At 41.2% G+C, this 142,954-nt stretch overlaps 7 protein-coding genes and 1 pseudogene across 12 annotated transcripts; 4 read left to right on the forward strand and 4 right to left on the reverse strand.

Moving 5' to 3' along the window:
- The first annotated feature begins 2,765 nt into the window (after positions 1 to 2,765).
- On the forward strand, positions 2,766 to 6,593 carry LOC129378257 (protein C-ets-1-like; annotated as a pseudogene).
- A 4,821-nt stretch (positions 6,594 to 11,414) lies between these two features.
- LOC129378258 (ubiquitin thioesterase OTUB1-like) lies at positions 11,415 to 16,331 on the forward strand. 2 transcript variants are annotated; one of them, XM_055058573.1, is made up of 7 exons: positions 11,415 to 11,508; positions 13,105 to 13,166; positions 14,120 to 14,218; positions 14,304 to 14,422; positions 14,626 to 14,710; positions 15,224 to 15,418; positions 15,728 to 16,331. In XM_055058573.1, exons 1-7 carry the CDS (start codon positions 11,466 to 11,468, stop codon positions 15,923 to 15,925), a joined length of 801 nt encoding a protein of 266 aa, XP_054914548.1. In that variant the 5' UTR covers positions 11,415 to 11,465; the 3' UTR covers positions 15,926 to 16,331. The 2 variants fall into 2 exon arrangements, with proteins under 2 accessions (XP_054914548.1, XP_054914550.1); XM_055058575.1 differs by lacking the exon at positions 11,415 to 11,508 and adding an exon at positions 12,716 to 12,817.
- A 1,395-nt stretch (positions 16,332 to 17,726) lies between these two features.
- cskmt (citrate synthase lysine methyltransferase) lies at positions 17,727 to 19,185 on the forward strand. 2 transcript variants are annotated; one of them, XM_055058576.1, is made up of 2 exons: positions 17,727 to 17,830; positions 18,496 to 19,185. In XM_055058576.1, the coding sequence occupies exons 1-2, from the start codon at positions 17,749 to 17,751 to the stop codon at positions 19,167 to 19,169; spliced, it is 756 nt and encodes a 251-aa protein (XP_054914551.1). In that variant the 5' UTR covers positions 17,727 to 17,748; the 3' UTR covers positions 19,170 to 19,185. The 2 variants fall into 2 exon arrangements, with proteins under 2 accessions (XP_054914551.1, XP_054914552.1); XM_055058577.1 differs by having other exon boundaries at positions 17,736 to 17,862.
- Positions 19,186 to 19,704: 519 nt separating this feature from the next.
- Positions 19,705 to 22,400, reverse strand: LOC129378260 (ependymin-like). The gene is made up of 6 exons (XM_055058578.1): positions 22,293 to 22,400; positions 22,162 to 22,196; positions 21,923 to 22,057; positions 21,650 to 21,842; positions 21,466 to 21,553; positions 19,705 to 20,164 (listed from the first exon to the last, which is right to left on the reverse strand). Exons 1-6 carry the CDS (start codon positions 22,375 to 22,377, stop codon positions 20,041 to 20,043), a joined length of 660 nt encoding a protein of 219 aa, XP_054914553.1. The 5' UTR covers positions 22,378 to 22,400; the 3' UTR covers positions 19,705 to 20,040.
- A 609-nt stretch (positions 22,401 to 23,009) lies between these two features.
- On the reverse strand, positions 23,010 to 26,880 carry LOC129378262 (ependymin-like). The gene is made up of 6 exons (XM_055058580.1): positions 26,794 to 26,880; positions 26,661 to 26,695; positions 26,457 to 26,591; positions 26,074 to 26,266; positions 25,378 to 25,465; positions 23,010 to 24,288 (listed from the first exon to the last, which is right to left on the reverse strand). The coding sequence occupies exons 1-6, from the start codon at positions 26,858 to 26,860 to the stop codon at positions 24,165 to 24,167; spliced, it is 642 nt and encodes a 213-aa protein (XP_054914555.1). The 5' UTR covers positions 26,861 to 26,880; the 3' UTR covers positions 23,010 to 24,164.
- Positions 26,881 to 27,787: 907 nt separating this feature from the next.
- On the reverse strand, positions 27,788 to 30,508 carry LOC129378261 (ependymin-2-like). Its single transcript, XM_055058579.1, has 6 exons — positions 30,176 to 30,508; positions 29,982 to 30,016; positions 29,752 to 29,886; positions 28,389 to 28,575; positions 28,209 to 28,296; positions 27,788 to 28,121 (listed from the first exon to the last, which is right to left on the reverse strand). The coding sequence occupies exons 1-6, from the start codon at positions 30,240 to 30,242 to the stop codon at positions 27,989 to 27,991; spliced, it is 645 nt and encodes a 214-aa protein (XP_054914554.1). The 5' UTR covers positions 30,243 to 30,508; the 3' UTR covers positions 27,788 to 27,988.
- Positions 30,509 to 31,443: 935 nt separating this feature from the next.
- alpk1 (alpha-kinase 1) lies at positions 31,444 to 40,112 on the reverse strand. Its single transcript, XM_055058567.1, has 14 exons — positions 40,030 to 40,112; positions 39,417 to 39,542; positions 38,775 to 38,929; positions 37,939 to 38,137; positions 37,559 to 37,618; positions 37,394 to 37,480; positions 37,145 to 37,221; positions 36,945 to 37,040; positions 36,749 to 36,859; positions 34,358 to 36,173; positions 33,840 to 33,993; positions 32,894 to 33,056; positions 32,210 to 32,396; positions 31,444 to 31,928 (listed from the first exon to the last, which is right to left on the reverse strand). Exons 2-14 carry the CDS (start codon positions 39,520 to 39,522, stop codon positions 31,747 to 31,749), a joined length of 3,393 nt encoding a protein of 1,130 aa, XP_054914542.1. The 5' UTR covers positions 39,523 to 39,542; positions 40,030 to 40,112; the 3' UTR covers positions 31,444 to 31,746.
- Positions 40,113 to 45,631: 5,519 nt separating this feature from the next.
- LOC129378255 (RAS guanyl-releasing protein 2) lies at positions 45,632 to 103,693 on the forward strand. 4 transcript variants are annotated; one of them, XM_055058569.1, is made up of 17 exons: positions 45,632 to 45,970; positions 62,775 to 63,019; positions 63,133 to 63,235; positions 63,417 to 63,473; positions 64,156 to 64,287; positions 64,672 to 64,822; positions 65,607 to 65,780; positions 71,514 to 71,630; positions 71,998 to 72,279; positions 79,122 to 79,196; positions 80,346 to 80,468; positions 83,308 to 83,423; positions 83,513 to 83,654; positions 93,443 to 93,479; positions 97,723 to 97,881; positions 98,511 to 98,573; positions 102,213 to 103,693. In XM_055058569.1, exons 2-16 carry the CDS (start codon positions 62,950 to 62,952, stop codon positions 98,567 to 98,569), a joined length of 1,797 nt encoding a protein of 598 aa, XP_054914544.1. In that variant the 5' UTR covers positions 45,632 to 45,970; positions 62,775 to 62,949; the 3' UTR covers positions 98,570 to 98,573; positions 102,213 to 103,693. The 4 variants fall into 4 exon arrangements, with proteins under 4 accessions (XP_054914544.1, XP_054914546.1, XP_054914545.1 ...); XM_055058571.1 differs by having other exon boundaries at positions 80,349 to 80,468; XM_055058570.1 differs by having other exon boundaries at positions 62,892 to 63,019.
- Positions 103,694 to 142,954: the final 39,261 nt, after the last annotated feature.

Raw genomic sequence — 142,954 nt, forward strand, 5'->3', positions numbered from 1 at the left:
TGTTATTCACTGACTTTCCTCAATTGCTACACAATGTGTTTTATATTGACAACAAAAAGACAGTGGCCAGTTTTTACGTTGGGACTCAGTGAACAAAAATGTCTCTAGATATTAGTGATAAAAAAAACACACACAAAAAAAACTAATTAATTGCTTAGGAATTAAGGAATCACAATTCATCACACTCAATTAATAGCTGTTAAAATTGGGTTTAATTTTGTTCCACTGTTGAATCAATAAATTAATGAAGTGGAATCTGTGCTTTTGTTTGCATGCAGCGGTTTGTCCAGCCTTCAACAAACACATGCAGCTATGATGCAGTAAATTAGTAAAGTTGGAGTTTTACTCTTCATATATCTCTAAATCACCCAACTATCTGAAAATATTATTTTGGCGCAGTCATTTTAATAGAAAGGAGAACTTACAGGTTTCCTTTCATCCCGGTTTGAATGCTGAAAGGCAAAAATATCAAAACAAAAATGATTCTGCATTAAACGCATCGCAGCCTGATCACCTCAAACTCTTTTCTCATCTTGTCACCAAAGAAATCAGATTTGAAATGTTGCGGCTTTGTGATAACATTTCTCTATAAACTTCATCCTGACACATGACGTCATTCTTATGATCGCGTTGTCATCAGTTTTAGGGCTTACATGATTAATAAACGTGATAATGTTACGAATATCTTTAAAAGTTTCCTCTTCGGTCGGATTTCAGCCCGTTTTCTCATCAATATGCGAGAGTTTAGAGCGATGCGCGCTCCCGCGACAGGGGACGCAATTCTCGCCATAACACCTGTTGTGATAAAGGAGGTACGTCCGAACCTGGACCTTGCGTCAAGCCCAAGGATGAAACCCCGAGTTGGTGCGCGTGCTGCTTTCAGCAAGTCACGTGACCGATACAGGAACTGCTTCGAAATGACACCGAGGCGCCAAACTATATAGAGGGGAGAGCGGGTATGGTTGTTACACTTTTTGCTCCAGCACCTTTAACTCAGAATGTTTGAGCGAGAGTTTTCAAACTTTTATACAAAATACCCACATTTGTTTACGACAAATGGCACCAATTCAAACCTCTGCAAGAATGTCACAGACCTCATGAGTTCATGTCAAATACATGACATGTTACAACCGAACCCGCTACCGGGTTGGGTTCAAAGCACTTGCAGCTCAATGCCAAGGTGAGGAAAGATGTGCCTCCCTGTGCCTGTATCACCTCCTGGAGAACAGCTTCCAGTACAATCAAAGGCATCTGAAAATAATAATAATAATAATAATAATAATAAAAACTGGTGCATTGCAAGATTCATGCTGGAAGAATGGCTATGACATGATTATGAATGAGTCTTAAAAAAAGAAATGGATAAAATAAAAAAACATTTATATACATTGCAGATATGTTTAAACAAGATGTGATTCATTCTCCCTCAGAACAGAGCGAAGACTCAGGCTAATAGCTTCCAAAATTAAAAGAATTAGGTTGTTACACACCAGGAAATATACAAATGATTGGTAGAACAAAAGGCATGTTTGAATTAATCACTGTTGATTCTTTAACATTGTTCTTTCTGTTTTGTAGGATTTGACAATTATAGAAGTCACAATGGCTTCCAGACAACAAATATATATTTTGCAATTGAAATTGTAGAAGTGATATTGCTCAAACAGCCAAGGACAGGTATCAACTAATTAGATTTACTCAATTACTCTGTAACTTTGACAAAAAAATAAATAATTAGAACCATTTTTCCAAATCTTATACTCTTGAGTTAATTTTGTTGATACGCAACATAATGCGAGTAACTTATTTGAATGAAGAACACATTTTAATCCATAAAAAAATGAAAACACAATACACAGATAAATGTTGTTTATGTTAGGTTTCTTCTAATCTTAATTTATTGTGTTAAAATTTTTTCTTTTTGGTTTTAAAATACCTAACAGTGCACATAACTTCAATTTTATTAATGTCTGCTAAAATAAATAATATTACATTGCACATTATAATCAGTAAACAGTACTTAATAATAGCCATTTCACCAAATACTTTACTTTTAAATGTGTAGTTTGATGCACAGTTACTAAAAATACATTGAAGTATCAATGTATTTAATACGTCATTACAGTATCATCTCTGGGTACTTATGATAGCAGCTGTTAGCTTGTAAAAAAAGCTGTTAGTTTATGAAAAATACTAGACTTTCCAGAAATTTAACACTGGTGAACAAAAACATATTTAAAAAAATATTAACCTTTAAAAATAAAATAAAAACACTAGAAAACGGATAAGTATGTAAAAAAAACCATTCATAAGTGTAGTTTTGCAGACCGTTATGTTGAACCATAGCAGTTGTTGCTATGTGGTTCTACACAGAACACATAGTGAGACTTTATGAGACTTTATGAGCCCTGAATGAGGAAAGGGGACAGAAATACAGAACGGAAGAATCTTCTCTCCGTTCCGAATGTTGCAAATAGAAACGTGCATCTGTATAATGAAAATAAAAAAATACATTTTGAGCATAAAATACATTTTTCAATTACGCATTGCTCTACTTTTCGATTTTTATCTAATGGTGCCCTGCACTGAAATAATTAGCTATGCTACATGTTAAAATTAGCTTTCCCCTGTACGAACTACGAATTTCACTCGTTTACAGCCGTCAATTCTATTTTCAACCTAATCTGGTGGTGTTACAACTCTCCCCATGTTACAACCATACCCGGTCTCCCCTATATGTATTAGGAATCAACTAATGATAATTGATGGGTGAATGTATAATGGCTGATACACTCAACCACCTGGTATCCTGTCTGGTTGTTTTTTTCTACTTGGATCCTAGAGCTAGACTCCACAGATGTTCCTCCTCTCTCCCCAACCAGTAAGGAAGTCCTGAGCCAGGCTGTTCAGGCCAGTTTCTCTGGTTTTACCCAGGAGATTATCAACCACCACTTTCCACAAGGTGAACTTTCTACAACCTCAACCTGGTTTATTTCTTAGTTGTTCTATTTAAATTGATTTGTATCAAGACCTCTGAATTATGTACCTCTTGCATCTCCACGTCTAGATCCAAGCTTGTGGTCACAATGGGAGGTGAGCCACTGGTTGGACTGGTGCCAGGCTGAGTTCGGGCTCCACAGCTCAGAGCTGAGGGGTCTGCAGGGCAGCCAGCTCTGTGGGCTGGACAGAGAGGCCTTCCTGGGCCTGATGGCCGACGACACTGCAGGAGAGATCCTGTGGGAGCACCTGGAGACCCTCAAGAGGGGTAAACAGTTCTCAACTCAACACACCCAGCTGTTCACCAGCTGCAATCCACATCTATTCAAAGATCCCATACACACAGAGTGAAATGTTTTGAAAATGTTTCCAGTTGTTTTTATGATCATGGCTTATAGAAATCGAAAACCCCAAATTCAGCGTCTCAGGAAATTAACTATTTTCAGGAAACTCTCAGTAGCTGGGCTCTGACTGAGTTCAGCATCTTTTCCCCTCAGAGAACAACTCAGGCTACAACCTGGAGCAACAGAATGAGACATATCACTATCATTTAGACCTCCACACTCTGGATCCAGTTCCTGCCCCACATGAAGGTCACAGTCTGATGAATCCAGAAGAATCCAGACGGATCATCAGTTCTGCTCTTCTGATACCAGAAATACACAGAGGTAAAAAAAAAAAAAACATAGTTCATAAAAAACCTCACTTTTATTTCATTGTTGTCATGGCAGAAGGGCGACATAATTTTCTAGTCAGAGACTGCTCACTGTCAACTCGGAGAACTCTGTTACAAAGCAGATTACATGCATGCTCAATGTTTACTTCACCAACATGCAGAAAATCTTTATTATTTTTCACGCTGGCAGACATCTTTTATTTACATTCTCCTTCCAGCCTCCATCGCATGAATCTTAGTATTTGCCGTTTCTGTGCTACGTTGAAAATTATACGAGTTTTTTCAAAACTTTCAATAGATGAAAAAACAAAGTTAATAACCTTCAGCTGCTGAACTGGCTTTTGAAAACCACCAAGTTAACAACTACAAAAGTAATGAAAATAAAATGGAATTTAATTTAGCTCACATTTCCTTCCCTGCAGTCTGACTCACTTCTCACATAAAACCCACTCAACTCAGTTTGTCATGAGGTAATAACATTTGATGAAAACTGTTTTTTAAATAAAAATATTTCCATTTTGGTCATGAATGTTTTATATGGAAGCCCGTTTTCACCACTCTGTGAAAATAATAAAATAAATTATGTCATTATAATGAGATAGTATCTCATTATTTTTGAGATAGTATCTCAAAAATAATGAGATAATTTATTTTATTTTTTTAACAGTGGTGGAAACGGGCTTCCATAGTTTTGAATATTTGTCTGTGAAAATACCATTTTAAATGTAACAATTTACAAATGCAGCACACAAAGTTTAGTCTATCAATAACTCTGAACTACTATGTGAATCTTTTTATTTATATATCCAACGTTTTCTAAATGTTACCTTTAAAGGTAAAACTTCCCAACCCAGCCAGTTACAAATATAATGTTACCTGTTCACCAGTAGAAGTTTGTATGAAATCTTGTACTTGCCCTGTGAATTACCTCAAGAAGGCTTTGTGTTTGTTCACATGCCAAGTGAACAACTCCATGTGCAAAAAATGCAGTTGGGAACATCATGGACACTTCATGGACACATCGTCCATGACTTTAAATAAAGAACACTCCTGGTAGAAAACCTGTTAGATGATCAGGTTCAGCAGGAGAGAAACCCGAAACACACAGCCTGAGATGTTGGGTCAAAGCAAAGGATGTGTTAGAATGGCCCAGTCAAAGTTCAGACATTAATACTATTGAAAATCTGTGGAAAAATGTGCAAAGTAAGAAAAATGAACCAATCCCAAAGGTCGTCTCCCTTGGTTAACAGCTAAGTCCCTCAGATGGAGTTTCTCAGCTAGAGAAAAGAAACTTGACATAATTTTTTAAATAAAATTTGCATTTTTTCAGTTTTATCTTTTGAACCCAAGTACTTTATAAAACAGAGAACTCTGACCACATCTTGTGTTTCTGTCCCTGCTTTCTTGCAGAGACACACTTGGAGGAGAGGACTACTGCCAGCAGACGCCCCCCCACCGTCAGCCCATGGGCTTTGACTGCGCCACTCACTGGTTTACAGCGTCTGGACGACAGAGAGCCTGATGATGCCTTCGTGCTGCAGCAGAAAGACGGGAGCTTCAAAGACGACGTAGGCAGCAAAACACATGTGGGCAAAGCTGTGACACCAGCAGCCATTTCAGCTGGTCGCACTGGTAGGACAGCTGTGGGGACAGAGACAACTCAATTTGTCTTTCCAGGTTTATGCTTTGATCAGCTGAGCCTTCCTCCCACAGGTAGTGGACCAATCCAGCTGTGGCAGTTTCTGCTGGAGCTCCTAACAGACAGCAGCTGTCAGTCGTGCATCAGCTGGACTGGAAATGAGTGGGAATTCAAACTGACCGACCCTGATGAGGTAAGAACCTGCTGATCTTCCTGCCGGTTCATCTAAACTATCTCTGCTGATCAGTAACAGCAACAGAGACTCCTATCAGAGGGACTGAACAGCTTCACACAAATACAGAGAGCAATGAAGTCAACAGTGATAGTTGAGATATTTCTTTAGGTGGGGTTCTACTGAGTAGCTATGAGTGGACAATAGCCGCTTTGTGAACCTGCTGTCTGAGGTTCCTCTGGCCATCCACAGCAAACAGCTGGAGCTTCTGAACTGAGCAGGTCTGCTTCTCATGCTGGTCTTTTTACAGCAACAACGGAGGGTGGAGAACGTCTAATTCATTCTAGTTCTAACTAAACTAAAATAAGTCTTTCCTTTCAACTCTTCTCATTGGATTCTGAGTTTTTTTTTTGCTTTCCGTAAGTTAGCTGATGTTAGTCAGATGTTTCTAGAGACAAGCTAGCTTCTGCTGGGTTCAAGTCAGTTGATCTTTACACTCTTGACCTCACTTGGTGAGTCAGAGGTGTTACAGAAGAGGGTTGACCCGTCGGATCTGACCCAGAACACAAGCAGACGAGATCCTGAAAGGTTTCTTGAAGTGTTTTGGTGAAAGGAGCTAAAATCTCTCCTATTCTCTCTTCTGCTGAGCAGCAAGACTTTTTGATTAGATTCTCACCATCGACCTGCCACTGCAAAACTTCACACTTTGTTGAAGTGACCAAACCAGGATGTAAAACAGTCACAACAATTTAAAAATTGTCAAAACAAAAGAAAAAAAAAGTAGCCTAAATGCATCTCTCTTGTTCAGATACATAAAGAACACAGGTTGTGTTTGTCACATTGTGGATGTTCTCTGATGAGTATGTGTTTCCCAGGTCGCTCTGCTTTGGGGAAAGAGGAAAAACAAACCAAAAATGAATTATGAGAAACTCAGTCGGGGCCTGCGCTACTACTACGACAAGAACATCATCCGCAAGACGGCCGGCAAGCGCTACGTCTACCGCTTTGTGTGCGACCTGCAGGGGCTGCTGGGACATGAGCCTGAGGAGCTGCACGCCATGCTGGGCGTCAGCAGCAAGACGAGCTCAGGAAGGCAATAACCAGAGACTGGACCAGCAACGCTTTTTCTGATAATGTTTTGTTATTTTTATATGATTGTTAGCAGCAGAAGTGGTGGATCAACATGCTCAATGCATACTGCGTCTCTCACTGCAAAAATGTCCAAAGAAATAAACAGATTTATATTCATGTGGCATTATTTTTTTGGGGTGATGTTAATGTAAAAACAAACAAAAAGAAATATTGCAGGAGTTCCTCTGCTCCTTTGCAGAGGGATTCCTGCTCCAACACAATCAAAACAAGAGGCTGAAATGTCTCGTCAGCATGAGGTCAGGCTGTGCAGAGGTCTGGACATTTGACTGAAATGTTCTGGAGAAGAGATGCAGGCAGCAGCAGCTATTATGTCACTTCACAACAGTATTACTCAATTAAAACGTGTGCAGTGAAACTACTCCTGAAAGAATATTTATTTTTTCCAAAAAGTTACTAGAGTAAATGTAACTAGTTACTGTCCACCTCTGAACACAAAAGCCTTCTTCTCAACTGTGTGTTGCTGGACATTCCCATACTCTTATACTTATAAATAATTAGATTCAATTCAATACAGTTCATTATTCCAATTCACAACAAATGTCAAGGTCCCTTGCAAAAAATCTCTACAATTCAAACACACATTCATTCCAATTGATCCCTGTTATTATACAGTATGCTTATTTAAATATTCAAAGCAGATTCAGTAATTTCTGTAAGGAAACCCAGAAATATAGACAATCACTTGACTTTACAGGATCCCTCATACAGAGCATGCAGTGACAGTGGAGAGGAAAAACTCCTCTATAACAGGAAGAAACCTCCAGCAGAAGCAGAACCAGAACCTAGCTCAGTATAAGTGGCATTAAAATACATTAAGGTAAATATTATAGATTTCTCTCATTACTTAATCCGTTTAGGAAATAGAAATATAACTTTCGGGAGTCGTAGGTGATTTAAAACAGAAACAGTGTAGCATAAACTAAACTAAGAGGAATGAAGGTGATGTGTGACTATTTCTGGGTTGTGTGGCTTAGCAAAATGAAGCTGCTGCTAAATGTGAGTTCTAGTAATAGTTCTAACTTGATATTATGTTGTACCCTCTGAATAAATGCTCATCATTTTTTGTTTTTTTTTCATTATAAACATTCGTTCCTAAACTTAAAGACTTTTGTACATCCAGTGTGATGGATGAGGGTGGAGCACAACTCAAGGGAAAGTAAAATGTTTGAACGCAGTCATTTATGATAATGAATCCCTTATTGTGTTCAATCAGTGTTTACACAGTCGCGTGGAGAGGTCAGACTGTCTTATTTCAAAGTACCAGCTGACTTGTGATGTGATTTTCTCCATCACAGAGCAGGAGAACTGAAACAGGCTGAGGGGGGATTACTTCCACCACTCACCCCGCCAAGAGCTGCTAATGGAAGAGCCGAGTGACTGGTGGTCATCATGGCTGCCACTCAGAACAGAACAGAACAGAACAATCACATCATCCATGTGATTTACACCTGAGGAGGGGGGGAGCCTCTGAGTCACAGTAGCAAAAGGAGGGAACCACAGAGAGGAGCTAATGTTATCCAAACCATCACTGGTTTTATCTCATGATGATACATCACTATATGTAACTGTAGAGCACACAGCAAGGCCCAAAGTTACTCATACCGCTTATAGATTTAGGTTTAAAGTGATCTTTTAATTTGTCCACAAGGCGTCTTCTGACTGGAAATAATAGTCATGTTTTGGAATGAGTGAGTGGAAGCTAAAGGTAAAGAAGCCTCCGAGCCTCGAGGTAAATCCAGGCACATAATCAAAATACCAGTGGAAACATTCAAACAGACGTTTCTATTGATTATTGATCACTTAAACTATTGATTGATTTCATTTAACTACATAGCATGCAATCAAAAATAGTTGCATTAAGTTTTTCGTAACTGTTCTTTCTTTTACATTGTTTTGACATCTTTGAATGAATGAGTGAAAATAATTTTAGGGGAGGGGTGAAGGGTCACCTTCGACCCCAAACATACAGCAACAGTTTAGATCAAAGCAGATTAACGTGTTCAAATAATGTAGTCTGAATCCAGATTGAACCTGTAATCTGTGGTAAGACAGTAATGATCACAGATGCTCTACATCTGATATCCATGTTACCTAAAAGCATGAAGACATATGACGTCTCTGCAAACACAACAGAAAGCCTCTGGATGTTTAATTAAGCACTTTGTAGCTAATATAGTTGCTTAAATAGTCACTGGCTGTATCAGTCTGTCCAATACAGCTGGGTCAGAGTAAAACCCAAAACAACCCGACTCGTTTTGGGGTCCGATCGGGTCGGATGATGGATGCAGCAGTTGGAAGCTGTTAAAGTTATTGACTACTAACTCTGACCCTGTAGCTACAACTGCATCTCCAACTGACGCATTTCCTGGTTGGAACTATGCAACAAATTGATGGCATGAGTGACACGGTAAGAAAAAACAAAAACAAAAAAAAGCATTATATCCAACATTGGTAAAATGTTTATCAGCAGGCTACTCTACTCTCATCTCATCCAACATCACAGGTAATATCAAGATTATTTTATCAAGAGTTTTCAGGAGTAAAATGAGGCACCGAATCCACAGGCAGGCATGAACTCCTGCTGTATTATGTTTCAGAAGGCAATAAATCAATAAAGCAGCCTTGCCATTGTCTCAGATATTAAATGAAACTGCTTGGGCTCTTTGCAGGAGCTGCTGGTTGCATTCATCCAACAAAAACAGCCACATCAGCACTGAAGTGAAAATCAACTGAACCAGTTAAGTTCCATTAGCTCAGCCACCACCAGCTGATCTCACTGAGCGACCAGTCTGGCTTTCTGACCCCCCTGACTCTCAGCAGGGGGTTCACCTCATGTGGTTATTTAGTTTCTGGCAGGGATCACTAATGTTCATCACATTCACAGTGGAAGATCTGCCATCAGCTGGGACATGGGATGAACAAGTCCCACTTTGTTAAAGAGCTTTAAGCACTCGGCCTTCCTGACAGTGAGTCATCCATAGAGCTGCACTTACTGTTTCCAGTTCAGCTTATTATCTGCTGGCAGTATCACAGCAAACAGCAAGTATGTTTTAGTAGTATGAATAAATACATCTGCATCCGGAATCTCTCCAGTGATGATTGGTAAGATAACATAGTGACCCATGTTAACATATGAGCAATCCAGCCCTGAGCCAGGGGTTGGATTCAGGTCTTGGTCCAGAGTTTCTCTGCACTTAGAATCAGAATGTCCTCTTTCGTCACTTCCCAAAGGTTCTCTATTGAGCTGATCAGGAAGACAACCATACTGAGGACATCAAGTTGGCTGTTTAAGTGATGCTAAAATGGCCAACAGCACCTGAAGCCTCCAGATGGATACATGTCTTTGTTTTAATGCTGAACTGGGACACAGAGATCTGAATGATGTCTTATTGTCCAGTTTTAGTGAGTCTGTGCAAACTGCTGCTGTACTTCATCTGCTTTAAGGTAGATATCCAATCATTCCATCAATCCATTATGAAAGATTTACTGAGTGGGTTGGCTCTTCCTTCACTAGAAAATGAATCTAAAGATTTACCCAAATGCAGAAAAGGGAAGGAAAGTGTTTTATTTTCATTTGCAGTAGATTTGTATAAGAGGGACAGACAGAGCAATAGGACAGTTGGACCAGTTGAACCTTTTCACATAATCCAAAAACAGAATGACGTCAAGCTTTCGTGTTGCACTCCAGAGAATAGCAAACATCGAAACGAATCTGAACAGCGCAATGAACGTGAAAACAGCCATGAACGAACGAGTCCTTAAAGTTGTGTAACTGAGAAGTATTATAATTACTAATATTAAGATAAGTGTCACCAAGGGCGATTCTAGTATTTGACCTTTAGGGGTGCCGAGCCCCCAGCAGAGACACAGTCCTAGTGGGGTCTGCTCCCCTGGAAAATAAAATCAAATCTACTCCAAACTATCATTTCCAGTCATTTGAAAAACATTTGACTAAAACCAGGTATATTGACGTGATGGTTAAACTGCTGTAAAACACTGAAAGAATTAAATTTCCATTTGCTAATTCACTCAAGCGAGCAGACAGCTGGTTGGATGTGTAAAGAAGTAATTTTCAAAATAAAAGTTTTTTCAGCAATATGACCTACTTTCAAGCGTGTACTTGAAATTGGGGAGTTACTTTAGAGAGTGTAAATTATTAGGTTGTGTCTAGTTGTTTAGATACAGGATTTGACTTTTTCACCTTTTCTCTATGTACTCCTCAAGCTACCCAAACTGGCTGGCCCCATTAACTAACCGTGTTGCATAAAATGAATTGTTTATTTTTTTATTTCAGTGCGATACAATGAGACAGTAGTTTATAAAGGAGTATGCTGGTTCAGTGAAACACCCTTCATAACAGCATACCCCTTCTCAAAGATCAGATTGCTGATTTGATAAAACAGCCTTGTAGAATGGTTTGCTAAATTGACAGGGTGTACCAAACTGACTAACATCTGGCCCCCGTTGGCCCCTCTCTAGAACCGCCCCTGGCCTGTGGGATAATTTTATCTTATGGAAAGGTTTTAGCTAATTATGGTATTGACGATAATAAATAAAACAGAAAAATTTAAAAGCAATTCCACAACCTGTAATATTTACTTGCTCAAATTGATCACAAAATACAATAGATTTTACCCTTACTGTTTTCTTTGCCATGCTTGGCCAGAACTGGAGTCTATTAAAAATGTCCCTTTACTTTATGCACCATGAAAATATAACCATTATAATAAATGAACCGACAAACTGGGCACGTTTTCCTCTCCCCTCTTTTCGGAAGTATTCAATGCATGAGGTCATGAAGAAGGAGGAAACAGATCTCGATAGCTAAGATGGCGGAGGAACAGCAGGAATCCTCGCAGGCAGAGATGGAAGGTGAGAAAATCAGTAGCTCGCAAAAACCTCCCAAAAAGGTGCGCTGACATTTCTGTGGCAGCCGGAGCTCAGATCATTGCATCTCTCCGCAGAGGGCCTCACCTGTGTCTGTGACCGGGACTGACACGCCACCTGAAAGGCCACAGCTTCCCAGCTAACACTAGCGAGCTGAAGCTGCTGCAGTTACACAAACAAAGAAAGAGAAACCGCTGGTTTAGTCACGGGCAGGGGAACGCTGCGTGGCCATGAACCAGCATTAGACCTCACAAGGCGTTGAACGCACCGGGCTAACGTGTAAGGCGGCGGGTTTTGTTTTCGGCGCGGTGCGGAGACGTTTTTCGTCGTGCCCAGAAATTGTTTTGTTTTCCCACAAGCCGAGCTAGCTCTGGTTAGCTCTCAGGCGGCAGCCGGTGTTCTGTGGAAGATTGGGTTCGTAATAACCGAGGAATGCTGTTACAATATCGTTTGTTGGTTACAAAATTTTCTTTTTTTTTTGTAATGAAGATAGTGTTTCGTCATTTCTTTTTCATTTTTGCTCAGGTCATTTTTACGTAAATATATATCATTCGTAGAACCACATCCTTCTGGTTTAAAGGACCAACATCAGATGAAACGTACAGAAGATGTTACAATGTCAGTACAGTAGACTCTAAGATCTGAATGAAAGATGCTGGATTCTCTGGACATGGAGAATGTGTTGTCATTTATGCGTTTCTAAATCATGTCCAGAAGCACAAACCTCAGAGATAAAAACAAATGTTGCGTTTTCTGTGGTCGGTGCCAACATAGGCTTTCATATCCGTTTATGTTTTTACTCGGATTGTGTTTTAAGTTTGCATTTTATCCACTTTTTAAAAAGTCTGGGATTAAAAATCATTTCGTACTTTCAAACCATCTGCACCAACACCTGCTGTTTTAACGCAAGCTAGCTTCGTTTTAGCCTGAGGATTCAGAGGGCAGACTGATAACAGTAGTGGACCTCCGCTAGGATAAAGGCGAATAACTAACATATGCGAATACCCTCTCTAAAAATGCTTAAAACTTACTATTTTAATTGTTGCCATTACTAAAATACCTTGATATGCATCAAGTGCACAGTTTTAAACAGTTTTAGCATTGCTGCAGTTCACCAATCAGTGTCTTTCTTTCTCCGCTCTTGGGGTGACCAATCAAAACCAAGCAAAATAAACGCTGCCCTTGGATTGGCTGCTTGGAAACGCAGCTAATATTATAGCTGCGTAGCTAGTTTAGCGTCCTGAGTTGCACTTCAAACATTTTGGGGAAATGAATCCACAAAATTGCACCAGAGGTGAGGTCGGGGTTTACTGTAATTAATAATACTTCCTTCCACTAGAAATTATTTTCTGAAATTATTTTCTGGCCTGTATAACAGTGCAGGTGCTTTTTTTTCTTGTGTGAAAGTAAACGTCCATCGTTGCTTAAAAAAACTGAAGGGAATTGTCACAGTCTCTTCCTAACAGCAAGTTTACTTGCACTATTTTCTTTCCCTTCCTCAGTTGCTCTTGCCTTTCATATATATAAAATTCCATTTCCAGTCTTGACTTTGACTGACCTTGACTTGTCCTCGCTTTCCAGGAGTTAATTGTCTCGCCTACGATGAGGCCATAATCGCTCAACAGGACAGGATTCAGCAGGAGGTGAGGAATCAAATGTTTCTCCTAAGGGGAAAAACACCCAAACACCCAAACCACACTGCTTTGCATTCTGGGTAATTGGCAGCTATCTGGTCGGAATGGCGCCACACTTTTTGTACGCAGACAGTGGAGAGAAGGAAAAAGAGACAAAATGAAAGGAGAGAAAATAAGAAGCTGAAGTCGAGATTATTTTAGCTGCACTAAGAATGACCTTTGTGTTTTTGGTATCAGCTAAAAGCAGTTGTAGTTAACAAATAAATAATTTAATTAAAATAAATTTTCACTGAAGATTTCCAATATTTTCGTGTAGAATTTCTTATGTGCAAATTTGAGAAAATTTTGAGGTAATATTATCCCCTCATCAGAAACGCATCTGTACCGTTAACCCGATTCATTCATGCGGGCTTGAGAAGACCTTTCATCTCTATGGCAACCGTTCAGCTGTGCAAAACGCTCAGTTGGATCTAGCTTCGCCTTCAAGGACAAAGCTCCTCCTCAGAGAAGCAGATTCCAAGCTTCCGAGTTTCTGCCTGGTGGAAATGTGCTGCTGTCGAGCTCATAATAGGAGCTACTTCTCAGAGCAATGCTGGTAGAAACCTTGTTAAGGAATTTCAGAAAGCGCAGTAGTCTCTTAAATAACAGTCAAATTTCGTATTTGATAAATATTGCATTTTTGTTACAACATAGTGACTAGATTGTGCTGTAAAATGCCACTAAAAATACATAATGCTGCCCCTGCAAGAGATATACTGATAAGAATTTTGGAGTTTGTTTGAAGCTTTGACGTCTTTCTCCACCCAGAAACAGCATTTTAGGGTTGGAATATTAAAATAGGCAGTTATACCAATGTTTGAGATGAGGTTCCAACTGTTCGCAGATTGTAAATGCACAGTTGACAACATGTTTAAAAACGTCTGCCTTGGTGCAACTGCAGATTAACTGTATCGTCTGCGCAGATCGCCAACACCAACCCGCTAGTGTCGGACAGACAGGACCTGTCGGTGCTGCAGAGAGAATACGCTGAGGACGACACGGTTTATCAACTCAAGCTCAAGGTCGGTCATACTGTCAGTTCACAGCGTCGGGTTTTACAGCGTGGCTCCAAATTCGTAACCAGCTCCTCTTTATTTTCTGTTTCAGGACCTTTACAAAAAGTACGCGTATATCCGCAAAACACGACCAGATGGAAACTGCTTTTACAGAGCCTTCGGCTTTGCACATCTGGAGTCGCTGCTTGAAAACAGCAAAGAACTTCAGAAGTAAGAGGCATGATGGTTACCATCGGCTTATTAAAATGTTTTTTTTTTCTTAAACCAAAAGGATCCATTTTGGGTTTATACTTTATACCATTTCTCACCTGCAAATTAAACATACATTAATTTAGCTTTTGTCAGGTCACCCTGACGCATCATGTTCTGTGTTGGAATGTTTCCATCTTTAATAAATGTTTCTGTGTTTTTAGATTTAAAGCAGTTGCCGCTAAAAGCAAACTAGACCTGGTTAACGAAGGCTTCACTGAGTTTACCATTGAGGATTTCCACAACACGGTGAGCGTCCCGTTCGCCATTTCACTCCTCAGCTCTGGTCGCTGAAGCTGTCGGGTCGGATTAGACGGAGGGATCAGATCGGCTTCTCAGATCGACAAATCGGCTCCGATTTAGTTTTCCTGTACCGCAGCGCTGTATTGTATGAAGTTGTTTTCATTCGTTCCTTAATTACGCGTTGTGATTTGGATTCGAAGACACAGACATGCATCAAAAAATACTTTATGTTCAAGATTTTCTACTTTGTGTTGTATTCACCGCTTAACAACATTTCTGTTAAGCTCACCTTCAGTAGCTAATGTAGGATTTATTAAGTACATTTAGCTAAAAATAAAAACATATTGGATCTCTGTATTATTTTTATTCAGAATATACAAATTTATTTTTAGATGTTTTGTAGTTGGATTTTTTGTCTTTTTTTTTTTTTTTTTTTGCTAAAGTGCACAATATTTTTTGTCTTCATTTCTTTGTAGTTAATGATTATTTTCTGCCCCCGTCTCTCCTCCTGCCATCCAGTTCATGGACTTGATTGAACTGTGTGAGAAACATCCGAGCCTGAAGGAGCTGCTGAACTCTTTCAACGACCAGAACATGTCCGACTACGTTGTCGTTTACCTGCGCCTCCTCACCTCAGGCTACTTGCAGCGAGAGCATGGCTTCTTCGAGCATTTCATCGAGGGAGGACGTACCATCAAGGAGTTCTGTCAGCAGGTGGGCAGCGTTTGGGATAAAAAGTTATTTTCACAGAGAAACATGATAAAGACAGAAGCTGGAAGTGCACTGATCACGGTTTCCCCCCACCGATGCTGAAAATTGGCTGAAGTGCTAATGGAAAAATTAGCTCTGCTATTAGCGCATTAATAGAATTGAGCCCACAGAAAATAAACTATTTTAACATATATTGTTGCTCAATGAAGGAACTTGAATATTATTAAAGAGGGCTTTAGAATGAACTTATGCAAAATATTTGTGAATATGTTGTTTATTGTCTTTTTGTTGTTGTCCTTCCTCCTTTCCTAGGAAGTAGAGCCTATGTCTAAAGAAAGTGACCACATTCACATCATTGCCTTAGCCAAGGCCCTGAATGTATCCATTCTGGTGGAGTACATGGACAGAGGGGAAGGAGGGTCTGTCAATAACCACATCTTCCCTGAAGGGGGCGACCCCCGCATCTTCCTGCTGTACAGACCAGGCCATTACGACATCCTGTACAAATAACACTCCTGAGCCACGTCGGATCACATCCTCCTCAAACTGCACTCCGCAGGGGGAGCGTTTAAGAAAAAACAAACAAAAAATATCATCAGCTGCCACGTTGATTTACAAATCGCATCTGTGTCTGAGATGATTCTCATTTATTTGGAAATAAAACGATAAGATCACATGCATCTCATTTACCCCTCTTACTCCAACCCCCCCCTCCGTCCCCCAGGCGTCACACAAATGGGTAACGGAAAAACTCATAGTTGGAAAATAGAAGCGACTCCAGCCGATTAGTTGTACAGGTTTTTTTCTTTTTTTTTTTTTCTTTTGTGGTTGTAAATGTTATCTTCTTGCTTTGTTTGATTCTCTTCCTTTGGTACACTGCGTTTCATTGAGTTTTATTAAAGCAATTTACATCTTATTTGCTGCCTTTTCTCTGACTCAGATTCTGCTTCCTTTTTTTTTCAAATCAGAAAAAACGACAAGACCAAAGGTTGTACCAAATGTATCATTTTTCTTTTTCCTGAAAAGTTTTTTTTAAGAGACCTCATCCAGAAAGTTAATACTTTCCATAGAAACGTTTGGTCTTGAATGCATTATTTGTCTTCTGCTGTTTTTTTTTCTTTTTGCAATAAAAGTGGAACAGCTGTCAAAAAAAAAAAAGTTCTCAGGATTCCAACATGGCTGTGCACACTTATAACCAAATGCTCTAAAGACCCTTTAGGAAATGAAATGCAAAAAAAAAATTCTTTAAAGAATATTTTTACCATACAAGAAAAAGATGTTTGGTTTAAGAAATGGTGAAAATGGAACACGTCAAATGAGGTATTTGTGTTGTGGATCAGTGTAGCAGTTTTTACATTTAATTGGTATGCTATTATTTCGACTATATAACTGGAATGCATTCATTTAAACTTGACCTTTTGGTTTCTTTTTTAAATGTATTTAAAATATTTGCAGGGACTTTCTGTCTGTTCTTGTGGATGCATGAGTTCCGGCCTCCCCCTGCCTTTGGGTCTGCGTGTGAAGCTGTGCTTACCTTACAAAATTAACATTAAATGTTAAATGTATGTTTCGCTTTGTGGCCAAATAGGATGAGAAAAATGTTCCATGTTCAAAACATTGACAAGAAAAAACTAAACAAAGCACGTTTTCAGAATTTCACAAGTTAGCGCCTAATGTTTCCATTTTAATTTTTCTAAATCGCATGTGTTGATAGGCTACTCTATGTCTAACGCTGTGAGGACTTGAAAACCGAAGACAACTTGAGAGCACACAATCTTTGAATAAAATTCAAAGATTATGTCAATTTTGTGAACAAATGTCCTGCAATCACAGCTTTGAGACAATCGTGGACGCCCCCTCGGTGTCTTTTTCAACAGTGTTACACAGCAATGCTGTCTTCAGTCAGACGCTTCTCCAAAAGTGCTGCAACACGGACTGCTACCAGGGATTCCTCATCAGCATCAATCACTGTGAAGAAATTTGTAAGAGATGAGTTAAAGCAACAATAATCCAAACCCTTTAAGAATGAGTACTTTTGAATTTAATTTAATTTTTATCTATAAAAACAAAAGGCGACATTTTAAAAAATCGTCATAAAATTAAAAATGAGCGAATAAATCAAAGAATTACTTGTCTTTTGTTCAACTGTTATCATAAAAATCTGAATATCAGAACCACAAATCTATGTCACATACACGTAAATTAATCAAAGATCTAAATAATAGAGAGAAATGTTCTCGTTCACGTTTTCCTGGACTGCAGAGTTCATTCAAATTCGTGGTCAGAGTGAGAGCTCTGTCTCTGTCGTGGAGCTCTGTAGAAAACAAACCAACATGTCTGCTCTCACAAAGTGGTTCACGTTGGCTGGCAGAAGAGTATTCTCCACGTGTTCAAGGCAACGTTCATCAGTGACAAGTACGTCGTTCATGTCGTACATTCATGTCAAGGTAGTCTCGTTATTTTCTGTCGTGGTTTTAAGCTAACCAGCTAAATAGAGAGGGTTGTTCGTTCAAAAGGTTAGCTGTTGACATTCAGAGTAACACAGCAGGCGAGAACCAACGGCTTATTGAGTGATGAAGATTTATCGCGAATGTATTCAACAGTATAAGGCACAAATAAAAATGAGCTAAAAATGAGCAAAAATTAGCTAAAAATGAGAAAAAAAAGAGCTTTGGAGTTGAACGAGCTTCAACTGCAAAGTTTGTCCAGGATGGATTTTATATAACTGCCGTAAACTTCACTGTGTTTTCTGGGGATCAACACAAAGTAGTGCGTAAGTTTTGAAATGCTAAAACGAAATTTATGATCAAAAAGAATGTATGCTAAAACTGAGGTTATGCATGCAGAATTTAGGGTGAAATGTAAAAATCACAACACAAAAACCACAATGGATGTTGTACTAAAGTGGAAATTATGCTAAAGATACTAGCATAACTTCCTTTATGAATCTGATAAATATCGTCCTCGCCCAGTCTGTGTGTTTCAGCATGCCATGTCTTGGTTGTAAAGAGCTGCAGGACACTATCAGTCAGGACTGGATGGTAGGTAAACTGTGTCTCTTTCCTCTTTCTCCTGTCTAGTTGAGCTGATGGAAAACATGGATAAGAAATCAGCATGGGATCGCTTCTACTCTGAGACCAGCAGAAGGAGTCCCAACTTCAAAAACTTTGAGTGGTTCTTCGGTTTCGATGCTGTGCAGGACCTCATCACGCCCCTCCTGCAGACCGCGTCCCTTTCACGCCGTCCTGTCCAGGTCCTGGACCTGGGATGCGGCACATCTGCTCTCGGCCCCTCCATCTACAGAGACTCTGCTTTGCCAGTGCGAGTAACCTGCGCCGACATCTCCACCGTAGCCGTGCAGCTAATGCGGGAGCACGTCCAGGCTAACCCCGTCCGGCCTCGCAACGCTTCCTCTCAAATTGAGTTTTTAGAACTGGACTGCACCCGACTTGACGCCCACTACCGTCCCAGCAGTCTGGATCTTATTGTTGACAAGGGCACCACAGACGCCCTCTTGAGGTCCAAGGAGGGGGCGGAAAAGGCGGCTTCTCTGCTGAGGCAGTGTCTGAAGGCGTTGCGGCGCTCCGGGTCCCTGCTCCAGTTCTCGGACGAGGATCCTGATGCCAGGCTGGTGTGGTTGGAGACAGCCGCTCAGGGGCTGGCGGCGGCAGACGTCGGGCTGCAGGAGGTCGGGGTGCTGAGGGGTGTGTGCTACTACTGTTACCATGTGACTGCTCATGATGTAAACAAATAAAATGTAATTTATTAAAGTCTGCGTGTTTCATATCTACACACGGACATTCAAACACACACAGCTTTGTAAAAACGCCATATTACCATAATGTAGAATAACGGAATCATTTGTGTTGTCGAAAAAAGAAGAAAGAAAATGTTTACATTTGATCAAAAACAAAACAAAAAAATTATAAATAAAATTAACATTATGCTGTCTGATAGCCAAGACAACCTGATTTAGAGCTCTTTGTTGTTTTTGTTTAAAAAAAACACAATCCTTCTCAAGAATGTCAAGATTGAGTGAACATTAAAGATTAATGTAATATTCCACATCCATCCCTCAGACTCTCGTTCTCATTGCCGACTGTCTTCTGCCATCTAGTGGCTAAGTTTTATTCAACTGATCCCACTTGAAAGTTTCTGATTGTAAAATGTAATACAGTAAAACTTTCGAGAGAATGACTTTTGGGTTTTTTATTTACTGCAAGTCATGATCATTAGAATATTTCATTCAGTTTAATTAATCAATATAATTAATGACTTTTGCTTCGTGGTATTTGATGATACTCTGATTTATTGAGATGCTTTATAGAAACAGACATTTAAGGTCCACACAATCACAGTGTGTTGCCATGACAAAAGCTGACATCATTTATGACGTCTCAAAAAGTTTTGGAGCATTTATTCATACATGATGAAAAAAAAAACATGAGCATTTTTGTACTTATTGCACTCAATTCAAATTCTACAATGCTTGATTTATACACAAACGAGTAACAGATAGGCTGACGGCAAAGATTTCATCCACTTAAAGTTTCTTTATCAAGGACTGAAGGAAGTGACAGGTCAGTGCAAAGATTCACCAGGTGAGCCAGATCCATGAGAATCTCCTAGAAGAAGCTGTAGAAGGTGGCCGGCTCCTCCCCTTCCTCTTCTTCCAGCTTGGCGTCATCACAGAAACGCGGTGGGATGAGGTGTTGAGGATCAGACAGCCCCATGACATTGTTGAAGAAGCTGAGAAAAAAACAACAAAAAAAACCCCAAAAATAAAACGTGGCACACATTCGCCTCAAACGGAAGACGCAGTGTATGCTGTGAAACAGTTCAACACTGGAAACTCATCGAGTCATAGTGTGATCAGCTAATGAACTGAAAACAGCTGCTGCGTTTCCTGACCCTCTCGGTCTGGGTCAGTAGGACACAGCCATGGTGAGGACGACTGACTGGACAGACGTCCAGGAGACAGGCATGGACACCACCACAAGGACTGGCAGCCACAAAAAAGAAATACTGTGCCTCTTCAACCTGCAACCCTGACAACAGGATGCTGACATTGATGCTGAAGGAGCCCTAACAAACTGTTGAGTGAATTCAGATTGACATATATATTTTATTATATTCTGGAATTTAACAAATTTAAATAATCTAGTTAATTCTGACTGAGCTAAAACGAGAGAAGTTCAGTCTGATGTGACTGCAGCCTGAGAGAAAAAAAAAAGTTTTCGCCGTATGTAAACTTATGGTTCCAACCGTGTTTATGAAACGAAAACATTCAGAACATTTTTTTTTGTGTTTTCAGTCTTTTTAAAAAGTCTAATATTGTGTAGACTGTCTTAGTGGTGCGTATAATGCATATGGAAGTAAATACGTGCCATCAGGAACTAAAAATGCTTCTGAAATTTATTTGTACTTACTTTTTCAGTGTTAAAATACATTCAGGGTTTATTTTTAACCTAAAAAAATTTTCATTGTCATTATTCAATTAAAATTTCAAAGTCATTTTTAATTCAAAGCCTGATGGCACATATTTACTTCCATATATATGGACTCAAAGCTGTATTATGACATTTTCTGGTATAATTAATGTACAACAAAAGTGACAATAAAAACAAACTTAGTTTTTTTTCAGGCAGCTGTGACTGAATGGTTTTCACAGAAACACAAATACTGATCTGGAAAAACATTGACAATTCACTTTTTTATGTGATTTTTTTTAGTCACATTAAAAAGTTAATTTTTATCGCTGAACTGCAAACAGTAACTGCATTTAATCATATTTTCAAATTGATTGATAATTGAGGAAAAAGTGGAGAAAATACTAACAATCCTGATAATACTGATAGTTTTGTCAGGATTAATTGGAACTTATTGTGACGATCAGCAATAAATTAAAATTGCTATCAAAATTAGATTTATCACGGTAAATGATGAACAATAGGATAGCATTTGTAAATTAAGCCTGGCGTGGGAGTCGTTCTGGACGCCATTTGTCAGAATGTGAAACCCTTCAGGCCTCTAACGCCTCAGGCACCAACCTGGTGATCATCCATCCATCCCTGCTGCTGTGGACCAGCGTGGTGACGGGAACGCAGCCAAACTCCGTCACGGTGCTCATGTACTTCACTGCGGTAAACACAGAGCAGGTCAACCTGTCAAACTGGAAATGCGAGCTCAGGAATTCCTGCAGCACCACATGATTCTGTTTTCCTCCTGCCGTACCTGTCGTGTTCCTCATGTGCAGCTGGCCGGTCCAGGTGTTGACCAGGACCCCCTGGCCGGGACCGGAGGAGCTGCCCAGCACGGCCTGGCCCAGCAGGGAGGCGTCCTGCGGGACGGCCAGCGGGTGGAAGCCTCGGTGCAGGTGCTTCTTGCAGCACGTCTGGTTCCTGTAGTTGATCTTGTACATCACACCCTTACAAAACAGGACAGGATTATAATTATAATAACAATAAAAACACAACATGTTTAAAATCCCTTCTCTGTGGTTGTTACATATTTGTAGAGCAGAAGCACGTCCAGGTGGAAGGTCTTGTTGTTGTAGGATCCAAACTCCCAGAGGCGGATCCTCTGTTCCAGAGCATCGTAGGTGTATTTGGCAAAGGCCCCCAGCTTCTCATTCTGGGTGGACTGGAAATAAATCCACAGTAAGTATTTACTATGATCCTAAACAATCACTTCTTGTTATTTGACTGGTTTAAAAAAAAAGAAAAAAAGAAAAAAAAGGAACTCACCACAGAAAGAGAACCGGTCAGCAGCGGCGGGGAGGCTGTCGAGATGAAAAGCATATTTTAGTCTGAATAAATGATAAAAGTAGAGATGTTCACGCAGGTGTGTGTGCGCGCGCGTGTGTGTGTGTACTCACTGCATGGCCGGGGTTTCTGGGCCAGGCAGCCCACCGACAGGCACACCAGCAGCACAGGCAGCACCAGCAGCACCAGAGCTCTCATGTTGTCAGGCTGACTCTCCTCTCTGCAATCAGAGCTCACTTCCTTTAAAAGTAGGCAGTTAGCAGCCGGTGTCACCTGACGCCTGTTTCCTGTTTTTAAGTTTGTTTCAAATAAAAGCAGCTCTGATGAGTCTGGAGAGTCATTCATTATGAGTTCAGGTAAATCAGCCGAAAAAAGAAATAGACATTTTTGATCTTTTCTTTAAAAATGTTTACTCTTTTTTTTTCTTTTTTTTTGGTTTGTTTTATTTTGAGCCGCACAAAAAGAAGAAAAATACATGTTCACACTGCTTCCTGGGTACAAAGGAACAACAAAGAGAATTACAATCATACATTCACACAAAAATAATGTTGCCCAAGTCATTCATTTCATTTTTTACATCATGATGTATTTATACCAGTTCTGTCAATTGATTAAAAATAAAAGAATCTAATCAGATTAATCACAATCTTTTAATCAGGATTAGTCACCGTGCCTAACTTTTACAGCTTGCAGGAATGTTGCCCTGGGCAACCCCCTCCTTCTGCTGCGTTTCAACCAATTAAAATGGAAGCACTTTCGTAGCAGAAAGGAGGTAATATAATATCACAGAAATCAACAGCAACTAAAGGAAACTTACTCCACCACACATGCAAACTGCAACGACTAACGTTTTATTACAACTTTAGTTTAGAAGTGTCTCTCTCTCTCCATTCATGTCCTATGGATCTCATGCGATGAGGTGAGACTCGCTTGACCTCGTGTGTATTTTCATGCAAGCTCGTGCACATAGACGATGTTCACATGGGCTGGCGACGTGACACATAAAAGTTTGAAAATGTTCAATTGTTGTAACTGTGTCAGAAAACGTTAACCTTTCGCTGTCGTTCGTCGGAAGTTTAAAGGCAAAGGTACTTTAAAAAGAGAGAACAACGAGTCAAGCGGCAGTTCCTCTAGTTTTCTACTTCAAAAAACAAAAACAAAAAAAGATCCAAGTTCATAAATTAAAAAAAAAAAATCCCCAAACAAAAATGTTTTACACACCAATAAACCAGGAGTTACAATATTAGAACAAGTTAAAACTTGCATAAGTTTTGTTTTGTTATGCTCACATGCGGAGGAACAAAATTAGACCCTGAAGGTTTGTTTTGCCCCTGTGGCTTCAGCTGCACATGTTTCAAACTGAGTGAAACATATGGCATGTCTCTTTGAACATATAGAATATATTTTTCTATGTTTGAGAAATGGAAAAATGTCAGATCCTATGAAGCACTTTCATGTTTGTGACTGCAACGTAAAAATATGGAAGTTTAAATCCAGGATTCACCGACGTGAAAATGCGGGCCAATGCTAACATCCAACATTAATATTACTGTTATGGCTACCAACTATTTTCTGACATTACATATCCAGATATTATACGTATCCTGATATGTACTGCTACAGTTAAACACACCACAGTCCTCTGTTGCATCATCATTACTGTCATATGACCAAACAAATTTCACATGACTCAACTCCTCCTCCCAAAACACATCCAGCAACAAGATGGAAAAAAAAACACTGGTTATTATCAACCCAGAAATATTTATGAGACTAAAATGAAGACAGATTAATATTGGACACTTTGAAGCTGTTGAATACTCGTTCAAGGTTCTGCACTCAGCTTCCTGTCAGTCAGCCCAGTGAACGATTGCTGGTGAATTTCATTCAGTTTCTTCAAGTGTTACAAGAGTTTTGACTAAAACCGCTTCGAAGTCATTTTACAGTGAAATAGTTAGACTCCTGTTGTAGTGTGTTTCTAGTTTTTAAAGAAGCTGCAGAAATGAAGTGTGTGTGTCTCGGTCCTCTTCCTCCAGCTGGGCAGTGCTGCAGAACAGTGGCGGGCTGAGATCCTGGGGGTCTACTAGTCCGACGACGTTGTTGAAGAAGCTGAAAACCGGACAAAAACAATCAGTTTAATCTGTTGCAGTAGAATCTCAACAGAAAACAGAGTTCATGCCTGAGTGGAAGGTTTTCATTCCTGCATGGTGTAAATGGTCATTTTATTCTGTGTTCCACTTTCTTTGAAAGCTGGAAAATAAATCAAATGTCAACTGAACACCAACCTCCCCCTGAAAATCCAACATGGCTGACACATTTGTGTAAGATTATGACAGCTGAAGAGTTAAAAGGTGAATCTGTTATGATGGTTTTGATATCACACCCAGATCTGATTTTCACCTGTGCGCTAAGAACAGTTGGCCTATTTTCCATCAACCAATGGGATTTGTTTACTGTTAGTAGCTGCTATTTGCTATCAGCTGCTATTAGCTAGCTGCTCTCGTCTACTCCTGTCTGATATCTTTTAAACCTTCCCTTCACCTTTCTACCTTTCTTTTCGCTCTTCTTTTTCATTTTTGTTTCCACTCCATTTGACATAAACCCCAAAGTGAGACTGTTTTAGTGACACTGACACCATCAGAAATGCAAATCTAAAGCTTATTCCTGCAGCTACTGTTCCGTTTTATGCACACAGCACAACTTGCTGGATCAGGTTGATATGAAGCTTCCTGTCATGGGGTAACCCATGACAACAGACGAGTAGGCTCACAAAGTTGTGCTGTTTGGTTTGTGTTGTTCTTGATGATGAAGGGTAATTATTTTTGAACACTTGTTGGTTCATTGATAATAATAGGACAGATTAGCAGGTATTAAGAGCTGTTTACCCGTTTCCTGAGCAAACCAGAGGAAGCTTTCAAAGCCTTTTGTGGAAGCGTTGACATGGGGAATATAGTTATATTCTAGTTCAGTTTTATTAATTCATACACACTTTTTTTTCTACAATAAAAAAAATATCCCTCTTCATAGTGCACTGTAGCTGGTTAGAGAGAAGAATAAAATCACTCCACCACATTTCCCTTCGTATTTTTAAATTTGAATTGAGTCGAAGGACGCCATTTTATTCAGGCATTAAAAAAGACGGCATTATCTGCTCTCTGGAGCTGACGGGAATTGAATAAGTGAGGTGTGAGCACTGACCTGACTGCCACCCATCCTCTCTTGTCGGTGCTCAACAGGGTGCTGACCGGAATGCATCCGAACTCTGTAACCGTGCTCACGTACGTTGCTGCAAAGGAGGAAAATAAAACAACACAAAAACAGACGAGGTACATTATTGCTGAATCATTTGCAGTCATGTGGTTGAATGTCCACAAGACAGCACTGAGACCCTCCTCCTTGCTCTGATTAGTTGATTCTAACTGGGTATCTGCTGTATTTCTGCAGATATCTGTAGAACCACAAGGAGGAAGCAGAGGAGCTTGATTTTTTTCCTAAGTTATTATCTAAAATATTATACTATTTTAGATATTATATTTTCATGACATTATGACAGGTTTAACAAATATGTGAAAATATTGTGTCTAAAATATAACCACTGGAGGTTTAAGTGCCTGGTGTATAATTAGCATCATACCTAAAGTTACATTAGATGAGTGTTCAACTTTAAAATCTCTATAATTTTATATCTAAACAAAAGAAATGCAGTTTTTGTACAACTAGTTTTACATTCAGGCTCCTTTTCAGAAAAATGGCTCTGAAACAAGTACCACTTTTTTCCACTGTGTTATCTACTTACCACATAAAATCCCAAATAAAATATATTGAAAATGGTGGGGCGATGTGAAAAAAGGTGAAAAACTTTAAGTGGTACAAATATTTTAGAAGAAACTCTACCTGATCCCTTCTTAGTCAGCAGCGTCCCAGTCCAGGTGTTGACCAGAATTTCCTCCCCTGGAACCGAAGAGCTGCCCAGCACAACCTGACCCACCAGGGAGGCATCCTTAGGAACGGCCAGCGGGATGAAGTCCGTACTCAGGCGCCTTTTCAGGCACGTCTGGTCCCGGTTGTTGATCTTGTACATCACCCCCTGCAGGAAGGGATGGGATTACAAACAGAACCCGTTACATACATACATACATACGTACGTACGTACGTACATACATACATACATACATACATACATACATACATACATACATACATACATACATACATACATACATACATACATACATACATACATATATACATACGTGTCCCCTCTGCTTGGTTCTCACCTGTTTGTAAAGCAGAAGCACGTCTAGATGGAAGGTTTTATTGTCAAAGGACCCAAAGTCGCTGAGGCGGATCCGCCTCCCAAGGCCATCATAGGCGTATTTAGCAAAAGCTGCCAGCTTCTCGCTTTGGGTGGACTGCAGGACGGAGAGAATGCGTTTCACTGAGAGGAGTGAGAGAACAAAGTCGAACTGGTTTCAACTTACCACAGAAAGGCCTCCAGACATGAGAGGCGGTGATGCTGAACAGGAAAAAAAAAGCTGAGTTATATTATGAGCTGGTAAGAAGATTCTGAAATACAACATCCTGATGCTGAGCTCTTCCAGTGTGTGTACTTACTGCATGGTTGGGGTCTCTGAGCCAGGCAGCCCACCAACAGGCACACAAACAGAAAGAGAGTCGTCATGTCGTCTGACGGAAAGCCCACTGTCCTCTGCTGTCCTTAAATACAAACTTGTGGGGTTTCCAGTCTGTATCCAGCATAATTATCAAAGATGCTGTGAAATATGCCGAATCCACATGACTGAACAAGGAGAACTTTCTAACTTGTTCTAACTGATTCGGATTCCCAAATCCAATGATTATCTCTGGTTTTTGATCATTCAGCCATGATCACTATCTGGTCACGTTACATCCTAGAAAAAAACCTGTCTACTCGTTACACTTTTAAAGACTTAAATGAATACCCGTTCTTAAAAAGCGTTTTATGTTTTTAATTACAGCACCAAACTTGCTGTATGTTTACAATAATTTCCCTTCAGAAAAAGCTGAAAGCCAACAACAAACGGCATCTTCTGAGCAGAAGAGCATTCAAACCAAAAGTCTCGTGTTTTTGGGCAGTTTGTGTGACAAACATAAAAGTCTAGCAGAACAGTGAAATGGGGAGAGAACAGAAATATGTCTAAATGTGTGTACGTGTCATTTATCTTCACTTACTGATACTGAATTGAAAATTTAGTGCCTCAATCTGCTCTACTGTCCTGCTGGTAAAGACGAACCCCAAAAGACTGGAAACTGTCATTGCAGTTTGCATCCAAATAAGAATTTTGTGCTGATTTGTGTTGGATATACAAAATCTCAGTAACCTGACAAAAAATGTTCAAGATGGATGAGCTGTTTAGTGTGTGTGTACTTGTATGTGTAGCCTATTTAAGGCCTTCTCTGGTGTGAACCTAATGAGGGCCAAAGTCCACTCATAATGCCATGAGCTCCTCTTTTTAGGATTAATGGTGTTATGTGAAGTATGGTTAGCGTCAGGCAGAGTTAGGGGTAACCTATAAACTTGTGTGTGAGTTTGTGTGTGTACAAATCAATCAAAGACTCAAAAACACAATGAAGAGAAAATTACTCAGTTTATTATTCTTGCTCGTGTTCTGGAGAGACATTCTTCATCGGAGCATCAGACTAAATGAAAATGAACTCAAGTGCCGTGAACTGGACAATCTGATCCATCTTGAGAAAAATACCGAACGCACCAAGGTCTCCAGCAAGAGTTGAACAAGACAACATGAGTTAGATGAAATGGAGCAGGTCTTCATTTCTTATTTTGAAATAAGCTGAAGAAGTCGACTGGTTCCTCCTGATCCTCCTTCCTCTCCGCTTCTGAGCAGAAGCTGGGGGGGTTGAGGAGATTAGGATCTTCAATCCCAATGACGTTGTCGAAGAAGCTAACAGAGAAACAGATGCAGGAATCATAAGGCTGAACTCAGACAGATCAGCTTGAGCTTTATCATGGTCACGATGCTGAAACCAACCTCGTCACCACCCATCCGTACTCTTTGGTTTGGTAGTTGGTGTTGACAGGAATGCAGCCAAATTCAGTGACCACTGATGAGTACTTTCCTGGAATGATAGAGCAAAAAATGTTAAAGCTGCTAAAGCTGGCTGAATGAATGAAGAACCGAGGAGATTATTGCCATAGGATGTCTTCTCACCTGACTTGTCTGGAAGGTCTCCCACCCAGGTGTTCACCAAGAGGCCTTGTCCAGGTCCGGATGAACTTCCCACTACAGCCTGACCCAGCAGAGTGGCGTCTTTTGGGATGGCCAGCGGGTAGAACGCTACCTTCAGAGGCAGCTTCTTACAGGTGCGGTTATGATAGTGGATCTCATACATGGTGGCCTGATCAGGAAGGTAGGAAGGGACAGTTTCAGCAAGGTCAATTCTTTCAGATTCTTACAGAACACTTTTCAAACAAATCATCCTAAAATGGAGAGTGTTGGACAACTGCAAACCTACATGCAAATGGCTACCAACAGATAGAGCATGCAGATAAAGCATTAAACAGGGAAACAGCCAAGAGATCCAGCTGTTAACTATGCAACACTTGGTACACATACATCGTTGTAAAGGGAGCCTTTGCAAATTTGCCTTTGGATGGTTGTGTCTGGTGGGCATCTGCTCTGAATCCATGTGACTATGTGGGGGCCTCTGGGGCCAGCACTGGCAAATCAGGAATCAGATTGGTAGCTGACTTTAGAATTTATATAGTCTTCTGATGCACTCATCACCCTAACACTGTGCCATAATGTACATATTTAAGGGCTTCGGTATGTGTATTGGAATAAGCAGGCCATAAACGCCAGATGACTTCTCCTGTATTAAGTGATGGAAGTTGAGGAAGTTTTTGGCTGGATGATTTCAGATGACTGTAAAACATGTAAACGCTTCTTTAGAGTTCTTAGTCTAAAGAACTTCAATTTACATTGAGTTCTGACACCAGACCAGTACTGTGTCTGGTGTCAGACCCGGTACTTTAAGGTCCATGTAAATTTGTGTTGCTGATCTGGAAGTGTATCAAAAAAGTTTCCACCCTGAGGTTTCATTTATCTGGTATTCTTGTAACATGCTCTATAGGTTTTCAGGACTGAAGCCATTACACACAGTCATGTAACTCACAATCTTCAAAAGAAATTATTTCCAAATTGGTGAATTTGTAAGTTGATCTGGTATTTCTGTCATCTCTGTCTTTACAAACTAATCATTGTTCCTCAACAACAGAATATGGCTTTCTTCATGGGCTTGACCAGAGGTAATCATTTACCATTGCTCCATTTTATTCCGCTTCCCTTGTGATTATCATCATTTTTTAAATGGATAGCTGTTTCCTGGGAGAAAACTTTCATGCTGATTCGAGTCTGTGATCTCCTGAAATCACATTGGATTCTTTCTGGCTTTACATCTAAGCAACCGTATCCACTTGCAGTGTTTCCAAACGTTCATTTCCTTTTTTAAAAGCCCGGATCAAAAGTCACTTCCTGCTAAAACAAAGACACAAACTGTTCATGCTCTGGTCACCTCTCTGTAGAGCAGCAGAGCGTCGTAGGTGAAAGTCTTATTCTCGTAGGCGCCCAGCTCCCGCAGTCGCACTCTGTGTCCCAGTGCGTCATACAAGTATCTGGCGTAGGTCCACAGCTTTTCATTCTGTGTGGACTGGAAAGTCAGAGTGTGAGTGATCCCGATTCACACGTTTACTCAAAAGCTCTGCTCAGGTTTAGCTTGATTGTGCAGAAGAATGAAAAGCTTACCACGGTGAGGGCTCCGCTGAGAAGGACTGGACTTTCTGTGGGTCAGAAATGTGACATTTTTCATGTTGAAACACCAAAAAACGGTTTAAAAAACAGCAATATTTTGTCTCATACAGAAAAGGTGAGACATGATGAAGAAATACTGAGAAAGCAAATGAAATTAAAGCTTCATTCCAACTAAAATATCCTCTTACCACATGGATGAGGCGTCTCTGCCAGGCAGGCTGCCAGCAGACATGCGAGCAGGACTGGGAGTCTCATGTTTCTGAATGTGCCGATCTGCTCACTCTGCTGTCACAGGTGAGGGATCTTCTCCTTATAAACTCTGACCCGAGTCTCGGAGATGCAGAGCAGTGATTCCGGGTTTTAGCTCCAGTTACAACCTCACAGTTGGCCGCAGGTTGGGGTCATAAATGAAACAAGCGTTGTTGTCAGAGTGACGCTGCAATAAAACATAAAGAAAAAAAAACAGTGTCTGCATTATCCACTGAAGGTTGGTTAATGTTCCATTCAAAGCACACGTTCAGAGCAGGATTTCCTTAAATATTGAAATTGATTTCACAATAGAGAAAGTTGAGACACACGCCTCTTTTGGTTCAATACGTGTCTTTTAACTTTGCCGGTGGTTTGGCTTCCAGCATGGGACTGCAGTGGGTCAGGGGTGAACAGTGTTGTTTGTGCTCTGATTGGAAGGAGACTCCTAACCTCTGGACTGGATCTGAGCAGATGGATGAAACCACAGTCATATGACTCAGAGTGTGTGTGACTGAAGTCACGGGACTAAAGCACCTGCTGAGTTATATTTTATGTCAACACAATTGGAACACTCATTGTGCAGATTGTGCAAGATGAAAATGAACTTGTTTTACTAACTTGGCTGCATTTACCTTATGATCTTGACCAGTGACGTGTGGCCAGGGCAGGCAAGTGATCAAATAATTTATATTGCCATTTTCAACCTTTACAGTGGTTTGTACTGTAAAGTATATATTTTTTACTTAGCTTGACCAATTGTGATGATATTTTTTTTTATTTAAAATCACTGAATTTGTGCATGTTCCCATCGAAATGCTCTGAAGCCGGTAGGCAGCAGCGAGCTGAGCCCCACCTGGGACTGATCAACCTCTCGCTAACTGCACTGGCTAATTAAAAAAAAGTAGCTTGATAATACCTGAGTTTAACTATTTTGGCCCTTATGTCAAAAAGCTCAGACACCAGACGTTTGATTGATGTCAGGAACGAAGATCTGATCAGAAAATTCATTAAAGTCACTGCTTCCACATTCTTGCATTCCAGCGTTCACACAGACTATTCATTTTATTTCCTTTTAGCATTTTTAAATGCTCAAATAAGATGTTATTTCTTTCTTCTTCGAAAAGTAGACATTTTTTTCAAGTTTTAACAATGTTTTTGCCTATGTTGATAAGAAAATACAACTGGAGTCGAAGAATTATACTTGGAATTAAAACTATTTTAATTGTTAATGCTCTGAACAAATGAACAAAACAAACACTTACAAAAAAGAGAAGATTTAACACTTTTCTTGAGAAATAAAGATGGTGATAAGTACTGATTTACAAACAGCTTTGAATTTCAAACTACTTGCTTCAGTCTTAGCTGATCTGACAATAGTGTTGAATCAATAAACATATTCAGATATTCAGAGTAATGTTGGATGTATTTCCCATAAACATCTGATGCTAATAAATTGGTAAAAAAGCATCAGTCAGTGCATGTTGTCTCCAGCTCTGTGAACATGTGTCTGCTAGAGGAGTGGAGGGAGCCTGAGCAGGTCGCAGATCTCGTTGCAGGTTGGTCCATGTTGCTCTTTCCGGAAAATTGCCAGCCCCCTTTCACCAAAGTTTGAGGGGCCCATGGGGGTCCTGATGGAGTGAATCTGGGGGTCCGTGAGGTAAGTCAGACCTTTCCCACTGGAAGTCGTCCATCCTGTGGAAGAGGAAAATTGCAACCAGTTCAGAGTTGCCTTTGATTAGTATTAAGAGAAAAAATTGACCAACATAGTTGATGTGTATTTGCTTGATGATTTTGATAATATGTGGCAAAATTGAATGTTTATTGCTTGTTTCATAATTGCTAACTGCTTGATGTCTTCATGTCTTGTTGATGAAATGTCCTATACAAATAAACTTGACTAGGCAAAAGTGTCAACTCTTTTTTTTACTATGTTTCTCCCTATGCAGAGTTATAGTTGTGTACTGAATTGATACCTTGCAAGTCTACCACAACTTCCTGGTGACCAGAGAAAAGGTAGGTGAAGTGTCCAAAAGCCAGGCCATATTTCGTTGCCTCGACGGACATCACTTTCTTCCCAGTGTTGTTGGTGAGTTTCACAAACTCTCCGAGCATGTACGGCTCCACGGTGATGCAGCCCACGATCTCGTCTCCGTTTAGAATCTAAGCACAAACAAGAAATGGAGGAGGCATCTTGAAACTTTCCAATCTCTTCTGACAAACTGTTGCTGAAGATGAAACGTAGGGGTTAGGGGTCATTTCAGGCCATGTCCATAACAACACACATCTTTTGTTTGATGGATTTGTACTTATCATCCACTTGTTTACACCTACCTTCCACTTTACCAATGGGAAGCATATATTGATTTTACCAGCATTAAGCTGGTAAAATCATTGGACACGTCGGAGTAAATTTCCACTGTTATGCTGATGATACTCAAAAATATCAATGCATAAATCCTGATGAATGGAACCAGTTAGATCGATTACAGGCTTTTCTTGGAAACCTGGATGACTACCCTAAACCTAAGCTGAACTCTATTCACACCTTAATCCCAAATCTTATTCCTGTTCTCAGTGGCTCCCCACAACCGAGCATGGTTTAGGAAGACGGTCCTTACAATTGATCAAATACGAAGCCACACACACACTGTCCTCACCAACAACGCGTCGGAGGGAATGTAGAAGATCTGAGCCAGAACTTCTTTGTCGTAGAGACTCTTGTTGAATTCAGTCACGTAGTACTGGGCCGTCATCTGGCGCTCCACGTCGTTCAGGTGATACTGGATTTGTCTTGGCTTCAAGTAATCCTTCCCCACGTAACTGCAGAAAATGTCCAGAAAAAACAATCGGAGGTTATTAGAGAGAACTCAAAAAACATTAACAGCTTTTTTACCTTTTTATCTTATGTCACAATCTTCCACTAAATATACACCCTGTTTATTTAGTAAATTTGTTGACAACAAACGGTTAGAGGAGAAGTCTTATGTAAAAGCAAAATTTTTAGCTGTACATCATGATATAATGTTATTCCCTTATCAGAAACATACCTGAAGGGTTGCCTTGATTATTCGAGAAATCATTTATCTCCCGCGGCAACCATTCAGCTGTGTAAAACCTTTGTGGGGACTGAGCATCGCCTCCTCAGAGCTGCAGGTTCCACACTTCTGATATTCTGCCTCACAGAGCAGCCCTGGCCCACAGGGCTCCAACCCACTCGACTCCTTCAGACTAGCCAGTAGCAGTTAGCAAACACCTGGTGGAACTCTGCATCTGCTAAGTTCTTTATACGAGCTAATTCAGTGCAATGCTGGTAAAATCGTTGCTAAAGGGTTAATAGAGGAGCCATGTTGTCATGACTTCCTGAAGGCGGAGTTTCAGAAAAAAGAGAAGTTTTTAAAGAGACAGATGGCTGAATATTGCTGAAATGGAACTGGAGCTCTTGAATTCCTTTCTTAGACCAGAACCCAGTTCCTCCATTATTATTATTATTATTATAGTCACAGTTCTGATTACAGACACTCTCAGTGAGTGCCGTTTGGAGACATCCTCCAACGGGAGGCACCGGAATAGCATGACAACAAACGGTTAAAGGAGAAGTCGTACCTGCTTAACCTCTCCTCCTGATGCAAAAACTGGACCCATATGGCTCTTCTCTGATTGCCCTTCACCTCCATCTGCATCAGATGCCCGATGTAAACACAGGTCTCTCGGGCCGTCCACAGTCCTGTGGCCTTGGAGAACTTCAGGTGGAGAGCATCTAGAGGGGATCATTTGCAGACATGCAAACCTTTACTCTTTGTTCATGACAAGAGTCATTTATTTAGACTGGTTTTTAGCTAGCTTCATGCTGTGAGATCTTGAATATATTCTGTTTTCTGACCTGTGGAAGGTGCTGCTTAATTCAAATGACACAAAATGGTAAAATGCTAGCACAAAAACAGCAAAACACTAAAGGAAGTACTAAAAGGAGAAGGAAATTATAAATAGGTGCATCAGTCAAGAAGCCAACAAAGACTGTTACATATTTTTTTAGTATGACAACTGCACTGGCAAATATAACATTTCAATCAGCTGGCATAGATAATGAAGAAAAGCTCCTGCTACCACAGAAATAAACTTACTGTGAGCAGTTTGAAAGTTTTGGAGTTGGAATAAGTCTGTGTTGCTGCAGAGCCTCCTCTGCAGACATTCACGACAGATTCCAGCCAGTAGAGCCTGGTAATCCTGCTGGGACAACTCCAACTGTCGAACAGGAGCAGCTGTTGTGCTGGGGCACAAGCAGCTGTAGCACAAAGTGTTCTTGTTCTGAGGTGCTTTCCCTGCAGAAGTCACCTCATTGCTTTGGAGCCCGTTTTCATTCAGCTCCACCATTTCGTATGAACTCTCAGAGCTCTCCTCAGTAGTTGCGTTTGGGTCTGGAACCCTCTGTGAAGGTTTGTCTTGGACCACTGAGGCAGGTTTAGCAGGTCTTGACCTGTCCTCCAGTTTTATATTTGAGTGAACATCATGCCTCTCTTGTGGTTTGTGATCTGCGATGCCGGCAGGTGAAGAGCTGCTTTCAGAATTCTGTGTTTCCACGATGACGAAGCTCCCATCAGAACCTGAAGACCGACTCCTTGGTTTTGACACATAACCTGGTTGTGCTTTTTCATACAATGGAGAGTTTTGGCCAGTTGAGATTATTCCCCATGAAGACTGGGAACTAAAACTCTCACCGAAGGAGCTGAAAGATTCTTTGAGATCGAGCTGGGACAGGGAATGCAGAGATCCTTTATTCTCCTCACCATTAACATCAGTCATGCTGTCCAGATCAGAGACGTCTGTCTGTATTTCAGCTTGATTTTCTTCAATCTGTAGAGAATGACTTGGGGTTTGAGGTTTGGGAAATGAAGTGATGTCAGAGGTACAGTTCTGCTGATTTGGATACTGGATGTCCATGTCAGCGTCTTCTGTCTCGGTTTTGGTTTGACTTTCTTCAAAGTGTCGAGAATGACCCGTGGTTTTAGGAATGATGGACTTTGGAACCAGATATGAAGTGATGCCAGAGGTATGGCTCTCTGGCTTTTGCTTCTTGTTTTCATCAGCAGAGCATAAAACACTGTCATCATTATCATCGTCACTCTTGGTGGGAACATTGCTCTGATCGCTACTTCCTGTTATATGAGCACCACTGCTGTGCTCAGGAGAGCCTGAACTTCTCACGGAAGACTTTTGACAGGAAGATCTCAGGAGGTCTGTGTTTTCCTGAATTGGGGCAGAAGCAATCTTTTGAGACAGAGACATGCTGGATGAATCTGAGCTTCCTGAATTTTGCTTGGCTGCTTTTGATGAACTTTCTTTATCAAAAGCAGGCAACTTGACCGTGCTCACAGTTAAATTCAGTGCTGTTAAAACTTTTGCGTCATTGCCTTTCGTCTCCCTGAAACTTTTGGTGGCCTCACACAGCGATGCATGGAATTTCTGATGTCTCTCCAGCATCTTTGAGAAACCCTCCAGGGTGAAATTTACAGAGTAATCTTTGTCATTTCTGTAGCTGTCTGGAATAAAAGATTCTTTATCTGAATTAGGGAATGGCTCCACACCCAGCAGCTGCTTGACTTTAGCGACTTCTTGCATGATTCTAACAGACAGGTCATCTTTGTCTTGAGTACTGGAATCACAGTATTTGTAGAAATATTCTAAAGCTTGCAGGCAAGCTTGAGCAGCCTCCTCTACAACGTCCTTTGGAGCGTCCAGCCATTTGTCAGTGACGGTCATGGAATAGGCTGCCTTCAGAAAGGTGTGAAGTTCCTGCTGGCTGGTAACCGGCTCACCCTCTGCTTTGGTGAGAAGGCCGACTGCGAAGGCCTCTCGAGCCTTCTGGAGGAAGGCCGTTCTTTGAGAGGGAGGGCATGTCAGTGAGAAGCTGTACGACAACAAGGAGGTTCCGTGAGCCGTCTAAAGACAAACAAATGACAAACAATCACAAACCGTTCAAGGTTTTTTTAGATAGTTACCTGGTTTGTTGTGACCAGCGTAAGTCTAGTTTAAAACTCTCAATGGCTTCTAAATTGATTTTATAATTTTACTCCTGAAGTTTACATTCCCTCCATTAGTTGACACCTTTCAGCACAGCCTCTCAGTTGGACGGCACATTTAGCATGGCTGCCGCTGGACCACAAGCATTCATAGTGTGTGGTTTTCCGGTTCGTGTGATTTTATTACTGGCAGTGGCCTCATTTCTATCTTTTTCCCCTTCTCTTTTATCACGTTACCATATCATTTCCTCAGTGTATTGAAACATTTTAGGATAAGAGTCAGACCATCCTTCCTTATCATATTGATTACTCATGAATCAGTCCAATTATAAAAGTCAAAAGACACTTTATTCAGCACATCAAACATAACCAAATCAAATAGACATTTTCTGAGTCCTGGATGGCTGCTGACAAACTGAGTGACTCTTCTATTGACAAGAGAAATGTTCCTGTAACGGCCGTGGTAACATGGGAGTGTTCAGAGGTACAACATACCACATTAGTCAGCACGTAAAGTGAAGCATACTGACTGTATACCACAGCCATCTTAGCTGCCTGGGCGGCGGAAAGAAGACGATGACTCCCAGCATTCCCGAGTAAAGATGACTGAAAATTAGCAACAACTATAAGTTACACTGAATGACAAAAAAAAAGCACAAGAAAAACATTTTTTGTGGTTTCTTAAACTTACAAAATGAATATCTGGTCCCGTCTTAAAAGCATGGAAGTCTTCATCACTCATGGACACAAATATGTTAGCAAGTAAGCCAAGAGAGGTTCCAATGCCCTATGAAACAAAGGTTTATAGCAATGTGGAATTGAGACTAGTAAACACAGCAGCTTTACAATAGAGTACCAACGTCCACTTTAGCAGTTTTATCTTTAAGTTACCTTCTTATCAGGCTGAGGGAGCGAGCAGTAGCCAACCAGAGAAGCCCAGATTAGCTCTGCGGCCTGCAGCCACAGGCCTGAAATACAAAAAGATTGTAAAAACAGGACAGAAAATAAAAGCCTTCAACTTCTAGAGCTTGGAACTAAGTACAGGAGCAATGTCCCTTTAAAACCAGAAGCTGTTTTGTTGTAATGAGAGATAAAACACATTGTAACAATATATATAATGCTTACTAATTTCAAACTCACCCAACTTTTGCAAAACCGTTCCACGCACTTGAACACTGACGGCTTGAACGAGCACTTTGTCACTGTCACAATGATAGACCCAACAACCTGAATGTCAACGACAAGTTCATGCTTAGAGTTGGACTTTTATCCTTTAAAACTGAATAAAAAGCTCAGTTGAACTACCTGTCGTCCCATTCCTATAAATCAAACTGCTTAAGATGGATTCTGCCTGTTGAAGTTTTCCTGTTGAGATGAGACACAAATTCATCAGAAAAAAAAGTGCAACACCAAATGAAATTATCAAAAAATGATCAAAAAGCTTTCAACTCTCTTAATACCAATAAATACCATCCTGTGCAGATGTGATTTTTGCTATGCCAGGTTTCTTTCACAGTCAAAACACAATAATGCTAAATAACAATGAAAGCTGAGTTGTTATGGTGCATTCTACAGACATAAAAATCAAAACTGTTCCCTTTGACCTTTGTATAATTATCCAATTATATTTAAAGCATAAGAATACCAGTCAATATGTTCAAGCCCATTCCACCATCAATAAATACCAGAGTTAAGGAAGACCCTGGCCTGCCGTATGATCAGCTGAGGGGCTATAGGTTGATCAGGGTAGAGTCGGTTCAGGAGCTTGGTGATCTTTAGAAGTCGTGTAGATTCATCGGCCCAGTAGAGGAACCGGTCCACTAGGAAGATCACTGCCAGGGATGTCTGTGGTTCCTGAGCCATGATGGAGGACTTCAGAAGATCCTGGCAGCAGATTAAACACACAAACTAAAATCAGAGAGGAGTGTGTGGATTCAAAGTGCTGTAAAAACATAGTCATACCCTTATGAATTACTTCTGTTTTTGCTGCTTTGTCACACTGTTCAAATAAAACTAATTACAAGCGTATCGGCTGTATATTTTTGTTTTTAATTTAGCACTGTGTTGATCGTGCACGCTGCTACCACTGTCCCTTTAGGCCATGTCTGCTTTAACTGTGGCGTATCCTGTTGAAAAGCACTGCATGCTGCACTGACTGTGACCACTAGATGGCGGGGCCATTAGTTTGAACACTGTCATTGTGAAGGGAGTTGGAAATGGAGTCTAATGAAAGGTATATTGTTGGAGATGTGACCTTAAACTCTTGTTCTGATTTTCTTTTTTAATCTAAGTTGCGATGGAACCATTTTCTTGAAAAGGAGATGAAAGTGCAACACAATTTGTTGTCATTTTATATTTTTTAGTATTCATAAAGTTGATTTGGATAGCTTTTTCTCTCTTGAAAACTGATTACTGTAATTTAACAGTTGATGTCAAAATTAGTTTAATGACTAACATTTAGGTTTGCTAAAAAAAAAAAAAAAAAGCTTGTGTTCGTTAGCATAGGCTCCCCAAGAATTACCAAGAGTTGTTGCACGTTTTTGCCGATGATGTCATTGAGGTTGGTCTTGTCTGTGGGACTGATGGACTGCTTATACTGCCATCTCTCTGGCACAAAGGGCCACTTCATCTGCTCTGCCTCCTGCAGCAGGGAGGCCAGTTCTTCACACAGAGACTCTACAGGATAAGAAAGAGGAATTTCATAACTCCAGGAAAAAGAGTTCAAAACAACAACAATACCCGGGTTTAAAGCTTCACGACAGATTTCACTTTTAGCGTGAGGCAGGAGCCCCGTTCAGGTTTTCTCAGGTTTTAATCACTCAGGTTACAGTTTCAGCTTGAAGACTTATTTTAGCCAGTTTGGCAGAAAAATCAATTCCAGTACCATCAGAATATGATCATAAGACATTAATATGCACATAAAAAAAGGACTCATACAACGTTCATGTGCATGTAATGTCATAATAGTACATTTCACATGTCCATACTTAATACTTTGCCAGTTCATTTCAATGCAAATCCCTAAACATAAATTATGAAAGGCGTTTCCATGGCCCAGTCAAAGACCAGATCATAATCTAATCGATGTGACGAACTTATAAAGTTTTGATCAAATATTTAGTCCAGATGGAAACAAGGCAAATAGCGCCACCGTGTGTCTGACCTCTGCAACGACTGTACTTCAGCTTCACAGAGTCAGAGGCTTGAACGCGTTTCTTATGTTGCTTGGCTGCACTGAGGCAATCCTCCAGTAAATCCCCCACCTCCATTCAAGAAGTGGCTGCTGCTGCTGGAGAGAGAGAAAAAAGAGGATTTCCTCCTGCTAAGAAAGAAATAATATAATAAAATAAACAACTATGTGTTTGGAAAGGATTGTACAAATGACCGTTTAGTGACTTTATAAAGTATGAGACAGAAAAACAGATTGAAAGAATGAATGAAACATTATTTTATGTTTAATCTGAACACAGAAAACACAATCAGCATTCATCATTAAACACTGTTTGGGACGAGAAACACGATCATTGGTGCTGCCATGCATTACAATGTAAGACGCTTTGAAAAAGTTTTCCTTTAGTCAGATTTAATGACTCATTGATCCCATGTAATGAATGTAGTTTGAGCGAGCCCAATAAAAACACTTTACATTCAGAGAGAATGGAATCGCAGTGAATAACTGCTGTAGATGCTTCAGGATCAATACGGCAGAAATACATCCCGTTTTACTGAAAAAGAGCCACTTATTAAAATCATTTTTAACAGTAAAAAGTACTTACCAAGGCTTCAGAGTTCCCGGTGACTTCCTGGTCAGGCAGTATTATGAAATGCTGCTTTCAATGATGTAGGAAATTTGATTTTCTCTGGTAGGTTGCTTTCAGTTTCAGTCCTGAAAAAAAAAACTGATTAAGTATATTTAAATATATATATATATATAAATTCCCTTCTCACCCACCTTGGGTGGTTCTTATCCTCTGAGCTCGGGTCCTCTACCAGAGGCCTGGGAGCTTGAGGGTCCTGCAGTATCTTGGCTGTACCAAGGACTGCACATTTCTGGACTGAGATGTCTGATTTCGTTCCTGGGATCTGTTGTAGCCACTGCTCCAGTTTGGGGGTTACTGCAGAAACTGAGTCATTATTAGACTGAGGGCAGGCAGACTATTTTATTTTGATAAATTAGTATATTTAGTTAAATATTATTCCTGAGGGGCAAAAACAGGCCTTCTGACATACAGATTAAAAAAGAAAAAAGAAACTTTTTTTAGATACCCCCCCACAAAAAAAAAAAAAATAAATAAATAAAATAAAAAAAAAAACTCATAAAGGGCACTTTTTGAAAGGGACTCAAGCCCCTTTAGCCCCCCTCACCCCTTCTGCACGTGCCTGAGACCCACTTTTCAGTGTGGTGGAGATGGGGACAAACATTTCTGTCCACAGGTAAAGAAAGATTCTCTATTAATCTCTGAGGTACGATGATAAATCAAAATTAAAAGCATGAACTTAAATGCTCAAAACGCCAAAATTTACAAAGAAAGAGATATCCACAAATAATCACTTGAATATTTTATGCATTTGATAGAAAGGCAAAAACCTCATGTGTAATTCATCAGCCAGTTCGATCTTATCATAAATGGTGAATCAAATTACTTGGAAATGAACATATTTTTGAACAAGACAAGGAGTGAATATCTTAGTGGCTTCATGTGTTCTGAGAACATTTTATGCCATGAATCTTTAATGCTATGCATTCATAGCTGAAATAATGTCTTTCATTGGAGATGCTAATAGCCATCATCAAAATAATCAGGCAAATACAAACCAAATACATAAGCTGAAGAAAAAATGGAAAGGAGGAAAAATTGCTGCAGCTGAAATCAAGTATTTTATTCATTTTAGAAGCTTTGGCCAATTTTATAATTGTCTCATGTATTTATTGAACCAAAATTAGCTTTATGTTCTGTTTTATCATGTATCTATCTGTGTGGTTGTAAAACAGCTGAGGTTGATTTGAAGGAGCCACATGAAGAAACTTTGACTTGACTTGCCAGCAGCGTTCAGCTGCTCTCAAAACCCGCTTTAAAGCAACAAAACACCACATCCAGAATGCAACAACAACAACAACTCCCTAAACGCAATTCTCCTTCTTTCTCTCATTCGATGAATGCATCACGTGAAGTGACGCGGGGAAAGGGGCGGATCTCTGTGACGTATGACAGGTCGCCGTGTTTCTTACGGCGTATCCCAATAAATCAAATTGAACGTATAATCAAATAAAGTCCTGTTTAAGGTGGTGATATTTCTCTAGTCGCACATTAAAACAGCAGACAAGCTAACCGCAGTCTGTGCTGGAATAGAAACGTCCAGCGCTCAATTCAAACGGAGGAAACTCGGTACTTTTGAAACTTTCCCGCTATGCAAACCCCGTAAGGTGTTAAGCGTTGTTCAGCCGCCGCGGTGTGTGTGTGTGTATATATATCTATATCTATCTATCTATCTATCTATCTATCTATCTATCTATCTATCTATCTATCTATCTATCTATCTATCTATCTATCTATCTATCTATATCTATCTATCTATCTATCTATCTATCTATCTATCTATCTATCTATCTATCTATCTATCTATCTATCTATCTATCTATCTATCTATCTATCTATCTATCTATCTATCTAAAAATTCCCTTCTCACCCACTGCGGGTGGTTCTTATCCTCTGAGCTCGGGTCCTCTACCAGAGGCCTGGGAGCTTGAGGGTTCTGCGCAGTATCTTGGCTGTGCCAAGGACTGCACATTTCTGGACTGAGATGTCTGATGTTGTTCCTGGGATCTGTTGTAGCCACTGCTCCAGTTTGGGGGTTACTGCCCCGAGGGCCCGATGACCACAGGCACCACTGTGGTCTTCACCTTCCAGGCCCTCTCCAGTTCCTCCCTGAGGCCCTGGTATTTCTCTAGTTTCTCGTGCTCCTTTTTCCTGATGTTGCAATCACTTGGTATTGCTACATCTACCACAACGGCTTTCCCTCTGATGTTTATCCACTACGACAATGTCTGGTTGGTTCGCCATTACCATTTTGTCTGTCTGGATCTGGAAGTCCCACAGGATCTTAGCTGGCGTTCTCCACCACCTTTGGGGGTGTTTCCCACTTTGATCTTGGGGTTTCCAGTCCATATTCTGCACAGATGTTTCTGTACACTATGCCTGCCACTTGGTTATGTCGTTCCATGTACGCTTTCCCTGCCAGTATCTTGCACCCTGCTGTGATGTGCTGGACTGTCTCAGGGCCTCCTTGCATAACCTACACCTTGGGTCTTTTCTGGGCCTTTTCTGGGCCGTGTAGATCTGGGCCTCTATTGCTCTGGAGTTTAGGGCCTATTAGGGCCAGGATGAGGGCCTCTGTGCTGTCCTTGAGTCCAGCTTGTTCCAGCCGTTGGTAGGATTTACTGATATCAGCCACTTGGTTTATTTGCTGGTGGTACATCCCATGTAAAGGCTTGTCCTCCCATGATGGTATCTCTGGCACCTCAACCTCCGTTCCCTGTTGTCTGAGACATTCACTGAGCACATTGTCTGTTGAGGCTTGTCCCTGATGTATGACTGGATAGCTCAATACATAAGGCATCAGTATATCACCCGAGAGGGCAGGGTTCGAATCCAGTCTGGGTCCTTAGGCAAGACCCTTCAAGCTACTGCCTACCTCATACCATGAGAGATACTAAGTTGCATAACATGCCGGCTCAGACGTCGCCCGGCCAAACAAGGTCTGCGTCAGGTGTTGGGGAACCAGAGCACCTTGATGACAAATGGGCTACTGGAACAAGACGGAAATGGGCGAGAGATGAAAATGTGGATCTGTTGGAATGCTACTACTCAAGTAACCCTAGTGAGAGAGGTTACATGCAAAGACTGGGGAAGGAATGGTTACTTCGACATCCCCAGTCAACACTAAGCGCTAAACAACTAGTAGCTCAGTGTTCCAACATCCGCAAACGGCAACTGCTATCACAACTTGAGATTGACGAGATACAACACAAATGCTACGGCAAAAGGGAGGAACCCGGATGTCAGGACTGTGGGGACTTAACTACAAGTCCCCACCCAGTGAGGGGATACACGGCCCCAATGAGCGAAACAGAGCTGAACGAGACAGCTGCTGACCTGAGAGAGAGAATCATGACCGAATGACAACCAGGCCTCCCCGGCGCCAATTACAACGGCTGAGTGAAGTACCATCTGAAAGTCTCATTGAGAATGTGAATGCAGCATTGAGAACGATCCCTACCAACACCATAACAGAAACCAATGAGCTGATCTACAACTCAGCATCAGTGATCCTTGAGATACTTGGCTATAAGAGCAACCATGAGATCCAATACCCACCATGGAAAAGACGGTTAGAGGCTAAAATCAAGGTAACAAGGAGGGAAGTGAGCCAACTGTCAGAGCTCCACAAGGGTGCAATGAAAAGACCAGTACCAGAAAGTACAGGCAGATGCCCATACCTGAAGCACTCGAGACTGCCAAACAGAGGCTCCAAGCCTGGCCAGCCGCCTAAAGAGATACACAAGGGAGAATGAATCCAGAAGGATTAACCGGCTCTTCTCCACTCAACCAGCTAAGGTGTACTCTCAATGGCAGGGTAACAATAACAACAGAGCAGACCCACCAAGGCTGGAGACGGAACAATACTGGAAAGGCATATGGGAAAGGGAGGCGTCCCACAACAGCAATGCACAGGGCTGATCTCTCTACGAGAGGACCACAGCAACCTCCCTGAGCAAGCCCGGTAACCATCACTGTGACAGATGTCCAAGAAGAGTCTCAGGTATGAAAAACTGGACAGCACCAGGGCCTGACATGATCCATGCCTACTGGCTAAAGAAATCATGCTCTCCATGAGCGAATGGCAGCCCAAATGAACCAGCTGCTACAAAGTGGGACTCACCCTGAATGGTTAACTGAAGGGCGGACAATCCTAATCCAGAAGGATCCATCAAAGGGTCCAGTCCCACCCAACTACCGACAATAACCTGCCTCTCCACAACCTGGAAGCTCATGTCAGGCATCATAGCGGCCAAGATAAGCAAACACATGGATAAACACATGAGCACGGCACAGAAGGGTATCGGTGTAAATAGCAGAGGAGCCAAACACCAACTCCTCGTAGACCGCACAGTTGCCCGAGACTGCAAAACCCGACACACCAACCTGTGCATGGCTTGGATTGATTACAAGAAAGCCTATGACTCAATGCCGCATACTTGGATCATTGAATGCTTAGAGATGTATAACATCAACAGGACTCTGAGAGCCTTCATTGCAAACTCGATGAAGCTGTGGAAAACCACCCTTGAAGCCAACTGCAAACCACTTGCACAAGTGTCCATCAAATGTGGCATATACCAAGGAGATGCTCTGTCCCCGCTACTGTTCTGCATAGGCCTGAACCCCCTCAGCCAAGTTATCAACAAGACTGGCTACGGATATCGACTCAAAAATGGGGCCAATATCAGTCACCTACTCTACATGGATGACATCAAGCTGTACGCCAAGTGTGAGCGAGACATCGACTCACTGATCCACACCACCAGGATCTACAGCACTGACATTGGGATGTCATTCGGACTAGAGAAATGTGGTCGGCTGGTCACAAAGAGGGGGAAGGTCATCCACACAGAAGGGGTCTCACTCCCAGAAGGAACAATAGCAGACATAGAGGACAGTTACAAGTACCTAGGTATACCACAAGCAAATGGCAACCTCGATGAGGCCACAAGGAAAGGAGCCACAGCTAAATACCTCCAACGAATAAGGCAAGTCCTGAGAAGCCAGCTCAATGGCAAGAACAAAATCCGTGCGATAAACAGCTATGCCTTGCCAGTAATCAGATACCCTGCTGGAATAATTAGCTGGCCAAAGGAGGAGATAAAAGCCACAGATATTAAGACCAGAAAGCTATCTATATATATATATATATATATATATATATATATATATATATATATATATATATATATCTATATATATCTATATATTATATATATATATATATCTATATATATATATCTATATATATATCTATATATATATATGTATATATAAGTTTCTTTTTTCTTGTATATAGATATATAGATATAGATATATAGATATGTGTGTGTGTGTGTGTGTGTGTGTATATACATATGTATGTATATATATGTATGTACCTATATATGTATGTATACGTATGGAGCTCGCGGGCCGCCTCGCACGCGGTCTGAAGCGTGGTGCCTTCACGGTGCCGCCGGAAGGCGGGACTGTGGCTCCGCACTGCGATCTGTCGGTCGCACAGCTGGAAGGCGCTCCAGCTGCGAGCCGATGGCCGAGCTCAGCGGCGCGCCAACACACACCCACACCAAGTCGCTTCCGAGTGCGTCAGCATCACAGCACGTTGTGTAGGCTATTTATTTATTTATTTAAATCTCTCAAGAGGTGAGGATAATTATTAGAAAAGAGCAGCCGCACGGCCCGACAGAACAACAAGTACCAACTCTGAGAAGAGGAGCGAGCCGAGCGGAAATCGCCCGATGAGGCGTTGTGCGTTCCGCCTGTGAGCGACCAGCAGGTCCCCGAGCTCCCAGTTGGTGGCCGAGCTGACGCTGTGATGTGAGGCTCAACTCATCCGCCACTGTTCCCTCTGCAGCCCGTCCTCCCGGAGCATGGGACCCCGCGAACTCTGAAGGTAAGCACCGGGACCAGAACTTGGCTCCTTCGTGCACACACTGACGCCACTTCACGCATCTTTCACGCAGACGTAGAGTCATGTCTGAACACCGTCTTGTGCGGATCTGTTATTTGGAACGTATCTGTCGATCCAGAGGTTTGTTTCTGGACGTGTCTGCGTGCGCGTTTTCTAGAGCCTGATTACATCGCATGGGTGAGTGGAGGTTACTGTTAGATGGATCTACTTGTTGCTCAAAGTCAGTGACGGTGGGGTGTGCACGCTCACGCACACACACATGAAAGCACGCGCGCGCAAAATCACCCGGTGACTGTTGTTTGCAGGAATGACATGAACTTTCTGGCTTCCAGCAGCCATAATGTGAATGCTCGGGTGCTGCGGCTGCACCGATAAAACACATAAAGCTGCTTTATGATTGTCCGAATATGGAAGCTGGTTTAACGGGCCCTGAGAAGCAGAACTCCCTGTAGTGATGGAGGAAAGCAGGTCTGTTCCTGAAACCAGAGGAGGCTTCTTCAGCTTGGATCTGTCAATTGCAATACATTCCAGCTCTTCATTATTGTGTGTTTCTATTATTATTATAATTTTTATTTTTTTTAGGCTTTGCTGCTTAAGTTCAGCACAGAAGGTTAAACCTGATTTGCTCCCTCAGTCAGAAGCCTCTTGCTCTCCCACACCGAGCTGCAGACGCGCTCTGCTCGTGGTGATTTAAGGTGATTTTCTCCCGCCACCCTCAGCGCAGAGACGGATTAGGAGGCCGGGTCTGAATGCCAGCTTCACCCGCAGCGTCATCCTGCTGCACGTCGATCCGCTCCGGTGCAGGGATTTCCACTTGTCACTGGGTGTCTGCGTGGACGTTCGAGCGGGATGACAGTCGTGGCAATCTCCCGCAATTCTCGGGTTTTACGTGATGTCGTAAAAACATTATTTGCATTATTTTTTAATTTTTATTTTTTTCGTGTCACTGTTTATTAAGCAGATTGGCAGGAGTTACAGTGTGTGAACAAAAATGAGGCTACCTCATTATTTACGACTATTTAAAGCCTCCCGGAGCAGTGAAACATAACGCCACATTCCCGAGAAATAAGTTCAGTGGAGCTCTTGGCAGGACTCAGCTGCCTTTTACACACATTGGACGTTTCCGGTTGAAGTTTGTAGCTGATCAGTTAGCGTCTAAAAGAAAAATAACCTCATGAAATATCTGAACCACAAGTCATATTCAGGGTAGCGACGAAGTACTTTCTGAAGCGTATATATAGCTCTAACTTTACTGCTAACTTTGGCTAACCTGAGTATTTACAAGCCCCCTTGAAAGACTGAAATAACTTACCTACTATCTCTCCATCTCTTTGAAAGACTTTTATCATTGTTCCTCTTGTGTTTTTTATTTTATTTTAAATTTCTGCCTCTGAACAAGCAACACAATTCAAAAGAAAGAAATAAAAATAAAAAATGGTTTAGACCCAGCATATGTTACTGTTCTATCTTGTTTTTACCACCTGGAGCTGTTAGCGTAGCCTGCTAACATGTTAGCGTAACCTCCTAACATGTTAGCAGACTATGCTAACATAGCTTCAAAAATGGCTTCTCACCAATATAAAACGCTCCTTGACCAAAGCAGATATGAACCTGGCAGAATGAGGCTGATTTCAGATCTGCTGAGCCTCTGGTGTGAAGCTGTGTGTGACACATGTTTACCGTCTGCTTTCACTGCACTAGTTCAATGGTTGATTGTCAGCTTTGTGACAACCTCACATTGTTGCAATGTGGAGCCAGCCAGGCTACCTCATGTGTGAGTGCAAAATATTATTCATCAGTAAGCAAATTTTGCAAAAAAAAAAAAATTAGTTCATATATCTTTATGAAAAGAAATAAGCTGACAAAGCTGACAAGAAGTCAGCATTTAACAATGTGGAGAAAGTTTTGAATATTGCTGTGTGTGGCCTAAAAACTCATGACCCCGTGAATTATTTTGACTTTTTGTCCTTTAGAAATCAGACAGACTGAATAGTTTTGATCAAATGTTACAAATGACGCGAATAAACTGAACTTAGAAATTGTTTTAAGGTCTTAAACAATAAAACAGTAAAACCTCACTGGAGCGAGCAGAAGATATTGAAATCTTTGCGGTTTCAATATCCGCACCGATGCTGTAGATAGCATCGGTATATAAGACCGGCTTCACGTGAACGCATCGACGCCCCAAAATGAGGAAAAATTGGTGTTGATAAATCAGTGAACCCTGGAGTGATTATGTGGTATTTGTTTGGTCATGTGATAGTGATAGTGATGCAGTGCAAGATTAGGATATATTGAACCGAAGGAGAGAAGCAGTGTCAGCATCTGGTTGCTTTTTCAGTGTAAAAAGAGTTGGGAAACATATGTTATATTGGTATATGTCGGTTGTTGGCCATAACTGCAATATTAACATGGGTCATCAGTATTGGCCCGGTGCATTCCTGATGCCAAGTTTTCATTATTGAAGGTTGTGTTCACATAATTCTACCTGTTGGTGACCAGATGTTTTTAACCAGTCCTGACATCCGTATGGCAGAGGGCCAGGCTCTCATCATTACTATGATGACAGCTGGAGTCTCTTCCTCCTGTGAGGCGGAAAAGTCACTTTGTTATTTCCAGTGCAGCTGCTGATTATCCGTGCCTATTTTGAATTTCGGAACAGACTTGCTTTTGTGCACCCGTTCATCCAGGCCGGCGTCTGATTCAGAGGATGCAAATGAAGCCGCTGCTCCGCATTAACCATCAGACGGCGCCTGCCCACTCACACACCGACAAGTCAGCGGAGCAGGAAGCAACCCGTTCCCTCACGCGCTGGCCTCGTCTGATAGGCCGTCACCTCAGAGCTGCCCGTGGCCTCTGATCTCACGCATCCCCAGCCCTCAAGTGGTCCTTGACTTGAAAGATACGGGCCGCTTCAAAAAGGTCGGCTTCGCAAGGGACTCAGACGGCTGGCAGAATGCGGGGAGGAGACTCACAAAGCAAAAAAACTCTGCATCCCCGTTCCTGCTGGCTCGCCTCTGCTGCCGCAGAGCAATTACTGATGGCCTCTGAAGCAGCCACCCTTGATATTTAGCGTAGCTTCCCAGCCTCCTCCTCCTTCTCCCTCTCCTCCTCAACCTGCCGCAGTGTTGCACTTATCAGGAAATTCAGCCATAATTGGTTTCCATCGTGAAAGCCTGTCTCTGCATGGCGTCCGACCACTAGAAACAGATTTGGGAAGAGGAGGCGAAGAGGAAGGAACAAGGAAGAAATCGATCCAGAGTGAAGGCATCCCAGAGAGGAGACAGACAGCAGCGCTCAGACACGTGGGCTGGATGTTGGTCATGAGCAGGATCGACGCTGAGGCTGCGAGCTGCGAGCTGCGGCTGGCTGCTGGCCTTTTAATTGCTAATCCGATCGTTTCCGGTCCTGGAACTGTGCCCTTCATTTCCAGCAATCAATACACCTGGATTTGAGCCTCTCCTTTTGCTATTTGTGTGGAGTTGATTTTTTTGTGTGTTTTTTTTGGGAGAATCGATTTCTGTCGCAGAAATAAGAACGTACAAGCGTAGGAAGAGCTGGAGTCAGATTTAGTTTGACTCCCACCATGTTGGCAGAACAACAGCCGTGTTGAGAATCAAACATCACAGGGGAACTTTGTGATGTCTTACATGTAGAGTCAGAGCTCTCTCTCTCTCTCTCTCTCTCTCTCTCTCTCTGTCTCTCTCTCTCTCTCTTTTTTAAATGTGGAAGAGTGCGAGATAGCTACAATTCAGGTGGATGAAACTGTTGACATAGCAACACCACATATCTGACCTCATTAAAGATTGGGGCATTTAAAAATAAAAATGCCACAATAAGGCCTCCTTCCCGCTTGCCACAGGCCAGGCAGGGGACAGCAGGTTGTCTGGTCAGAAAAGACCAAAACGGAGCAATGTGGTCTACATGCTAAACACTAGAACTGAGATGGCGCAATAGTCTCAACGCATCAGCCGTGTTTTAAGACATGGTGGTGGAAGAGTCATGCTATTCATGCTGGAATGATCCAGTCAAAGTTTATGCCTTAAAAACCCAATAAAATAAAGAAGTTTGAGAAAAAGTCCAAAGAGATTAAAGTAGAGGTCCACCAGTTGCAGTTTTGTGGTCGATCATCAATCTTTAAAATATCTGACCGGCAAAAATCAATTTTTTTCTCTGTGAAGTTGCTAAATATAGCAACAAAGTTGCTAAATTGGCAACAGAGGAGAGACTTTTCTTAATCGCGCACATGTACACGTGACCCGGTGGACGGGGCAGTGACTGATTTTTCAGACTTGTGCAGATCGGTTGATGAGGGCGGATTCTCAGGTAAAAGCATCGGTTAATAGCCAATTTCCCCAAAATTAAGAAAATAAATTTATTGTTTGAAGGCGCTGTGTGTTTGTCTTTTCTCCTCTCTGTAGCAGATTCAGGATTAGCGGGAGATGGGAGAGTTTCAGTCTCCAAAAGACCCAAATCAAACCGAATGAAATCAGTCAGAGTAAAACACAATTAACTTAACTAAGTCAAGCAAGTAATTACTCCAGGCAGTGAATTACTGTGATGGTGGCTATTAGATGGGGCTTGGTTAAAGTTTCAGCTGACTGGCACCGATCTGTGCTACAGGTGTTGGGCGTCCACTTTCACAAAGGGAACCGAAAGCCAAAGTGGGCCTTGCACCAGCAATCACAACGAAAATTTCGTCAGACTCTGCACGACTGCACCGCCCGCTGCCTGCAGTCTACTCCACATTTCATGGAAGTCTGCCGAATCAGTTGTGCATTATGTGTACAGGAAACGGAGGGATTTGTGGCCCCAATCAAGGGCTGTGAGGAGTTTTTAAGGAGAGGAATACACAAACAGGAAGCAGCCATGACTGGATCCGGGCTGAATGAGAAACGTCCAGGGTTCACGTGTGAAACAAGTTCAGAGTGATTGTTGCAGGGAACCCGGCTCTGACAGGCAGCGGGAAGCAAAACTGATGAAATCTCACTTTCAACAGGTTAGCCTCGAAATGCACATGTTTTTGTGATTGCCCTGCAAACCACAGGCATTTCTAAGATGAAAAGAGTGACTAATCCTGAGCCCGATCTACTGTGCAGTTCCTCCTCTCAAGTACATTTCAAAATCAGACAACAACATGACCAAAAAGCTGTCTTTAAATGACGAGTTAAAGAAAACAAACCTTTTAAACAACCTCGGCTTGTGAACAAGTTATTTCCCCATCATCTTAAACCTTTTTTAGTTTGGTCTCACCAGCCACCCTGCGACCTGATTACTGCCAGAATCACTATATCAATTAAAAACGCCCATTTTTTTCCATGGTGAAGGCAGATCACCGGCATCTATCCGTCCGGAAAGAGTACAAAACTATTTCTAAGGTTTCACGTCTCCAATCAACAGTGAGATCTGACAGCTACAATTGGAAAACAGAACATTGAAGAACTTTCCCAGGTGTGGCCGGAAAACTGTTACTACTCTGAGAGTTCACCTGCAACTCATCCAGGAGATCACAAAAGAACCCAGAGCAACATGCAAAGCACTTCTCTCAGTTAAGGTCACTGTTTATGATTCAACAATGAAAAAAAAAAGGCTGGACATCATCTACAACATTGTTCTAAAGCTAAAAGCATGGCTGACTAAAAAGAACACAAAACCTTCAGGGAAATCAGTCTGTAGGCTAGAAAAGGATGATTTGTATCCTGTTTCATCAGGTAAAAACAAACACACCAATTCATTATTAGAAAATCCTACATAGGACCCAGACAACTTGGTAGAACTGATGGAACCATGAATTCTGCTCTCGCACAAAATTCTGAAAGAAAATGTCCGGCCTTCAGTTTGTGACATTTAAGCTCAGGGACAATGATCCAAAAACACCAACAAGTCCGCCTTCACTTGCTCTGAAATACTAAACAAAGGTTCTGGAGTGGCCTCGCTAAAGATGGGGCTTAATGTAACCAAGCTGCTGTGGTATGACTCTATAGAGGTCAGATGTCCTCCATTAGCCAAAGTTCTTTCTCTCTGCATTAGAAAAGGTTGACAGAATCCCTCCAGGTGGTTTTGGATTTTCTGAAAAGGTTGATGCGGTAAAGGGGAGATGGGAACACATTTAGGTTCTGACATCACATGTGACCTCACATAACTGATCCGCTGTTTCTGCTGTTACAATGAATACGATTGAATGTTTTGCTCTAGGTTTCTGCGCAGCATGTAACATCACCAATAACAACCACAACCTGGCCAACAGCAACACATTCCTGAACCGTCTCTGCGTTCTTCTGAAAAGCGTAGTCCATGCACAGAGCTAGCGACCGCATCTTCCTGTCACAGCGGTAACATCAACATCTGGCAAAAATTCACTGGTTGAATTTAACCCAAAGAAGTAGAAGGAAACTAATGAACTTTTTGTTTCTCTTATTCTGTTTTGCAACATTTTAAGAGTTTGTTCTGAATTCACATGACAATTGGATAAAAACACTGCTAATGTGACCGAACTAAAACAATTCTGCAAAGAAGAGTTGGCATAAATGACTCTATAATTGTGTAAAAAACACTTTACAAGTTGCCACACGAGTTAAGGACCTAATACTTTCTCACAAAGGGTCAAATTGATTTGGATACCTTAATAAATACAATCACCAATTGAAAAGTGATTTGTGTATTTGGTCAGGCTATTTTTGTCGGACAATGGAAGACATCTATCTATAAGGGGGTCAATTACTTTTAAATGTCAGACCAACATATAAGACCGTTAATTAATTTTTGTGCTACTTTAGACTTTAAAATCCTCAGCGTCACAACAGGAAGTGAGATTCCAAAGTGAGGCGTTGCAGAGGCACGGTGGAGGCGAGTTCTGAGATTGAGCGGCGTAGGGTTGTACCAAGAAGCCCGTCGGTGTCGCAAGACACCATGTCTCATGTTTGCTCTGTTGCCTAATATGCAACAAGGTCTTATCTCACAGTCAAAAAGTCTTGACACCAAGTTCAGAATAACGCATGAACTAAGTTTAACTTCTTTTTTGTTTGTTTTACAGTGCACAGAGGTGCATACACCCTCCACATTTCACAAACCCACACACCCTTCCGGGATTTGTCACAAAGCAAAAACTCCCCACATCTGTTTTAACGGACAGACGTTTGAGCAGGAAGGTCATGTAAACAAAGCGCCGTGACACAAGTACTGTTGTCTTCTTTACCAGAACTTGCTGCTGTCCCTTCCCCACGTGTCATGTAAAGTCACAGCACAGGGCTGAGAAATTTGACAGTGTGCCAGATGTGAAACATGTGGCGTGACTTTTCAGTTTTGTTTTCTCTTTTCTTTCTTTTTTTTTTCTCGTTGTTGTTTTAGAGCGTGCAGCTCCCAGCTGTCACATCCCAGCAGGACCTTATTAAATTTGCATGCTATTCTCCACCATTTCCTTCTGTTACTCCAAATTTATTGAAAGTAATTTGTTTAGCAAACACATTCGAGTAGCTTTCCATCATCTTCTAGGGTTTTTATCATTCCCAAGCCTTCGGGTTTCTTTTCTCTCCCTCTTCCATCGACTGTTTTCCATGTTGGGATAAGTTGAAGCTCTCTCCATCCTCCTCCTTTCCTTCTCCCCGCCCTAAGGAAGAACGGCGGCTGCTAATCTGTGTTTGCAGCCGGTGATCCCCCACCAGCGTTGCTCTCTGCGTGTCCAGGGAAAAGGAAATATTTCCCTTCCTGCTCTCAGTACCTTCCAGTCTGTAAATAGATCCATGCCTTCTGCTGCTCTGAGGTCTTTTCTGGACAACTCTATCTGTGCCGTCACATAGCTCCTCACTACAACTTCCTGAGACTAACTGGAGGGTGCTAGGCCAGAGATAAGTCCAGTCTGTCTATGTGCTGTGATAAAAGTGGTGCTTGTATAGCTTTTTCACTCGGATTAGGACAAGAGGACGAGATAATGTCCCCAACTCAGAATTACTGTGAACTCATCATCCCAGTTATATTTGATTCCAGGAATGGTTCATATCCTTGTTGAAGTTACCCATTAGCAACATTTTCATCAGGTTTGAACTGTACAGCTATACTTTATTATTATCATGTGACATCAGGTGTTTTAAAAAGCTCTGGTTCTGAAACTCAAACCTTTATATAGATCAGTATGAGCAGAATTAGCCAGCAGTTGATTTGTATAGCACATTTTGCCGGCCAAGTGTTTGAAGATGCTTTGCATAATAAAACCATAAAATGACAAAGTCAGAAAGAAAACAACAAATAGGCAAGAATTGAACAATCAAGCTAAGCAAGCTCAGAGCCAGCCACAGACATATATATATATATATATTATATATATATATTATATATAATATATATATATATATATATATATATATATATATATATAATATATATATATATATTGCTCCCACAAGGAACAATAGCAGACATAGAGGACAGTTACAAGTACCTGGGTATACCACAAGCAAATGGCAACCTCGATGAGGCCACAAGGAAAGGAGCCACAGCTAAATACCTCCAACGAATAAGGCAAGTCCTGAGAAGCCAGTTCAATGGCAAGAACAAAATCCGTGCGATAAACAGCTAAGCCCTGCCAGTAATCAGATACCCTGCTGGAATAATTAGCTGGCCAAAGGAGGAGATAAAAGCCACAGATATTAAGACTAGAAAGCTACTAACCATGCATGGAGGGTTCCACCCCAAATCCAGCACCCTGAGACTGTACACGAGCCGCAAGGAAGGAGGCAGAGGACTAGTGAGTGTGAGAACCACTGTCCAGGACGAAACAACTAAGATCCATAAATACATCAGAGACAAAGCCTCAACAGACAATGTGCTCAGTGAATGTCTCAGACAACAGGGAACGGAGGTTGAGGTGCCAGAGATACCATCATGGGAGGACAAACCCCTACATGGGATGTACCACCAGCAAATAACCCAAGTGGCTGATATCAGTAAATCCTACCAATGGCTGGAAAAAGCTGGACTCAAGGACAGCACAGAGGCCCTCATCCTGGCCGCCCAGGAACAGGCCCTAAACACCAGAGCAATAGAGGCCCAGATCTACCACACCAGACAAGACCCAAGGTGTAGGTTGTGCAAGGAGGCCCCTGAGACAGTCCAGCACATAACAGCAGGGTGCAAGATACTGGCAGGGAAAGCGTACATGGAGCGACATAACCAAGTGGCAGGCATAGTGTACAGAAACATCTGTGCAGAATATGGACTGGAAACCCCGAGATCAAAGTGGGAAACACCCCCAAAGGTGGTGGAGAACACCAGAGCTAAGATCCTGTGGGACTTCCAGATCCAGACAGACAAAATGGTAATGGCGAACCAACCAGACATTGTCGTAGTGGATAAACATCAGAGGAAAGCCGTTGTGGTTGATGTAGCAATACCAAGTGATTGCAACATCAGGAAAAAGGAGCATGAGAAACTGGAGAAATACCAGGGCCTCAGGGAGGAACTGGAGAGGGCCTGGAAGGTGAAGACCACAGTGGTGCCTGTGGTCATCGGGGCCCTCGGGGCAGTAACCCCCAAACTGGAGCAGTGGCTACAACAGATCCAGGAACAACATCAGACATCTCAGTCCAGAAATGTGCAGTCCTTGGCACAGCCAAGATACTGCGCAGAACCCTCAAGCTTCCAGGCCTCTGGTAGAGGACCCGAGCTCAGAGGATAAGAACCACCCGCGGTGGGTGAGAAGGGAATTTATATATATATATATATATATATATATATATATATATATATATATATATATATATATATATATATATATATATATATATAGAGCAGTGTGATCAGACATGTCTCCTGGCAAACATGATCTACACATCAGACTGTGAATTTGCAATTTATATTATTCTCCTAATTTTTGTCAAGTGAAAACTTCACAACAGTTTTCAAGTCACCTCTACTGCCTGACATACGCTGGACCCACAGATGTTTGTGGTTCAGTATTTGAGGATTGTCTTGTTTGGGAATTTTTCTGCAGAAAGCCAAATTATTCACAGATTTTTGTCATCAAAGGGAAATCCAGGTTGGGAAGTTGAAATGCTACATGACACACATGTAGCTACTGCTAGCAACACAGCCAATCCAGAAGTGCTATTGATTTAGGAATATTATGAATTCTAACTTCTGTTGCCATGCTAAGATGGTTTCCAGTGTGCATGTTAATGCATAATAATGTATGTTAAAGGTTAAAACTATTAAAAAAGGCAGTTATAAGCATTTTTAGGATTAACTGGTTTTTTATTTTTATTTCCAGGTGTAGTTCTTCTTCGCTCAGTTACTAACCCCAGTAAACCCATGTTTGGATGTGGCTCATTTTGTGCAGAATTGTCAGCAAACTTCGTAAGAAATGCTAACGACCCGGCAAGGTCTTTTGATCCATTTGCTCACAATCAATGCTTTTCTATCTGTAATTGCCAGACTGGCTGCACTAACCGGTCCAGTAACAGTAACATTAGGTGCAAAATGCTAATCTTAGCCATTTTCATTAGCCAGCCTAAAGTTAGCTTGCATTGCTTAAAAGGAGCAGACTATGAATCACATTTGGTATGTTTAATTTTAGGTAGGTTAAAATACTCTTGCCTATTAAACATTTAAACACTGACAGCAAATTTTGCTTCACATATTTAATTGTTTGTGCTGAATTTGTATCTTATTTCTGAGTATTAATAAACCACATCACACCCTCACATTTGGAATAGAAGGAACATTACCAGGAATATGACTCATTTAAGATCTTATTTATACGTATTTGCTATTTGGCTCAAAACCATTATTCACAAAAGCATCCGTCAGTGTTGGTAAAACCTAACACCAGGGAGAGAAATCAGAACGAATTCATTAATGACTCCATGGAGGCTGTGCTCTGTGCAGGGGATGTACGAGTGTGGAAATGAACTCATTATGGAAAAACCAATACCAAGACAGATGCAATCATTTGCGTGTTTGTGACTGTTGTGTCATTGGTCAGAGCTGGAGTTGTGTTCTTCACACAGAAATGGAATGATTTATACTCTCTTGTCTTTTTTTAGCATTAAAGTTCTACGTTGCAGCTTGCGATTAGGCGAGGACAATGGCTTCCAAAAGCGTTTCGTCAACATGTTCGACAGTTTGTCGCACTTCAGCCACATACTTCAAAGGGTTTAATTGAGACTTGATGTGGCAGACCACTACAAAGTAGAGCATAACTGAAATAATGATACCCCTAAATCAAATGTGGTGCAACCAGTTGACCTCAGGACAAACCTGACTGATAAATAGAGTTCATTTATGTATAACACAAGGTGAAGCAATAATCAGAGATGCAGCTGAACAGCCTATGGTGTCTGTGGAGGAACTGCAGAAATCCATGACAATCTAAGTGGACAACCACCATCTGTTAACTCCACAACTCTTGTCTTTATTGATGAGTGGCAAGAAGGAAATTATAAAAATGTTACATTTGAAGAAGCTACTGTGCCCAAATGAGGTCAAGTTAGAACTTTTTAGCATGCATAACTGTTTTTGTATATTACTCTGGAAATACCATTCTCATAATGTCTAATGGTGGTGGCAGCGTCATGCCTGCCACCACATTTATATGTGGTGGCAGGCTGCTTTACTTCAGCACTGACAAGAAGCTGGTCAGAGTTTTTGGGAAGGTGGATGGTGCCAAATACATGACAATCCTGGAAGGAATCCTGCTTGAGCTAGACTGTGTTAGAATGGCCCAGTCAAAGTTCAGACCTAAATCCAACTGAAAAATTGCATTCACAGATGTAAAAATGACCAACTAAAGCCGATATGTTGATGTGTGGCGCATCGCTTTTAAAAAATCTAAACAAACAATTGTGAGCAGGAAATAATTGTGTTTCTGGAGAACAGAAGGCAGAAGTCACAGGTTTCTACAGGTGAAAGTCGACAGAGGAATCGAAAGAGTTCCTCTGAAACAGACGAAATGACTACGGCTACGGTCAGCAGAGTGCATCTGTTTGAGTCCAGCCAGAGGATGTGACATTTTCATTGTCCAGTGAGGCAGCAGTGCACTGTGGATTGACCGGGCAGCCGTTCCTGCTGCGCCCCGTCCCGCCCCTTAATCTGCCTGATCGATGGCCCTGGGCCGGCGTCACCAGGCAACTGGAGATGACACCAAAGCCCCTTGTTGCTTGCTCTACCTTCACTCGCTCTGACGCCACACAGCTGTGGAAACAAAAGCAAAATTACACAACAAAAAAAGGGAAAAAACTGTCAAAGAATAAGTCAAGGTAGAGCCTCCTGAGAACTTTGAGAGGATTGTTCTCTTGGTTGTGATAAAGCGCTGCTGTCGGTTCGGTGATGGACGATGTTCTCGCATGTAACGGCGATTTGGCATCATCACCAGGACTCTCTGGGTGTAGGCTGTGCCGCCATGTCAGACTGCCTCCGATAAAAGCAGCCTTAGTCCCTGTGTGTCTGCACTATCACAGCTGCTGAGAGAACAGGCCAACGCTTCAAATGCTTCCACAGCCGCGAGAACACGCTGTTCTGAAGTCGGCTCATTTTCACTGAACTGCCCTAACCTTTCAGATCTAGATTTCTAATGGCGATTATGTTTGAACACGCGTCACTTTCCTCCGTCTCAGTTCAGAGAGCGCTGTCAGTTATACAATGCTGCCTTCTGTCCAGATTTCCTCAGTTTAGCTCTAAATTTTTTTATTTTATGATGGGGGGAAGAATCTATCCAAACCAATTAGGAATCACTGATGCCGAGTATCAACTTGGATTTCCCAAATCGATTCGATTCACAATTCAATTTGATTGATTTTCGATTCAGTTTGATTTGTGAGTCAGTTAAGGTTATCATGTAGAACCAATTTTACTTAGATATGGAAAACAGAACTAAAGCTTCTAATAGTAGACACCAACTGATAAGTAGAAATATGAGTCTTGATGCTGAATTGAACTTGATGCTATTAATTTAATCATGTGCTTTTAATTTAACATGACCTTACCAAAACAAAAACGCAATAATTTAAATGCATTCAATTTGTTTTGCTACTCAAGTAGTAATGAGACCAAGCTAGTCACCGTATTGGTTGTCAGTTTCAGTTTCTTTATCATTTGTTTTAGATTGGCTGCTGTTCCTAATTGCACTGAGAGAACAAATTAAAGTTGTGTTATTTTTAAATGTTTGACGAAGCTTGTGAATCCATTGCCGTATGCAATTCTAGTTCTGAACATAAAAGTTTTGCAGTTGCCTATTCAAAGTTTGAACTGAGACGCTGTGGGAAAAACTTAAAAAGTTCAATTAACCAGCTGAATTAAAACAATTCTTCACAGCAGATTCCTCCATGGTGATGTAAAAGATTCAGTGACGTTTTGTTTAGTGACAGTTGTTGAGGTTTAAATGGTGTCACACAGAGCCGGGTTGGTCTCGAAAGCTGTTTCCTGTAATAAATACAGTGTTCAATTAAAAATAGAAGAAGCTCTACATTTGTTCAGAACAGATAAGATTAGATCTTGGTGGTGTTTTTATTGTTAGGTTTCATTCTTCAGTGGAGCACAGCTCTGGAGCTCAAACATGCTTCCTGTGGGCAACTCTTGTTTCTAGTTTCTAGTTTTCTTACAGTCTAATCTTATCGAAAATTGGGTACAAAATCACACATCTGCAGCTGACTGGTTTAGCTCTCTGTTTTTTTTTTTTATCATAACAGCGGTTTCCGTCGCCTCTCTCTCTCCCTTTGATGAGCGTGATGCAGAGATGCTGAAGCGTTCACGTCGTTTTCTCCGTTCTCTCTTCGCAGCCAGGGCAGCTTGCGGAGGCCTGTAATTGAGCGTGTCCACCCACCGTGTTGCGGCAGAGGCAGTGCAGTGAAAGCCTGCATTGTGTCAGGCACAATTGATATGTACACGCACTTATCACGCTCACCGAGCCTCGCCGTCGACAGGCTGTTCGTTGAGAGTTGCGGCCGCAGGGGCGTGGTGTTGGTGGTTTTGTTACTAAACTTTGTCACTTTACAGAAAACGAGTCCACGGGGTTTCTCTCATGTCACTCTGTGCCAGCGGACAGTGACGTAATGTACATCAGAGGCAACAGACGAGATCATTTGGAGGTGGATTTTACTCCGACAAGCATTTTGAGTCGACATAATCAAACTGAGAACCAATTGTTATATGAGTTTAGTTCCACGTCCGCAGACTGAATGTTGGTTTCCTGCTGATTGTGCTGTGGTTTTCTATCAGCCTTGCACATAGCTTGTCAGGTCTGCATCCAAAGTTCAGTCATGAAGTCAGGCGACTTGTGTAAGCACATATTCTTTTATGCAGTTTTGTAGCCGCATTGTTTCATTTGATATTTCATAACAATAGATGTCGTCAGTCTCTCATATCGGCCTACCAGCAGAGCCGCAGTCCTCTAGAGCTCTGGAGCTTCTAAACTCCAGCCTTGAGATGCCTACCCTCCAACATGCCTAAATCAAATGAATGTCTTGATACCAGACAGACCTCTGCAGAGCTGAAGAACAGCTGATGAGGGACTTCAGAGATCTGATTCAGGTTTGTCGAAGTACAATTTGCAAAAATTCCCTCTGATTGGCCTTTGGCATTCATGGTCTACAGTTAAGCCCGACATTAAGAAGTACAGCATGTTTAAAACATCCTCAACATTGAATGAAGAAATCTATTGTTATCTCCATTGGTTCTAAGAAGTTTTATTTTGAGTCATCAAGGTGAAGTGAGATGAATATTGAATACAATGTATAGTGCCATGTGAGATTTTCATTCATAAAACAGTTTTATGTTCTGCTTTATCACATAGGGTGCATTCACACCAGCCCTGTTTAGTCCACTTGAAGTGAGCTGTCATTCATTTGGGAAGGTGTGACAGCATGATCAAACTGAGAAAACAAAAGCCAGCTCTCTCCTTTTACAACCCTGGACTGGAGTGCGCTCCAAAAGCAAGAAGCAGACTAGATCGCAGGGGATTCTGGGTAAATACAACTAAAACAGCTAACAGGAAAAATGGTTCGCAGTTTTCTGACACAGACGAAAATGAAATCCTGCAACTGCCAAAATCTGATGCTCCTCCATTTCTGTTTTACGTTTCCTGAAGAAGGAAGTTGCGCTCAGTGTCTTTTTCAGAGGTCTTTACGTTGTTTCCTTCAGTGGTTCTTGTAAGGGCTGGAGGATCAGGCTTTCCAAGGAGTTTGGTGCATTTGACACAGTCCAATTTAAATGGAAACCAAAACAGCTGAAAATGTAACAAATGTTACAATTTTGGTCCCTAGTGGATCCGAGTCTACCGCAGGTGTGAAAACTCCCCTGAATAGAAGATTTGTGTGTGTGTGTGTGTGTGTGTGTGTGTGTGTGTGTGTGTGTGTGTGATAGGGGACAGAATGTCAAAAAGCTCAAGGCAGTTTGCTCTGTGGCTAAACAGCAACCCAGATTACAGTTGACGCAAAAAGACATCAGTCAAGATGAGCGAAGATAAAGTGGCATGAGAACTGAGGTAATGCACTGCTTCCTCAGCGTGTATTGTAGCTGTGCTGTAATGCAGAACAATTATTGAACCTTTTCACAGAGGAAATGATTGCCTGCTGAGTGCTTGGTGCAATGCGTGTAAGAGTGATTAGCTTTACTGAAGGGCCATCCACAGCCAAACCTCCCTCAGTGTGAGGCTCTCTGTGGGTCCGCCAGCGTTTTCTTCCACAGTACCAGGAAGAAAAAAAAAAAAAAACGAAGTTCATGTTGCCTGAGTCACAGGGGCATGTTCATAAATTGTCTTCTAATCCTCTTAAGCTTCATCGCAGACTGACAATTTTTTTTTTATGTCAACAGGAAAGATTACAAATATAAACACTGTATTTTAATGTATTTTATGCCTTTTATTTAGAAAACTTAAAAATATGTTGGTATTTGAAAGGGCTGATGATACGTCTTGACGGTAGAACTGCATGGGAGAATGGTTTAGACTGTTGCCTCATATCAAAATACCTCATTCAAAATGAATGCATGTGCGTAATGTGATTATGTCAAGAGACTCATTGCACATTTATTAAAGCTGCTCAATCTATTTACCGCAATCATAATTGCGTTATCGGCGTGTGCAATATTTTGGAATTGAATTGAACGCAGTCGCTACGGACAGTTTGAGAGCGGCAGTCTGGAGGCTGTGACGTGTTTCAAACCCAGCCTGCCGATTATTCACCACCTTCACAGCCCACACCTGAGCTGGCATGCTGGCGTTCAGGGACACGAGTGAGGATGTCTTCATGATGAAAAAGAAAATCTAGGTGAACTGCAATCAGTATGATCTTAAAATGAAACACTTTGTGTGATGTAATATGCATGAAGTCATCTTTTACCAAAAAAGAATCAGGAGTGATTCTTTACCCTCCTGAAATGATATAATAAATTGACTGTTGCAGTTATTATGATGTAATATTTATTGGCCATTATTGTCATTTTCATGCATCGTCTCAAGCAAAAACGCAGAGTAAGCACTTCTTAAGTAGATGATGTTTGTATTGGCTCTTAATCAGTATCACTGTCAACATGGACTTAAAGTTAGAATGCATCAATCGATCTGTCATGGTTTCCATACTTTCGGCAGATTGGTTGATACTTTCAGCTCTTATTTACCGTCAGAGGCATGAAAATCAGTCACTGTCCCCTTTTTGCTCTGTTTAGACACTGAAGTAAAGCTGCTTTTCAACCTTAAAACAGAGTATTGTCTATGACACATCAGCTCATGTTCTGAAGTAACTAAATCATTTAAAACCCAAAGTTAGCAAGACATTTACGCCCTTTTTTAAACTCCTCACAGGAAGTGGGAGTCACTCTCCCAACTGTTCCAGTCGCAGCTGAAGAAAAGGGGTTTTCTGGTTGTGTTGGCATCAGACGGACCGAGTCTTTCGCTCACTTTCTGATCCTCTCCTCTCAGTGAGAGGATCAGAAGATTCCAACCAGCCTGGAGGTGAACACAGAGACCGGAGGGAACCATGGAGTCCATTCTATCAGAGCAGTCTGCCTCGGTGGACGAGCTGGTGGAGGCCTGCATCCAAGCCTTCGGTGCGTCATTCACCTGATCAGAAACAAGAAATGACTCATGTGGCTTTCAGTGGCAGTCAGTACAGGCTGTTGGAAGCCGGCACACTCTGACTAAACCTGATTTGTTTCTGAAGATGAGAAAGGCACTTTGAAGGACGCTTCCCTGGTCCGCATGTTCCTCATGATGCATCCCTGGTACATCCCTTCCACCGACATGGCCAGGAAGCTTGTGCTTCTGTATCCTTTCACATCTGTGTGCACTTTATGTTTTCCCTTCCAGTGTCTGCCTACGAATACACAAAGCTGTTAATTGCAAACCTCATTTTAGGACTTAAACATACGTTCAGCTGAAAGCCTGAGTTTCTTGTGTCTTTGTGTATTTAACCCGAAAGAGATTTTTACACCTTAACTTAACAAGATCCCGAGAGGAGAGCTGCACCGAGGAACGTCGAACGAGAATATGCCACCTTGTCAAGTAATGATCTCTCCTCCCTGTCTGATAATGATCTCATGTTGTCTTTTTATTTTTGTCTCATCTGTCAAAGTTGTCATCGTTTACTCTTTCTTCTGACTCTCGTTCTTTCATTAGCGTCCTCGCTCTCGTTTCCACCTTACGGTGTTTCACATATCCACACGCTTTGAACTTTGATATATTTTGTCATGTTACAAGTACAAACGTCGATGCGTTTTAGAGCGATTTTGCAAAAGACGAGCTGAACGCTGGATGGATTTTATTGAAGATCAACACAAATATTCTAAATCTGATTAGAGATTAAGGCTCCACTCTCCAATCACAAAATTTATACATTTCTAATCTACTGATGTCATTTCTTTTTTTGTTGCAGATTCTGATTTCTGTGTAAGAACTATCACAGAACTATTAGCGCTTTAGCGTTAGCCCAATTAATGTCTCAGGAACAAATGCCAGCCCAGCTCTGTTACTCTAATCAGTGGTTTTAATGTAAAAAATGGATTGTGAGCACTCCACATTAAATTTAACACAGTACTGTGTTGAACTTTTCTATTTTCACCTAGCAGCAAAAAGTAACGATCCACAAAGATAGATTTATGGAACATTTCAAGCTGCACAAACCCAGACTATTTCCAGCATCCAGCACTTCATCCGTCTGCTGTTCTTCCTGCGGCCTTTCTTCCAGGTACTGGATCTCTGAGTTCCCTGCTGAGTTCAATCTGAACCCTGAGCTGGAGGAACAGATCAAAGACTTTAAAGACCTCCTGACCACCGAAGGCAACGAGAGGCAGAGTCAGCTCATCGACTTGGACAGCGTGTGAGTGAGCTGGCTGCTAAGTGCTGCGTGGCGTCGGCCGTGGGGCTGGGAGTTTGTCTCCACAGGTGTCAACATTGTGTTCAATTGACCTTGCTGAGCCGTGTAGGGTCAGCGACTTGTTTCGCTTCTTTAGCCATAAACTCAAGTACGAATCCATTTTAACCTCCATTTAAAAATATGCAGCTGATTCTTGATTTTTTTTGTGGGGGGTTAGAAAAACAAACTAAATTCTCCAATTAAAGCTGGAACTCTGTGGCTTTCTGAGGGAGCCGGTAATGTCACATTTTCCAGTGGCCATAAACCTGGGTCCTCATGACTTTTATGACGCTGTTTAAAAATAACTTCTATCAAGAATAATAATCTGTTCCGTGTCTCTGCTCGCAGGCCGTCGTATAAATGGAAGCGGCAGGTGACTCAGCGTGTCCCATCTGTGTCTAAAAAGAGGAAAATGTCTCTGCTGTTCGACCACCTTGATTCATCTGAGCTGGCAGAGCACCTGACCTTCCTGGAGTACAAATCCTTCTGCAAGATTCTGGTTAGTGCTTCTGAGTCAACTTGTTCACAGCTCTTAGATCAGTGCCACAGGTTAACCGTGGTGGCTAAGCAATAAAGACTGATATCAGCAATTTATATCTCACATAAATAAGTTTGTTCACGCACTGAGTCATTAAAAGCCACGCCGCGTCATCGTCCTCCAACTACTTCCTGTCGTCTTCTTCTTCATGGTTTGCACCAGTGGCAACATCCGGTTGTTGATCATGTGACTCTTGTGGTGCGAAAGAAGTGTTTCCGTTGTAGTTTTTGAGGAATAAACTAAAAACACTTTGTCCTTGTACCAAAGCTTTTTATTGAAATTTTTTTTTCTTTCGCCAAAATATTTTTGTATAAGAATCCTTATTTTCAAATATGTCAAATTTTGCAAAATGGTTGATGGAAACGCAGCTGGTGAGCAGAAGCCACAGAATGACGTTACTGGAAAAGCTCGAATTTGACAGAATTCTGTATCCAACCATATTTATAGAAAGCTAAGTGGAAGGAAAAAGTGTGGTTAGAAAGTGTGCTGAAGGAACAGTCATTTGAACATTCTCATGCAACTTTTTTTTTTTTATAATCAGTTATGCTGTGTTTGACATCATTTGGTTTTGTTTTGCTTTATCATTCTGCGTTCAAATCATTTTAGTTCATAACTTTTGTAGCAAAAATTCTAACATTTACTACGATATAAAATTTTGATCATCACATCATCATTTGAAATATGATAACTGCTGTTTGGATCTCTTCTGGCAGCGTTTTCAGTGCCATTCGGCCTCTTTGCTCAGTTTCAGGACTACCACAGCTTCGTGATGCACGGCTGCACGGTGGACAACCCCATCCTGGAGCGCTTCATCACGCTTTTCAACAGCGTCTCCCAGTGGATCCAGCTCATGGTGCTCAGCAAGCCCACCGCCCCTCAGAGAGCAGCTGTCATCTCCCATTTCATCAGGGTGGCGCAGGTTAGTTCCCCCCCACCTCCCCGGCTCGCTGGCCATCCGCTTCCAGGAAGTTACGTGGAGAGCGGCATCGCCCGGAGCCACGGCAAAACAAAAAAACTTCGGAAAACGAGAAACAGAGCCAAGGCACCAATAAGCCTCTGATTTCCCACTGGATAGCATCAGTTTAACTGGAAAAAACCCCATCCAAACAACAACAACAAAAAAAAAACCATAATAAATCTATCTAAGCGTTTGAACATCCCCTCTGAGAGCACTTTAGTACAGGAGGAAAAACCTTGTATCTTGTAGATTAAAGAATAACTGGCACTGGTGTGATGGTGCGCAATTACCTAATTGCATTTAAATTTGCCTCACGTAAATAAAATTGCTTTTAAAAAAGATGATAAAATGTGATTTGATAAAAGTATGTGCAACGTATCGTGGATGAGGCGCCAGGTCTGTGTTTCCTCCTGTTGCTCTCTGCATTCATGTGATCTGAACCAGGTCATAATTCTGTTCTGACAAAACAGACAAAACATAATTAGATGATATTTGCTAATGTTTCACACTGACTGAACAATTATCTACTCCTTTATTTGAAAAGAAATTGCATGTTGCTCTTTTGGTGAACATTCAAATGTGTCAGAAATGTTACAATTTATTTCTAATTCAGTCTTGCTCTTACCACAACCCCGCTCCTGCAGAGGAACCCAACACCAGGGAGTTTCCCAGCATGCCGTTCTGTCTAGGAGCCAGTAGGCATTTGCATATCATAACACCAGTAATCCTTCTAGAATAATGCAGGAGCAGAGAGGGCTGGGATGGGTTTTTTTTTATTACTGCTAAACAAAAACAAACCAAAAAAGGATTTATTCAAACATGGAATTACATAGGATGTGAATACTTTTTAATGCATTGTGACGTAAGAGTGGAGTTGTTTGAGAGTAACGATCTGAAATGCATTTGGAGGAAAACCGGGATTTTTCCTTTAAGTCTTGTCACAGATTTCCGATTAGCGTTAGGCTGGATTTGACTAGGCCATTCTCACATATGTGTTCAGGATTTCAGGTTTGGACTGGAGATAATATTTCTGAAAAATTTTTAGGTTACTTGTCGTCTTTGTCCTGTTGGGGCACCAGAGACAAAGACAGGCCAATTCAAAGGAACAATTTATTTTTTCTAATTGCCTTTCGATTCAGCTGCTATTCACCTGTTTCATGGCTTGTTTTTGTTTAATCTGGTTGTTGGCTGGGTGACACATCAATTTTATCGACAGAATTGTCTGTTTATAAAGTTTTGATATTTATAGACAGATCATGGGTTGAGTGATGTCATCTCCCCAGGGCCCACCATCTTGTTTTAAAATGTTTTATAGCTTGTCTTTAGTTGAACTTTGAACTCTGGTCTACTCTTAGGAGGATTAATTGAAATAAAAGTAAGTTTTTCTCATGTATAGTTTATTAAAAAAAAAGAAAGAAAAGAAGGAAGGGGAAAAATACGTGAAATGGGATTTGTCATTTAGAAAACGTGAGATTTTATTTTTAAACCATAAACGTCTCATTCATACATTTCACACGTTAACTTCTTGCTCAAAAACCATACGGATAGCAAATTGTAAACTTTGATCCTTATTGATTCCCACACTCATTGATTGTAGGAATTTATTCATGTATGCTAAAAAGTTCCTCCATCTTAAAACAATCCCAAATCCCAATAAAAGCCTCATTTGTGGCCGACCAGATTTCTGGAGGCTGTCGTCCTCTCATTGAAGAAATCTCCCTGTAAGTGGCATCCCGGGTTTTACTGTAATTGCTTTCATTTCTGCTTGATCTCATCATTTGCTGCACTGTGCCAGATGGGTTGTAATTTCCCCCCCCCCTCTCTATGTGACAATCTTCTTCATCTCCACTGTGAGGATGAAACCTCGGTGAAGCAGAGAAAGCGCAGATGTATTTCCAGCTTAATAGGCTGCAGCGTGCCGAGGACGCATCGTTACTTACCGACAGTGGGGCTTGTGGATTGTTTCCGTTGTTATAAAAGCTCTCCCTCCACTCTGCACTCTGGGTTTGATCTCCTCTGTATCTACAGAACAGACAGCAGTCGGCCGTGGTTTATTCTGCCGGCTCTCAGCGGGGTTCCTTACGTCCCTCTGTCAGAACACATCGCTGCCTACCTAGGGCTCTTGTCAAGGGAGTCCAGCAGAGCCCTCCTTAGTGTTTCAGTCACATTGATTATGAGTCGGCCGTCTCGTTTCTGGTGTTTTATGAAGCTGTGCCTCTGCGGGGCAGAAAGAGGACAGATGCTGGTATTGACCAGAGCTGCTGGAGAGACAGAAACTATTTTCTGCTCATCACGGGTGACATTTTCTTTTCTTTGACCTTTCGGAGAGCAAAGGAGTTTGACTGCTCAATCCGCCGCTGTGGTTAAGAGAAGAGCTGGAATTCGTTTTGGTGACATTTTGTTCTGGTGGCAAGGCGCCGGCCCACGTCGGTTTTGACGGACTTTTCTCTCCGGGATTAGTTGGAATAACGTTGATCTGCTGACTCCTCATCAGTGGTCATCATTAAAAGAGCAGCTGGAGCAGAGCTTAGCTTTCAGTAGAATACTGTCAGGATGCCGCGTTACGTTTTAGCTCGCTGACATGCCACAGGATTAGAAGGCTGGAGCCTTTTCTCAACAAGACCTGTGAAGTACCACAATGTTTGGATTTCCCCTTTTATTAGATTGATTCATTATATTTATGAACAGTATTTCTTTTAAAATTAGCAATGCTAATATTATCTAAATATGGAACTTGTTATAGGAGACTAAGCATTTATTTTGTTTCAGTATATGTATATTTTAAAGGTTTTATTGGCTCTAGTGGGTAATGAGAGAAGTGGGAAGACTTGCAGTGAAGGTCACCAGGCCAGGATTCGAACCTGCGACTGCCACGTCAAGGACTAAGGCTTTCCATATGTTGGTTGTGCTGCACCCCTGCGCCACCACAGCACGTGTTAGCGTATTTTCTTTTAGAGTCGTGACAAGATATTAACTGGTGATTGGAATTCAATTGAATTAAATAAAAATAAAATAAACGTTATTTATCCAAAAGGGAAATTAAATGTTGCTTAACTTTTCTCAAAGAGTTGTTATGGATGGTGATGCTGTGGGCAGGGAGGATCTCCAGTAGCAGTCAGTTTTGCAACAAATGCAAAAAAGCTTCTGACTGAAGGCCGTTCAGTTAGTATGACAGGCTTAAGCTAATCCAGGCAGCATGACAGCATCAGTTGTTAGCAAGCACTGCTAACCAACTTCTTTTGCTTTTGCTGTGTCTCTGCCCGGCTTTATGGGTAGCAACCCTTTGCGTTAAAGGCCTCTCAATGGCCTCCATGTTGAAATGTGCTTCACAAACAAACTTGACTCGACTTGCTTTATGCATAAAGCAAGACAAGCTGGCAATTTGGACACTCTATACTTACTTGTATAACACTTGGAGAAAAAAAAAGCTTACTGCAAACAAAGTAGATTCATTCCTCTGCTAAGCTGCAAAGTTGTGTCTCACGAAAGACTCGTCGTAGCAAAAGGACCTTTGGTGACCATAACCACCAGTGTTTCCATTACAAATGTGATGTGTATTTTCCCAATTTCAACAATTTGCACAATTCTATGGTTAACCTAAACGCAGCTACTGACTGGTGAACATGTGAAGAATTTAGCGCTGATTAAAAGTTTCACAGTCTTTACAAACCTCCTGTACATTTAAGTCAATTGTTGCTTTTCTTTAGACTAAAGCGGTTCTTCAGTGAAACTTGTAAATATTCTCACACAGATGCAAAGCAGCTATTTGGTTACTACTGACGCTCGCTGCTAATTCTCCTTCTGCAGCTTGTGCATGTGAACTCAGGTTCAGTCAGTTCTTGGCCACACTGCTTTTGAAAACTAAAACTACATCAATTCATTATCTGAGCTCTTGTTTTAATAACTTGTGTTTTGGATTTTGTGGTTCGGGGATAAAGAGTAAGTAAGAATTAATGTTGATGCATGCAGGATTATCCCATGTTCTGTTTTTTCCTGTGTAAAGGTCTCGGCTATGTTTTTGTGAAAATGAGTCTTGCACATTTTCTGAAGCTTAAGCTTCAGTTTTATAACTTAAAGAGCCTTAAAGCTCTTGACATTTCTGCAGCGTCCCCCTGCATGCACTGGTTGTGTCCCATTACAGCCTCCAGTTCCTCATATTCTCCTTCTTCATTGGAAACCAGCATCATTAGTCCACCTGCTGCTTTCTTCCAATTTATTTCCCATAATCCTCTGTGGGAATTTGCCCTTCTGCCTTTGTTGATGAAGACGATGCGTCTCCCCGCTCCTCGCCCCGCTCTGCTACTCTGTTCGTCCGTTTCCACGGCCCTCACGTCGGATCCAGATAGAACCGGTGCTCTGCCTGGGCGCCGCTCGGCGGATCGATCCCTCAGGGTGTGTGAGCTGGATCAAATGGTCCCCTGCGGCAGGCCTCCCATGCAGCAGCGACCCCATTGATTTCCAGTGAGATGCCAGCAGGATGAAGGGCGGCCTGAAGCCCCGCAGAGGACTGTTCATTAAGAGATAGCCCAACTTTAGCACACAGAGGAGAGGCATTCATTAAAACGGATTCATGTTCTGCTGTGCGTCTGAGCTGGATGTGTAATTTTCTAATAAATCCATTTAAACCTGCAGCGCCTTCTCCTGAAAGGACCTGGCAGGACAACTTGATTTACAGATTGATAAGCTGCAGCTGCTACCGGGTTTTACAAAATGATACATTTTATCTGAGGTTTCTCACACTTTTGAAGCATGTTAGAATCACAAATGTATGTGCATTTCATTGAGACAGATGACAGCTTAATTTTGAAGTAAAAGATGTTTTTATATACAGCTCTGGAAAAAATTAAGAGACCACTGAAAATGATCAGTTTCTCTGTTCTTACTTTTCATTGATATATGTGTGAGTAAAATGAACATTGTTTATGTGTCATGTTTGTTTTCTGTGTCTCATTTTCCTTGGTGTTGCATTACATGACATTATATGTAAGGGTGGATGACATCTGCATCGGCCAATATTAGTCATTTTTTAACATGTTGGTAATGGTTCGTTTAATAAAACTGATATTAAAAACTGACATTTATTTCCATCTTGATATCAACTGCTTAAGGAAGGCGAGCGGAGGAAGTTGGCCATGTGGTGTTTGTGATATGTTTCACAAACATATTTGTGACTTTGTTAAAATGTTTAGCTAAATTTGAGACAAAAAAAAATTGGTCAATTGGTATCAGGCCACAAAACTGCAATCGGTGCAACCCTAAATATTTTTCATAGGCTCTATAAAGAAAATCCACAAATAATAACATTTTCTGTGGATAATTTGGAGTTAAATTCACTGGAATACTCAACAGAAGAAGAGTCTGTGATAAGTCAAGTGCAAATAGGCGGGTGTTCACTTTAAACCTACAAATGTGACCAAGTTATGTGTCAGGAAGAAAGGGCCAGAATTCCAGCAAACTGTTGTTACAAGCTTTGGGAAGATGCTGAGAAGAGGCATATATGTTAAAAATAAATTTAACCCTTAAGAGAGCAATAAAGTCCCTCTCCTTCAGCAAACAGGAATGACTTTGGTAACCTTCTTAAAACGGGAAAAAAGTTTTATCCGATGTGACCCCCACACAGTCCAATAATGCGTTGTCCTTAAGACGGCTTACATGAACATGCTGTATTATCTGTTCTTCTCTTCTCCATGACAGAAACTGCTTCACCTGCAGAACTTCAACACCTTGATGGCTGTGGTGGGCGGCCTCAGCAACAGCTCCATCTCCCGCCTCAAAGACACCCAGAGCCACATCAGCGCTGAGACCAACAAGGTGCAGCAGCAACCCCTGCCCTCTGCGCCGTCGCCCAACTCCATTTCTGGTGTTTGCTTTTAGACACCAGTCCGCAGTGTTCAAGCGTATCAGTCCACTTAGCTGAAGTGGAACATTGAATCTTGATTTGGCAGCCCACCTCTTTTCTGTGAGAGTTGCAGAACTGCTTGTCGTTGCCCATTACTCCCACGCTGTGTCTTTTTAGAACTATGAGTTTGAGCCACGACGAGAGTGTTGATCAGAACAGTTGGGTGTATGTACAGTTTCTACTCTTACATGAGTCCATCTGGAGTAACAGTTTTGCTAAACATTTGGGAGTCTCATAAACCAGACTCTAAAAATCAGCCCTTCCTTTGCCCACCTGCAGGTTTTTAACAACCTCATCGAACTGGTGACGTCATGCGGAAACTACAGCCAGTACCGCAAACGCTTCTCCGAGTGCTCGGGCTTCCGCTTCCCCATCCTCGGCGTGCACCTGAAGGACCTGATAGCCGTCCACGTGGCGCTGCCGGACTGGGCCGACAAGGAGAAGACGCGCGTGAACCTGGCCAAAACCCAGCAGCTCTACGCCATCCTGCAGGAGCTGACCCTGATCCAGACCACTCCGCCGCACATCGAGTCCAACCCTGACCTGCTCAACCTGCTCACAGTGAGTTCAGGGGCTCTGGCTACAACCTGTAGAAATATATGTTGGAGTGCTAACAACAGAACCATTCTCAAAGGAGCAGTCAGACTAGACAGAATGGAAGAACGCTGTGAATGACAAAACATGCCAATGTGACAGGCGTTCAGTTCGTGACGCCCATTCTGGCAGCCGCTCTGTCGTAGCCAGATGGGACGAATCTGTGCACAAATTTGACGAGAGAGAGTGAATGAAGATACACAAACTTTTTAGCAATAAGTCATCTCAAGGGTAGAAGAAGAAAAAGTTTTAATTTATGTAGCAGTAGGATCAGAACCACCGGAGAACATGATGCAAAGGTTAGTGAAGGCCGGGGATGTAGCGGGGCGAAGGCTGCCTGGCCTACAGGGTCAAGCAACCCTGGACTCATGGAACAAAGACCGGAACAGATGGACTGAGAAGTGTGAATGAACAAGGGTTAATCGGTTCAGTATTTAATTACTGGCTAATTCACCAAGCAAAAGAGATGGAAAAACTAAGATCCAATTAACACATTTACAGATTTCTTCTAATTTGCACTAAAATGTGTCAGATTGTCATCCAAATTTTAATATCACACAAAAACAACTTTAGGGAACACAGAATTAGGCTTTCAAATGATGATTTATGACAGAAAAAAGTCATTCTCATCAACGTGTGAAAACAGAGTTACCTATTCTGTGCAGAATTATTTGAATCTAGGGACACTAAAGTCATTTCACAGCATTTTAATTGGATTTCGTGACTTTGACAAGGTCACCTCTAAAATCTTTGTTTTGTGTATTTACCAACCAATCAGGGATGTGGTTTGTGAAACTTAACCAAGGAGTGGAGATATTAGGTCAGTGATGATTTAACTTTTTTTTTTTTTTTTATAGGAATGCATCAATATAAAAATTTGGTCCACTATTGATATCTGATATAAACAATTCTGATATTTATTTACTCTATATGTGTTATATACATTACATATTTCCATAAAGTTTCAACACAGATAAAAATACATTTCTTCTCTGCTGTGTTTAAGCACCTCCATTGTCACTGTCACATGACCAAACAAAAACCATACATGATACCGATACCGATATGTTAACACAAATGACTAATATCGGCCAATATCAACATTAACTCCTGTATATCATGCATCCCTACAGTGTTCTGTATAGAAATGGTGGAGACACAGTCGAAACAAGTAACACTGCTCACTTGGAAAGATATCATGACATGAAAGCAAAGTCTGGCAAATATTAAATCAATGCCCACTCCTTCGAGTCGGCTAAAAGAAGAAAGTGTGTTTGAGATAAACATGACTGGTTTTCTGGAGTATCTGATTTCTTGGATGTGCTGCTTTTCTTTTTACATTTGTTCTGATTTGTCAAACTTCCTACAGAAGAAGTCCGATTGGAATGCTATTAGGATGCAAAGGGGGAACATTCCCCAGGACATAATTGCGTTATGCTAGTTTTCCTTCCTGCCTGAACTTCCTCTCTGTTTCTGTTCCACTCTGTGTTGAACAGTGAAACTCTCAGATTGCAAATGCCAAGAAGGCGGAAATAAAAGTCTCGTACAGGTTGCAGTTTAAAACCGTGCTTGTAGACGTGACGGCTCCTTGTAGAGCCATTTTTGTATTTACCAAAGATGCATAATCTGAACAGCATTGTGGATCACAAACACAAGTAAAATATGACACTCAACCAGCAATATACTGGTGTGCAAAACCCATTTGTGGTTTGCAATCGTGCAAATGTGTTTGAGTACAAACACAAAATAATGCAAATTAAGCTTTCAGTCAGTCTCCTCTCCGTCATGTATTAATTAAAGTGTAAATAACAGTCAGGCCACATTTTCAAACATTTTAAGATGGCCATCAACGTTCAGGGATTCTGCACTGCCATTCAAAATGTCTCCATGTTTTTTTATGTTACATTTTAATAAAAACACTGTTGCCGCTTTATGACAAGCCCACCCGGACTGACAAGGCAGTCTGATCTGAACCAAGACCAGCCAAGTGGAGCTGAGTTGAGTAGTTACTTGGGGAATCGGGCCGTTTCTAAATAGGTGGCTTGTAAAGGCAGTTGTTTGCAACAGATTTCATAAGGGGGTTCAAATACCAGTAAACATCAGACTTTACAGTGGATTCCCACCCACTCGCTGTTCTGTATGGGCAGGGTTCTCAGTGGAACATTGTATTTTTCCTTGGCTCTGATTGGCTGTGCCCCAAAGAGCAAAGCTCAAACTCTGGATATGTTAGCTTCTGCTGTAGTTCAAAGATTTGGTGTGCGCATACCAAACCAGATTGTGGTATATTTTATGTTTGAACAATTAAAATTAGCAGTTAAAAACATCTTTAGAGGGTCTTCCAAGTATTCATGAGTTTTCGGACCCCCTTCATTCCACCCTTCCCCCTGCCAGGGATCCACTGTTCCTTACGTCCTTCCGCAATTACATGCCATTGTGTGCTGCTCCACAACATAAAATCCCTACAAAACACATTGAAAGTTGTGGTCTTAATTAGACAAAATGTGAAAAACTGAATTACTTCTGCACAGAGTTGTATTTACTACTTCCCATGTGTGAGACCAATTCTCAGATTTTGTCCCTGCCCCCAGCAGATCAGCATGAAAGCATTGGGTTTCTGTTTTAGCGCCGCCACTTTACCGCTTCTGTGTTTGTGTTTCATTATTTTTGGCAGATGTTTCCTGAATGTGGGAAGGGAAGCTTAAACAATCCCAAGAGATCAATTGCTCAGCCTGGCTGCCAGTGTTGAAGTGAGATAGCTGCTGGAATTTGGTTTATTTATACAGCACCCACTGACAACAGAAGTCACCTCGCCGTCCTTTTCATGGGGTTTAGATCTGAGGCGGACGTCAGGAAAGTTTCCTGGACGGGGTCAATACTCAATTATCTTTTGTCAGTCGCTGGTGGATTTGATGTGTGTTGTGTCCTGCTCGGCTTGCAGTGATAAGATGGAGAGAAAGTCGATGAAATAACTCAAAACCCTGCGGTCTCTCAAAGACCGCGCGCGTCTAACTGCTTTAACGTATGCAGATGCAGGGTCTTCCAAAATATTTCTCACTCTGAACGTTTCGTGTCTTTTTTTATGAGCAGATCGACACAAAGCCGCGCATGACTGTTTTTAAAAATTAAAATGTAACAAGTTTGGCATGCATCCTTTCAGCCGCCATTTTGATTTATTACTACTGAATTCCAAGAAAAACAAATGACTTCATTAGTCACCTGCTTATTAGCCAGGGTACCTAAACGCCTGAGCCCTCGTCCTCACACTCATTGCCACCTCTTTCACAGCAATTTATAGCCTCCGAATTATTTTTTTCGTATCAATAGGACGAAATTGAGACGTCCTATTGAATTTCCTGCATAATTAACAGGAAATTCACAATTTTGTCACAGTTAAGAGCAACACTTTTAAGAAAAGTACATAATGCAATCCCCCTGGACGAGAGTCTTTCTGAATGTTCAATCTGCACATTATTGCCAACTGCGTGAAGCACAATTGGCATTTAATTCATCTGCTTATGCTTCAGACTGATAATACACTGAACTCAAATGAAACAACAGCACTCTAACACAGTTCACTCTGGCTAACTAATCTTTTTGTAACATCATCAAAATCATCATTTTGCACAACCATGACCATTTATAGACAAGCAACAGATGGAAGAATAAATATGTTTGTTCTAATTCATAAAATTTGTATACAGTGGAATAATAAAGGAGTTTGCTAGGAAACAGTAAAGCACATGTTGAAATGCATTAAAAGTAGAAACAGTCTTATCAGTAGTACAGAAGCGAACATTTTCAGCCAATCAGCAGCAAGGAAAATAAATGGCGCTCCTGGATTAACTGCTCTGCCAGCATCAGTCAGCAGAGTCTCGAGTTGATTTGCGGTTTTTCAGTTGAGCTGCATTTCTTTGGAGTAGCTTAAACAACAACAAAAAAGACGCAAATTTGTAATTGTGAAAAAAAAAGAAAAAAAAAAAGAAATCAGTGAACACTGAACTACGAATATGTGTTGTCCACCATAAATGTCAGTAGTTTTATTAGAAGCAGTACTAGATGTGCTATTTTTGGGATTATTATCTTACTCAGTGCTGCCCTCAGTATGTGAATTAAATGGCGTCTGATGGGAATTTCACAAACTGTTTTTTAAATTCGCTTTATGCTGTTTTAATTTGGGAGTGTTTTTTTTACCTGGACTGCCTTCACTTTTATTGTGTTCACCATATTGACATTATGCCTGAAGCCATAGACTTGAGTGTTGTTGTTGCGGTTGGCTTATTGAGTGTTATGAGACCCTCGTTAATAACGTTGGTGGTCCAGTAAATCTGAAGTGTTGAGAACAAGTCAACAAGCTAACGTACTTATCAGTAGCACCTAGGCAGCGAGCAGCAGCCAAGTGAGAAGTCTAATCTTGTCGTCCCCCCTCTGTGCAATACCTTTGATGTAAAATGTATAAACTCAGATTTATTAAAAAGGTTTTTGAAAGGTTGGGTAAAGTTAACTGCATCGGAAGTTTCCTCACACTATTCAGAGATGCAGCTTCCTGCAGGACAATGAGCACGTCGAGCTAGCTGCCTAGTCAAAGTTCTGACAAACCAAACTATTGTATGCATGTAATTTAAATAAAATAATTTGGATTTCATAACTGAATAACTCCTTTACCTTTACTCTGAGGAAGGGTAGGAGAATAAGAGAAAAATAAACAACTTTTGTCGTTCCTGGTGAACCAGTCTGCCTCAGTAAAACACAGGAAACAGCTCAGCACAGAATAACAGCGCAGTGATGGAAACGTATGTGTGACTTTTAATTTGTAACCTTGCCCAGTAATAAATGCAGCTGTTGCTGTAGTAACATAGTGCGAGGGCGCAGAGGGGCGCTGCTGTTAAACAAGGCTCTGCTTCACACCTCCTACTGTGAACAGGTGAACCGTCTGTGTGCAAGATACCCACCGATACAGTGAATATTTTTCATTTTGGACAGAGCGATGTGTCTCGCTGTGATAAACGCCAAGGTCCAGCTCTGCCTCAGAGAGCAGCAAAAGAGCCGCAAAGGTGGCAGCAAGCGCAAACTGAACTTATTCAGTCCAGTCTGTCTCAGATTTGTAAACATCTGCTTGGATTTCTTTTGCTGCTCTCTTAGACCTTTGGTAAAAGTAACTCCTTTGGCTGCCACCTCCAGCTGCCATTTGTCTGCTAATAAGGCCGGTTCAGGAGACACCATGTGACCTGAGGCTGACCCTCAAATGATGAATGACGGCTTGCAACCGGTGCTTCTGTGGAAGAATGGAGATCGGAGAGTATAAACTGAAGAAAAACTGCTATAAAAAAAATCAAGTTCAGGAAAAAGAGAGACAGAAAGTCAAGTTTGAAGGCTGGGTGTCATATTTAGACCCAGAAACAATTCAAGCGATTTATTTTCAATTTTCTAGCCTTTTGACAGTGTCGAATGAGCATAATTCAACAGTGATACTTAATATCAAACTTAAGTTCCTCAAATTACGACTCTTCACAAAAACAGGCACATAGCATAAGAAGTAGGGGAAAAAAGCAGAAGAAAGTGACAGTCATACATGGTAGAAATATTTAGCAAAAGAGTTAAATTTAGCCAGATACAGCACAGATTAGCAGAAGCAGAAATTAGTATAAAACCTGAAATAGTTGAAAAGGTGGAAAAAGTAAAACATAGCAAAAGCAAGGAGCTTAAAGTATCAAAAGAAGCAGACAATTTTGATATATGAATTATTAAAATTGATCAAAGTTTGCAGAAAACCTTTGTAGACAGTAAAACCAGTAAAAGCAGAAGGCAAATACAGAAAGGTAGACGGGCAGAACACAGATAGAAACACAACACAAGAGAGAAATACATTGAAGGAACAGGAGACACCAGCACTGCAGAAGAGGTCGACAGAAAACACTAAGACCTGTAGCAATGATAGTTATGGTTCCTTAAAGTAGACATGCGTGGCTACATTTTAATGCATAAATTATTCCTGTGCAGTTAAATACGGCATCGTTTTGTTTGTCATAAAGAATGAAAAGTTCAAAAAATCGTCAGTTACTGGAGTGTGCACTCTAACAATTGACAACATTGCAAACCTGAAAACGATCAAAAATCTGCATAAAACTTAAATCGCAAGTGTGGAAAAACCGTAAGAGATATCCAAAACCTGAGGCATTTGAATATAGTTTAACGTCTTATAAAGGAGTTTCAAGTTTTAAACGTCAACATAGCTTATACCTTAGGTTGATGTCGGCAGAAGTAGTAAGCTGTGATGAAGTAGAAAATTTCAGCAGAATTTTGTGGAATTTCAATGTATTTCAATGGTGCAAAAACTTGCACACAGAAGCACAAATATTTCAAAAAGTACAATAGTGAAATTCAGTAAAAGTCATAGCAGAAATCTCCAGAAGAAGCAGATCGTTTTGATTTATGAATTAGCAGAATTAGTTGAAGGTAGTAAAACGTATGGAACATTATATAATAACAAAGAAAAACAGAAACACTATAAGTGAAAATGCAGAAATGGTGTGTTAAGAAAAATATATGTATGGGAAATTATATATACCTACATATATTTTTATGAAAGACAATCGACTTCTGTTAACATACTGGCTTTTATATGCTTCAAATCCCAGACATACAGTCAAAAATTGTCAAACATTTCAGGCAGAATTATTTTAAAAAACTATCAGGATACATAATATTTGAAGAGTTTTTGGGAAGCAGACATTTTTTTTTTGTTGTCCTTAGAGATATTAATTTTGACATTATCTAATTCTACATCCCTCATGCTCATGTTTTCTCTGCAGGTATCACTGGACCAATACCACACTGAGGAAGAGATCTACCAGATGTCTCTACAGAGAGAACCACGCAAGCCAGCTGTAAGATACTTTTTGCTCGTACCTTCTCTTTAGACCTGTCGAATTCTTAATGCTACAGATAAAGGGAGGCAGATGTGGACGTGAGCAACTACATTCTTGTTTGCTGTCTCAGTTAGGACTAATATGCCCAAAGTGTGCTAAAACATATCTACCTCACCATTCCACCACCACCACTGGAACTGGAACTGTTCCAACACGAAAGACAGAATGGATCTCTGCTTTCGTGTTGGTCAGGCTAAACCTTGACCTTTCCATGTGAAGGACGCTCATCCCACCTGGCAACATCGGTCCAACATGATATTGGAGTGCCTGTTTAATTTGAAGCCTCGGTTTCCAGTTCTTAGACATATAGATGTACGTCAAGCAGCTCTAAAATCACAAAGAACTCAGGGAATCCAATATTTAGCTTATGTTTTAAGAACCATGCTACATGCTGAAATCACAAAGCTCTCCACATCAAGGCCAAACAAGGAAACATGTTTGGTTTGTAACACCACACAGTGAGCTGCTGCCACCATTTCCTGTGCCAACCTACTGAAAAACACATTGAGTCGGTTCAGTTTTGTGATGTTGTGCTCCATCACGACTAGGAATGCTTCTTTTGCCATATCATTTTATGCATTTATTGCTTTGTTATAAATCACACACCAACAATCTGAAAGTGGTCGTAACTATCAACCAAATCAGTCAGAAAGTAGGTGCTGCTGTCAGTTTCACTTACAGTTTCAAGCACCCAGCATGCAGAGCTGAGTGGGTATGATGCAATGCGAGGCATATGATGCCTAGCATAGCATCATATTATTAAAATTAGTAATAACAAGAATGTTGAGTTATTGCTGTAATATTTTGCAGCTCGATTGAGTATGACAGAGTGGCCCACATGTTCAGTAACCATAAGACAGAATTTTTTCATAATGTGACAGTCTGACTTTAGTAGTTGATCAAATGGGTTTAAAACAGGTTATTAAGGCAATGAAAGGCTGTTATTTTCTCATGGAGAAACTGAAGCAGAATATTTTGAGCATATACAGCAGAAAGTTCATGCCTAAAACAGAAGTGTTAGCCTTTGCTTTGTTCTGTCAAAACTATCTTCTTTCTTCCTTAGTTTAACCTCAATCCCATGATCCATTGTGCTTCTTCGCTGTGCAGCAGAACTCCAGCCCTGCCCCGGTGCCTGAAACTAAGCCCACTATGATTGATGAGTGGGCCGTGTCGGTGAAACCCAATGCTGACCCAACGATCATTAAGAAACACATAGAGAAGATGGTGGAGGTGAGTTTCCTCCGGGGGCTCGGTCTGACTCCTGCGATTCGTCAGGGATGCTGATGACTTATTATCTGCTCTTGTCCTCCATAGAAGGACTATTTAAAGTTGGCCGGAAAGCCGAAGATGTGGAATCATGTTAGATTCTGATATAGTTGTCAGGCTTTTAATAAAAGCAATTTTGGGCTCAATGAACCACAGATTTACATTCTCTGAGTAGATCATCATACCTACAGAGAAGCTTGCAGCAGTTCAGTGAAGCTCTGGGGCTGATTTACTTCCTTTGTCGCCCAGAAACCCAGAGATTATTTAAATTTTTCTACTTTACTGAATATTTTTGGAGGGATTTAAAACATTTTTACCAATTAAATGAATGAATCTGATTCTGCAGTAGTGGCTGAAAGTGACACTTCATGTCTCATATGGTAGCTATTTAAATGATCCTTGCTCGAATTGTTCACTGCAAACCATCTGCCAGCTTGCATGTTTGGATAATAAAGCTAATTAGCGACGGGCTCAAATCATTTAAGGTGCAGATGTACCAACTACTCATAGTTCTCCATGGAACTCCACTTAAAAAGAAGTTGAAGTTTCCCTTTGAGTGGAACTAAAGTGTTTTGTTTGCAGACTGTCATAACATGGAGGCATTCGCTGGTGGAATCGCATGTGGATTTTCTTCTGTTTTTGCAAGATTTCACGTCCTAATTACCCACACTCACAGATGCATCGCGGTGCTAAATTTGCTCCGCTGTTATTTTAAGTCCATCGCCAATTGTGATCTTTCACATGCAAGCAGAAGAACTGTGGTTTCATACAGAAGATGTTTTGGTTTCATTGCGTTGTCAGGCTATAAATAAATCTTGCAGGCCGGCTGATGACTGTGACAGCTTCCTGCTTTTAGCGCTGCGGTCCATTACAGCGTTTTCCCCTAAAATTGTGGCCCGGTTGCTGCTGCCAGGGCTTTCTGCACTTGATGTGAAAAACACTGCAGTAAGAGCCCCTTTCAGTCGTCAGCGAGTAATTAAAACAGCAAACCCAGGGAGCTAAAACTCGAATGAAAGATACACTGCTGCACCACAGTTTATCTAATATAACCTCTTTACAACAGGTCTGGCAAAACTTTTAATATCACACAATTACATCTTATTATTAGAGTTGGAATGAGATCTTGTGGCAGGAAGCCAGGGGATAGTAGAATTCCATGATATTTCTCCTCACTAACACATTGCTGCCCAGTTTCTGCCTGCGTGTCGCGTTCTGGTCACTTTGCCTCTATGCTTTCTGAAGATGGTTCATCCAAGTTACAGTAAGGATGTTTAGACTTAAACCGCCAAGATATTTAAAGCTTTTTCCTAAGGGTGCACTGATTGCAGTTTTCTGGCCAATTACCGATCTATTAAAATTCCTGACCTGCCGAGTCCAATTTTGACAAATGCCAGTTGTTTTTGTCTAAAATCTTGGGGAAATATAGCAAGAAAGTTGATGAGTTGACAAAAGTGAGATGACAGCTGTTAACTGCAAACATGTGGACCTGATCTGGCGGGCCGTTCTGCTAGCCAAACCTGTCTCACAGTAGAGCAGATCAAGACAGTTAATATAAATATCTTTGCCGAGGCAGATAAAATCGTGATTAATATCGGCTTCACATGTAAAATTCGGCCGATCACCGATTTCCCAAAATTAGGGAAATCGGCACCAATAAATCAGCTGGCCGATGAATTAGTGCATCCCTACCTTTTCCCTTTAACATCACAAAAACTTTCAATTTTAACAGTCGTGTGTAGCTGAACCTCCCACTTTTTTCAAATCCAACAAAATTGGTGTCAAATGTTTGTGCTGATTTGTGCAGCAAAAATTATCTGATTTTGTCACTATCCTTTTAAAGATATTAATAAATGTTTGTAGAGGTCATAAAAGGTCAATCACCTTCCAACCCCCCACTACTCCCAATGCACATTTTCTTCAAATCAAACAAAGTTGGTGCCCATCAACAAAACAAAATGTCCATTTGTGCTGCATCTGTTTCAAAGATATGCCTGAAAGTTGTTGTGTTTGAAATGTGTAGATGTGGGAGGGGCTGGTTGACCTTTCATGACCTCTGGAGACATTTATTATCTTTACAATGACATCGGCACAAACAAAAATGTTTGATGCACAAACGTTTGGCACTAATTTCATTTGATTTGAAGAAGGTAGAGGGGGCTTCACTCAGGGAGCGCGAAGATTTTTAACATTTTCTATAATGAGTAAAAGAATCAAATGAGCAACCTGGTCAGCAGCTGACATTGTCTGGTGAAACAAGACAACACTGTGATCATGAGTTCTGCATATAAAAGTGCAGGATTTACCAATGACTGATTTTGAAGTAAGAAAGGAAGTAATTCTTGACTCCAGTTGTATTGGCACGAGACAACAGATTCATCCTTGTAAACCTAACCCTATCCTAACCCTAACCCATCTACCGCGGAGACAAACCGTGAGCGATGCAGAGATACACACAGGTCTTGAGATTTATTCCTACCATTACCTTGGTATATGTCCAGTCGCCTAGCAACCAGCAAACCAGGAACTAGATGGGGTGACAAGAAACTGCCATCGCTCAAAAAAACCATAATAATGTCATTCCACACCGATTAGAGGCAGTTTAAAACAGTTTGTAAAAAATAACAATTTGAAGACTTCATTTTCTGTAAAATATTGTTTGTATTTAGATAATCTTATCTCTTGAACTATTCTCTCATTATTAACCTACTTTTTAATTTTAGTCACACACAGTTTGTCAGGTTTTTCTTGCACTTGTTCAACAAATTTTATGGCATTTTCTAATTTTTTAATTTTATACCTCCAGAGTGTCTTCAAGAACTTTGACACAGATGGTGACGGCTACATCTCCAGGGACGAGTTTGAAGCAATCAGGAACAATTTCCCTTACCTCAGCAAGTTTGGAGAGCTGGACAAGAACCAGTGAGAGTCCAGCGGATGACACACACGATAAAGCGAGCAACGTTGGTGTGTTTTTACAGTCGGCCTCTTCCTTTTGCCTTCGATCGCAGAGACGGGAAGATCAGCAGAGAGGAGATGATCGACTTCTTCTTGAAAGCCAGTTCTCTGCTGAACTGCAAGATGGGCTTCATCCATACCTTCACAGAGACCACCTACGTGAAGCCAACGTTCTGCGAGCACTGCGCTGGCTTTGTAAGAAACCACTAATAACTTACTCTTACTCATTATATCGCTTTTTGTCACAGTGAATGATGTGTTTTTTCTGCACTGCCACAGTCCAGATGTTACACTGTTCACTCTGGTTTTAGGAGGGATGAAAATTTTTGATTATGATTTATCATTGACTTAGAAAAAAAATCGGCATTATTTTTTTAAACCATTTTCTCGTGCTTTCTTATAACTATTCTGACTGTTTCTATCACCAAATATATCTTAATGCGCATTAACACACAGTAGAAACCGTGCTGTTAAGAAAAAAAACCACAAGTCTTTGCTGAAGATATTTTCATCCCAACATTTTGCTGAAAGTGTCAAAGCTGATGTTCAAATATTTAATCATTAGAGGACAAATCTTACTGGAAAAGTCTTTTTCTGGCTTCATGAGTTTTTCATGTCACTTTGAACACGATCATTTCTGATGAGTGTGTTTTGGCTCATCAGTACCGTCTGAGTTTTGTCTGCAACGTATAAAATCTGCAAAAGTTGTGGATTTAGTTTCAGTATTTTCTACGATAATTATGGATAAAAAAAAAATAAGAATACAGAAAAATATTTGAATTTCCAGATTTTGTTTCTAACTTCTTTCAGTCCTTTGTAATTTTCCAACTTTCTCTCTTTTGTTCCTCTGTAGGATTTTTTACCTTTCACATCTTTTCCTTTGACCTTGCTCCTTTCCCTCTTTCTGTTTCCTTTCTCTCTTTTTCATTTCCCTCCTCTCCTTTCTGCCTTCCTTTTTGTAACTTTCTTTATTTTTTCTTTCTCTTTCTTCCTTCCTTCTTATATAAAAAATATATTTTCATCACTTATGATGGCTTTTCAACTGGAAAATTTTTAAATTTAAAACTAAAAATCTTTTTCAGTTCAGAAACCAATTTATCACCAACTTGACATAAAACGTCTGTAACTGATGTCAGTGGATCTTTAAAATGATTTTTGTTTTATGTTTTGCTCTTTCAGGACGTATCGATCTTTGCTTCATTCGTCCATATTTTATTGTTGATCGCTTTCATCCCGTCTGTCAATACCTGGTGTCATTTCTTTTCAAAGGTCAAAGGTCAGACACGCTCTCCATGTCATCTCATACCTATTGGGGAGGTTGGGGGGGACTATTTGCACATCATTATTTGCCTCCACAGTCGTGATGGAGCGTCTCTCCCAGGCTTTTCCTCCGTGTCAGGTCAGACCAATGCCAATTACTCTGAGCTCCAGTTGCATTCTGGGAAACATAGAAGAAAGGTAATTGGGTGAAATGATAACCCTCTTCTGTGGCGGTGTCACCTCTGTGTGTGTATATGTCGTCATATAGATTGCATACAAACACACACACACGCACACGCACGCACACACACACACACACACACGCCCCCACGCCCCCCCCACACACACACACACGCACACACATGCACACCCCCACACACACACACCCACACACACACACACACACACACACACACACACCCACACCACACACCACACACACACACACACCACACACACACACACACACACGCACACGCGCACCTACTAAGGCATCCTACTCTGTTTTACTGACACTGTGGAGGTTCCTGCACATGTCTACATCCTGGAATAGACCCGGCTGTGAAGGTTTATTCTGAAAAGGCGACAGATGTTTGTGGGACCTCAGACTCTGACCCGACTCGGACTATACGAGACAGTACAGAGGACGACGGTACTGTCTCTGGACAAACCGACCTGGCTGGGGAAGATTTGTCTGCGGCTGACCTTGCAGGCAAAGCTGTGGCTGAAGTGACAGCTCAAGCTTTGGTTTCGTTGGTTCCATCTCTTTCCTTTCCAGACAAGAGTTTTCTGAAGAGCACTTTTACAAGCGTCTGTCAAATATTAAGTTCCTAGGACGGGTAAATTATTTCAGACAAAAACGGAGTCAGTAATTTGTCCCAAAGAACAGGTAGGATTATCATTGCATTCAAGGTTTACTGTTTCCCGGACGTTAATTCAGAGCGTTGGCTTGGATATCCCAGATGTAGAGAGGGCAGCAGGTGCAGGACAAGGACAAACGGAGGAACTTCTTTTAAGTTCTCCAACAAACTCCACAACAGCTGGGTGAACGCTGCATTCCAGAGTGTCCTAAACCTGAGCATCACCAGGAGGTGTCCCGCTCAGGAAGGGGTTTTTCTGGAGACATCGTCCGTCCCGTGTTGTGTGAGTCTCATCCTCTCAGCTGTCCATCAGCCCGGCAAACATTCTTCTCAAAAAGACTGAGAGAGAAGAAACTGCCGTCAGACGTGGGAAAGGACTGACATCAAATGTTTGCTGGAGTCCCTGTTGGTCTGGTTGGATTCTTTTGGTGGTGACACAGATGGAGTTATACAACAAAAACTCTTGCTCAAACTGTAAAACTACTTTCCTTGAGCTACTGAACAACGGCCCCTGGTTGCCCTTCCACCCGCAACGTTCTGACACAGTTTCACTTTTTAACAGTTTGTTGGATCTGGGGGGCAAACGTTGCTGTTCAGGCTGCGGGTCAACCTTACAGAAAAAACACTGCCTGGCTGATAACAACGTGCTGATGTTTTTTCTGCATAGGTCGACCAGGTGACACCAAGTAGTTGCCAATCAGACCATGGATGTTCCTGCAGAATGAATGTGGAACGGAGAGGTACCACCTGTCCTCGATTATCTGTGGAGATTCAAAGCCAACCAACTTCTACTCTTGTTTAATAAAAGGGGAACAAACCGTGATGGCTGACGAGCATGTCTTCACTGCAGACAGTGACCGCAGTGAAGACATGTTCCAAAATAGATTGATTTACATTTATGAGAAGTCAAGAAATGATGAGACATCATCATTTACTGTTTCTCCAGCGCCTCCTCTGGAAGATGATAAAGGTGCCTTTGGAGAGGAGCTAAAAATATTAAATTCAGTAATTAGTAACCATTTTGAGGCTGGAGAAATTTGACTGGGACCAAAATGTGTCTGACTTAAATTTATGGGACAAAAGGATAAGATAAGGATAAGATCTGACAGGTTTCCTGTTTGCAGGTTTCTCTCCGGGCGCTCCGGCTTCCTGTCAAATCTGAAATCACCACTGTTTAGTTAATTGGTCTCTAAAGTCTCCCTACGAATAAGTGATATTTTATTCACAAATTAATGTTTGTGAATTGTTGTGAATTATGTTGTGAATTATCTATATCTATATATGTATATATCTATGTATAGATATATATATTTACATGTATACATATATATATATATATATATATGTGTGTGTGTGTGTTGTGAGTCAGGAAGAGGAGTGTGGCTTTAGTCGGCTCTGGATGTTTCTGATTGGTCTCTTTGTGTTGCGTTCAGGCGGCAGAGTGCCCAGAAGATTATATGCACAGACTTTCATTAAAACTCCAACACTGCTGCTGTACACACATTTATTCTTCAGGGAGGCTGACATTTTCCACTCATCCTGAGGGGAAATTCAGAATAGAGAGCATGGAGAGATAAGGACTCTGTGCTTTGAACATATCCGTGTGTGTGTGTGTGTGTGGGTGTGTGTGTGTGTGTGTGTGACAGAGGTAGATACACCAGCCGCATCCTGGTCTGCCTGCTTTGTGCCTTCCTCTTGGCTCCTCTGTAAAAACAATATTTTCCCCTGCAGCCTGGTATTTATTTAATTTTTTTTTTCATCCCAGCACTTGTTTCAAATATGCTGCTCGAATGGAGCCAGGCCTCCAGTAAACACTGCAGAGTTCACACTCCCTCCCGCCCCCAGTGTTTTATACACACACACACACAAACACACACACACGCACACACACACACACACACACACAGGTCATCTGAATCTTGTGCTGCTCCGCCTGCAGCCTCCTTCGGTCCTAATTAATGGCTCGCAGATGAGTTTTACTAAACACACAGAGCGAGCGGACACACAGCAGAATGTGTGTGTCGGCATCTCCAGAGGACGCTAAAGGCTCGGAGTGTGTCTGTAAGACAGACTGCATCTCAGAGTCTCTTTGAGCTTCTCACAATTTAGTTAGCATGAAATCTAAACGAGCTGGGCAGACTCGGTCCACACATACCATTTAGTCATCAAAAAGGAATGTTCAGTTTGTGGGAAAGGAAACTTCTTTCAGTGACTGGTTTCAAAAAGTTTGTTCCATTAAACCTAAAGTGCTAGGCCTAAAGTGCAGGGAGTTTAATGGAAGCTAATGTCAAAGCGCTTTAATGCGAACTTTATTTGAAATTATCTGCCCTTCAAAGACTACAACCCTCAATCACCAATTTCATTTTTACATTATATTTTACTTGTTTTATGAAGCTCTTAGTTATTATATTTGTTCATATCTTCATCTCCATGGTTTTGTTTTATTTTGTTAATGTTTCTTGATTGAAATAAAGTGATTGGGAAAAGACAGAGAGAGAACATGAGGATTTTAAGGCCATTTTCAAGTGATATAATGGTTATTGCATAAATAATGCAAGAACATATTCTCAAAGACAAATGAACTTTAAATTTTAATGAACATTTAACACTGGAAATGGAAGACATTCACAATATCCAAAATCAATAAATGAAATAACGCATAAAATATAGTCTGTGTAAACAAAAGCGACTGACTAGACTGAGGATTTTTATCATCCAGTTTTAGGTGGAAAAAGAGAAAAACAAGATATCATGCAAGTGGAAATTATTGAGTTTGTTTTCATTTATCGTGCAATTAATTGTTTTATTGCTTTTTGCAACAGCTCTGCTTGGAAATCCCTTAAAATTAGTGTACTTTAATTCAGAACAAGATCATTTTTACTTATTCAAATAAGATCAATGAGACTTATTCTGAGAATGTGCTGAAAAATATTCTGGAGAAGATCCTGCTTGACATCTCACACATTATGTTTATATATGCCTAGCAGATTAAGTGGGTGGATCAATTACAGTTCCGATTAGCTTATTTCACAGAAACATTTTTTTTCTTTAAATAGAATAAAATATGTCTACATTATGCCAGAGCACACGCTTCAGTCAGAGCTCTCTCTATTTCAGACCCTGTTCTCTCATTCATTAGGATCAGATGCTCTGGCAAACACATGCCGCCGCTAATTATTGAAGGTTTATCCATGGAGGAGGGAAGTATTGAGAGCATCCTTTATTTTTTTGGATAGATTAACATGATTTGACCTCAGAAAAAAAAGACAGAAAAGAAAAAATCAGATAACAAGCTAAAGCAGCCCACTGCTGCTGGGCCTGTCTGTGTTAACGTGACCGCTGCGGGCCAAACCGGTGTAGCTCTGAAAGTGAAACGTCGATGTTTCCAGGTCTGACCTGCCAGCCTTGCTGTTTCCGATTAGTTGCTCCAGGGGCGACAATGTGAACATGAAAGCAGCAGGTTTATACACGTTTTAAAGTCTCCTTTTACAATTTCACACAAAGGTTTTGTGAGGCTTGGATAAAATTTCTACCAATCTACCAATCACATTTCAACATTCTGGTTCCAACACTTTATTTCCTTTTATCTTTCATATGGCTCCCTCTTCCATTTACAATCTTCTTGAAAAGGCTAAACTTGCCCTGGTCAGACCCAAATGCTTGCAGGTAATAAATCAGGGTTTTGCAACCTTTACAATCCAACTCTTTGGAACATGTTTTCATGTTAGCTACTATAGGGAATTCCCAAAATTTAGGAAAGACTTTTTTACTTTTGTTTTAAGGTTTAATACATTTTCTGCTTTGCAACATTTAAATTTCAAGTGAAACGATAAAAAATAGGGTCATTCTTTGCAGAAATGTATGTATATTTAGGACAAAAACGCCTAGAAAAAACTGGTACGCTAAAGTATTTATGACATTTTTATTATTTTTGGCCAAAGTCATTGAATGCCACAGGCTGCATATGTCAGCAATAGATACATTAATTCTTAAGATCCATCTGCATCATAAATCTTTCATCACATCCAGACTGTTTTGGTCTGCATCATGAGAAAAATCAAGGTAGTTTCCATATACATTGTTCCAGACACATTGTTCTGGAGCGTTCTCAGCTGGGAAAGGTCAACATTGTATCTTTGAGTCACTGTGAGCTTTTAGCAGGTCATCTGTCCTGTTTTGGTGATGCTGCAGCTGATAGGAAACCGGAAGAGGCTCCAAATAGAGAGGCTATGTAAAAAAACTGCTAAAGCCCGCAGTGGCTAAAGATCTTGTTTTGTGATTTTTGCAGATCGATGTGCTTCAACCGCAACTTTTTGTTGGGTGGAAAAATAAAAGAAAGGATTTTAAAAATGGTCAGCTTGAAAAAAGAATAAGCTGAGTTTAGATTAACTGTTCTTACATTTAAATACATGTAAAATTAGCATGCTAATTTAAAAGCTGTCGTAAAGCTGAAAAGTCACCTAAACCAATAAGTGTGCAGTCAGCTGTTGAAGCTAACAAGTGAGCGTAATTCTGACTCCTGTGTGAGCTTCATTGTGTTTCACCGACTCCAACAGCAGCAAAGGTCAGTGTGTGTAGGCTGAGCTGTGATGATGCCGGTGTCTAGATGTTTGTCTTCTCTTTGTTGCGCAGGCCCTGCCTGTGTGGTGTGTGTGTGTGTGTGTGTGTGTGTGTGTGTGTGTGTGTGTGTGTGTGTGTGTGTGTGTGTGTGTGTGTGATGTGTGTGCGTGTGTGTGTGTGTGTGTGTGTGTGTGTGTGTGTGTGTGTGTGTGCATGTGTGTCTGTACGTTTGTAGCTAGCGGCGTATTTGTTCTTATGGCTTCTCTGTAGTTGTGGGAGTGTGGAGAGGTCAGGATATTTGTGCCTCCTCAGATGTGCCAGTGCTGTGTGTGATCTCCAGCTCGGCTCTTTCATGTTATTGTCCCCCCCACTCCAGCCCTAACCTCCCACCCATACACACCCCGGCCCCTTCACCCCTGCACCCCGCTTGATCTGGATCCCCCTCCACCAGCCCCCTCTGCTCTGCCTCTGCTCTGGCCCCAGTCTCACCTCATCTCTCTGAATATGAATGGGTCTTTTAATATGCATATCTACTTTTTTTTTTTTTTTTGTCTGTTTTCAACACATTTTTAGAGTGATTTGATACCTGACAGTTTGGTAGACTCGGTTTGATTGGGAACCAAAATCGCAGCATTCCTACCATTTCTGGCTGTTATGGTTCGCCTCCCAAACGTTTAGAAAGACCTGTTCAACTCCTCACCTGTGGTGGCGCTGTACCAAAAACTACTGAAGGAAACAACATAAAAACGTCAGAAGAAAATATAAATCCAACTTCTTTCTACATGTAATACTAGCAAAAATGGAGCAGTGTCAGATTTGAGCAGGTCTGGGACTTTTCTTTTGTGTTTGCCTAAAAACCACGAGCCGTTTCTCCTGGCAATGGAAAACTAGGACGGTTGTTTTGGTTGTATTTACCCAGAATGCCCTGCGCTGTTGTTTTTGAATCCACATACGCATTCAAACCCCACCAGAGTTCACTTCAACCAAACCAAGACACATCAGAGTTTTTGGTCCACATCAGAGTTCCAGTACACATTCTCACCTCCCAAACGAACCGGACTTTCTAGACAAACGAACTGGAGTCTCATTAAAGCGGACTGAACTGGGCGCGTTTGATTTTCTTTCGTTTAATTTCGCAGCTCAGCAAAAGCTAAAATTGTAAGAGATTAGAAACAGAAGGCAGTGGCTCCACCGTTTTCACCAAAATCTCCTGAAGTCTCCTGAACAACAAGTGACACCTGATTCTGAATATTTTCAGTTAATAAAATCTGACATAAATGGCTTGCACATGAGGACAGCCCCTTTAATCGAATACCCCTGAGTAAAATCAGATACTCAGGGTTAACTGAACTTATATTCCACTATTACACGTTTTTTAGACATCCCCACTCAGTTACTGAGTTATTTGTTTGGATCTGACTTTATTACTTCTAAATAATAACTTTACAGTGTTATTTCTCCAATGTTATGTATCCTATCTGTCCTTATTACATTTTTTTCTGTAACTCTTCTATCCCAAACTGTCTAGAAATCACCTAGGGGACGGTTTGTTGGCTTAGTAGAAATGAGCAGCACAGGGAATAACATTTCTAGGTACAGATACGTGCCGCTTTATGTTAGTCTATCGTGTAAAATTCAAATTGTTTCGATTTGGTGTCATTCTGTTCTGTCCTGTTCCCTGAATGTGTCACTAGATGTCCCCAGCTACCCTCTCCTGCTCTCTGCAGCATCACGTCATCATGTCCTCCTCATCGCTGACCTGAGTCTCTCCTGCCCAAACACACGCACACACACACCCACACACACGCGCACACACATACACACACGCACACACGCACGCACACACACACCCCCACACGCACGCACCCATGCACACACACACACACACACACACACACACACACACCTCGCTCCACTCCCTCTTTCATCCAACTCTCTGTTCTCTGTGCAGAATCTTCTCCGTTGCTCAGCTGAACATTTTTGACGTGTTTCTCTGAATTATTATGTTGAACAAATTGTCCTGATGTGACGTTTGGTTTGGTGTTCTGACTATTCATCATCTTCATATTCAGCATCGTCTGTTTTTGTCATGTTGTTAGCACTTGGTGTGGCATAAATGTCAGCAGTCCTAGCAGAAGGAAACGGCCTCTGCTGTTCACAGTTCATCCCACTTTTAGAAATGTATCAGTCGTAGGTCTGAGGATCATTGGAATGTTCAAGATGTTTAAAGATCCAAACTGCCAACTATGAAATGAGCCAATTGTTTCCATTTTTTTCCATTTTTCATTATATTTCCATCAGGTTTATTGCAAAGTTTATGTACACAAACAAGGAATTTAACTTTCCTTCCATGTGGCTCTGAATTACGGCATTTACTGTGTATGAAGGGGACATAAAAAATAAAACTCTTGTAACCAAACATCCGTCATTATGGTCTGCGGGACCCATCTGTCACGTTGCAGCTGGAGGATCATGCTGAGGTGGAATGAAATGAGGATGCTGCTTCTCTTTGAGAACTATAATTACCATAATTCCAAATACTATTTTCTTTCAGTTGTAATTGGACAGAGTTTTATTTTGTACAAGTGAAACACTTGAAAGCCTTATTATGGAATGTTTTTTTCTGTATAGCCTCTATTTAAAATGAATATTTGTAGGGAACATGGTTGTGTTCTTTCTGTTTTTGAAAAACAAGAAAAAAAACATTCAATACTCTTGCGCAAAGTTTGCCATCCAACTGAACCTGTTCAGTTCCATTATAGGCGGAGGTGAAAGTTGACCATGATTAATTTACCTGCCTTCCTGGGGTCTGCTGAACGTCTTCCTGTTCCTGAATATAAACGTCTAACTAATTAAAAAATATGTTCAACTGAAAGTTTGCAAAATGTTGTAAACTTCTTTTACAATGTTCTGAATCCATCTGGAAAAATGTATTCAGGGGAAACTAAGTGTGCATGAGTGTGTCCACTACTGCCTTTACCATAATGTTACAGTTGGGAGGATTTTATTTGATACAGCAACACAAAATGGTGCATTATTGTGAAGGGAAAGAAAAAAGATCAAAGGTTTCTCCTTGATCTTTATTTATGAAGGATTCTCTAAATCTTGTACTATTATAATCTAATTAAAGTTGTCCCAACAAAACGCGCTGACGTTTGTGGTTTGTGGAAGCTGGCAGAATGTGATAAAGTTTAACATGTCACTGCATACCGCTGTGTTTTCTCCATTCATTTCCGTTCAGGTGTCGTAATTACCCGTTCACCAACCGCCTTCTTTCTGTGTCTTGTCCTTTCTTTCTTATAGATATGGGGCTTTTACAAACAAGGCTACAAGTGTAAAGGTAAGACAACAATTCTCTGAGCAGATGTTCTTGTTCCACTCGGCAGACTGCGGCCGCCTGAGAATCTCTTGATCCCATTGATCTCCCCTCTAACTCATATACGTATATACAGAGTAAATGTCAAGAACACACAGAGCCACCATCTCACCAGCTGTACAGGATCATTCTGTTTTACTCCATGTGCACACATAAAGCCTGGATTTGCCCTTCCGGCCTCCGTATAGATTTGTGTTTGACACACACACACCCACCCCCACACACACATGCACACACACACACACGCACACACACACACACACACACACACACCACACACACACACACACACACACACACACACACACACACACACACACATACCTCCAACACCTCCTCACCCGTCAACACTCCCTTCTTAAACACTGACTTAGCCTTCGTCTTTGCACTGGGGAGAGGCTGTCAGTGATTTGTGCCGAGCCGGTGATGAACTGCAGATGCTACACTCTGGAAATAACTTAACACTGCAAATGGAATGTGAGGAAAAACTCAGGGAGTGATGGCAGGTTTCGGGAAGTTTTTCGTCTGCTGCGGTTTTAGTGGGAGGCGATTGAAGACAAATGACCCCTCTGCTAGTCTACACTCAGAGTGGCTTGGACGATTAGCTCGTTAGTTTGCAACAAACCGCTCCACCTCTGTTCAGTAAATTCTCCAAACTCTACAACAGGAAAGAATTCCAGTGAGTCCTTTCTGGAAAAATCAGAGATTTTTGTATCGTCCACATATCATTTCGTTATTAACATCCTCCTCATCCATTTAGGCATTCAGGTTTGCTAACCATTGCTTATTAAATCGCTGGCGAGCCTTCATCAAACATTTCCGTTGCATAGCAGCCAGGGTAATTAGTGTTCGCCGGGGCCATTAGACGCAGTTTTCACAACGCTCTGCACCTCGAATATTGGAGACAAGAAAAATAGACGTGTTTACTCAAAGGCTAATTTGTTCATTAGCACAAACTGATCCCAGAAGTATTCCAAAACCTTTGAACTTTTCCACTTCTTTTTGTTTCACGTTGCAAAGACAAAGCAGTACCGCAATGTGAAGCAACAGGGAAACTGTGGTTCCAAAAACCTTCTAGGAATAAAGGACTGGAAAGTGTGGATTGGTGGTTAGCATCTAACTGACTAGTGTAGGTCAAAGTGTATTCATAGTTGATTTTACTAGACAATATGTGGAAAAACTTGAAAGTTTTGGGTTTGCTTGATGTTCTCCAGGCACTTTCAGATGTCTTGCTAATAATGTCAATATATAGTTTTAAGATGTGCAATAGCGGTAAACCTCCCCCAACCCCCAAAAAACAACATCCCTCAATAAAACCCCCTCAAACACATCTCAAAAAATTTAAATTTGTGAAATGTACAATTTTTTTAAGTCACTCAGTATTTCAGTAATACATTATTTACAGAATGCAATATTTCACACTTTTGTTTATTATTTTTATTGTAACTGACAGTAAGGTAGTTACTTCATTGTGCTATAAATGGTGCTATGTGAGTAGAAAACACAATACTTCCCCTTTAAGAAAGTGAAATCAATCTAAGTTCACATTTTTTAACAGATAAAAGGACGGTCCACATTTGGCTTTTGGTATTACAGAGAAGGCTAAGTGCGGGTCAAACACAATCACACCCATAAAAAGGACTGATGTCTCTGCAGTGGGTACACCCACACACAACCACACACACACACACACACACACACACACACACACACACACACACACACACACACACACACACACACACACACACACACACACACACACACACACACACACACACACACACACCTCCCACCCATTCAACCCCCCTGCTACCGCCACACTTTCCAATATCCTCTCCACTCAGAGGCCTGTAGTCTGACTGGGAGTTTCAGTGTGTTCTGGCTTGTTCCATTAATGAGACCGGAGGAAGTCAATGAGAGAGGCCCACAGCCATTCATCCCCATTACCATTGTTAGGCTGTACTCAGGGAGGGAGACAGAGCGCCAGGGGTGTAATTGAAATGAATCACCCACTGTGGTGCATTGCAGGAGTGGGAGGACTCTGACTGCGAGTGGGTTGCTGGGTGTGTGTCGGAGCAGCAGATGTCAGGCATTTCAGACTTAACTATAGGAAGCCTTTAGGTGTGTGACTGGGTGCAATGCTGTCACAGTTCATTCTAACTTTTACTCCAACGCACAGCCACAGAAATAGCCCTGATTTGGGGGGTTTGCAGACTTTTTCAGTTAGCTTGACATTTCTGCAGCAACAGCATTCACTTTTTTCTTTTATTGAGAAATATTTGATCCGACTCCCATATCTGTCTCTCAGACATTCGACTTACAGCTGTTTGAGTCTCAGAGAGCCATGCACACATCTAGAACTTCTTCGCATTTTGTCAGAAACTTCAACTGATTTTATTAGGATTTTATCCATCAAACGTGAAGTAGTGTGTTTCGGTGGAGTAGGACAAAACGGATACATGGCTTTCAGTGTGTCAGTACTCTGTAGAGCCACATTGTGCTAGGAAGCTTTGGACATTTAGAGGATTGTAGTTTTTGTTAGAGATGGGTGAATTGATCCAAAGTATCTATTAGTATCCAGTATCACATACTATAGTTTCATATTCTCTTTTGAAATTTTGTACAATTTTTTGTATTGCTTCAATTTTCTTTCAAATCATAATTTTGTTGCACTTTGTTTATTTAAGAAAAATGCACACAAGTCATGTTGTATGATATGTTATCAAAGTAAATTACTTTGCCCAAATTCTATATTAGGGCTAAACAAAATAATTCAAAAGCATTATTATAATAAAAAACACTTAAAGGTCAGAAGCTCATTAATATACCACACTTGAATAATAAAAAGTATCAATATCGGTAATATTGGCCCATTACTAATTTGGTATCAGACTGGTAGCTAAATATATTGCATCTTATAGCTCTAGAGGACAATTACCTATTTGCGGTTTAGTATTCACAAAATCATGGGTTTTTCATATTAGTTGCAAAGTTTCCTTTTTGCTCTTTTTCTTCTAGATCATATTGAAAATATTAGAAAGAAAATGCAGCTTGGAAAGGTGAGGAATCAAGGCAGTGCTGTCGTTAGCCAATCAGATTGGCTGTACCACTCAGCAGTATAAAGAAGATTGTGGATGCTCGCTTTTGAATTTTGATGGTATCCATTGTGTATTAATGCATATGAAGTTAATTTGGTGTTTGAAGTATTACGATAAGCAGCTTTAGAGGGAGTACCAAGTATTTGTGAATTGTAGCTTTTTGCGGGCTGTGGTCCCTAACCTGCATGGATACTGGTGTCGCTCAAATTAGTGATACTGCATGATTTTGGTATTAATATGATATCAAGTAAATACAGAGCCAGTACCGACGGCAGTATCAATACTTTATACCATTTTGTTTGATATATCATGAAACTTCTGACTTTAAGGTGTTTTTATAGTTTTTTTCTTTTGAATTATTTTGTTAAAACCAAGGACAGAATTTTGACATAGTTTCTATGTGTTTCCGAACATATTAACATGATAAACAAAAACCATTGAAAATAAGCAAGTCAAAAGTAAATGTTTTGTTGAGTTGAGAAACTGCAGCACAAATATAAAATAAAATTTCAAGTCCCAATGTAAATCTAAAATATCAATCTTAACACGGTGGTATTGATCCACTCTAGAAATCAATCATTTTCTCATTATATCGATCCACCTTGGGCTCCAGTTAGGTCTGAGTGGATGGAGAGTTTCTGCCCAAAATGTGTAAATTAAAAGTTTCTAAGCATAACATGACATACTGGGAAAAAGTTCAAGACTCACGAATAATTTCTGATATAACTGAAGGTAAATATTCATCTTGCTGGATGACCCACCACTGCTGCTCCCGCTCCTCTCAGACTCTTCCCAGTTCACGGAGTTACTGTTGAGTACGGTTGACCTGTCTGTGTGTGTGTGCCAGTGCTCGTGTGTCTGCATGCCGTGCCAAAGCACTTTTCTGTCACCACTAGCTCGCCCATTCACCCCCATGCTTCGGTTTGGACCCGTCCCGTTGTCTGACCCTGTCTTTCGTCTTCATTCCCCCGCAACCCCAAACAAATGGACATTCCCTTGTCGCCGATCCTCCCTGCCGCTCCACCCGACTCGCCGTCTTCTCCTCCTCTCCCGACACCTGTCCCTGCCGGCGTCCCTCGCTCGCCGTGTCACACCCCCGGCTGCAGCCTGCGGGGTCAACTGCCACAAGGCCTGCCGCAGCCGCCTGGCCGTGGAGTGCAGGAAGAGAACCAAGAGCATCAGCCATGAGACTCCGCCTGCCCTGCAGGCCCGGTCCTACAGCTTCCCACCACCCGCAAACACCCCGCCCAGCCTGCAGAACACAGGTGAGGACGACGGCGTATTAGCGCCAGTGTAGATGGGAAAATAAAGGGGTACATTTATGACAAAAACGCCAAAATGTTTTGGTTTAACCTCAGAAACTTTCTGGACAAAGTAAAAGAATTTCTGGGTTTGAAAAGTTCAAAATAACTGAAATTTTTTAGATTAATCTCGGAAAATTTCTAGCACAAATCAAGAAAAGTTCTGAATTTGAAAAGTTGAAAATTTGCTCAAAATAACTGAAATTTTGAGATTGATCCCTAAAATTTTCTAGAAAAACCTTTGAGTTTCAGAAGTCAAAGATTTTTGACATTTCCTGAGCTTTTTTCCCTCACGAACATTTCTTAGATTGATCTCAAAATTTCTGAGTTTGAATTCATTCAGTATCCAATCTGGTGCAACATTCCCAGCATCACACACTTCTCTGTTCGGTGAATCTTCCACAATGACGGGAGAGATTCAGGCCAGGTGCCTTTTTTGCGAGACTTTATATTTGATCTTATAGTTAAATATAATTAGCTTACTACTTTCCTCTCTGGCTGATTGGAGGACACAGAATTTCCTGATAATTGAACCAGAATGGCGCAAAGGTGTTCCGCGCTCTCAGTCTTTTCTTTCTCTCTGTCTCCATCAGTCATTGCAGAAGAGGACATAGAGACGGTCGAGGAGGGAGTATTTGATGTCCATCTATAACCAGGTGAGAGAGACGCTGTTATTGCATTCCTCTTCTACTTGTGGTTGACATCTCTCCACGTTTTGCAGATCTCCCGTAGCAGTAATTGATTTTCGCTTGTTAAGAACTACCTGTTTGGCTCTGGATGACTCCTGAAGTCTCTGTGATATCTATTGGGCAAGGCAGAGAGCAGACAGGCTGCAGCTCCTGGTAGAGCCTACCAGATGTTCTTCCACGTGTAAAACACTGAGAGGAAAAGTCTTGACGCACTGCTATCTCCTCTACTTCTGCAGTTATCTGACTTTTACCATCATCTTTATTTCTGCCCTCCATTCATGAAGCGTATTGCTCTAAAGACATGAAGGAGCAATCTGGCAGAATTGTGCAGTTGGGAGTTATTTTTGTGTCAGGTACGCATCCTCTCTTCATCCCAAACACAGCAGATGCAGAGGTCTCTGACGACATGCAAAAGTTTGCACTTTGTAGTTACTTTATTTGAAACAAAACTCCTGCAGTCGACCACCAGTAAGGAAATGAAACGGCACTCCTGGATCGGTTGATTTTCAAAAGCCAGTCCATAGCTTGTCAGTGACTTTGATTTGGTATTCCAGCTTCACAAACTGCATTTTCTTTCAAATACTTGAGATGTACTTTGTGGAAAAATCCTTGAAAGTCTTGCATGTATGTAGATAGACTTGTAAACACCGAGCTGCAAACAGGCTGAGGTTCACTGTGCTGGGCTGAGATTTGGTGACTTTGGTTAAGCCAGCAGAGTTCAGTGAACTCAATTTTATATTCAAGATGATTTGAGGTTTATGATATGCATAATATTTCAGAGTACGAGGCATGTATCTTATTACCGCATGTATTTTGCTGAGATTACCATAGTAAGTTAAAAGCTACACACCTTTTTTCGCAAATGATCAGTTGGTTAGTCTGAAAACACACACAACCTGTGATACAATCAGCCTGATTTGTGTTGTGTGAAAAGTCAAAGTGAACTGTAGTAGGCAGTTGGATGAATGTTTATTGGCAGTAGAATCAGATACACTTCATTAAGACGAGCTGCATTACTTTCCATTGATGTGGTTTCTAGAACTATGTTGGTTCAGGATCCAGAGTTGAGTTCTGGTCCAAACTCTGGAAATCAGTGTTCTGCAATAATTTGAAAGATGCCACTTCTGACTGACTGACTGATCTTTAGAAACAGGTCAGGTTTACACAGTAACTAGAGAGAAACCCTTTCCTGGTTCACGTAGCGGTATGGCATAGGTCGGTACGGGTCGGTACGGGTCGGTACGGGTCGGTACGCTGTTTTAAGGTCTGCATGTTAGAAGAGCTTTTCCACTGCCAATTTGACTCTCACTGGGCAGAAGGGCTTAAATTCAAACATGTAGCATTGTAACTACCACTGTGACGTCAAACATAACCCACTAGTTCATCTTGTGTGTTTCAAGCAGTGACCTTCTTCGGTCCTCCAATCAGTGGACAGTGTTACGTGATACCAGTAGTTGACCGTAACCATATGGTACCATAGACCTACGAACTTACAACCTGTAAGTTGGCCCATACAATACAGGTTAATTGTATGGGCCACTTTTTCAATGAAAACAAACAAAATAGTGATCTGTAGCACTCAATATAAATGAGGCGCAATGGAATCATCTTTCATAGGTCAACCAGCAGCACAGCAACATGTTACTGCAGATATGGTCATATCCAAGAACATGTTATCCACGAACTGCAGCACAGGTGCTGTTAAGCCCATTTCTTTGCCTTATTTATTTCCTTTAGTATTTTATTTTGGAAATAAAGAGATCAATAAGTGAGCTTTAATAACTGTAACTGTGCCAGAAATACCTTTAGGTCTTCTGAAAGCCTTTGTGGCTTTTGGTTCTTTGAAAAACATCAATGACTCCTTACGGGCTCCAATCACAGCTCGCGTATAAATAAATATGAGTTGTGAGCAGTTCAGTCGAATTGCGTTCTTTCGTTTCCCAGGCTGTTTGATTTGAATAATTCTTAAAGGCCTTCACAAGTGAAACTAATCAGTGTATTAAAAGAAAAAAGGCAAGTGGAGATAATGGACGGGAAAGAAATTTGCCTAATTTCCCTTTGGAGGAATGACTCTTCTTCTTTTGTACCATCTTACCCCCACAGAGAATTATCTTACTGCTAAGTTGGAGACCAGTGTTTTCTTAAATAGGCTAATTAAACAACTAGAATGCAAAATGACATGGTCATATTCATCAATAAAGAGGCTGTGGGGCAAAAATGTATCCACACATTTTGAAAACATTGCAGTAATAATAAATGTTTTCTGGCTGCCTTCAGACATTTTGACTTCGTAATAAAGTGATGTTAGAATGCAGTGCCTTCATTCCCGCTGAACGTTGCCACATTTTCAACCACAAGCTTTCATGTACCTCATTGGGTTTTATGTGTCGGTCCAACACAAGCCTGTAGATAGCTGTGAAGTAGCAGAGAAGCTGCACTTTGTTTCAGCCCACATTACTATGATGCCCATAAAAAAAAGTGTGTTCAGCAGCTTCCCAATCACTAAACAGAGTCCACCTGTGTGGGGACTCATTTTATTTTACACCCGGCTGTTCTGTGGAGGTCTTAGAGGTTTGTTAGAGATGCTTGTGGTTGTAATGTTACAACATGTAAAGAGAAAAAGAAAAACATTTGAATATTTTTGCTAAGCTTAGTAAATTGGAAGAATTTACAATTTGGCTAATATTTGCACATTTATCTTGTTTTTGTGGTCAAAATTATGTGTTGTCATTTGTAAAATTATAGAGTAAAAATAATTAACAGCAATATTTTGGTTTCTTTAGCCATAGAGAAATAAAATAGATGTTCCAATTTTCAAAGTCATGTTTTCACAATGTTTTTCATATTTTTATTGATGTCAGTTTCAATCTATTTAATTCACAAGCTAGCTCTGTAGCTAGCTCGTTAGTTAGCAAGTAAAACATTTAACTTACTGACTAGATATTTTGTTAGTAAATTAAAGATTTAGCTTGCTAAGTACTTTTTAAAGTTTTAAGTCAGTTGGAAAGTTAAATATTTCAGTTGCTAAGTATTTAGTTTTATTCCTAAATATTTATTTAGCAAGCTAAATATTTAGCTGAGTGCTAAATATTTAGCTTGCTAACTAATTGAAATCTTTCAAGTTAGTTAATTAGCATGTTCAATATTTTGTTAGTAATCTAAACATTGAGGTCACACCTAATGTAGACATTTAATATTTACTTTGGAACTAAATATGTAGTTAAAATAAATATTTTTAGCTAAAGCTTTGTTAAATATTAACTTTGGAACTCTGATAATTATAAGTTTGTGAATAACTTGGTGAAAATGTGACTTTGAAAAATGAACACTTCTTTTTTTCCCACTGTCTGAGAGGCTAAAGAAACCAAAACACTGCAGTTCATTTTTTATAGTGTAACTTTACAATGGCTCCCCCTCACAAATGGGTTATTTAAGACATTGTTGACCTGTTATTAAGTCAGGTGCTTCATATTTCCCATGATTCTTCATTCTTACATCAGACCTGCTGAAGGCGGAAGTGCAGAGCTCAGATCTGACATCCTGGTTTCCTGTTTTGTCCACCTGGTGCGGCTGCCATTGTGCTGATGGCTTTCCTTTTTCTTGCAGGAGCCTTTAACTGCAGGCTGTGTTCTGGGAGCGGGCCGCTGCCTGTCCTCAGCCCCTTCCACCCTGAAGCCCAACGCCAACCCCAGCCTACGGTGGTGTTCACAAAGCCAGATCAGAGAACCGAACCCGGCGGAGAACGTTCTGTCACTAAGACAACATGTTAGTGATAGAACCCTCTGAACACAGTACCACACGGTGGTCTCACGCTGGAACAGCGTGCTGTCTTTACCTAATCGATGGTGCAACGTGTGTGTTGATTCACTCTGCAGATAGTGTTCATGTTTAGAACTATGGGATGTCTTTATTCTCCTGTATTTAAAAAAAGAAAAAAGAAAAAACAATCTATCAAACTGTATTTTCTCAGTGAAACTTTAGAGTCCTGTGCATCTTGAGGTGGATGTCTGCTCTCCTTCAGAACTTTAAAGAGGTGCTGTTATTGCCAAGAATGTAAAGCTGCCACACAGACTAAGCTATTGTCTCCTTTTCTCTGAGATGCTCTTGTTTTTTTTTGTCGTGTTTTTCTTGTTTTGTTTTCCTCTGCGCCGTTTTGTCAAGTATGTATTTGAGCGGAGCCATAACGAGGACCCAATTTTGATGTCAGATGATATATATTGTTGCTTTGTGGAAACCGTGACAAAAGCATCTGCTGGGCAGACAAAAGCGACAGCAGAAAGGAGTGTTTAGACGTTTGTGATTAGAGCGCTGGCAGACGCCGCCGTTGTTTTTGTCACGCTTCCCTTCGTGTCGCTGGCCGTCCTGTAGTGAACGCTGTGCCGTTTTCACCATACCGTGATCGTGAGCCCAGCAGAGACAGACAAACGCTGCCGTCACACAGGATCCGTCCTTCCCTCACAAATTTGACAGCAGTTTCCTAAAGGGGTTCAAAGCGGGGAAGTGAAACTGAAATCACCTAAGGAGGGATTTTTTTATTATTGTTATTATAACTCGATAGCAGCCTGTAGAAAAATATTCCTGAGAATCTTGGATTTTGCCTTTTTTGTTTTGTTTCTATTCTGCACGTCGCCTCTGAAGTACTTCCGTATAGTAGAAGTTTGGTGGTGTCTGACGTGGGGAACTCCAGCGCCGCTGCCTGAGGAGAGATGAATTCGGACGTGGAGCTGCGTTTTGCAAGCTGCCGCATTGTCACTGAATGAGACTCCGTGCTGGTGATCCTTTGCTGCATGAGTTACTGGCTGCTCAGTGTTGATGGCCGCCTCGCTATGTGTGACCAGAACCTCGCCATGATGTTCTCTCATGGCTTCCAAATGATTCCTCAGTATTAAAAGCAGCAGCTGTTGAAATAAGTGTTGTTCTAAAAATGTTTGTGATTAATAAGAATGATATTACTTTAAAAAAATGAGTTTGTGTATTTTTTTTCCACAGATATTTGTCTTTGCTTAATTTTATGTAGAAATGCTCATTTGTATGCAAGACGGAAAGATTTTCTGATTCGCCATTGCTGTCTTGACTGAGGCATGTCAAGAGTCGTCTGGCCATCCTGGTGCTATGTGATCTTTATTTATATTGCAAGACTAGAAAACAAATAATTCTGATGAGCCAAAAAAAATCAGAATTCTCAGATTAAAGTGGGACAAAGGTCAGAACTGTTTTGTCATAAGTCCTGTTGCAAAGCCCTGGGTTGCTTCATCAAATCCAACCTCAACATGACAAAAAGAAAAGGAAATTAAGGTTTTGGGATGGAATAATCAAGGCAGCATGGCCAAAACTGGCAAACTTACTGAGTTTTACCCCAAAATACTTAAAAATACAAAAAGGTATTTATTAGGGTTTGTTTTCTTTACTTTTACCTGTTCAACAATAATTTTTTCTTTTGTGAAATTGGTGCATAATTAAAGATCCAAAACATAAAAAGTGCTTTGAACTGTTGCCTTATTAAAAGAAGGAAACCATTTCCAAATATTTTTGACTCAGTTTGTCAGTTTTGTTGGCCAAATTGTCAATGTAGTGGATCTTTGGTCAGGGGCCGAACAGAATCATTTTAAGGTCCACAAATGGCCCCTGGACCACACTTTGGACACCCCTGGCACAGAGAATAAACATTTTTGACACAAAGAGAGTTTGGCTCTGAAAAACTTGTCCCACTTTAATTAAAATCATAATTTGAAAATTGTATTTTGTTCCTTGTTTCTTAATATTGATAAAACAAACAAAAAACACTAGTTCAACAGGCAGATTATTTCACTTATGATATGAGGAAAAAATTGTTTTAACTGAAATCATCAAATAATCTGCCAATTAAACTAGGACGTTTTATTCAATATTAATCCAGAATTACTTCCTTGAAACAAGCTGTGGTATCGTGCTAAAAAGTCATTTGTGAGTTAGTTTGGTCTTTCATCAAGATGTTTGCACTAGAAACTATACACTCCAAAAATACTTGGTAAGATTTTGTTTTTGCAGTGTTAGAAATAACCTGTAACAGAAGCAAAACTAGAATTCATCCAATAGAGGGCAAACACTTCTTTGCCTCTCTGTTGCATATCCAGATGCAGCACAGCTCCTGGGTTTTGTTCCTGAACGATGTCCTTGATGGGAACTTGCTGAGTAATAGCAAAGTAAAAGAGTTTCGACTTCCCTGTGCTTGGACGCGATCGATGCGCCGTGATTTGAAGTTGAGCTCTGGTGGAGATTAAGATCTAGAGCAGGTCTGTGATGTGTTCTCCCCCTTCACGTCTCGACACTTTTCCAAAGATAGATCCCCTCCTTCTCCGATGGGAGACTCTACATTTCTCCAAATTCCTGCCTCGGGGTTCAGGCACCCATGACCCCGCGCCCTCCGCCTGTCTGCCTCGACCGGCCCTGAAAGAAGCTGGGCCACTAATTACCCTCCGAGATGGAGTCGGTGTCCGGTTGTTCTGTCGAAAGCGAGGACATCGATGGAGCTGCGTTCACCAGCCGAGGTGGCTCATATCTCACCCGCGCTGTGAGGTGAGCTGTGGGACGGTGTGGGTTAACAACAAGCTGTTGAACTGAAGAACTGGACCCGTCAAACCTTGATCGCTCAGCCATGATACGTGGAAGAGTTCTGCCCGTCAGCGTGGATAAAAGCCCAGTGAGAACCTGTCACAAAGGATTAAATAAACGTCAGGATTCTGTTTTTGGGTTTGTTTCTCATCTCATTTTGGATTATGTTTCGGTTTAACCCTTCATGGTCATTTCAGTTTTATTATTTGAGGTTATTTAGTGTGATTCGAATTGTCTTGTTATTGTTTTCCTTATTTTCAGCCCTTGGTGGTGTTTCTATAGTCAGGTTTATTCTTAGGTTCAGGTATTATTACATCTATTGGTTCTAGGTAGACCTTTCTTTAGTAGTTCCAGTTAAGTTATTAAGTCCTTCTAGTTTCCTCCTGTAATGTTTCTAGCTTTTCTTATCTGGTTGCTTTAGGTTGAGTTCTGTTACGTCGGCATCCATTTTTTTTAGTAATCCTAGTTATGTTATTCCTTAAGTCCCCGTTAATGTTCCTAATTTTCTTACTTTGTCACTTTAGGTTTAGTCAGTCTCTTTTGTCAGAATCTATGTCCATCTTTCTGCAGTGATTAGGTTATTTCTTTGTCTAGATCTTCTAGTTACTCTAGCTCTATGTTCCTTGGTTCTTGTTAGATCTGTCTTGTTTCTGTTTAGGTTCATGTTTCCCTCATGTCTTTCTCTCTTCTAGTTGATCAGATTTTCTTTACTCTTAGTGTGTCTTCTGTATTTTCAGCTCTATGTTTCCTCCCTGTTGTTTTCCCCAGTATGTTCCCTTTGCGTCTTCTCCCCGCCCCTCCGCCAGCTCCTGTGCCAGCTGCTCACACCTGCAATCAGTTATCTCGTCTCGCCGGTTCATTCATGGCCTCCCAGTATTTAAGCTCCTCTAACTCAGTCACAAGTTGCCAGTCTGTGTCATTGCTCTGCTCATCATCATGCTTGTTGCTAACCTCACGTCTCCAGTTTTGCTTGTGTTTTGGATTTCCTTGCATCTCTGGGTTTTTGTTGGTTTTCTTCGTTAAACAAAATCCACCAGGCTATTTATGTTGCTTCATTTTATTATTATGGTCTTCATTTACCGCCACTAATATACGTGTTTATAGATTTGCCTTGTTACAAACAACAATTTGATTTTTTTAGATTTTGTTTACCAATTAATATAAAAAACTATGTAGTTGATTAGGCTCAGTTGAATCCCAGAATTGTGCAATTGGAAAATTTTTATCTAGCTTGCTCATATATTCCCTATCGTGGTATCATGGATTTCTATTTACATGTCACGTGTCACGAAGCCTTTCAGAGATCTGAGCTGTCAATAGCTGGCAATTCATCTGCAGTCAGCTGCTGGAATGACGTATATAAATATTCAACGCCATCATCTGTTTGTACATCTGAGAAACAGCACAAAATGGACAACTTTCAGGAAAACCAAACAAACCAAAAACCAGAGACACCAGTGCAGAAACTTGAGGTACACCGATTTAAATGCCAACCATTTCAGAATCTTACGTCGTATGTAAACACTTTGTCCTCTAATCCAGAAATGATTTGAAAAAAATAAAAAATAAACATCGTATGTTAATATCACAAGGTTTTCCTCAGTAGATAACTAACTACTACAGGCACCTTTATCCAGTTTAGCCTCGATTATTATCTAGAAAAGAAGCTTTTTCTACACAGTGATGTTTCTGAAAGCCAGACTGCATCAAATCTAACGAAAAAGGGCAAAAAAATATAGAGCTGCTGAATTATTAGTCAGGAAATCAATTTTACATATTGACCCTGATTCTTCCTGAACTGTGTGGTAATATCCACTTTTAAATATTTCACACTGCCCCCGTTTCACCACCACAGCTCTCTCCAATCTTGTGCAATTGCTCCTCGAAGACCGTCTGCTCGTTTCTCACTCCAGGACTGAATGTCTCTTTTAGCCCGGTGATTGATACCTCCCCTTAAGCTATAGAAAAGCCCTCCCAGCAGCAAAACCATTTAGCCAGCAGCCTGAGTGATATTGATCTGCAAAGTCTGAAATGAGGGAAATTGAATAGCACCGCAGCTAATTGTATGGCAATGAAGGCAGGAGGGAAATAAGCCCACATTGTTAGTGGCCTCTCACTGTGTGACCTTGATTGCATGGGAAAAGAAAGATTTGTGGCCGACAGACGAAGACACATTCAGGGGTTGGATGTTGGATGTCATTTTTTTTATTTTTTATTTTGCTCTCGCAACAAATTACAGAAATCTCCGCTCCGGTGCAACTTCAAAGAGATTCAGTGCACTGCATCCTGATAGGTTACACACATGGGGGTTTGTTCTGCAATAATTGGGAGGTGTTCGTTTTTTTTTTTTTTTCTTTGCTGCTGGGAGAGACGCACATAAAAGTCTGTTGTGGACGGAGAAAAGGATCTGGCACAATGAGTAACTACATGCGGTATCGATTCCTCTGGGCAGAGGTCGCTCTTAGATTTGCTCATGTAAGACTAACGAACAGATTATTGATCTGATGTCCGCTCATCAAAAATAATAAAGAAGAAAAAAAAAAACACATCGGGAGTGCCGCCAGGCTGTGTGATAATTTGACGTCTGCTCGCCTTTTTGAACCCGCCGCGGCTCCTGCGTCTGCGGCGCCGCGGCGCTGACTGGAGCCGTCAACCTCCCTTGTCGTTGCTGTCGTCTGCCACTTGGGGGCAGAATTGGGCTGCTCACCGGTGAGGACGCGACGAGGGGAGTCTGCTGGCAGGGAGGTGGGAATATTTCCAGTGATGTTGCAAAAAGGAGAAGAAGAAGAAGAAGAAGAAAAGAAAGCAGCCCCTGTCAGGAGGAGGTTCGGTGAATCACGACGCACCACCATAATGCAGATAAGAGCACAATATTTGTCTCTTGTATGTTACTCCCTGTTAAAATCCATCTCAGCATATGAAGTATAAAATGAAACTGTAATGGAAAACTCAGAATTATCATAAGCCTCGTTTGGATTTGGGAGAGTGTACAAGCATTTATAGTAACATATATATACATATATATTTCCATTAAATCCACAGGTTGTTTCACCATTTGTAGTTGAACTGAGCAGGCAAGTTTGGCAGAAAGTAAAAGAAGCCAGCAGGGCCCCCAGGGACCCCGTGGCACTCGAGCCATGCTCTTCTGATTGTGCCGACATTTAGGAAACATCTTGGCCGTCTCTGGCCGAGTCCAAGAGGGTTCCGTCAGACGGCCGTGGCCTAATTGCATTAGGCTTGTTGCTGACTCTGGTGAAGCGCTGAGTGCCACAAGGGGTTGGGATCCTCATTAGAGTAGAATCAGTTGTGATGAATATCGCTTTAAGAAAAATGCAACTTCTGCTAGAGAAACCCAACGGCACTAGGCCTGGACTTTTCTGTCCTAACACGCAACTTTATAACATCTTCTTATTGAATTCTCAGAGGGATTTTCATTATTTGTTAAAGTCACCAATATAAAAAGAAATACCAAGGTTATCTTGTTTTGAGATTCTTTTCAGGTATAGAAAGAAGAAATTGTGCACGGAAGGAAACAACAGGAGGAAGGAGGACAAGATCTTTGTAAGTGCAGCACAAAGGCAGCTGGATCCTTCAGCCGCTCCGGTATTGATGAATCTCAAACCCCACCTGCAAAGATGAAGCAGTTCAGAATTAGAAACCTGCCAGCGCATCACCTCATCTTCTCTGCTCTTGCTTCAAGAAGTCTCATTTAACCACTGCTGATACCAAATCAAATTACTGCAGCCCGGAGGATTGACACAAAATCAATGACATTGCATCTGCAGTGGCCGCAGAGCCCATATTTAATATTCCTGAAGCAGCAAGGCATGGGGGAGCGAAGAAGGGAGGGAAGTACACCTCAGCAGCAACTGCACTTTGACTGATAGATCTGTAGATTGTATCTGGTGACCCTGGCATCGTGGATAGCAGAGTTATCTGCCCAGTGTGTAGCCCGGGCGGACAGTCCGCCATGTTATTAAGAACTTCTCGGTTTAAAAATGAAACCCAACAAGCATATTTGGAGCTTCACTTAACGACCCTCTCTCCTCTCCATCCCTTTGGGACGGGCCTGGGGGGGTATTTGCAGTTCAAAACCAGCACTTTGATGCACATCACACTCTGCTTTGAGGTATTCATGAAAGCGCAGACAGTGTTGTCTATAAAAGTGTTGCGTGTATAAATGGCCGCAGTAAAGGCTGCCTTCAAAATGTGGGCTATCATTTCTCTGGAAGAAGAGTCATACTTTATCAGTGAATGCATCGCATGGTTTACTTTCGGTTCATAGTTTCTCGCAGTCATTCGGGGTTTTTATTTTTTACCCTTTAGAGCTTTTTTGTCCTTCCTTCAGTCATTTGTTCAATGCTGCTTATGTAGGGAATGTCATACACTTGATTTATAACTATATATAAAAGGCATGAATTGGTTTTTATATGTGCTATTCTTGCATTCTCTACTATATACAATGAATAAAAAAGTTTACAAATGCACCGTCTTATTGGTTATTCAGTAAGATGCAAAATTTCAGGTGGGCATAAATGGGTGGCAATAAATCTGGAAGAAACTGTCTTTTGGCCCCTGATTTTCAACAGACACACCTTAGGGTCTCCCTAAGGTGTGTCTTAGATGAAAATCTAAGTGAAAGGAAAATCCAAGAGAAGCTAAAATTCAAGATATCATGGAGACAGGATGGTTTTTTAGCAAAATATTAGACAATTCAGAAAGTGGAGGCAGAGTCCTGCTTTCGCCGCTCTCAGCAGGAGACAAGAACCGCTGACCCCGAGTGAGTGTAAAGTCAGCCAGAGGGAGGAAAGTTCTGTCAGATTCCTAATAGAGCTCCCAGACACAAGGTGTAACGGAAGCAAAATGCACAATGCTGCAGGAAACAAGGCATGGCTCTCTGGCAGAGGTCGGCGAGGCAGTGGCAGCAAGAGAGGCATTGTCAAAAGAACAGCTTCGGATGATGGATACTGCTGGGTTGTCTCGGTTTAAATGTCCTTTCAAGATTGCAGTCTACAGCAGGCTACAGTTGGTGAGTATCGGAGAGAATGAGACGCGAGGATAAAGCAATGGAAACAGGCGGAGGTGGGGTGAACAGACTTGTGGCGTTGGGAGCAAAAGTCATTTCAGGTTGTCCAGGGGAAATCATCGACTTGGACTGGAATGCTTCCTCATGTTAGCATTTGCCAACATGTCCATTTGGGAGAATAGCCAGAGGGGAGCTCAGAGCTCAGTGGAGGGACTACATAGCCTGTTTTACCTGGGAACCCCTCTGGATATCGTCGAAGGAGCCTGAACCGCCCTGCCCAGGCTGCTATCATGGAGACCTGGACATAGAAAAACAGAAACTGGACAGATGGATGCATAATGAGCCTTACCCTCCATAAACAACCTTCTAACCCAACAGGCAAAGACGGCTTGCTACATTGCGTTTTCATCTCATTCAAACTGAGAAGAACGCACCCCTCACTCCGAGGCAAATAGATGCTCAGAATAGCTTAGAATAGTTGCTTTGTCTCGGCTTGTTTAGTTGCATCATCCACCGTGACAGTGGGCACAAAATAGCAGAGCAGAGAAGCATAATGCAGCTATCACGTCGTCTCCGTTTTGAGCAGAGAGCTCTCACAGAACCTCCTCTTTAATTTTGTCGACTCTCAAATCTAATTTGTGATAAATGTAATCGTGGATGGTGAGTGGCAGCAAGGTATGGCCAGACTAGTAAGAAAAAGAAAACAAAGTGACAGCAGGATGTATTAAGATGAACCATCACCATTTAGAGAACACACAGACAGTTTTCTAAGAAGTCTTTTAGGGTTGTTGCTCTTGTCTGTGAGGTCAACAGAGATTTACTGCCCTGCTGAAGAGAATGGTCTTCCAAAACCTTTCAGGTTTTTATGAGAAAATCCCCATGAGGCGTGTAAAACCTGCCTTTATTAAAGACCACTTAGGCAGCATTTATGACACTGAAGAGCCTTTGCTGTTGGACGTATCTTTAAACCTTGCTTTATGTGGGTTTGTGAGATTTACGGCTTTGGAAGCACAATAACGTGTCTTCATGCTACTGTTTTTATTAGACAGCTTCTTAGTTTTTAGAATTTTTCGAGTCTCTCCTTAATGTCAAACCTTAGATTTACTCTTGGCATTTTTGTATTTTAATCCGAGTTTTTTTTCTTAAGTTGTATCATAATGTTAAATGTACCCAATCTTCACCTGGAGATATGCCTAGGCCACTTCCCTGTGGACCGGTCCGTGAGATAAAACAACACGAAGGCATAGCATTACAGTCCTACAGACTGCTGTGAACCACCGTTTCTGATAAACTCAGACTTTGTGAGGAAATCACCCAAGGTAATTATTTTTGACTCAATCAGTCTAATCTCTTTTGGTCTGCAAGCAATTACTTTCATCTACAAAAGGCCTGAACCTGATGTTGTCGTCTGTTAATGATTGTGGCTGTGAGGAAACCCTGAGCCGTGCCCACCACTCGTTTGGCTCCACGTTCGGCTCCCTCATTGGAAATTACCTCGGGCGTTCAGGTGTTGTGATCCCGACGTTGCCAATAAGAGCCAGAGGCAACAAATAGCTGCCATTAATCAAGACTCCATTTGATGTTGGGCTAAATGCTAATTAAACACTCCCCAATTTCATTTAAACACAAGATGTCATTTGCAAAACCCAAACCGCAAAAAACCCCAGCAAGCCAGAGAAAGACAGGCGTCGCTATGGTAACTTAACAGTCTCTGCCTGTCCACCGGGCCTATGAGGGCGTTGACTCCTGATCCGGGATCTCTGACCTGAGGTGGTGAGTCTGCTCTCCAGGACAGTTTGAATTCACAATAAGGCCGTGGCTGAGTGGTGCTGTGGCCGGGCGGGTCGCATTCCAGTCCCCTCTCTCAATTCGTTGTTCCTCCACTCTCATTCCACTCCCATTGCCACGGTTTTAATTGCTTCGAAGCTAAGTGCTAACCTTGGGGAGCTCAACAGGATGTTTTACAAAGCTTTGGGGAGACTGACTATTAATAAATAATACATTTCACTGCACTCTGCACCGCTGGGGAGAGGAGTCTGGCAGAGAGCTAGCAGGTTCTGCTAACCTCCAACACCTTTGTATCATATTGTTTTGTCTGAAAACACAAAGAAGGGAAATGTCTGGTCATCAGGACAGTTTGTAAAATTATTTTATTTTTCATCTTTATTTTTTATTTTTTTTGGATTTGTTGTGCATCCAGAAGTCATAGTTGATATAAATAGCTTTTTCATAACAAATAAAGGTAAAATAAGGACTAAACAGGGCTGGTGTGAATCCACCCTAAAAACCACCTATTATTGTAGCAACATGTACTGTTGCAGTGCCTAAATCTACAGTTCAAAGCCAGATTCATTCACATCAGCACCAGCACAGTTTAGTGAAACAAACTGCTTCCCAGTAAAACTCTGTCTTCAGTATGTCTATGGAAAAAATTGACTCCAGTTAACTTGAGTTTTGTTTCTCCAACATGAGGTAAACTTAAGAAAACAGTGGTCTATTGTACTTATAGAGCAACTAACACCTGCCTATGTTTGCAGTGTCATAGAGAAACAATAGAATATGTACAAGCGGAAAGTGCGTTGGTAGGGCAGCTGTGACGAGGCGCCGTTTTGGGGATTCTTTTTAGATGCTTTCTTTTTTGATGAAAAGGCAGTAACTATAAATTAGTACACCTCGCCTTGATACACTTGTTTGTAGAGATCCTTTAAGGAGCACAGGAGAAAAATGTCGTCATCAGAGCTCAAGATCTACTCTGAAAATACATCCAGCCATAAGTGTTACTGAGACTGAGGGATCTGTGTTGTTTTAATCATTTTTTATTACCTCCCCCATGACTCCACAGACCAGAGGAACAATATTTTCATCACATCTGACCTAATGTTCATAAGCGATGCTGGCTTTAGTTTGAAGCAGCACTCGAATTTTTAATGAATCATTAAACTAGAAGTCATAAAAGAGACTAAACCAACTTAATGCTTTATTGTTCATGGTATAGAAATGGCACTTTGAGATACTATTTGAATGTTAATCACACCTGCAGCCTGACAGGTTTTATTGTTTTGCTCTACGCCTCAGCATTTTCATCCATTTAAAGTTCTGATTAAGTTTTTTTTTTTTTATTGTTCTGCAAATGGCAGACAAGAACTGTTTGTGAAATATGGTTAAATATGTCTGTTGACTGAGTAAAATTATTTCTTTCCTTTGCTTTGTTAACAAATCACATTCAATTGCACTTTGTTAGTAATAATAATAGTCAGCTTATTTGTAAAGCTCTTTAAAATAGTCACTATGTCAGCCAAAATGTTTTACAGTGGCTAAAATGAAATACAACATATAACACAAGAAATAAACAGGATAAAAGGCAAGAGAGAGAAGAATAAAGTGAAACTACAATAACAAATGTCACTCTAATGAGAATTAAAAGATATTTTGAACGTCTTTATTTGAAGATGCCCACGTTGTTAATGCTAACAAAACAGAAAAATAACCCAAATTGCATTGTAGTAGAGCGGTGAATCGTATCATGTTAAATTCTTCTGCTTCGATCTGTTGATCTAAATGAATTCCATCGTTGGTGGTGAATGAAGGTAAGCCTGGTTATCAGCCCACAACCCCACAAACTGTACAACGCTAACTAATCTGAAAATAAAGAAATTAAATCTCACTTGCCAACAGAGGGCTGTGTGAGGTCACGAGGTCACCAGGAAGACTATGTGGAAGAAAAGTCCAACAAATTCCAAAGCATTAGTTGCTTATTCTATTGCAGTAGCTTTGTCATAAATAGTGAGCTGGACGTTACCCAGAGGGCAAACATGAAAAACCAAAGTTTTTAAAAAAAATTTTTAAAATGTATTTTTCAGGACCCATAAGAAGGCCCTCTGGGTTACTAGTATGATAACATGACCAGATTTTCCTCCCCTGGTTACAGTTAGGACTCACTGCTGCAGCCTGAACAGCTGTTAGCACCAGCACACTGTAGAGAGAGAAAAAGTTCAGTCCTGACAACTAATAACCAGGAAATAACAAGGTGCAGGTACCAGACTTGACATAATTTAACGAAACAAACGGCTTTCAATGAAAACCTCAAACACTTTGAGTAAACCTGTGAGGAAGATGGGAGGAAGACAAAACAGTAACTCTTTAACCTTTAGAGTCTTCAAGTGTAAAGTTTAAGACCGGTTCTGGCGCAGAGGAAGTTATTAACATGGTGTTCTGATTGGACTTTGATCAGAACTTCATGTGAAGCTACATAAAATCTCCATCAACCCCTGAAGATGTGCTCAGATCATCGTTTCTTCTGACTCAGTGACTTTCTTATCACACAAAGCTTTGAGGATTTGCTTTGTTGTTGCCCTGAAAGGCATCAGAGTGTAAAGCTTTACGCCCGGTTTATAAAAGCGTGTTATGTGTCTCTAAAGCTTTCATGGTTGTACTGACCTTATAACGGAGCTAAACGCTGAAGAAACAACGGCTCCCAGATGGCCTTTCTTAAAGCCTGAATATCCATACTTTGATTCCCCTCCATCCAAAGGTTAAGACTCTCAGGGGAAACATCTGCATAAATCCGGCAATAACTGCAACATAGAAACGAGAAAGAGGATATTACTTACTTCCTGGGTTTTGTTTGTTTCTTGTTTTTGATACGGGTTGAATATAATTACCAAAATGATTTCCTTTTGCATAGAACTACACAGCTCACTGAATCAAGTTAATGCAGGTCAAGAAATCTCAACATATTCACAGAAATTCCACTTGCAGCTGATTTTTTTTTTTTTATCACAGTTTGCCAGGTCTTACTCTCAAATGTCAATGTGTTTTTATCTGGGTTTTATGTGAGGTCTGAACTTTAACTAGGCCATTGTAGCACAAGCTTTGATTTGAGCCATTCTCCAGATGTACATGTCGAGTTGCCCAGTCGGAGAGTGAACTTTCACCCAGTGTGTAGTCTTTAGGAACCTCTACCAGGTTTTGTTCCAGTACTTCTCTGTATTTCCATCCATCCATCCATCCATCCATCCATCCATCCATCCATCCATCCATCCATCCATCCATCCATCCATCCATCCATCCATCCATCATCCATCCATCCATCCATCCATCCATCCATCCATCCATCCATCCATCCATCCATCCATCCATCCATCCATCCATCCATCCATCCATCCATCCATCCATCCATCCATCCATCCATCCATCTATTGGCCCTGAATGATTTCTCTGTCAATGTTGAGGAAAAGCGCCGCCGCAGCAAATATGGAGTGTTGCTATCTGCAAAATATTACAATTTGCTTCTAGACCAGAAAGTAACATTTTTGTAACATGTGCAAATTGAAAGTTTTCCACATGTAGTATGATGCTGCCATCACCATGTTTCACTGTGGCGATGACGTATTCAGGAGGGATTCCATTCATCATGTAGACATAATGGTGTTTGTTCACAAATTAGACTCCTGAATTTTTCTTCTTTCTTTTTCGTCCATTCCGGGCTGCAGCCTAAATGAGGAAACCCAGACTTCACTCTCCTCAGACACTCGGCCCAGCTCCTCCCAAGACGTTCCAAGTCCAACAGCCAAAACTCGAGCCACCTCATCTGGCCCTTCTTGATGTGGAGAAGCAGCAGCTCTACTTCCAGTTCCTCCTGGATGAATAAATCTCTCACCTTATCTCTAAGGGATCTATTTACCAGACACCCTGCAGAGGAAACTCATTCCTGACTCTTTCAGAACATAGATCAACCAGTAACTCATTGTTTTTCCGTTTACCTCTGAATACAGAGGTAAACAGAGGTAAACAGCGTTCACATTTTGACCTACTGTTGCATTCAGGGGTCACACATCGTGCCTGTCTGCTTGTCAGTTTCTGACTCCATTTCCTCCAGGAGGCCCTGGAACTCGTCCTCGACTCAGAGAGTGCACTCTACCGTTTCTGGCTAAAGACCATCCTCTTGGATTTGGAGGTGCTGATTTTCCTCCCAGTCACTTCACAAGATCAGCTGATTGTGCTGAATCTTTTTAAGGGATGCTGTAGTTTGGGGATATCAGGTTTGTATTTCACCTGATGTTTGAGTAGGCCTATTGCTTAAAACTATTTAAGGAGTGAGCTAAAATTGATTCGGCCTGTTATTGTGTGACTAAATGGGGAAAAAGTTAAGAGCATTATCAGTTTTGCAAGGCTGTGTGACGCCAGACTCAGCTGTGAGACTCCAGTTCATGTATTTTAACTCAGTTTATTGATAAACCTGAATATACTTTCTAAACAGGAGAGAAGCTGGTCTTACTTTCCACTGCCTGCACAGGAACTCCCTGTGTGGCTATATGGGATTAAATTCTTTAATGAAGACTTATCTGTACTACAGGAGCATACCTTGACAGCTCTGACTTGTCCCCACGCTCCAGTTCCGCTGCCTATGTGACAGCGGTACAACTAATTAGTTGCTGTAATGCATCTCGATAGAAGAGGGCGATACTGAAGTTTATAAAGGAAGCGGTGATGTGAGATTGATCTGGTCTGAAATGATAGAGGAATTGATCATGCCTGCAGATGTTGGAGGGGAGAGATAACATTCCCTAATGAGGAAGAATAGCCATTAGTGACAGAGCTAACAGATATGGGGGCCAATCTCTCACGCTGATTAAAAAGGCTTATGAGCGCCGTGATGCGTTTGTCCTCCATATTCAGTGGGAACAAGGGGGGAGGGAAAGACCTGCAGGGACTGGCGATGAAGCTGACTGTCATCTCCAGATTTCATTCATATGCTCAGAAACATAACCCGTCACCTTGCTGAACTTGTATTTCGGCTGGTTGTAAAAAGCATCCAGCCTAACTGGTTGCTTTGTAATAATTACCCTGAAGACATATGGTGGAGCTGCGTTTATGGTGGAGCTGCGTTTACAGGACGGGGGGGGACAGAAATCTCAGTGAACGCGCATTGCATTATTTATCATATAAATGCAAAGTTTTATGAACAAAACAACACGTCTAAAATAACAGCCTGAGGTGCGATTTGACAAGTTAAAGTCACTTCCTCAAAGATGTGTGAAATAATCTCTCTCTTCAGTTCGCTCGCATGAGAAACAGTGTTCTAGACGCTGAGTAAGCTGGGTTTTAACCTACAAAGAGTGCTCATAAATTTGTTAATGCCATTCAATTGTAAAATATTCCACAAATTATGTTAATACCACAGTTTTTGTGGCACAAATGCCTTTGGGACTAATAGACTTCAACACACCAAGTGGAACCTTCCTGTTGATGGGGAGTTCATTTGTAAAGTTAGGCCATAATTTTCAGTCAGAGAATCAATAGTTGCACCTTTCACTAGTTATTTCCTGGAAGTGTAATTTGATTTCACCTTTAATTCTCTCAGTGACTCTCTTGTTCTTCTTGAATCCTCTGAGTGTTAGCTGAGCTCCTTGTTAGCTTTCTAACAGCTCATTCACACCAGTCCTGTTCAGCCTTAGTCTTTGGGTCCACTTTATTTGGGGAGGTGAGAATGCATAATCCAACTCTGATGTGAACCCAAACAGTGACCTTTGGTCCGGCTACAAACCTGGATCTTGGTTTGGCTGAAGTGGAGTCTGATGTGGTTTGAATATGTGAAACCGAGTGGATCGGAAATCACCCCCAAAGCTGGAAGTAGACTATAGTGCAGAGCATTCTGTGTAAATACAACCAAAACAAACTTGTGCATAGTGCTAGCAAGATGGTGGCTCATGGTGGCTCATGGTGTTTTGCCAATGACCAAAGACTTCTAAAACAAATGCTAAAGTCTCAGTCCACTACATTTCTGCTTACATTTCATGAAGAAGGAAGTTGCGCTCTGTATTTGTAGGTTTTTAAGTAATTTCCTCCAATGGTTCTTGGTGCAGCACCACTATAGGCAAAGTAGGTGAATAGGTTTTTCCGTGGTTTGATTCATTTGACACAGTGCAGTGGGAAAGTGAATCCCCCCCAAATGCTGCAAATTTGGTTTCCAATTGAACCAAGTCTACTGGACAATCAGGTGTGAAAACTCCCTTATTATCATGTGGTCTCCTGGACACAAATTCACACAAATAATCATTTCTGACAGAAAAGCCAGAGATGACCCACCAGACTCTCGGACAGCTGAGCAGTACTTCAGCACTGCCAGCCCACCGTTTCAACCAGAACTCAGAAGGATCATGGCAGAGTGGACATTACCACCTCACCAGGTGAGGTAGCTCCTGGCGGTTCCAACAGTGATGGACGCCCACCTGAGTCCACCACTTTGACTGTCATCCTGTCATACAAGTCCCGTTGGGGGCCGACATCCCAGATGTCCCGCAATTACCCTGCCCACACCCAAATAAAAGCAGCGCCAACCGAGGTCAAGGACCTCTGAGTGATCCCCAAAGACTCTGGGGATTCAGGAGCATAGCAAACCTCACTATCAGCCCAGGAATCAAAAACCAACCAGCCCAGCAAGGACCAAGTAACATGCAGACCGTGACAGGAACACCCAGCCTCTAAGCAATCCATGTGGGTGTCACACAAAACCCCTTAAGCTCCAGGTTCTATTGAATCCAAACCTTGTCCCTACAACTTTTGTCCACCAATCACCACCTCAATGAACCGACTTTTCTAACATAGTCAAAGTCCAGCCTGGCTGACCAATGACAGAATGACCAGCCAGTTTGACTGTATGCCTTCATTTCTCACTCAAATACATGGACATATTTTAAACTCATGGGAATGGTTCCTGTTTGGGCTTTTTCAACACATGTTTACTGTTATAATGGCGTATCATAAAGATAATATCAGGCTGTTGCGCTTCAAACAAATGCAGCCTTTGCCATCCTCTGTTCCATGCAGTAAAGTGCTCTCATGTTGACCTGGCCTTTGAGCAGAATTCAACGTGGAACAATCCCAATCCCCACCTCATTTGTTTTTATATGGAATTATCACCTGAACTAGGACAGGACTCACAAATGCGAGCACCTGCAGCATTAGCACACACCGGCGAGTCTCTGTTGTGCTCAAATCAATGAAACGCACTCACAACCGCAAAAATATGTTTTTATTCCCCCCCCCGCAGTGTGTTGTGAATGTTGGATTTTTTAATACATGCTGTTTAATGTCTAGGATGGGTTTTTTGAATCGCTTTAATACTCAAGTCACACTGTTCCGTTGTGTTTTTAGCCAGGCTAATATTCACTTGTGGGGCCCGCATATGAAATTAGCAGAGGAATGGGCCCCAAATGGGATTATCCATGGGTTACATAAAGGCCCAAGCCTCTGTAGAGTATAGAATGGATAGTGAATCATGTCTCTCTAAATCCAACTGTGCTTAGATAGCACTGGTATATATTAAAAATTAGATCAGTCACATTAAATGTATTTTTTAAAAACTGTCCTCAAAAGACCACAGTAAACTCTGTCAGGGAGCCTGAAGTCATAAAAGTAGCAAGAAAAATATTCCATAGAAATACTTTTATTCTAACAATCGCAAGATTAACACCTCAGTTGGAAACAGAGTAATTTTCACAGATTTAGTCCTTGAAAGAATAAATAATGAATTATCGGTAGCTACACTAAAATGATTCATTAATTAACAAGACATAAACAAAAACAAACTTTAAGTTCTTGAAAAAACTAACAAAAAAAAATTAAGCAATGGAAATTCTGACAAAGTTAAAGATCAAAGTTCAGACTTTCTTTAGCTAATAAAATATTTCACTTTATTCTGCCACTTTTCACATTTTCACTTTTTGTTTTCAGAAAAAGTACAATGAGTTCAGTGGAGGTGCAGTTTCACCAGGTGTTTGCTAATTGGTTCTGGCTAGTCTGAAGGAGCTCTGCTCTGTGAGCTCTTAAGTTTTCAAACTGCTTCTCTGAGGAGGAGCTTCATCCTCGAAGGCGGGGCTCGGTCTATCCAGGTGTTTTGCACAGCTGAGTGGTTACCATGGAGATTAAATGATTTCTCAAAAAGAGTCAAGGCAACACTCCAGGTATGTTTGTGATGAGGGAATAACATCACATCATGATGTAAAGCTCAAAAAGTCCATTTTACATAATACTGCCCCCTTCATGTAACAGTAGGTTTGACACTCGGTAACTATTATAAGTGAGACTGGATAAAAATGTTAGACTCAAATTGGGTCCAAAGTAATTTGATCTGAATTGTCTGTTTTTCCAAGGTTTTCCCCAATAGGCATATGTTCTATGCCATAATGTGCATGACCTTTGTTCTAGAGAACTAAAAAGATTCTTCAGCCATCAACTTATTTCCTTCACTGTTTGCCTCTGTTGTGCTGTTATGTCCATTTTTAATCAAGATGACTCTCAAACAAAGGCAGAAATCAAGGCTTTTGTGAGCCGCTGTGTCTTCACATGACTCTTCCTGGTACATTTCTCTCCACTTTTCCAGCGAATGGACTAGTTGACCCTTAAGCCAAACAAGAAAAGCGGCTCTGTGGACTTCGGGTGGTTTCCTACTCCACAGAAAGACCAGATACTCAGAAGTTTCATATCAACAGCTGTGGAGTCTGTTTTTCTATCATCAACACTGGCAGCTGCAGAAGCATCACCATCATTTACAGATTGACAATCCTTCTTTATAAGCCATAAGCCCTTCTACTCTCCTTGTGAGTTCTCCCGACTTACTGTGTGTAGAGCAATGTGTGACACACAGTGTGTGTGGAAAGGTCAAACCCGGATGCCTTGGTTATCGTTGTGGGGGCTTTAATAAAGGTAATTTCCCTGTCAAAATCCCCAAATACAAACAGTTTATTAAACAGTTTATTAAGTATCCGACTAGAGAGAGAGTGATAACCATCTGCTGTGGTTATTGTTGTCTTATGTGCCCGTCCAATCACCTCCATGTGCATTTGATTCCTGCGTGCAGGGAGAAATGAAATGTGTTCAGACCAGTAGTGAAATCATGGAAGACCTTGACCAGACAGACAGTTGGGGAAGATCAGGAGAGTTTGGACAGAACGAACTAGGATGTTTTCAAGTTTACCACCAACGGTCCAGACAGGCACCCAGACACCTTCATGTCCAACATCAGGTTCAAACCATCAGAGTTCCAGCTGCAGCTGAGAGTTTATTTTAAATATAATGAGTTTGATTACTAGCCAGTGTTCTTTGTGGAATAAGGGATGCTAATGGCTAATAGCAATCTGTTCAAGTTAGCTGTTGCTTCACTAAAAATGAACACATGAATATCTCTCCAATTGAACCTTGTGGTAAATGACTTTGGACACTTTCAAAACAAAATATTCAGTCTGAATTTACTGGATCAATCATTTCCTGTTATTTTCACATAAAAATAACAGGAAGTTACTTTCCTGTTATTTTTCTTGTTAATTTTTTTTTGCACTTTATGTTCAATCCATACAAAAAAGATTCTACTACGATTTCATAGATTATTTGTTAATCTCAAACTTATTTTTATCTTCAGATAACTTCTAATAAGGTCATGAAAAAAAGAACATTTGGGCAAACTCTTTAAAACAGAACAATCTTTCCCTTTCAGGACTACTACTACTACAAGAAATGAGGAATTTTGCCAATAACCATAATGTGCAGGGGGGGTTTAATCAGTTTAGCTTCTATTTAATCAGTCTTGATGATTAATGTCATTTTAAAAAGACACAAACTGCTGAAACAGTTTTTATTTTCATTCCAACCTATTTTCTTGATTAAATATGAAAAAAATGACTGATATCTTTGATAATTTGCAATGCCGATTTCCAGTTGCAACTATGAGCGATAGGAGTGTTTGAACCCTCATTTTTATGAAACCACACTGTCGTTTCCTCTTCTTCTTTAAAGTCATCTCACTAACGGCCACCACTTGAAGCGTTCTGCTTCCCCTCCCTCCCCTCCACTTCTCCCTCATCTTCTTCTCTTTCCTCTTTGCAGACACTTCTTAGCTTTTCCACGTCGTTAGCTTTTATGTGTTTGTGGAAATAAATTGACTTCCATCTTTGACGCTCCCGTCCCCTCTGTTCTCTGTTTACAACTGTTTGCTGCCTTAATGCAGTCAAATAACTGCAGACTGTGGAGAATGCTGCTCAGTGCGCCGCATTATATCGCAGAGGAGACAGCTGGAATTTACATCTTACATTTTTCAGAGCTAAGACCTCCACTCTAAGCCTCCCGTGTTAACAAGATTGATGTATCAGATGCGACCACACACACGCGAAGAGGAGGGAGAAGAGAAAAAAAAAATCAATGGATGGTTGTTAGCATTTATATGGCTTTTGCTGGAATATAACTGGCTGAAAGAAAGCCTGCAAGTAACGCAGACAGAGGCGGGTGGGGGGAGCATTGTAATCCACTTAACAAAGTCCATTAAACACCACTCAGGACTAAATGGTTAGTGTTTGAACGAAGATTCATGACATTCATAAATGTTTAGTGTCACTTTAAGGCAGCCAGGTTCAGTGGATCAGGATCCACTGGGTGCCGAGTTTGGATTTATCATTTTAATGTCTGGCTTTGCAAACATGGACTGTGCATGACACTGTTATTGAATCCTGCAAACTGCCTTTCAATCGGAATTTTGTCGTAATAAATTTGCAGGAATAAGTGGGAACAAAGAAAAAGGAGAGCAGACTTTTTTCTTTGTAGTCGGAGAATAGCAAACAATTGCTGGCATTTTTTTTTTTTTTGATTTGGAAAAATTTCTACATGAGACTGAATCAAAAGATATATTTTATAGATGGGATTTTTCATTTTCCACAATTCTGTTGCTTTCTGTCAGAGAGAAATAATAGAAAAAGAAATAGAAGTTCTAATACTGACAGTGTCTCTGCTCTCTTCTTGCTAATAGTTTAAAGTAAAAAGAGATGAGGGAGACTCAATTAAGTGCTGCGCAAAACTACTTCTTTGCTTCCATAACCCGATTTTCTCCTTACATCAATTAACAGCCTTATTGAGATTATTTGTGAATGAAGCTGACCCATAACGTCGAAGTGGAATTAATGTTAAATTAATGTCCAAGACACCAAATGAAACACTGGAGTGTGTGAAGGTCTCAGAAGTTTGTTACTGCAAATTAGTGAACAAAGCAGCATCATAAAGACCCAGAAACACAACAGCAACAGCAGTAATGGAGGCTTTCGATCAAAGCGTATCGATGTGTCAGAACTGGCCTAGTCAAAGTTCCGACATGGAAAATCAGTTGAAGAATGCGCACAAATTTTTACTGGAGATGTGCAAAGTAGGTAGAGGAAGCAAAAGTAACCGCAGCAAAACGAGACTTTACAGATTTGTTTTTGTAAAGAAAAGTTGAAGTCAGTGTTTTCTAAATTCTCGTGAAACACACTCAGGTTTGATTGCTAGGTGAGCAAAAGAAAAGTTTAAGGGGTGTGAATGCTTCAACAAACGAAAGTCTCTTGTTGTGAATGTGGGATTGCTCTACAGTTAATTACATTTTGGATAGATTAGCTCTCAGTCCAACTGGGCTTATAATCCTCACTCAGACAAAAACGAGGAAAAAGAAAAGACGTCGCTCCTTTCCGCTCAGCGTCAACACACACGTCCATCTGCTGCAATTCTATCTTCAAGCCATCGCTCTCGAACGCAACAAATATCCCTCTTGTGAGGATTTTCTCCCTTTTTACATGACAGCTCTGGCTGAAAGGCCACCGAGGTTCCCATGATGCTCTGCAGCCGGGGACAGGTGGCGGCTGGGGAGGCGGCGGCGGCCCGAAAAGCAATTAACATTCATAAATAGCGTCAGGGAACCTATCCACGGAGGTTACACCGCCTCTGAATGTCACCAACTGCCGGGGCCCATTCCTTCACACAACCCTCCCATAAGGCCAGACACACTTAAATACATATTTGCATACAAATGCAGTGATTAACCCTGTAAGTGCATTGCTCTGGCGGCTTGGTGGAGACTTGGCGCTAATGTCTCGCGCACCGTTTGTCTGCGTGTGCTTGAAATGGCTTGGAATAATGATCCTTTATTGACTTTGTTGAATTGACTCCAGTCGCTCTCCTCTGGCGGTTTTTTGTTTCAGGGAGCTGAGGGGGGTGAGGGGGGAGCGGTTCCTGAAACACATTATTTTCGTTTCCTCGCCAATAAATCACAGGGAAAGCTTTAGTTTGCAGTTGACATCCTGACAGTGCGCAGTGTAAATAATGCATCTCCATATTGAGTCCCATAAAGAAATAGAGCAGCGAAGCAAAAAAAAAAAAAAAGTTAAATGATCCCGACTGGGGCTACTGTATCATCACAAAGCAAATACTAATGGACTGCTTAATGTAAAGTGTATATGGAGGAACACAATAAATATGTGGCATGCATTAACTCATTGCTGTATTTTGTTTGAGGGAAGAAGAGAGGAGTTTCTTTAGGAGAAAGAGAGAACAAATCATTTCTGAATGCGTTGTAAGCTTTATTCTATTTACAGCAGATGAACAGTGACGTGCGGGGTAAAGCCTCTGAATTCTGCCAAGGGGCTGATATGTTCCTCCTTCAGTGCTGCTGAAATCTCTGTGTGCCACACAGTCAGGGAACTGAGCCTGGGCTGAGAAATGCAAAGCGCATGAACAAACAGAACAAACAGAGGAAAGGAGGACAGAATAAAATTACTCAGTGGCGACGGTCCTCCTCTTTTCCTTCTTTTCCCTCGTTACTCTCTGAAGGCTCACTTCAAGACCTCAAGACTTCAACTGACAAATCCCAGAAAGCCGAGAGCAACGAGAGAGAGACTGTAAAGTTTTGGTGGCTCAGCAGCGACTGTCTTCTTTAACCAAACTGACATCTATCTCTCCATCATCCTGTGCTAACCAAAGCTCAGCCACACATTAAAAATCTGTGAAAATTTGTGATGTGGAATGGAAAAGATACACGGCTTTCGAACAAAGCATTGTTCATAGCCAAAAGGAGCATGGTGAACTCTGTTGGCATGACAACTCTTGATAAGAATGGTGAGAAGAAACCTGCGGTTGAGAAAAGGAGCGTAGTGGTTGTGTTTAAAGTGTGAAACAAATCATGTAGCCGACATAGAACGAGGTGCTCTGAAAGTCCTGATCGGGCTGATCGCTAGTTTTTAGTGGTAATAACTGAAGCTGTGCATTGACTCTAGATCGTTCCTCTTTAGGTCCAAAAATAATGACTTCAGTTTTGTTTTTGTTCAGCTGGAGAAAGTTTTGGCACATCCACACATTTATCTGTTCTAAACATTTATTCAGTGATTGGACGGGCTCAGAGTCACCTGGTGACATCATAATGTAGAGCTGTGTGTCATCTGCATAGTTATGGTAGCTAATATTATTTCCTGTTATAACCTGAGCTCTAGAGGAGTGAAGCTGAATATGGTTTTTGCTGAAGGGATAAGAACGCTTCAGCAGAAGACTTTAAGTTTGAGAGAAGATGCTGTCTGTCCCTGACCGTCCTCCTGTCCATGGGGAGCGCTCGCAGCCGTTAGAAGGGCTAATTAAACATTTCGAAGTGAGTTGACTTGCTTTGCCTGCCATTCCAGCCCCGGCGAAAGGTCAACCTACTCACGGGCATGAGCCAGACATTTCACATGACTGTTCTCCTTTTGAGAAATTTAGCAGATTGGTAATTATCAGATTACAAGTTTGCCTTTTTAAAGGCCAGCGCACTGCCCCCAGTTGGACGACTGGGCAGAGAGCAGAGGGAGGATTAGAGGCGGGGAGGAGAGAGGAAGGCCGGATTTAAGAAATGCAGATAGCTGAGGGCGTCCTGCTTCACCCCTCTTGGCTGGAGTTAAGACAGGACTGTGTTTCGTGGTTAAATTCAGAGAGAATTTAAGCTGAGGAGAAAGGATTTCTGACAGCAACACTTGCATTCAACCTATTCCGTTCGGCCTATAGCTGCGGCTCCTTTATTCCACAGAAATTCAAATAAAATCTTTCAAAAGAAGCACATCTTCAGGCCCGAAGATGATCAGACTACACATATGAGTAAAGCTACAGCTCTCTAAACCCTTGTACACTTCTCCTCCAACTTTCATCACTCATCCCAAACCCTCCTGCTGTGTTGAAAGAGACACAAGGCCAGAATGATGTCTGCAACGTGACTTTCTGCACAAGAGTCTGCGGGAAATCTCTTGCTTTTGCTGCTACTGCCAATGGTAGAAATAGAGGCAGGTGAAGATGCTTTTCACGTGTGATAAACTTTTTGGGAATATATAAGAACTTCCCTGAAGTCCAGCACATTCAGATGTGTCTTCGTGTCATAAACGTCTCTGTGATTGTCACCATATGCTTCGCTACGTAGACGCAGAAGAAAAAAGAAATCTTGGACGTATGTTAAGAAATGCTGAGGCGTCTTCCGAATCGTTCCGGTCCAGGCAGCGTTTCTGGATCCATCGCAGCCCGTGGGTTTACTGATTTTCATGAAAACCAATCCATAAATTGACATGGAGAGTTAATGAGGCAATAGCTGAGCTGTGAATCAGCAGCAGAAAAGTGTTTTCCACCCCTCCGGTTAAAAACAAAAGAAAAAACCTCTCAATTGAATAAATTGGTGGACTTCAGGGGAAGACCAAAACAGCTGACGGTAGCAGACTGGAGGATGGTGAAAGAAGTTTATATGAAGGTAAATGTCTGCACAACCAGAAGCAGGATACACAGATTAATTCTAACTGTAACGCATCAAGCAGGAAGAATCAAAGTTCGTCATGTTTCATGCAGGAAGATAAACACAGCTGAATATCATTATTATTCTCACTGACTATTTTATTTGTCTCAATCAAAATCATTTCTTCCATTTTGGAACGTTGCAGCAATTTAGCCATGAAACCACTTGTTGACCAATCTTCACCGGGATTTGCATGGAAAAAAAATTCTGCTTTTATTTGTCATTGTTTGGAAGCGTAGCCGTACAAACCCAACAAAACCCAACACACACATCCAAATGCTCACGATGCTGCAGGTCACACAGGTTCGGTGCGAGTTGCTTGCTGACTGAGTTGAAAACAGGTTTGTTTTCTGTCTTTTGGGCCAGAAAATTCTGATGTCAGATTTGCCCTTTCTGTGTGTGATGACCAACATTAAACAGCTTGTTTTTTTTTTTTTGCTAAAGCAGGTAATTAGTAAGCCTCACCATAATTCATTTTATAAAGCTAGAGAGACAAACGTTGCTGTTGAAAATTAATGAAGGGAAATAAGTAAATATTCTCTAAGCACTGATCTGTTGTGTTTTGTCCCTTACAGTAAAACATTTAAATGCTTTCTCTTCAGCCTGTATGGGTCTATAATTTTAATTCAACATAATTTGAAAAAAAAAAAAAAAAAAAAAAAAAAAACTTCACTATTGTATAAACACTAACATAAAAAATTCAATAACAGTAGGTCAGACTGCACTGACTGATTAATACAGTCAATTGTCCAAAAGGTTATTGATTTTCATTTCAGCAAATAAAGCATTATTTTCAAAGAAAATTAATGATTTGTTTTTACTTCTTCTTTGAATTGTGAGCCGGCTGTTTGGAACCTCGCTCACTTTATCCAGTCTAAACAGATTTCAAGTCGACCTCGCCAGCCGAACTCTTCAACACAAACCTGACTTTGTCATTTTGATCTAAATTGCTCGTTTTGTTGACAGTTACCATAAGCAGTTATTCATGGAAAAAAAATCCAGACTTTGTCTTGCGCTAAGAACAGCGGGGATTGAGAAGGAGGTTATCTAGAACGGCGATGGAAATATCTCAATCGAACCAAAGCAGCATATTGGCAACTTGAAAGCCGTCTGGTCGTTGTGTTGAGTTAGATATTTGTTTAGAGATTAAAGCCTCATTTTCCCTGGGAAAAAAAAAGAAAAAAAATCCTGATGCTTCTGGAATATCATTGCTACGTGAGACAAAATTACCCCGATGCAGTCAACAACCCTCACCTCTAGTGGTGTGCATTCTGACGGGAAATCTCAATCCGTAAAACATTCAGGTTGGTGTCAGATATTGTATGAGTTGTTCAATAATCAAAGACTCAAAACTACCCTTCCAAGTAATCTAAGATGTATCTACAAACCTGCTTAGCAAAAACACCCAAACCTCTGTGGCCTTTCGTCTTAGTTAAAGTGCTTCATGTACACTAACTGCACGTATCTGAGCCACTCCTGTTGTCCAGCATATTGAAATGCTGGACAATACATACATACAATACATACAACGTCCTACCTTAGCGAACTGGAATTATCAGACAGCTGTTATGGTCATCATTTAGGTTGTAGATTAGGACTTTACACACAAAGCGTGTAATGGGTGTGTAAATTACACGTAGTTGCAGGTTAAATTACCCCTCACTGTGTGGTAGTTAAAACTAGTTGAGCACTCTAAAGGCCATTCCAGCATCCAATGTACAGCACTCAGACACTTGGGCTGCTGTTACACCTGTGTATCTATTGCAGCCGCATTTTCAATGCAACCGCCAGTAAAATGTGACGTGCTATTACCCCCTTTAAACGACTCCATTCTGCAGCCACGCTGCCTCTCTCTGCCACTAATTCTCACAGAACGGGTGAACAGCCAGCCGTGAAGGGGCGATCAGAGAGACTCTTAGACTGACCTCTGATGATAAATGAAATATCACACAGCGAAGGGGAAAATGAGCAATGTGCAACTTAATGAGTGCTTTCATAGTGTATTAATATGGAATATGGCGGTCCAAGGTGCAAAATAGAAAAACTCGGGCAGGATGATGCGTCGAGTCGCCCCGGCTCTTATGGAATGCGATTCATGTTCCTTTTCTATTTTTTCTTCACCTTCTTTCCCGTCTCCTGACCCCGGCAACTCATTGGTGATTTGTAGTTAATGTGCATACAATGTTATTTGTGTCCTCGCCCGGGGCGACCAGCGCTCTCTGACCAAACAGTCTAACTGCCCGGCCAACTCGGTAAATAAATGGAACAAGAAGAACAAATGAATAAGGAGATGGATGTTCCCCTTCCTGGAGACACAGAGGCCTAATTTGAGCTAATAAAGGACCGCTTCAGCTGTGACCCTTCGCGGAGATCTCACGGTCAATGGAGTGGGCCGAGGAGCCCAAGCAATCTCGAGTCACTTGCTCACAGGCCCAAAGATCACATCAGCTGTTTTTTTTTCTTTACAAAAAAAAAGAAAAAAGCTGAGAGAGGGAGCGAGTGAGGGAAATCAGAGAAAAATAGAAGGATGGAGAGCTGACGTTCTAAAAACAACCCTGTTCAGTACTTCCTGCTCTTGTCTCCTCATCTTAGTGTTAATCTGAAAATGAGCCACTTAACAAGTCGCTGTTTACAACACCTTTAATCGATGGACGGTTGTCACGGCGGCGAAGTGGCCGGGGAGCTGACCAGAGGGGGGAGAAGAGCGGAGGAACAGAATTAGTCTCCAACCCTTCCCCTCCCGCCTGTCTCCAGCTCTCTGCGGACTCAGCCCCTGATCTGTTGGGGTGGGGATTATGGGTAATCGCCAGAGCCCTCCCAGTGCCAACAGTGATCTGATTAGTAGCAGAGGGCAGCCAATTACAACCATCGCGTCACTTTGTGCAAGACGGTCACTGCCTGCAGGGGGAGAAAGAGAGAGAAGAAAGACGGAAACTGTGATGGAAAAAAGAAAAAGAAGATGGGAGGGGTGAAACAGAGAGGGGGAGTTTGGCAAAAGATGGGAAAGGGTGCAGTAAGAAAGGATGATTAGCAATAACGAGAGGGCAAGTATGATGGATGGAGATAATGTGATTATATAAAGGATAATTAATTTTGCTTTCACAACTTATGGGTTGTTGCGCAACTTTCAGCCTAACTGTGTCTGATTATTTTTGGAATCGCGAGGGGCAAAGCGTTCGGGTCATTTGGCAATGCAGCTGAATTACATACAATGGTTTGCAAAAGTCATTTTGTCGCACCACACAAAATCCAATATATCCGAAGTGATAGAGGAACACAAATGAGCGCGGACTTGTGAAGTGGAAGGAGAACAATTCATCGTCTTCACACGTAGAAATCGGAAACATTTGAATGAGTTTTGTTTGGCTGCTTTGCTCTGGTGGAGAGAGAGAAATAAACAGCAGATGTAAAAAATGGCGTCCTCCTTAGGAACAAAATATTATGAAGTCACGCAATTTTTGAAGTAATTACGCTGTCACAAGTACGTTTAGGTGTATAATAAAATTACAACACAATTAGGCAAACATGTTTGTGGGTCTCCTCAAAATTAGAAGCAAAATGTAAAATACTCAATTTCCTGTCCAAAACAAACATGTTAGTGAATACATATTTGATCTGAATCAGAAAATGAATCATTTGGAGCTTATTTGGACACATGTGAAACTAAAATAAACCTGAAGTCATAATATCTTGCTCTTCCAAAGCTTTTCCAGCTCCTTTTCATTCCTCAGTCTGTTCTGATCAACCTTCTTCATCTTCAACTCTTTGTGCTGTAAAACATGAAGACAGGCTGTTCTTTTCATCATCCTTCATCCAGGGCTGGAAGGAACATCTGGCAATGAATGACTTACACTTCTTTACCTCAAACAGAATTATCTGCAATATCTCTTTTGTGCATAACCTCATTTTACATGAATTTCTCAAGCATATATGAAGTTTTCCCATATCTCTTGTAATCAAACAAATTTATGGATTCAGTTAGCGACTTAATTAAGTAGCAAATTATCAGCTTGTAAACAACACAGCGAGGTAATCCTTTAATGTGATGGGATGGATAAAGGAGAGTACAGTTCACATATAATGTAGATATTACACAAAATGAATTTTTTCAAGGTGAGGGAAAAATGCTTTTCAGTCCCAGGAGGGAAAAAAATCCCACAAGGAAACCACACAAAGAATAAAGATGAGTACAAAGGATTATCACACATAAATTCACTTCTGATGTCTTTGCAAACCATCTTCTGCTGAATATTACTTTTTAATGCTGAGAGGAAAAGCGTGGTTAAACATTCCTGAGCATGCCTTAGTTTTCTCCCGGGGAGTTCTTCTAATCCAACGTGTTTTATTATCAGTACCGGTTTCAGACAGGACGCTTCGTGGGGATTTACTATTTCAGCTTTGTAAATAAATGCCCAGCGCAAAAGTTGTCGCACCTTAACCCATGGTCTACCTGAATTGAATCTAAATATACACACAGTCGTCTTTTGATGCTAAACTATTGAATTAACAGACATTTGCTGTCAACAGTGAAGATTAGTATTGTTTTTAATCTGCTATTTGGGTTATTCAGCCATTAGATTGGAGCAAAGCGTTGTTCTACCCACTGAATTATCGAGTTTCAGAAACTCCTGTTGATCGAAGGAACGTCTTCAGACATGTGGACTGAAGCTGCCGCCGCCACGTTCAGCACTGAAATGATGTGTGAGGTGTGAATAGCTGCACCTGTACGCCATCACATCACTGAGAGGCTAACTCCTGTTAGCACAATTTCAACACAGTGGTTTTATTTGAATTGAGTTTGAAACTTTGAAAAAAAAAGAAAACAAAGAGAAGCAGAAATGCTTCTCATTGTTGCTTGCAGATGTAACTTGTGCATCAAACTGAAGGCGTGTGCCAGAAAGGAACGGGAACCTTCACCTGTAAAAACACATCAGAAAACCTGCCTTATGTATTTAATGCTTTAAAATCCATGTAATTAATGAATATAAATGAACACATTTGCCCTTGTTTTGTGTATCATCACATCACTACGACGTTGTAGTGAGTGAAGTCTTTCTGTGCATCACAGTGTCACTTTAATAACCGTCTGACTAATTCGTACGGTAAATGCTGGACAAATATGTCAAGAGAGTTACAGAATAAACTCCACTAAGATATGAACTGCTTAAAGCTTTTCACAGGATGTCACTTTAAAAGATGAGAACAATTTAATCAATGTGAGCATAACATTTAAATTTAGAATATTGCTTGTAGTTAGATTAGTAATCTAAATGAGCAAAGACAGCAAAAAAAAAAAAAAGTTTCATGGTTAATACTTTTGTACAGTATCAGCGACTCATTACATTCAGCCATTCCAGATAAAACCGCAATGAATACTGCAGCCGGCCACATCTCCTACTTCCTAACTTAATTTCCTTTCCATACTCCCTTCATTAGCCGCCACGTTAAGCTCTACAGAATTGCTAATAAGTTAATTGAGGGCTTCTTAAGACTGTGTAGGTGACATTGAGGAAGATTGGCCCCAGTATGTGTGAGAATGAGCTTTGCATAATATTTAATAGCCACTCAGGCTCGGCGTAGTGTGGCCTCACAAAGCCTCACACACTCACACTCCTCTGCCATGAATATGGTGTCAGCGTTAATTAAACATGTTGTTTCCCACTAGGAGAGAAACCATGTGTGGTTAATTGTATGTGTTGTGACCGGTCGGGTTCCCTAAAAAACACACACAAAAAAAGGAAATATATGAGAGTTTAGAATATTTTTCACCTACAGACATACCTACAGAGTCTGCAGTCTGAAGGCGACCGTGTGTTTTCTGTGTATAGTGCTGGTGTGTGTGCGTGGGCAGACAGGTTGACAGTGCGTGCAGGACGCCGGGGAGAGAGTCGGGTAAGCAGGCGGCAGCTGCTGAGCGGCTTCCCCCTGGAGGCCAAAGGTTTTCCGCCTTTCCCTCCGTCTCTTCGCCTGCCCCAGAGGATTCGCTGGAGACGGGCGAGACCTCCATCCACTCGCTGACTGTCCGCCCAACGCAGACCGATTTTACACCCACCAACAGGGCGCAGATGGTTGTCTGAGTGTCAGAAGGAATACACCGCAATGTGAAATATCGGAAGAGAAGTGTGGTATGGTAATTCTGTCTCTTGAGCTGCTGTTTGGCTCTGGTTATATGTGTGTGTGTGTGTGTGTGTGTGTGTGTGTGTGTGTGTGTGTGTGTGTATGTGTGTGTGTGTGTGTGTACATGCTTTTTGGGCAACTACAGGAAGGCTTGATTGGCTGACTGTCCGGTGTCAGAACTGCCGGCAACAGATCAACCTTGAACAACCTTTCTGTCCACTTGATAAGGTCCACTTACCTCCAAAAGCTCTTATCTCATTCACTCATTCAGTGTGGAGGAAAAAAAAAACTGAGGGGAGAGAGATACTGCAGACAGGTTCAGGTTTGAAAGCTTTCTGTATGAAAGCTCCACATGCTGGTGTGTTAGGGGAAAAAAATATATCCATTTTCACCCAAACAGACAAGAGTTTATGGAACAATTTTAGGGATTTATACAAGAAACAGTTTTATTAAATATTTAAGTATCAACCACATGGCGTAGGTGTGAAAGTCAGAGAAATTAAAGGGATGGATATGTTAGGCAAAACTACAAAATTCAGATTTACTCCAAAATAGTAACAGTAACTATGACTGACTGCTAAGAGTGTTTACAGAGAGACCAGGTTTCTACTTTATCTTCAAAAGACGGCAATTATTTGTTCCACAAAGACTGAAGCTGGTTTGGACAGCCTTTTGTACCTGTGGTCAATGAAAATGTTATTTACACTGAGGTTATCTTTGCCTGACATCAAAATGTCTTTAATGATGTGAAATGTTGAATCTTTTAAGGGGAAAAATACTTTTTTTCTCACAAAACAAGTGTTACAAAGAGACATGATGACTGAAGTGAGGCGACCGTTTATCTCCTCCAACAAGCAGCCTCACCGACACAAAAACCCAAGAAGAGACGGAATGAGACGCACTGAACACAAGAACATGGAGGCTGGACTTACAGGCAGAACATGACTCTGATATACACAGGTCCATATGTGTGTATTTTGGAGTCCTGTAGATATACAAATGCACCAATTTATGGAGGACAGTTTTAATAAGTCGTAATAAGCCCGACCGACTGGCTCAGATTTTCTTGTCTGAAAAGTCCTTAAATATATTGACAGAGTATCTACGACGTCAACAGTGGGATGACTGTTGATAACTAAAGAAACGTTTGCAGAGGTAGAGAAGATTAGTGTGTCACGCAAGTATCAGCCCATCACTAATCACCCGCAATTAAAGAATCTGGGCCGATTCATCAGTGCATGAGAAGTTAAAGTTTCTCAACTTTAACTTTCTGTGTAGCCTTAGCTGGATGCTTTGAGTCATCGTCTTACTGAAACATAACATTTCCCTGAAACAGTGGTTTTCTTGCAAACGCATTTGGTAAAATGGCCAAAAAAGAACTTTCTTCCGTTTGACCAAAAGCCTTTTGGCAAACTCTCCTTCATCCTTGATTTGAGTTTTTAATAATAGTGTCTTTCTCATTACAACTCCCCCCATGAAGCTTTGACAGTTGTCGGCCACAGAGTCTCTCCAATCTCAGTTTCTGAAGCCTCAGCGTAGTCATGGTGACCCGGTGCCGTCTCTCAGTCACTCAGTTTGTGAAGACAGTCTCAAAGTTTTCTTTTGTTGTGAATTTGCTTGTCAAAATAGCCCCCCCCCCCCCCGAAAAAAATTGATCACAATTGCTTTGTAAAAGCAATAAAAATGGTTAAACATTTTAGGCTATGAATACTTTTCATTGGCACAACCAAGTGCTCCTGGGTTGCACTGACATCATGTTGACGGACATTGCTTTTAGTTTGATTATTTGTCTGAAATAATTACTGTACACTGACAGAACATTTCTCTACTGCTCATCTTGCATATCAAAAACACTGCTATTAAAGCTATCAGCAGGCATCTTTGGCACAGGAATCAGGGCAGTAATTTGAAGCGATAAGACTCAATTTGGATGAATTTGTTCAAGTTGGAAATTAAGCTCATTATGCTTGAGGTCTTGTTCAGCCCCTCCCATTCAGAATCGGAGTTGCCTTTGAAATACAGATTGGTAGCTCTCTGCGTCTCCAAATGAAAAATGTGAAAACCTTGCAAATCAAATCAGGACGTCGCGGGCGAAATCTCTTCGGTGCGTTCCAGATTTTCTGCTGCTTTTTTAAATGTTATTTATTTATTTTTTTAGTTCAAAGCAAAAGAAGACACGCATGGCGCCCATGAAGGTACATAAGCTCTATGGAAGAGGAGAGCAAGTGGTGCAGGATTACCAATTCCTGGCACAGCTGGAGTATCTGCGCTGAATGACACCTGCTGCAACTACAGTGCTTTTGTTAAGTGAAACTCTTGCTTTCGCCTGCAAGGCCAATCTCTGCTGCTCTGTCATGCCGGACAAGTAGTTAGTGAGCAAGAGATTGAAAGTGAGAAAGAAGTGATGGGGTGAAAGGGCCGGAGGAAGAGCGAGGGGGACTGGGTGTGCGGGGGGGGAGAAAAGTGAAACACAGAGGGGCGAAGACAAAATGTCGGGAAAATGAGAGGATGACAGACGTGGGGGATAGAGGAGGAGAGAGTGATGAGCGGGGCTAATAGGAAGCAAAAGGAGATATGGAGGGATGGATTTGACTGAATAAGCCAGAAACCCAGACTGACAGCATTTGGGCGAAGTGAGAGGCCGGCCCTGGGAGGTAAGAGACGGGGTGGAGGACAGCCTCGGCTCTGCTGCTTGCTATTCCAGGTGTCATCTTTTCCATGTCGCTGCTGATTAGTCCCCGAACATATCTCCTGGGGAGAAAATTAAATATTGATCTATTTCTCTCTTCGTTCCAGCCTCCCCTCCCCTATCTTCTCCTTTTTTTTCTTTTCTTTTTTTGAACAGAAAAAAAGTCCCTGACCGATAAAATTTCAAATGTGATTGCTCAGGGGTAAGATCTTCACAGGCCTCCAAAAAAAGGGAAGATTTAGAAACCTGGAGCGACCAAACAGTCATGAATTCAGACTGTGGCCAGGAAGCCGGAGCACCAGAGAACAAAGGAGATGATTGTTGATTTCAGGAGGAACAGGATTAAATCAAATGCAATTTCCTTCATGGGAAAAGAAGTGGAGATGGTTGAACAATATAAACACCTCAGTGATCATCTGGACAACAGACTGGACCGAGACGCAACAGTTAAGAAGGGACAGAGCAGACTGGAGGGAGCTAAAGTCCTTCAAGGTTTGCAACAAGATGCTCTATGACCCTACAAATAGTAGGGTCATAGATCTATGACCCTACTATTTGTAGGGTCATAGATCTATGACCCTACTATTTGTAGGGTCATAGATCTATGACCCTACTATTTGTAGTGTCATAGATCTATGACCCTACTATTTGTAGGGTCATAGATCTATGACCCTACTATTTGTAGTGTCATAGATCTATGACCCTACTATTTGTAGTGTCATAGATCTATGACCCTACTATTTGTAGTGTCATAGATCTATGACCCTACTATTTGTAGTGTCATAGATCTATGACCCTACTATTTGTAGTGTCATAGATCTATGACACTACTATTTGTAGTAGTCATAGATCTATGACACTACTATTTGTAAGGTCATAGATCTATGACCCTACTATTTGTAGGGTCATAGATCTATGACCCTACTAGGTCATAGATCTATGACCCTACAAATAGTAGGGTCATAGATCTATGACTACTACAAATAGTAGTGTCATAGATCTATGACCCTACTAGGTCATAGATCTATGACCCTACTAGGTCATAGATCTATGACCCTACAAATAGTAGGGTCAACTTTAGCGATCCAGTAGGGCTGGTCTGATCTTTTACTGGACGAATAAAACTCCAGATCTCCCTCAGCTTGCAGTTTGTTACGTGACCCTATGACCCTACAAATTGTAGGGTCATAGATCTATGACTACTACAAATAGTAGGGTCATAGATCTATGACCCTACTATTTGTAGGGTTATAGATCTATGACACTACTATTTGTAGTAGTCATAGATCTATGACCCTACTATTTGTAGGGTTATAGATCTATGACCCTACTATTTGTAGTAGTTATAGATCTATGACACTACTATTTGTAGGGTTATAGATCTATGATCCTACTATTTGTAGTAGTTATAGATCTATGACCCTACTATTTGTAGTAGTTATAGATCTATGACACTACTATTTGTAGTAGTCATAGATCTATGATCCTACTATTTGTAGGGTTATAGATCTATGACTACTATTTTGTAGGGTTATAGATCTATGACACTACTATTTGTAGTATAGATCTATGATCCTACTATTTGTAGGGTTATAGATCTATGACACTACTATTTGTAGTACTCATAGATCTATGACCCTACAAATAGTAGGGTCATAGATCTATGACCCTACTATTTGTAGGGTTATAGATCTATGACACTACTATTTGTAGTAGTCATAGATCTATGATCCTACTATTTGTAGGGTTTAGATCTATGACCCTACTATTTGTAGTAGTTATAGATCTATGACCCTACTATTTGTAATAGTTATAGATCTATGACACTACAAATAGTGTTGATACTGAACTGCTTCCCCCTCCAGAGAGCCCGAACGGTGGACCAGAATTACCTTGAAGCCGTACAGAAGTCTTTCTCCAAGGTTTCTCCAAACTCACCCCATACCTGAGTTTTTGCCTCAGCAACCACCTGAGCTGCATGTCGCTTTGACTGCCGGTACCCATCAGCTTCTTCTGGAGTCCCACAGGGCAAAAAGGCCCAATAGGACTCCTTCAGCCTGACAACATCCCTCACTGAAGATGTCCACCAATGGGTTTGAGGGTTGCCACTGCGACAGACACTGACAACCTTGTGGCCACAGCTTCGATGAGTCGCCTCGACAGGCTTATCGGAGCCTTGGGATTCCCCCAGAGGACATGGAACTGGGGAGAGGGACCTCCGGACCTTCCTTCTTAAGTAGCTACCACCTTGATCCCCCCTGGATAATCTGAAGAAAATGGATGGATGAAATGGAAGAACAGTTGTAATTACAACTGCTTTACACTTTATGCAGGTTTTTTTTACTGTTCATTAACATATCCATCTATATCCATAACCTTGAGTCCATGTTTGTTCTTTGGAAAGATTGCAAAAATCATTACCTACGACAGTGGTCTCATTAGGGTTACTGTCTCCTAATGCCGTTTTCGCTGACTAAGATCTCTGCCATACTGAAGATCAAGAGGAGCGTGACAAATGTAACATGCTGACAGTCAAAATGCGGTACAACAAGAATTTTTAGAGTGACGTCTGGGCAGACGTTTGCTCTGTTCAGCGCAACGTCTTTCCTCTTCAGAGCAAATGTTGCATTCGGGTAAGATTGCTCTTTGGACCGTGGAAGCTTGGCGAAGATTGGTGAAATCGTCCTTGAAAACGAATCTCATTTTTTGGGTCCTGTCTTCTGATGTCGTTCTCGTCAGAGCAGAAGTTGAGTTTTTAGACTCAACTGTCTGAAAACTCACACAAGGTCCTGATAAGTCACAAACTGCCCCAGCTGAGATAGTTTGTTCTTCAGAAAGATTGGAGAAATCGTTCCCTACTACAGTTGTCTCTTCAAGAGCATTGTCTTCTGAAACTCACTCCAGCTGGAGAAGGATTGAAAAGATAAGCATCAAAAACATCGTATTCAATGCACTCGTCCTGAGTGCTACTTTTTCAAAGTTGACACCTGGAAACAGTTTGTTGAAAACTTTCCTCACTCCTGTGGTGATCAAATATCCAGCGCCAAATGTCAGGGGAAAAACTTGGTGACTAAAACCTCTTCCATACTAAAAATCCTTGTAAAACTCAGTGCTGAGGGTCAAAGAGCTGCTTGTATATTACCTGATGTTCTGAGATGGAAGCATCTATAACCTCAGATGTTATTTGATCTATGACATAGATCTATAACATAGACAGTGAGGTCATAGCTCCAATGAGCTCACTGTAGTTCTGGGGGAATGTCTTGTTTCTGATCGTTGCTATGGAAATGGTCAGCTCAGTTCTGCATGACTCGAAATATTAACCCTTTGCTTCTGTGTCACTTAATCATTTGAGGCAAATGGTTAATTATGATGGACGTTGGAAGTGTATATTTCAGGATGCTGAGGATTAAAACAGGGATTTTAATAGTTAAATATTAAGTTTATAATTAATGGTGTATTAAAAACATTCATTTCAGTAATTTTTTCATCATTCTATGAAGTTTATATTTGAACATGTTTAAAATTGAAATTATAGGGCTCAGATCCGACCCCCTCCTCCTCACCATGGACCCGGAGTCTGAACAACATGGAGGCAGAAACTGAGTCATTATTAGACTGAGGACAGCCAGACTAATTTATTTTGATAAGTTATATATTTAGCTAAATAGTATTGCTGAGGGGCACAAACAGGCCTTCTGACAGATAGTCAAAAAAAAACATTAAAAAAAAAAACAACTGAAGAAGGGCGCTTGGGGCATCAAGGATAAAGGGGCAGGGGTTCAACCCTCCTTTGATCACCAAGTCTTCACGTGCCTGACATCTGGAATGTCTTTTTTTGGTGATGGTTTGTTATCCCTGCAAATCTTTGTTGATGTTTTGCTAATGTAAAAACCCCACCCGCCCCACAATTATGCAATTACTGTTTCCATTGAATACAAAATGAAATTAAAATTACACATGAATAAGCTTGTTGGCAACAACAGATATAAACATTTACATGACATATTGATAATTAAGCCATGATTCTCAAGCTCATCATCGATCAGCCAATCAGAGGAGAGGTCAGTGTCTTATTCAGGCGTCAGAGCGACAAGCTCTTTGTATGCAGCGTTTTGGGTGGAAATTGTAATCACAGTTTTACAGAAGAGTTATGGGTTCAACACGTTGGAATAACATGGCTTTTTATGAACTGTGTGATGCTTTTCATTGTCTGAAATCAAAACAAACGAAAACAAACCTTCATCCTCCCGTTGCTTTTGTCTTGCAAAAGCGTTTGTACCTTCTGCACTTACATTTTGTCAAGTCACAACTGCAAACTTCACTCGATGTTGCTTGGATTTGACGTGACAAACTCCTGAACTATCACTTTGTATAAAGTATTAAAGATTTGAATATCTCTGGATTCTCAGGTCGAACAGGGAAAACAAGCCAAGCAGACCAAATTTCTGGCCTTTATAGAAGAGCTAGCAGAGCGGCTTCAATGAATTAATGCTGAAAAAAAAAGCTGTGAAAACTGAGTTTTTAATTTCACACAAGAAGAAGAATGCTCTCCAGCCGGATGAGAGCGAAGAGGATCATGCTGTGGGGACTCAGTTAATGGGTCAAAATTAAGCTAAATACTTGCAAAAAATTAAGTTTGCATATTTTGAAACAAAACAAAAAATCTAATTTTTCAAATTTCTATTTGAAATTCTTACAAAGAAAACTTGTTTTCCTTCCACTGCTTTTTATCACCTCAAGTCCTAATCTAAAATTGTTCAGAAAGGGTATGAATACTTTAGAGTTAATTGATTGGGCCTCTCTTACTACAACATGTTATTCTAATATTAGTGCAGGTACAGCAGGTTTAACTTGCTAATCCATCTACAGGAACACATATCCCTTATGACTAATAAGGCTCAGAAAAATTGACGGGCGTAAAAGGAGGCATAGGAACCCCATGATAGTGAGTAGATCGAAAGTCATATGTATGTTGATTTCACCAAGTCCAGATTATTTATATATAGTTGTGTCATTGTGTTGCTATTGATTACTTCAGAGAGTACAGAGAGCTTCCCAGAAGAGCTTGTCACCAGAGAGCGTATTGCACACAAAGGCGAAATAATAAGTCTGAAAATCCTTCTAGCCACGTTCACAGGCGGAACCAGAACTCCACCTGTTGCGCCAGAGTACTCTAGGTGCCATAAAGGGAACATCCATGCATTTGAATTCTCCCCTTTTGTCCCCTTTTGTCCCAGCATCCTGCTCTTTTCTTCCCGATGCTAGCTTTCGCCGTGACGGCCTCAGCCGTGAGGGCCCAGAGTAGTTGTGACATGCCGAGAAGCAGCCGTTCCCTGCTGTCTGACGGGATTAGGTCTGGTCCTTCAGGAAGACTCCAGGATGGCTCCGGGGCCCCCATATGTGGCCCCTATAGGAGCTGCTCCACATAAACACACAGATTCAGGCCGTGGTAAATTAGCAAACCATCGACATCATCAGTGATGTGCCAGTACGGGTGTGGGGGGTTAGTTGAAAATACAAAAATAATTTTGAATTAAAGAAAAAAGGTCAAAATAAAATCTGCAGTAACTGGCTGCATTAAAATGCACAAACTAAAGTTAATACTTCTTTGAAGCAGATTTGGGGTCACTGGTAATCTGGCATTCAGTCTTCTTTGGTCCACACCTGATATCAGTTATAGTGAATCTGCAATCAGAATCTGTCAATTATTTTGTCGAAAAACGACATAATCGTCAAATTAAGCAACATTTTCAATTCAAAAATCCTTTTTGCTGCTAAATTGTTGAATAAATAGACAGATTATTCAGGTAGAGGAACCTATTGAAGTTATTCAACCATCAGATTGGAGGAGAGGGTTTCTGTTTGACATAAAATCAAAATAACTATGGACAACACTGAGAATCCTTTTCATGAGTTACAGAAAAACAGCTTCTTCAGTCAGAAGTTTCTTCAAATCTGCCGGGATACAGACTGCTACGTGAGATCTTTCCTGCCAACAGCCATCACTATCTACAATAACTCTTAGAAGAATTGTCACTAATAAGAGTTACAGCATCGTTTACTTTTATCTTTGAGATCAGTAAAGTGTTGTTGAATTGAATTGAATGGGATTATACCAATTCAAGTGTTCCAGGACCATTTGAAAGTTAAACATAACTTATGTGGAAAAAAATCCTTTAAAAATATGAACTCTGCATGGCGACATGGTTAGCATAGGTTTGAATAGTTCTGCTAATGCTAACTCCTTTTAGCACAACAACGTGGTTGTTTAAAAAAAAAATTGCATGTTAAAATTCATGCAATTAATCGAAATGAAAAAGTTAAAGTCTCAGTCTTCACGAAAAGATTTGACTGAAACTGCTTGGGAAAACCACCAAGAGGCTAAATATGGCATCAGGGTCTTTTATTCTCTAGATTGAAGCGCAGCGCTGAAAGACAGAAATATTTTCTTCCAAAGAAAACATCCAAAGAGGGCTAAAAATGTTTCAGACATAAGTTTTGGACTCTGACTCCACAGGGTGTGTTGGCCTCAAAAACAAATAGCAGGCATCAGTGCATCCCAGACTCTCCGATTCACTTTAAATACGCAAGCAAACAGTTCCACGGCCTCAGATTAAAGGAGCAGAGAGCTGGCTTAGAAAGAGGAGGAAGTGCTGAATGTTTTGACCCCCTGTTGGTGTCTTAGAGCTATTAGGGGTTATTGTGCTTGACTTGGCAACTGTAAAGCTGGTGTGCTAAAACCAATTCCCACTTTCCCCCAATCAGCCGCTATTTTCCACAATGGTGAGCAGTAGTTATGAAAAAATACCAGACCTTTGGTTTTGTGGACCATTTAGAATATATAGGGGGGGAAAAAATAATTCGTAGTGCTATTCTGTCAACTGTTATGCTTACTGAAGAAAACCTCAACAATCTTCACAAGGCCTGGGCAGAGAAGGGTTTTTTTTTTCTGTGTTTGTGCATGCATGTGTGTGTGTGTGTTTGGGGAGGGGGTGAGGGGGTTGATGCTTTTATCCATGAGTTCAATTTGAACTTTCATGCACCATAAATAGCCATCAGGCGAACATTGTAAAACTTGCGAGATTGAGAAAAATAAAGCTCTTGAAATAAAAGAATGACCCCAAAACAGATGGGATGTTCCGCTCCGCTGACAACGCCTGAGGGCCGAGGCCAGACTCCATCACTATAACCATCCCGCTGTAGACTCCACAAACAGAAACAGCGACTAAATCTTGACTGGCCGAGATCCAGCATCGAATTTCTGGAACTCAGGGAGAGGCTGTTCTCTTCACAGACAGTCTTTATTTGAAAAATTTAAACAGGCCAAATAGGAA

The sequence above is a fragment of the Poeciliopsis prolifica genome, unplaced genomic scaffold (assembly GCF_027474105.1).
Source record: "Poeciliopsis prolifica strain line A6 unplaced genomic scaffold, Auburn_PproV2 SCAFFOLD051, whole genome shotgun sequence".
In the NCBI taxonomy this organism is placed as follows: Eukaryota; Metazoa; Chordata; class Actinopteri; order Cyprinodontiformes; family Poeciliidae; genus Poeciliopsis; species Poeciliopsis prolifica.

What these genes read in the sequence shown, in the direction of transcription:
- LOC129378258 (XM_055058573.1), top strand. Translation starts at nt 11,466, where the DNA reads ATGGCGGAGGAACAGCAGGAATCCTCGCAGGCAGAGATGGAAG. An exon ending in CTCGCAGGCAGAGATGGAAG is followed by an intron (nt 11,509 to 13,104) that starts GTGAGAAAATCA and finishes CTCGCTTTCCAG; the next exon opens with GAGTTAATTGTCTCGCCTAC. An exon ending in TTTATCAACTCAAGCTCAAG is followed by an intron (nt 14,219 to 14,303) that starts GTCGGTCATACT and finishes TTTCTGTTTCAG; the next exon opens with GACCTTTACAAAAAGTACGC.
- cskmt (XM_055058576.1), top strand. Translation starts at nt 17,749, where the DNA reads ATGTCTGCTCTCACAAAGTGGTTCACGTTGGCTGGCAGAAGAGTATTC. An exon ending in GCAACGTTCATCAGTGACAA is followed by an intron (nt 17,831 to 18,495) that starts GTACGTCGTTCA and finishes TCTCCTGTCTAG; the next exon opens with TTGAGCTGATGGAAAACATG.
- LOC129378260 (XM_055058578.1), bottom strand. Translation starts at nt 22,377, where the DNA reads ATGAGAGCTCTGGTGCTGCTGGTGCTGCCTGTGCTGCTGGTGTGCCTG. An exon ending in CCAGAAACCCCGGCCATGCA is followed by an intron (nt 22,197 to 22,292) that starts GTGAGTACACAC and finishes TCATCTCGACAG; the next exon opens with CCTCCCCGCCGCTGCTGACC. An exon ending in GCACATGAGGAACACGACAG is followed by an intron (nt 21,554 to 21,649) that starts GTACGGCAGGAG and finishes TGTTTACCGCAG; the next exon opens with TGAAGTACATGAGCACCGTG.
- LOC129378262 (XM_055058580.1), bottom strand. Translation starts at nt 26,860, where the DNA reads ATGACGACTCTCTTTCTGTTTGTGTGCCTGTTGGTGGGCTGCCTGGCT. An exon ending in TGTCTGGAGGCCTTTCTGTG is followed by an intron (nt 26,592 to 26,660) that starts GTAAGTTGAAAC and finishes TCCGTCCTGCAG; the next exon opens with TCCACCCAAAGCGAGAAGCT. An exon ending in AGAGGATGGGTGGCAGTCAG is followed by an intron (nt 24,289 to 25,377) that starts GTCAGTGCTCAC and finishes TCCGGTTTTCAG; the next exon opens with CTTCTTCAACAACGTCGTCG.
- LOC129378261 (XM_055058579.1), bottom strand. Translation starts at nt 30,242, where the DNA reads ATGAGACTCCCAGTCCTGCTCGCATGTCTGCTGGCAGCCTGCCTGGCA. An exon ending in AGAGACGCCTCATCCATGTG is followed by an intron (nt 30,017 to 30,175) that starts GTAAGAGGATAT and finishes TCTGACCCACAG; the next exon opens with AAAGTCCAGTCCTTCTCAGC. An exon ending in CTCTGCTGCTCTACAGAGAG is followed by an intron (nt 28,576 to 29,751) that starts GTGACCAGAGCA and finishes CTTCCTGATCAG; the next exon opens with GCCACCATGTATGAGATCCA.
- alpk1 (XM_055058567.1), bottom strand. Translation starts at nt 39,522, where the DNA reads ATGGAGGTGGGGGATTTACTGGAGGATTGCCTCAGTGCAGCCAAGCAA. An exon ending in TCCCTCAGCCTGATAAGAAG is followed by an intron (nt 37,041 to 37,144) that starts GTAACTTAAAGA and finishes TTTGTTTCATAG; the next exon opens with GGCATTGGAACCTCTCTTGG. An exon ending in TTCCCTCCGACGCGTTGTTG is followed by an intron (nt 32,397 to 32,893) that starts GTGAGGACAGTG and finishes GTTTGTGCTTAG; the next exon opens with ATTCTAAACGGAGACGAGAT.
- LOC129378255 (XM_055058569.1), top strand. Translation starts at nt 62,950, where the DNA reads ATGGAGTCCATTCTATCAGAGCAGTCTGCCTCGGTGGACGAGCTGGTG. An exon ending in ATTTCATCAGGGTGGCGCAG is followed by an intron (nt 65,781 to 71,513) that starts GTTAGTTCCCCC and finishes TCTCCATGACAG; the next exon opens with AAACTGCTTCACCTGCAGAA. An exon ending in ACATAGAGAAGATGGTGGAG is followed by an intron (nt 80,469 to 83,307) that starts GTGAGTTTCCTC and finishes TTATACCTCCAG; the next exon opens with AGTGTCTTCAAGAACTTTGA.